The sequence below is a fragment of the Prionailurus bengalensis genome, chromosome E2 (assembly GCF_016509475.1).
Source record: "Prionailurus bengalensis isolate Pbe53 chromosome E2, Fcat_Pben_1.1_paternal_pri, whole genome shotgun sequence".
Lineage (NCBI taxonomy): Eukaryota > Metazoa > Chordata > Mammalia > Carnivora > Felidae > Prionailurus > Prionailurus bengalensis.
The window spans coordinates 61,276,946-61,379,801 of NC_057352.1; the positions used below are offsets into that span (position 1 = coordinate 61,276,946).

The 102,856-nt window shown below is 63.7% G+C and overlaps 1 protein-coding gene across 4 annotated transcripts; it reads right to left on the reverse strand.

Annotated features, from left to right (window-relative positions):
- Positions 1 to 673: 673 nt before the first annotated feature.
- CBFA2T3 (CBFA2/RUNX1 partner transcriptional co-repressor 3) lies at positions 674 to 81,507 on the reverse strand. 4 transcript variants are annotated; one of them, XM_043599888.1, is made up of 13 exons: positions 81,236 to 81,507; positions 54,322 to 54,436; positions 21,482 to 21,628; positions 18,649 to 18,726; positions 14,118 to 14,356; positions 13,917 to 14,006; positions 9,584 to 9,765; positions 8,708 to 8,937; positions 5,672 to 5,757; positions 4,879 to 5,077; positions 4,340 to 4,408; positions 2,914 to 3,104; positions 674 to 973 (listed from the first exon to the last, which is right to left on the reverse strand). In XM_043599888.1, the coding sequence occupies exons 3-13, from the start codon at positions 21,600 to 21,602 to the stop codon at positions 674 to 676; spliced, it is 1,785 nt and encodes a 594-aa protein (XP_043455823.1). In that variant the 5' UTR covers positions 21,603 to 21,628; positions 54,322 to 54,436; positions 81,236 to 81,507. The 4 variants fall into 4 exon arrangements, with proteins under 4 accessions (XP_043455823.1, XP_043455824.1, XP_043455825.1 ...); XM_043599889.1 differs by lacking the exon at positions 18,649 to 18,726; XM_043599890.1 differs by lacking the exons at positions 54,322 to 54,436; positions 81,236 to 81,507 and adding an exon at positions 48,830 to 48,968.
- Positions 81,508 to 102,856: the final 21,349 nt, after the last annotated feature.

The following is a 102,856-nucleotide window of genomic DNA, read 5'->3' on the forward strand; positions in this document are numbered from 1 at the left end:
TACTTAAAGCCAAAGAGTTTGACATTAAAAGAAAAAAAAATAACCTGAAAGCAAACCATGTTTCTCGAGTCGGAAATCGAAATTCTTCTTACCGTCTTCACCGCGCTGGCCACACGCCCCCGGGGCGGCCTCCGTGTCGCGGCGGCTCAGACCTCCAGCTATAACACGACAATTTTCTGTCTCCCGTTTTAACCGGGAAGGGGACAAAACCCCCATTTTCTGGGTCTGTTTCTGAGTAGTTCTGTTCCACAAAACCCCCCAAAATTCTTCACCGAAAACATAAGCCACCAAACGACTAGATTTTGTTCATTAAAGAGACAGTGTGTGAAAGTCAGACAGAAGAACGGAGGGCACGAGGGCGGCGGGCAGAGCCGGCGTGGGCACGCCGGCCGCCCTGCCGTCTAAAGCTTGGCGGGAGGTCTCTGAGGACGCTCGAGGTCGCGGCGGGGGGCCGCCAGGTTGCTGAGGAAGTTGCGTTGATGCAGTTTTTGTCGGTTCTGTTTTCTTTTGGAGAGAAGCAGTAGCAGCAGCGGCTCCGGCCGGCTCCCAGGGCCCCGGGGTCGGGGGCGGCGGCGGCCGGCAGACCCGGGGGGGGGGGGGGGGCCGGGGCCGGGCGGGGCCGGAGGGCGCGGTGGCCGCGGGGGGTGGGGGGCCGGGCGGCGGGGTCTGGGGGTCAGCGGGGCGCGGCGTCCAGGGGTCCGGGCGGGCCGGGGGAGCCGGGGCGGGAGGGCCCCGCGGAGCTGGCCTCGCCAGGGCTGGCGGCGCCCGCGGGCAGGCAGGGGCCCAGGCCGGCGGTGGCATCGGGCTGTCCGGGCCCCGGGTCGGCCACGGCGGCCACGGGGCCCTGCAGGCTCTGGCCGCACACGTGGTGGTGCTTCTCCCAGTCCTTGTGCTGGCAGAAGGAGCCGCAGTAGCGCGCCGCGTTGCAGCCGCTGCAGGTCTCACTGGCCTTGCGCCCGCAGTTCCAGCAGCTCTGGAGGAGGGGGACACGGTCAGGGGGGCCGTGGGGCGTGCCTGGGGCCGAATCCCCAAAGTGGCCTGGCCGGCCGCAGACCGGGGTAAGCACGCACCGCAAACAACCCCACTGGGACCCGGCCACGTGTCACGGGGACCCGGCCACGGGGTCACGGGGACCCGGCCACGGGGTCACGGGGACGCGGCCACGGCATCACGGGGACCCGGCCACGGCGTCACGGGGATAGGCCATGGAGTCATGGGGACGTGGCCACGGCATCATGGAGACCTGGCCACGGGGTCACGGGGACGTGGCCACGGCATCATGGAGACCTGGCCACGGGGTCATAGGGACGTGGCCATGGCATCGTGGGGACCCGGCCACGGCGTCATGGGGATGCGGCCATGGAGTCATGGCCACGGCATCATGGAGACCTGGCCACGGGGTCACGGGGATGTGGCCATGGAGTCATGGGGACGTGGCCACGGCATCGTGGGGATGCGGCCATGGAGTCATGGGGACGTGGCCACAGCATCATGGAGACCTGGCCACGGGGTTACGGGGACGCGGCCACGGCATCGTGGGGACCCGGCCACGGCATCATGGGGATGCGGCCATGGAGTCATGGCCACGGCATCATGGAGACCTGGCCACGGGGTCACGGGGATGCGGCCATGGAGTCATGGGGATGTGGCCACGGCATCGTGGGGACCCGGCCACGCATCATGGGGTGACAAGAGAAAAGCCCGACCTCACCGCAGCTTGTGGGCGGCCCCCAGTGGACATGGCCACTTGGCTGGGCCTTCCTGGGGGGTGGGCTCCCACCACGGAGGCACACAGCTCCGCCCACTCCAGACAGGGTTATGCTGAGTTTGCGGGACCATGGGGTCCTCGCGAGGGAAGGCAGCCACAGCACCCCCCGCTCCTCTCTTCCAGGAAGCCCTCCTGGGCTCACCTGGGCTCTGACCACAGAACGCGGCAGCTCTGGCCAAAGACTGCCAGGCTCCAACGAGGGGTGCGCGGCCAGGCCTGCCTCGCGCACACCCGCCCGGGCCACTGGGCCTCTGCTCCCTTTCTGTGGACGAGCGGTAACCTCAACCACCCGCCCAGGACAAAGGCCCAGTGTCTAGCTAGCCGCCGAAGCCTCTTGGCGCTCTCCGCTCGGCCACGTCGGCCTCCTTGTGGTCCTCACTCTGCCAGGCGTGCCCCCGGCCTCTGTCTTTGCTGCTCCCTCCTCGGGGTGGCAATTTTCCCCCAGGTCCCTGCCTGCCTGGCTCACCTCCTCCAGGACTCTGTTCCCACGTCACTGCTATGGCGTGGCGTTTTCCCTGGCACCTGCCCCCGGGAGGTCTGCCCGTTCTGACCTGCCTGCTTCTCCGGAGCTCAGGCTGTCTGCTGGAGCAGCCGGAGCAGACACAGGGGCCGACCCTCCAGGCTGGCCCAAGCACACACGTACCATGGTGTTTTCGAGACGTGTCCTGTCCCAAAGGACAGTTCTAGAACTCCTTCCTGGCCACGCTTTCCCCCCTTCCCTAACTTCCCTGACATCGAGTCCTTTTCGGACCAGGAGGAAAGGGCTTCCCTGCACCCGCCTGACCCCGGCCAGCCTCCGGATGCCGGGGCACCAGCATGACGAGGTCTCTCACGTCCCCGCTGTGCGGCCTGTAGCTGAGGATGCCCTGTAAATGCCACGTGGGGTCTCCACGCCCCTCGCGGCTGCCGCTTTCACAGGCTACTGCGAGCGCGGGCTTCAGCGTCTCCTGGCCGAGGTTTGAGTCACAGGTTGAACGGCCTGTGACTTCCTAGGGCGCAGCCTAGAGCCAGCCACCTACCCTCTGGAGCCCTCAGCGTCCACATCTGCCCAGGGGACCCGCCTCACCGGCCGCCCAAGGTCACGAGGCTGGGAGGCGACGGAGTGGGGCTTCGGGGTCTGGAACCTGGAGGCTGGGTGGCCCTACCTCGCTGGAGTCCTCCTGCTGGTTGATGACAGTCAGGGCGTCTTCTGAGGCCTGCCGCCGGGCCTCTGCCAGGGCCCTCTCCATCTTGGCGCGCTCTGTGCTGATGAGCTCGTGGGCCTTTCGCTCCGCGTCCGACACCGCCTTTTGCAGCTCCGACATCGCCTGCCGCTTCACCTCATTCACGGCCTCTTCTGCAAAGGAGGTGCGGGCCGTGGTCACGTGGCCCGGCCCAACTGCTCTCTGGGGCCTCGAGCTGCGGGCGGGGCCTGCGAGCGCATGCGTGGTCGTGGGGGCGTCTCCCAGGCCTGAATCTATCCCGTCGTTCCAAACCTCAGGGTGCGGTGGTACCGCCCTGGAGGGCAGGGGCCGAGCCCACCCGTGACCTGGATTCAACGGGCTTGGGGAAGGCCCGAGAACCTGTGTTCCTAACGGGTTCCAAGCGATGCTGATGCCGGGTCTCGGCACCCACTTTGTGAGAACCACAGCTGTACCTCTGCTCCACCAACAGTCGGCTTCCCCTGTGGCCCATCTAGAAGGAGTCTGGGGGGTACCCCGTCCAGGCCTCTGCATCGTTGTCACTCCCAAAGCCCTCTGTCACCACCCCCACTCGCCGCCTGCGGCCTGCTCACGTCCGCAGAGAAGCCTGCTGTTCAGAGCTGAGCCAGAGCACCCGTTTGGATTACACTGTGCCCCCCAACCCTGGGAACCACTCACAGCTGCTCACGCCTGCCTCAGTTTACCTGGCAGTGCCTCTCACGCCTGCCTCAGTTTACCGGCAGTGCCCTTTTTGCAGCAGTGTGGGGAGGGTGGGGTGGGATTAGCGGGGCTCCCCTGTGCACACTCGTTGTGGTGAGCTTCCGGCCCCCCGGGTCACCAGACGGAGGCAGAGGGGACAGGCCGAGGGAAGTGAGGACCCCACCCTCCCGTCCAGGCCTGTGCCCTGCCCTGCCTTGCTCCGGGCAGCTGCTGCCTGTCTGTGGCCCTTCAGCCTCCAGTTCTGGGTGGGGACGCTCCACTTGCCTTGTGTTCCAGACCCTGAGACTTTCTCCCTCGTCCTGATAGTTCACGGTGAATCCATCCACTAATCAAAACGTATGGGGGGGGGGGGCGTGCGCTCCTCTCCACTGCCACCACCTCCGCTGAGCTCCCCCCTTCTTTCTCAAGCTGGCCACTGGCTCCCAAAGTCTGTCCCCACGAGGCGATGTGCTCAGCGCCATGGCCACAGGCACTCCCTCGGCACCTCTCACGTGTGTGTGTGTGTGTGCACATGTGCGTGTGCAGAACCCAGGGACCCGTGCTATTCTGCCATGAGGCTAGCTCGCTCGCCTGCAGATGGAGGGTGGACAGGTGTCCTACCCGGAATACTAAATGCACTCCACCCCCTCCCGCAGGGTCGGACCCCACTCCCCAGGCCGACCCCACTCACCAGCCTTCCTCCAGATCTCCTCGGGCATGTAGCCAGAGAGGGTCCTGGGTATGAACTCCCGGTGGGCGTCTGAAACACAGGGGGTGCTAGCATCACGCACAGAACGGGGCCACACCCAGCTGGGCAAGGGGGGCCTTGTGTGTGTCCTTGGGGGGGGGGGTCCCCGAGGTGCCCGTGGCCGGAAACCCTGTATCAGTTGCTGGTGTGGGGCAGGGCTATGCCGGGATGGAGGTGCTCTGAGCTGAAGCAGCTTGGGTCCAGGTGGACCTGGGCCTTCTTGGATCTGTCTTGGTTTCTGTGGTCGTCATCCACAGAGCGACTGGAGACCCTTGGGGGCCCCTGGCTGCTGGCACCCTGAGTCTAGGCTTCCCGTGAGTCAGGCAGCATCTTTACGCAGAGCACAAAAAGCACGTCCTTTTGCAGGGAAACTCCTGGGCTGTACTTTACTGCAGCGAGTGCCAGAATGGGGGCGCTGGCCTCGGTCTTCGGCGCCCCTGCCGTGCACCCCCCGGTCCCCCTGACACCCGCTCAGCACGCACCTAGCTGAGACCCCTCTGCACCCACGGAACTGTTGAGGGGCCGGGCGGTGGCAGGCACGGGGCCCTTCTTGGCGTCCTCGGTGTCGCTGTAGCGCCGGATCCAGTGGTTGATCTCCTCGCGGTCGGCCTCTTGGCACTGACGCAGCACGGTGAGCGACCGTCGAGTCTTCTCAGCCATGTCCATGATGCAGTTCAGCAGCTGCGGGCGGGCGGTGGCCGTGAGCACGCAGGCTGGGTGTGGCCGCTCAGGGTGGGCGACGGCCAGGGACCTTTCGCACCCCGGGCCTGGGCCAGCCCACTGTCCGCGAGGGCTGACCACAGCGAGCTCCCGGCAACAGTGCGAAAATCTGCCTCCACTGCCTGGAAAGGCACCAAGCACGGGGGGTGGGAGGGAAGACCAGGCTCTCGGGGAGGTCTGTTCCAACACAGGGGCTGGGGGCTCTCCTTTCAACCGTCGGGGCTGTGCTCTGCCCTGGGGACCACACCTGCCTGGGCTCCCTCCCCACGAAGGCAGCAGGGGAGAGATGACCCCGAAAACGATGTTGAAGGGGTCCCAACGCCAGGCCAAAGCCCCTCTCTCCCAGAGACAGAGCTGCTCTGCAGGGGCAGAGAAGGGATGGTTCTGAGGGGCTGCCCAGAGCGGAGGGCGGGCTGAGGCAGGCAGGCACAGGCCAAAGCCAAGCCAGCAGTGAGCCTGCCACCCCCCCCCCCCCCCCGCAGCACCCGAGTCCCGCGGGCTGGGCGGAACCCCAGGAGTAGGGGTGGTACCGTGGCCTCGGGCCTGGACACTCACGTTGTTCAGGTGCTTCCACTCCTCTGCCCACTCCCGCTCCGTGAGGCGGTGGTCGATCACTTCCTCCTGCCGGGACCCGTGTACCGCTGTAGGGTGGTGTGGACACTCAGGCCCTGCTCCTTGTCCCAGGCCCCAGGCCTTCTCTCCATCCCTCAGGCTCCGCCCTGTGCCCCAGGCCCCGCCCACGTCCCCCAGGCTCCTCCCTGTGCCCCAGGCCCCGCCCATGTCCTCCAGGCTCCACCCCGTGCCCTAGCTTGCTTGTACCCTCCCCCCGGCTCCGCCCCATGCCCCTCCCCTGTCCTCCAGGCCCCAACCTGTGCCCACCAGGTACAGCTCCTTGCTCCCCAGGCCACGCCACTCATCCCAGGCACTGCCCTGGGCCCGCTAGGTCATGCGTCGTGCTCCCCAGGCCCAGTGCATGGGCTTTGCCCACCTCAGGAAAGCGGAGAGGGGGAGGAAGGGGGCCCTGGGCACTGAGCCTCTGTCCGCTGCCTTTAGGGGGAGGTCAAGAAGAGGTCTGGCCTCTAGTCAATGCTTGGGAGGAAGAGACGGGTTCCTATCCCTCAGTCTAGGCCTGGCCACCCCTCCCCCACCTCCCTGCATCCAAATCCAGCATCTTTCCTGCCCCCGCTGCCCATGGTAGCTGCCCCAGGCTTCACTTCGATGGCCTTGCCACTTCTCAGAAGCCCCCAGGGGCTCACTAGTGGCTCACAGCTCATGCTGTACCCGTTCCTCGCAGCCATCCGGACTTCTATGCATCCCTCGAAGCCCAGGTCCCAGGCCCTCTCCTCAGCAACCCTGAGCCCTTCAGAATTCATTCAGCCCCACGCATATCCGCTTGTCAAACAATCCTGGCGGCTTCCTTGTTTATTCTTAGTCCCCCCAGCTGGCTGTGTCAGTCCCCAGGGCAGGGCTGCTGTGTCTCCTGGGCCGAGCTCCAGCTGGGCAAGAGGCTTGCTCTGGTTCAGCGGCTGGGTCCAAGTGTGGTCCCCTGGGAGGCAGTGGGGTCTGGGAAACCAGAAGCCCCAACACTCGTTCCCCATGGGACCCCAGGCCCCTCCCCTCCCCACTCTGTGCCTCAGTTTCCCTGCCCTGCCTGCCTCCCTCCTGGGGCCGTGAGAAGGCTTTCAGGAAGTGCCCAGGAGGGGAGGGCCCCAGGCACCCGGCAGGGCTCTGTGCCAAGCGCTTCACCCCTTGTCGGCCTCCAGGGGGAGATCTGTGGTCATTCCCATCCTACAGATGAGAACACCGAGGCTGCTCAGGGGATGTGTTTGCTCAAGGTCACCCAAGGTCAGCCCACGCCATAACAGTGCCCTCAGCTGCTGGCTGGTACAGCTCCAGAGACTGAAACAACGGGGTGCCCTCCCCGCCAAGCCCGGTGATGACAAAGAAAACAACTCGGAACTGAGGAGTTCACGCCAAGGCAACAGTGTCTGATCGTCCTCACGTGGTTTTTTTTGACACGTCAAATGCTCTCAGCCCCACGCTGGTGGTGTCTCCAGCCTATGCTGCGTGGCCCGGGGCTGACCAGGGCTTCCTGGGCCGAGGTCTCTCTACGTAAGCCTTTTCCAGGCCCTGGCGGTCTCCTAGCCCCCCAGACATGCCGGGCCACCTCGCGCTGCAGGAGGAGTGAGAGGCAGCGGCCACGGCCACCGTCCGCCACCCTGCCCCGCCACCCGCGGACCCCGGGGCCTGCGCCAACGCCCCAACCAAAATAGTGGCTGAGATCTGCCTGACAGCTGGCGTTTATTTTTGCATTAGCAGAAGCGGGTGGGAATTAGCACCTGCCCGACCCGGCCGCAGGGAGCCAGACGCTGTCACCTGCTGCCTGGGCCCAGGCCCTGGACGCTTCCGCGGGGTGGGGTCGGGGAGACGGCCTTGTACAGGGCAAGGCCTCTGCTGACCCTGCCTCTGGGCCCCCACGGGTGCCCTGGGGCTCTCAGGAGCGGCTGTTTCCAGCCTCCTACCCGCCCCCCCACCCCCCGCCCCCACCGGGAGCCCCTTGGCTGTGGGCCGGTCCCATTCATCTGAGTCCCCAGCACAGAGGAGGGTCAGAAGATCAGACAGGCGCGGCTAGAAGGCTCTGGGCACGTGAATTATGCTCTCTGGGCCTCCTCATCTGTGCTCCGGGCCTGTGGGTGCGTCACACACACAAGCAGCAGGGTGTGCTGCCTCCTGTAACGGATGAAGAATACGACGCAGGCACAGGTCGCAGGAGTGGCCTCACTCCCAGGCCTCACCGTGCCAGGCCCTGTGGCGAGTCCCTCCGACCCTGCGGTGCGGACTCCCACTGGATCAGCTGACAGAGGAAGGGACTGAGGCAGAGAGGACACAGGACCCAGCGGGGACGCACAGCGGGGACCCGGTGGAGGTCCGATCCCTCTGTCCCCTGACAGCCCGGCTCCCACATCTCCTTCCTCCAGGCACAGCTCACCCACCGTGACGGGGCACTCACACTTGGTGTCGTCAGGCTCGTCGTCACCCCGCTCGGACGGCAGGGTGGGGTGTGTGCGGTCGGTGCTGCTCGACGAGGGCTCAGGAGTCTTTGTGCTTTCCCTGGGGTGCCCCGGAGGCCGGAGCCACGGTGCCCGTGACTTGGGAGACTCCCCACGTGCCCACCCTACCTCACAGTGGTCTCTTCCCGGCTGGCCGCGCCGGGCCCCGCTGCACCCCGAGAGCCCGCGTGCCCCCTGGCTCTGTACCTGCGCCTCCTCTGGGCGACAGAGGCCCCTCCCCCGCCGCCCGGCCCTGAGGGTGGGGGACGTCAGACCCCGTGACAGAGGTCAGGGAAGGATGACCCTCCCTAAGGGTCACAGCCCAGCCAGGGTGGGGTTTCCCTCTGGGCCCCAGGGCCCCCACCCCATCAAATCTTTTCTCCACACCCGTTTCCTCAGCATCCTTCCTGGACAGACAAGGTCAGGATGTCAGTGAGCCCCCCCCACGCTGCCGCGCACATCACAGCCCTCTGCTCCCCCGGCCACAGGCAGGCGCGAGTGTGCAAGCACACACGTGTGCCCCCCCCCCAGCACTGCTCACCAAGCTGCCGATGGCGCTCCCGCAGCTCCCGGGGCTCGTGATGGCGGTAGGGGTCACGGAAGTGGTGGGCCATGGCCATGTCCTCCAGGCGGTAGTGCGGCGGCGGCGGCGGCGTGGGCTGGGGCGGCCCGTGGCTGGGGCTGTAGCGCTGGGCGGGGCTCAGGGTGCACGGCCGTTTGCTGACGTGGTCGGGGTGCAGCGGGTCGCGGTCTGACCCGTTCTCTTTGGTCCTGACCGGAAGAGCGGGCGGGGGCAGGGGGTCACGGACCATGAGCCGTGGACAACAGCCCAGGCCGGAGGGGTGAGAGGGAGACAGGCGTGGGCACAGAGAGAGCCTTGCCCAGCCCCCGCCCCTGCTGTCCCTCCCTCTGGGTCTTGTTTCAAACTCCACTCCCCCCGCACCCCCCCACCCCGCCTCCGCTGGTGGGTGGCCTCCTGGGGCCAGGGGTCAAGAACCCGCGCCCGTGTTGGGGAGCAAGGACGTGGACAGGCACGCTCCGGCAGGTCTGTGACTGGCACCGAGGGCCGGTCCTGGGGACACTCGGCTCCACATCCGGCCCGAAAGGAGGAGGCAGGCAATTTGTGCCACACGAACTGCCTCCTGCCCCCTCCCCGGTCCTCCCAGGGGGCCATCCGAGTCCTCGGGATGCCTCGCCCCAGCCCCGTGCGGTGGCCTGGCAGGTGAGGCTCCGCGGTCTCAGCCACTAGCCACAGGCCATGGAACGCAGCAGTGTCGGCCCGTGTTCGGTCGGCCCTGCTGTTGGGTGCCCGCTGAGCTGGGGGACCAGAGGCAGCTCTGGAGAGGCGGCCCCCCCGACCCCGACCTCCCTCCTGGCCACGGGATGCCCCGTCCCCCCCCTCCCCCTCCGCATGTACCGGTCAGGCGTCCTTCTCTTGCCGTTCTCGTTGACCTCCAGAAGGAGCTCCGAGGAGTCGATGGGGGAGGAGGCGTTGGCGTCCAGCAGGAGCTGCTCATGCTGGGCCAGGTACTGGGCGGGGGTCTGCTTGGCCAGGCGGGCACAGTGCAGGAGCTCCCTCTGCAGCAGGGGAAGGTTAGCCTGCAGGGGGAGAGGCGGCCGCACTCGCTGCTGACCGAGGCCGAGGCAGCAGTGTGCTCCCGTGCGAGGCGGGGAGGCCGACGGCCAGCCGCGCCTGGTGCCCTCGGGCGAGTTGCAATTCCTCTCTGAGCCTTGTGTCCCTCCACTGCTGTCTGGGAACGTGGGTGGGACTGCGCCCCAAAGCACACAGTGATCTGAGGTGCGGTGGCACCCCAAGCCCAGACCCTGGACCCCCGGGCTGGGTTTTCTCCCCTTCCCCAAGCTTCCTCCCCCAGCGGCATCTGCAGAGGGCAAGGAGGGGCTCCTAACCAGGATTCCTTGCCTTCTCCCGTGGAAGCGGGCCCCCGATTACCCACGGCGCGGAGGGAAAGCCGAGGCTGAGAGAGGAAGAGGGCAACCCCCACGGCTCACTCTAAAGGCAGGGGCCCCTGCTCTCCCTGCTCCTGTGGGCTCCCGGCCCTGCCTCGAGCAGTGTGGAACCCAGAACACGCACACGAGCAGTCACAGGTGTCACCTCCCACGGTCCTGCCAACCACGGGTGGACACACACTACAACGCGGTGCCGCGTTTACGGGGAAGGACAATACGGCACAGGAGAACGACAGTCCAGGGTGGGGCCCCACGCCCCCGCCACCCCCACGCGTGTGCTGGGCGCAGGCAGCCCCTTCCCCACAGGGCTGTGGGGGGCGGGGGCGGCGGGTGGGGCTGGACGGGGGCCCAGCGGCAGGCTGCGTGGGAGAGCCAGAAGTTCCAAGTATTTGTGAATAGATCCAACTCCCCGGCTTTCTCCTGCATTTCCGACCCGCCACGGCTTCTCCCGCCTCTGCCTCCCCGGCCCCGTCAGTGCATCGGCCGGACCCGCTCAGGCAGCCGGCTGCTGGGCCCGTTTTTCTATTTGGATAGCTGAACGGGGGCCAGCCCGCCATCTGTCGAACACGTTAGGAGCGTGAGCTGGGAAAGGAGGTCCCGGGAGGTCTGAAGACGCCAAACATCCTCCCCTCCCTTGCCAGCAACCCTCCTCCCCCCCCCCCCCCCCCCCGCCACCCGACCGGCCTCCCCTTGGCTGGCTCAGCAGGGTGGGGACCGCACGGGCACCGGCTGCTCGCTGTGAGGGCAGTGGAAACATCTGGACTCCTGGCTGGCCGGGCCCAGCTGGGAGCCTGGGGTTGCGGGCGGAGGGCCGGCAGGGCGGGGCAGCAACCCCCACCTCTGCAGAGCCCCGCCGTGTAGCCACGCACGGTTTCGGGCTGAGCAGAGGGTTCCGGGGTCTTGGGTCCTTGGTGGGGGTAGGGGGAGGGGAACCCCAGGCCAGAAGCAACCAGTGCAGGCTGTGGGGCCCTTGGTCTCAGAGACGCTGGGGGAGGAGTCCCCATTCCGTTCCCAGGGCCCCGGGGTGCAAGGGGAGGCCTCTACGCCAAGACCCGGGCAGACCTGGTCACAGAAGCCCTGTGGACACGGACCCTGAACTACCTTGTCCACAGACGGGAACCCAGGCCAAAGGGAAATCGGTGTGGCCGGGGGTCCGCTGAGCCGATGACTCCCCGGTAACGAAGGGTTAGGGTTCGTCCCCTGCTTTGCCAAGCCCGTCATCCGATGTCCACACAGCCCGCGCGCTGTGGGCCCGGCGGCCAGCCCACACGGGCTCTGTTGGGTGACTCTGGGCGGGTCACTTAACTTCCTGCCTGTGCAGGCTCCCGCTCCTCCTGCCCCGGGGGTGACGGCTCCTGCGAGCTTCATATGAATCGACTCGCGCATTCCTGCCCCTGTGAGGGGTCACCGCGCCGCTGGCAACGTGGGAGAGGCTGAGCACCCAAACCCAGAGCGGGTCACACCGCCGGCCTCTCCTGCGGGCCGCGGTTCCGAGGGCCCGTGTAAGGCGGGCCGTGAATCCCCGCGAAGGTGCCAGCCCCCCGCCGGCCCAGGCCACAGACAGGAGACCAAGCTGGCACAGCGGCGGGGCAGGGGGCATCCGGCCACGCTCCCGGCAGCATTGTGATCTCACGTGGCTGGGGCTCCTGGGATGAGCGGGGTGGGGGCTGCTCCCCAGGCAGGGCCTCAGGGCCAGGCTCCGGCCGGCACCTGGTCACGGAGCCCTGCACACAGAGCTGGCTGCACCCAGATGCTCCATGTTAGGCGGACGGACTGTGTGTCCTTGTCCAACAGTCTGTTGGCCCAGCGCCCCCGGGTGGGGTCACAGGCACGGAGCGTGGCTGGCGGCCCCCACGGCCCAGCTGGCCCCGATGACCGCGAGAGCAATCTAGGCACGAAGGCCCCAGGAGCCCGCTGGGACCACCGTGGGCAGAGGGGAGACCCTGCGTGCAGGGCGAGGCCTGGGCGTGTCCCCAGGACGCTGGGGGAGGGAGGTGCAGCGGGCAGGGGTTTGCGGCCCCACTGGGGCGGGAGCAGGGGACACCGGATGTTTCCCTGCCCCGCTCCTCCAATAAACAAGGACAGCTGAGCGGGCAGGGACATCTGCTGTAAATATTTGATCTGACGGGAGAAGCAGGCGCACTGTGTCCCCAAAGATGGGGAGCCTGGAGTCAGCAGTAAGTGGGAGGAGGCAGGGAGGCGGGGGCAGGGCTCCCGGCGAATGACTGCCAGATGGGCCTAACGGGGCTCTGCTGCTGTCCCAGCTCAGGGTGTGAGCATAGCAGGGTGTGGGCGGGAGGGCAGGAAGGAGGGAGGAGGTGACGGATGTGGGGCCAGACCAAGGGTCCCCTTGACCAGGGACTGCGGGGAATGAGGTGCCAGCCCAGGGCAGGCCCTGCAAAGGCCAGGGGTTGGGAGCCTGACGGATCCAGATTCCGGCCCGTCCCCGCTCTCTTCCGACGGGAAGCCGTTCACCGGGACGGCGGCAGTTCCCCAGGAGCCACCCACCTCACGGGGCGGCCGTGGGGTCCGCAGGGCGGGCCGTGGAACAGCTTTGCAAAGCACGCCCCGTCTGCAGAGCGTTTGAAATCCCCCGATATGACGCCTGGCGCGGAGCGAGCACGTGCCACGCTCTTCACGCGCGTCGCTTCGTGCACCCTTCCCAGTGGCCCGGGGACGGCAGTAGCTGAGTCGGCGCACGGGCGGGCCCCCTAAGCTTGGCCCAGGCCCACGGCGGCTTAGGTCAGGGCTCAAATCCAGGAGCACCTGGTCTAGTCTGTCCTCGACACCCTCTGGAAGGCAGCCCCAAACCAGGGCCCGGCCGCACAGCTGAGCAGGGCCCACGGCCGGAGGGGCCACGGCAGGCCCCTCCCGAAGTGAGCTCTGTGGCACCCTGATCACCGGAGGTGCACGGGGTAACGGGTCGCATGGTCAAACCCATCTGGGAAGCGTTTCACCTTTGCTCTCTCTGGGGGGTTTGTGATCCTCACCGTGGAGTAAAGGCCCTGAGAAGTACGGCAACGGAGCAGCTGGCCCAGTGGGGTTTACAACTAGGCGTGTCCCGTTTCTGCGTGCACGTGCCTCACCCAGCGCCTTGTCAAGAGGCAGGTTCTGATTCAGGGGCTCCGGGCCGGGGCCCAGGAACCTGCTCTGCTCACAAGCAACGTTTCTGGCCCAACACCATCTCTTCCCCGGTCCACCGTTTAGCTCCTGAGACCGACCACAGGACCCTTGTTTATCTGACACCCACTCATCCACGCCACCCCCCACGCCTCCATCTGCGCTCGGTCCCTCTCCCTGGCTCTGTTCCAGCCACGGCCTGCTCCCCGATGCTCACGAGGGTCTGCGTCCCGCTCACCCACGGCTTCCCCACCTCGTCGCCCTCAGCCTGCACCAGAACCGCGCCCCCTCCACAGATCTGTACCAGCGTCGGCTGCTGGACTTTCCTCCCGCCAGCACATCGGTTCCAGGACTCTGCCTGCTTTGCTCACCACCGTGTCCCCAAGCCTCACGCAGCACGTGGCACCTCGGAGGTGCTCAAAACAGAGCTGTCGAGCGGATGAGTGCACGTGACGCGACGCGGGGCTGGTCTGGCGGGCTCTCGTCCGACCCGGCAGCTGGTTTGCGGCCTTAACTAGTAGGAACCGGCCCTGGCCGGTCGGCGCGGTTCCCGCGGGGTACCCGCCAGGGTCCCGTGTGGCCAGACGGTGGTGCCCTATCAGAGCGGGGCAGGGAACAGATCTGGGACTCCGTGGTGGGCCCAGGGGCCGGCCTGTGCTCACCTTTAGGAAGGGGATGACGAACGGACGCAGAGGGAAGTTGGTGGCCTCTTGGAGCTTGGAATGGAACTCCTCGATGGTCAGCGTGGAGTTCTGAGAGAGGAGACAACCTCACGTCGGCCTGAGCCCCGTGGCCGGCCCGGTGGGGGGGGGCCCGCACCCCTCTGCCGCGCCCTCGCCCCCCCCCCCCCCACGCCGACTCACCACGAGCCCCAGCACCAGCGTGCGCACGCGCTCCCCGATCTCCGGGGAGATGTCACTGCCGAACTGCTGCAGGGTGGTGAGGAAGCGTTTCAGCTTGCTGAGCTGTCGCGCCCCGCAGGCCGGGGGCAGGTGCTGCGTGGACAGGGAGGCGGTGGACGAGGTGGCCGGGCCATTGCTGAAGCCATTGGGTGTGGACGGCGCACCGTTGACGGCCGTCGGCGAGTGGGTGCCGTTCATTACTGCGGGAAGGAGAGGCGGGCTGAGGACGGCAGCAGAGGGCGGCCGGGTGCTGCAGCCACACTGGTGCCACGGGGGCACCGGACACCCTGCACAGGTGTGCACACGGGGCCCCGGGTCAGCGGCTGGGGGGCTGGGCCGGAGTGTGGCCACGAGGCGGGCGTGGCCTTGGCTCAGCACTACCTCTGGCTTCACTCTGGGGTGGGGACACCACCCCGGGACCCCCGTGCTGCCCGGCCCGTGTCCACTGCGAACCGGCAGGGGGGCTTCTCCACCGCTAGGGAACTACTGGCCCCTTCCCCTTTTGCCCTGGAAGGCGGGGACCCTCACCTTCACCACGACGGGCCCGAGCGGCGCCCCACTGCCTACATGAGGCCCCCGTGCCTGGGCTGATAGGGCTGGGGGTGGACCCCTGGGACACGGGGGTTGGATCCCAGCAGGGGACGCTCTCGGCTGGCTGCTGTGTGGGGCTGCTGCACGCACGGGGCCGTGTGTGGAAGACAAGCAGGTGACACGAGCCCCCCCCCCCCCCCCGCTGCCGTGATGAGCGCCCTGCAGGGGTCACCGGAGCAGACCGTCGGTCACCAGTGCCCTGACGCGGGGGTCAGCGTCCCAGGGCTGGCAGACACTGGGACCACCCACAATGTCGTGGGACAAGACGTCCCTCCTCAGTTTCAAGTGACGGAGGGAAAGGCTGAGCCCGCACCCAGTCCCCCGGCCTCGGGAGCCCGAGCCTCGCTGACCAGAGAGGTCACAGACGGTGGACCACCAGGGCCCTGGTGACAGCAGAGGGGGCTCTGGATGCAGGAAGCGGTGCTGGCACTTCTGGGAGCCCCGAGGCTTATCTGATCAACCCGGAGACCGCTCAGCCAGCTGCCCAGATACCTGCTCCAGGTACCTCCCCAAGTTCACACACGGAGCCCCTCCCTGCGCGCTCGCCGGCCTGCCCCCTCTGCACGTGCGTGCACGCCCCACGTGATGGTCTGAACCCCCCTCCTCACACATGCCTTCCACCCCCCACCGCCACTCCCTGCCTCAGCATCCCTGCACACACTCCCATGCACACACACGGCATACACACATGAACACACATGTGTGCACACGCACCACACACACGCATATACTCTCGGACACATGCATAACACAGATAAACATTCACACATGAGCACACCCAGATGTACATGAATATTTGCACACACGCACATTCACACATGCACGTTCGTGCACACACACACACGCACAGACACACACATACTTGCACACATACGCACACGCACACATGCACATGTGCACATATGCACATTCGCACACACAGATGCACACAGGCGCGCACACATTTACACACCGCATGTGCACATTCACACACACTTGCACACACAGACGCACGCTTCCACACACATTTGTACATGCACGTGGACACCTGCGCACACGCACATTCGCACACACACACAGGCACATTCACACACAGATGCACACTCGCGCGCACACCTCTCTCGCTGTGGTCCACGAGGCCCATGCCCTGCCCCTCCCACCCTGTCCAGCTGATCTGTGCACAGAGGCCGTGCTCTCATGCCCCACTGGGGAGTCTGGGGAGGTGGGGAGCTCAGGAAGGGACTTTCCCGAGGCTCCGGCCACCTCCATGCTGGCTGAGACCTGGCAGCCTGGGGGGACGGGGACGGGGAGTGGGGGCTCCTTTCTTCGGGACGGGGATGCGGCCAAGGTCAGCTCTGAGAAGCGGCTCCCCGTCAACAGCCCCGAGTGCCACTCACGCCGCTCACTTTGAACGGAGGGGTGTTGGCTCACCCCTCCAAACCATGCCTGCCCTGCCTGTCCTGACGGGGCCCTGGGAAGTGACCTCTGCAGACTCTTGGCTCACCCAGCCTGGAGGGGCAGGCACGTGGGTCCCCTCCCTGGGCCCCGGCCCTCCACAGCCGTGGCTGTCCTGGGGCCTGGACACCCCCTCTACGTGCCCTGCAGGCCTCGGGCCCTGGGGCTGCACTGTCCCCTCCGGGCTACAGAACCGGCCGGTCCCTCCTCGCCAGAGCCCTTCAGCAAATGCCCTCTCTTAACCCTGAGTCTGCTGTCTGGCTGGCTTTGCTCTCCGCTCTCCCCAGACACTTTCCACACCTCCAGCTTCAATGACAGGCTCTCCCCCATCCACTGACCTGCTCCCCAGTGACACCTGCAAATGCCCCTCCCTGACTCGCTGAGTTGCACGGTTCTGCCCTCACGGGCATGAGAAGCCACCCTGGCTGGGAGAGGGCATCCCGCCTGGGGCCTCACGTCTGCCTGGACCAGCCCAGGGGGGTGAGACTAGGGGCCTGGCCTCAGTTTCTTCATTTGCAAACGGCCCCTTGGCCTGAACCAGAGGTGGGGCTTTGGGGCCGGAGGGCTGGTGCCTGGCGCCCTGCTGGATCACAGAAAATCGTTAATCTTCTACCACGGGGAGGGGCTGAAATGCTTGACCCCCGATTGCTTTTGTGTGTCGGGTGGTTGCTCGTCGAGAGCAGAGGCTTGGAAACCACTGACCGAAGGCGAGCGTTGGCACGAGACGTGTCAGGCCTCCTGTCCCGAGGGGGGACGGGCTGCAGGGACGTGGCCCCAAGTCCTACTCCGCTGTCCCCTCCCTGGGAGACATGACGCAGCGGGAGCCCGTCTGGCCCCCCGTCTGAACGATCTCGGAAGCAACGCTCCAGGGCCCGGAAGCCACACGCGGTTCTGGAGGCTCCCGCAGAGGCGGTCACTGATTCTGCGTGGCCCTCGCCCTGCGATGGACAGCGGACGCCAAACACAGCCCACCGAGCGTCCCCATCCCTCACCCTCTGCGAGGTGTCGTCCAGAGGGACCCTCAGAGAGCCCGGGAGGCCCCGCCGTGGCGCCAAGTTCCTCTCTCACTGGTGAGCTGCAGCCGGCCCCGCGGGGGACAGTGACACACACACGCCCTGGGCAAGACGGACGACGGCCACTGGCCATCGCCCCGGCCGGGCCAGGAGGCGGCCGGCTGCCACGGGAGACCTCACCACAGCAGGGGCTCGTCCCTCGCGGCAGAGCAGGGCCGTCGCCCGGGGTCTGGGTCTTCTAGAGGCTCCTAAGAGGTGCGGCTGTCTACACCTCCCGGGCCCCCACCCGGCGTCCGCGGGCCCAGCCCGGGCCTGACCTCTCTGCAGTTTTCTTACCAGCTTGCCCTCGGCGCCTGGGTCCTCCCGGCGGCCCGCTCACCCTCGCTCGCCCGTGTTCCCTCCCGCGGGCTGCCGGGCAGTCTCAGCAACTTGCTAAAGAGACGCCGAAAATAACCCCCGGCCACAAGTGCTTTCAGTGCCACAACAGCTGTGTTACTAACTTAGACCGCACACGTGTCCCCAGCTGAGGTTTGGGGGCACACACAAGCACCCCTGCGGCTCCCGCGGCCCTGCGCCCTGGGCGGGGGTCGTGCCGGGACGCGGAGCCCGCCAGCCCCTCTCCCCGGGGGTGTGGATCACGCGCCCCGGCAGCGCTGAGGCTCAGGGGACACGCTGGCCACCAGGGCCGGGCCAGGCGCGTCCCGCCACGGCAGCCAGGACGACAGACTTGCGGGCCGTGAATAACGCACCCGGACGTCCCGCCGCCTCTCGCTCAGAGCCTGCGGGCCGCCGCCGTAAAGTCGGGCCTGTCCCGACTGCAGCCACTCGCTGACAAATTCTGAGCGTGGCCCTCGAGTGCTTCCGGTCACGGGTGTCACCTGCGGCCGGAGACCCTGACAGAACGTCTGCTGGCCACCGAGCGCCCGGCGTGTTCGGGCCCTGTGTGAGCCCAGCAGCCCCTCGTGGCTCCGTGCGATTGCCCTTGGCGCTAGGTGCTGGGACGACAGATGGGGCCGTGTCACAGGTGGGGAAACTGAGGCACAGGTGGTAGTCCCTGCTCGGGTCACCCTGTCAGGAGAGGTGGGGGCCGGGGCCTGCCCTTGAGATGGCCGAGCTACTGACATGCTGTTGACATGTGACCGTCTCACAACGCTGGGCTCTGCCTAATTCACCCTATTTTGTGGCTGCGGAAAAGGGAGCTCAGAGAGGCCGCCCGCCTGCCCGAGGCCACACAGCTCGTGAGGACAGGGCTGGCTGTGAACTCGGGTCTGCACCCTGCTCTCCTGTGCTGGCCCCCGGGTCCCTCTTCTCTGTGAGGGAGGCGGGACTAACGGACACAGCAGACGCAGTAAGGGGGTGTGTAGGCAGCGGGGTGAACCGCCGTGGCCTTCCCAGGGCAGAGGGTGCCGGGGTGAGGACCTCCCGGAGGCCAAGGTTTTTGTTATTTTACTTACAAAGACAGACCATAGACCATTTTAAGCAGCCATGAAAACGGCCGTGGGGCAGGGACATCGTGGGCCCGTCCTCTCGATCTGTAAGCAAAATAGGAAAAACACGCTGTCAGGAAAGCGCGGGTGGGTGGGCAGGGCTGCCCCGAGGGGCGCCCACGGTCGGCCCCTCCCCCTCTGCCTCTTGACAGCAGTTTTGGGGATCGGGACTCAGTCACCATCTCTGGGCCTCAGTTTCCTCCACCGTAAAGCAACAGGGTTGTTTGGGCGGGGGGGGGGGGTCTCCCAGCGTCACTTCCAGAAGGACCTTCTAGCGGTCTACAAGAATTCTGGGGTCTCCATCGACATGGGTGGGACACCCTGGTTCCTAAAAAGCTCTCTTCCTGGAAGGTGCCTGGTAACCCCACTTGGCACCGTGTTCAAGGGACCTGAGCGCGCGCGCATAGGGCTTGAAGTCTCCATGGACAGACAGGCCAATGGTGGTTCCAAAACAAAGCCTGGGACGGAGCCACCCCGAAGGGAGGAGGCACCAAACAGGAAGAGATCTGAGCTGAAATTAGTAGGTGGAAGCTGCAAGAAGACAGGCTGTACCCAGACACAGAGTGAGCCCCCCGTCACCGGGGGTAATCGAGGGCAGGATGGGCCTTTGAGGGTCCTCCCAGCTGCAGAGTAGCTGCTCACATTCCTTCCCAGAGTTATCTCAGCCATCCTGACCACCTCCAGAGTTCAACCCCCAAATGAATCTGTGCCCGGGGCGGTCATCAAGGAAAACCACAGGCCGCAAGCCACGGTTCACGGCCAGTCTCCGGCTGGCTTGGCTCACGGGCTGGTCCTGGGGAAGCCGGGGGATCTCGGGGCAGGAATCCGTGGCTGAGCACAGAGGCTCCATCCCCACCAGGCAGGCGCACGGTGCAGCTACCCACCTGCTCTCAGGGATTTGCATGTGTTAGGGAACAACTCTGAGGCCCCCCGAGGAGGCCAGAGACCCAGAAGCCCGACAACATTAACGTGCCAGCTTAGAAAAGAACGAACCACTGGTCTCTGGTAACCTCCGTGCCCTAGATGAAGCCGGGACCTCCGCTCCAGAAACGTGAGCCGGCGGTGCCCTTGGGGGAGGACAGAAAGGCCAACGGCCCGCTGACCTCTCTGGCTTGGACCCCGACCCCGGAGGCCGGGGTGGGCATTTCGGGCGGACGGCCCGGCGGTCTTGTTTCTTGCAAGCCGCTGGCGGGGCGGTTACGTGCAGCGGGAGCCTCTCCTCGAGGCGACGGGGGTCAGGTAGACGGCTGGCCGGTGGCTGCGTGAGAGGAAGCCCGGCCGGGCCCCGGCCACCACGGCCGCCGCAGGCAGACCCCAGGCCTGGGCGCCGCGGGCCGCCAGTGCACAGCGCCGCCCCTCCCCCCCCGCCCCCCCTGCCCGGGCAGGGGTGGGGGCCAGGGTTCATTTCAGTCTCCACCACTCATGGGGACCCTGGCTCAGACTTGGCCCCGTAGGAAGATGAGCTGGAACCTTCCCTGCCAAGGGAAGGTACAGCTCCTGTGTGAGCTGGGCTGTCCCCGCCCCGAGGCGGCACACCTGGGGCCCGTGCTATGGCTCCACCTGCCAGACCACAGGTGGAGACCTTGGAGAGGTCAGGGGACTGGCTCAAAGCCCTCATCCTACAAACAAGCGGCCAGGCCCGGCCCTGAACTTGCCTTTCCTGACTCCACGGCCAGCACCCTTCTCCAGATGCAGGCTGGGTCACTCCCAAGCCCTAAAGAACCCGGCTGCCTGGCCTCAAATGGCAGCGCCAGTACCGTTCACGACCAGGGATAAAAGGAGCCGGGCCAGTCCCTGCGGTCTATCCTGGGCTCTGGGTGGGCAGGAGGGTGGCCTGAGGTCCCGGAGAAGCGGCTCTTGCCATCACGCTGGGGCACTGGAAGCTCCCTTCCTAGAGACAGGCTTCCCTTGGGTTTCAAAGTCTGGCAAAGCGTCCCCAGGCCTGGGGCTTTCTGGCCTCTGAATACAGGGGATCAGTTGGCATGTGTGGATTCTCTCTGCTGCTGGCACACTGCAAAGCCCCGGTTCCGGGGGCAGGAACGCTGAGCTCCCCCTGGCCCACACCTGGGGTCTCCTTCCCAAATGCACGGGACCCCGAGGTCACAGTCACCCATTTTCTCACAAGGGAACAGGTCTCCGGTGGGGCGCGTGCACTGAGGAAGTCCCCCCGGAGACGCTGTGTGCACTGAGACGCTCGGCCCGGATCAGCCCGGGCCGGGGACACACGGCCCGAAGGTCGAGTCTGCCCACCGCAGCCCTGCGGCCGAGGCTCCGGCTGACCCCGGGTCCCGGCCACCCTCACACCCCGCTGCAGCCAGGCTGCGGAGCCCCTTGGATCTGAGCCCAGGGCCACCTCTGACGAGCCCTCGAGTAAGGTGCTGTGTGACGGTAGGGACCCCCCCCCCCCCACGTCCCTCTCTGAGCTCCAAGCAGAACGGCCAACTTTGCTAAAACACTCACGATGTGCCGGCCGCTCGGTGAGAGCCTGTATCAACTCCCTTGTCCTCACAGCAGCTCCGTGACTCGGAGACTATGGCCAGCCCCGCTTTATGGATGGGGAACACCGGGTCCAGAGAGGCTGAGCAGCTTGCCCGAGGCCACACAGCCACCAAGTAGATGAGCTAGGATTTGAACCTCCAAGCGCAGGCTGTGAGCCACGGTGAGCTCCTCCCTCTCCAGGGCCCGACGGCGGGCGTTTGCGGTTCTGGGCAGAGGGCCCGCGGCACGGGCCTCGGGGCACGGCGGCGCCGGGAGCCCCCAACAGCTCTGCACGGCCGGTGCCCCGCGGGCTTTTACTCACTTGTGTGCGGCGTGAAGGGGGGGAGCCGAGTGGCCCCCTGGGACGCGGCAGGCGGCGGGGGCGGCATGCTGGGAGGCGTGGAGCGGGGCTGACTCTTCACCTCCGCGGGAGAGTCGGGCATCGCTGCTGTCTTGTCCTTCCCGTCCACTGCGGAGGGGCCACCGGGGCCACGGGGGAGGGGAGAAGAAGAGAGACGCGGTGAAGCAGGCTGAGGGGAGGGGAGGAAGCCGCGCGGGGGTTGGGGGGCCGACGCCGCCGGGGGTCCGGGCGGACCCCCAGGCGATCGCCAGGCGGCTCCCGGTCCTGCCCACAGAGCCGGGCCCGACTCCAGGGCGCAGATGAGCCCCAGCCGTGTTCTCAGGTGGCCGATATCCCACCCACCTGGGATCAGAGGTCAGGCTCGGGTCAGCCCACTTCAGGGGGGCTGGAGGGCGTGACGGGGAGAATCCCGGGTCAGCCGGAATGGGGCCGGGGTCCTCACTGGGGAGCTGGGGTCTACTGCCCCGCGGCCCGGGGGGTTGTGCGTCTCCCGCCCCCCTCCTGCCCCCGCCGGGCAGCCGTGCGCATCTCCTGGAGGGCGTCCATCCCCATTTCTGATGCGGCAGGTCTGGGGAAAAGCCCATGAATCTGCATTTCTAACAAGGTCCCAGGTGGGGGCTGCTGCAGGTGCGTGGGGCCCCTGGAAACCGTGGCTCCCAGAGCCCCATCAGCTCTCAGATGTGAAAAGTCTCGTGTAGAGGGGTCTCCACAGGAAAGCCTGGGAGGCTGACCCCGTGGGGTAGAAAACCCCTCCGATACCATCTGCTGGCCTGGGTAGTTCCTGGGCCCGGCAGGCCAAGGGCACGGCCAACGTCAGGCTGTTCTAGGCCTGGCCGCTCAACGTGGGGGCCCCGCACCAGTGGGCTGGGTGCCCCCGGACACTGTTGAGATTGCCACGTGCAGCTCTGCTGAGGGTCAGGTGCAGACGCCGCGAAACCGAAGCCCTGCCCCCAACCCCCCCCCCCCCCCCCCCCCCCCCCGGTCTGCCTTAACTCAGGTCAGCCAGTGCCTGGGCGGGTCAAAGAAGCTCGGAGCGGTGGCTGGGAGTCAGGGTGGCCCAGCCGCTCAAGGCCATCCGGGCCGGCATCCTCTATCTGCTCCCGGGGCACAGCCCACGCTGCCCCAGCCGCTGCCCCGAGCTCACCCTGCTGACACCGAGGGGGTCTCGCCCGGGGCCGGGGCTCCGCACCGGCGGGCCGTCTGTGCGTCGCTGTGTCTCGTGTCTCCTCTCCCAGGGGCCCCGCGGGACCAGGACCCCCAGATGCATGCGCGCGTCCGGGGACAGCCAGCCTCCGGGGACGGAGATCAACAACGCCGACGACGGCACTCACTGCCGTCTCGGGCACGGCCCCGTCCCTACCCTCCCCTTCACAGAGCCGAGATGCCCGTGGCCCTCAGCGCCCGTGGGGCCGTGACAGCCCTCTGCCCCGGGGCCCCGGGCCCCGACACTGACGAGGGCCCCTCCCCGCCGGGCCCCACGGGGCAGGGAGGCAATCGGTCAGCAGCAGCCGCCCCGGCCACGCGCACCTGCTGTCCACTCAGCTGCAGCCGCTGGCCTCCCTCCCGCCGGGCGCCCTGCCCCCTGCGCCCGCTGTCAGGGAGCTGACGGCCGCGCACACGTGCGCTGCAGCTGTGGGGGCCCGTCAACGCCGCCTGGCCGCAGAGCCGGCGGCCAGTCCCTGGTGACAACCAAAGAAGGCAAATGCAGCGGCCACCACGGGCCCCGGGCCACCCTGCGGGGTGCAGACGTGGCCCCCCCCCCACCGTCTGACATGTCACCTGGGGCGGGGCCTGGGGGGGGTTCAGATGCCAGGCTGGGACACAGGGAACGCGCGGCCTGTTCCCACTCTCCAAAGCCCTTCCACGCCAGGGGCTTCATTTCGGCTTTGCCCACAGGAGAGGGCAGAGGGAACCCACCAGAGCCGCCCGCCCGCCTGCCCCTCACACGGCACCTGTTTGTCACGAGCCGGGCCCTCAGGGGCTACCGTGGGTGCCAGGGGCCAGCACACCGGGTCACGTGGAGTCTCCCCCGCCTGTGAGCACCTGGCTCGTGGCCACACTCATCCCACGGACGCGCATCACGGAGGACACACGGGAGCGCCCACGGCTTGCTCTCTGCCCCGGAGCCCGGGAGGTGGGGGGCAGGGGGCGGCTGCCGGGGCTCCGATTCACGGGCACAGAGACGTGCGGCATCTGCCGAGGGCACACGGCGAGCGGGCTCGGTGTCACCACCACGCATCCTTCCAGAAGAGGCCACAGGGGCGGGGGTGACAAGCACAGGGGCCTCGTGAGTCTCGCGAAGCTGGTTTGAGTCCCGGCTCTACTGCTCCCTGGCTGGGTGACCTGGGGCAAGCCCCTGCACCCCTCTGAGTCTCTCTGCTCCCCTACAGGCGGGATAGCGGTCCGCGCACACGAGCGCTCGATGAAATTCGGCAAAGGGCTGTGGAACAGCTGGTGAGCCAGGAGCCTGGTCTTCCTCTAAGGAAGGGCCCAGAACCGCAGCTTGTGTGACTTCCCACAGCCCTCAGCGGCTCTTCTCGCCTCCCTTTCCGGTGGGGAAGCCAAGGTACAGAGAGGCCAAGTGGCCTGCCCAGCTCACACGGCAGAGTAGCGGTCCGGGTATGCCCCGGGCAGCTCATCTACCCGCCTGCAACCCGCGGTCCCTCCCTCTTCTGACTGCCCGTCCACCACCCCACGGGGGCTCTCTTTGTGGCGGCTCCCGCCTTGCACGCTGGGGGGCCGGGGACCCGGTGCGGGTCTGGAAGCGCACGAGTCGGCTCACGCCTGGGCGTCCCAGCGAGCGGAAGAGCCGAAGGCACAGAGAGCGGAGGCGCTGTGGCCCCCACCTCCAGCCTTGCCTCCCCCCCACCCCCCTTGAGAACATTCCCAGACCTCAGCCCGCACGCCACAGGCCCATGGGAGACCCTGTGTCTTTCCCAGACAGCGTTCCAGTCCCCGGCTGAATGTCTCTAATCCGTCCGCAGAGGAAGCGGCTCTCCGAGGCCGGGCGGAGCCGGTGGGAAAGAACATGGAATGTGCCGGAACAAGCCACCCCATCCATCACTGTCCCTGTCCGGCTGTGGTTCCCAGCCCGCCCGGCCTGGCTGAGAACTGGCCACAACCCAGAGCTCCCAGCCCTGGGTTCTAGAACCTTCCTCTGCCTGCCTCAAGTCTGTATTGCTGCCAGAAGTAATAAGCCCCTGCTTTGATCATTTGGGTCTGATTTCTGCTGGTACCTCACCTGACCCTCACAAAGGTCATGAGAAACTAGGAAGGTGGGCAGGTAACCTGCCTCAGGGCCTTTGCACCGTCAGGGACCGGTATCGACAGGTAGGTAACAAAGCCATGGTGATAAAGTCCTGAGTGCACGCTGGGCCTTGACCTGGGCACTTCACACGAATCACCTCAGCTCACCCCACAACAAGCATATGAGGTGGGCAGGTGAGGAAACTCGGTAGAGGGAGGGGAAGCTGGCCGCAAACCCAGGCCGTCTGGCCCCAGACACCAGTCTGTCCGTGGAGTCCTGGGATGTGCCCCCTGTCAGGACCAGGCAGGCCCGGCCTCAGGGCCCCGCCATCCCGGGATGCGGCCACAGCCCAGGCCCCTCTCCTGGAACTGATGCGCGGGCCGGAGGGGGGGCCACGAACGTTCCGAGCCCCTCTCGAGTTCCCAGGATGACACAGAGGCCAGCCTCACAAGCAGCAGAGCAGAAGCCTCTGCAGGGCTCCGGAAGCTCGGTGCAGGCCCCCTCACCCCCTCTGCAGAGGGCAGAACCCGGGGGTGCGGCAAGGACTCTGGGCACGCTGCCCCCCAGCCTCAGTGTCCACATCTGTACGTAGGGGTGTGGGACGAGTGCTAGGAATGCGCCGCGATCTTGGTGGCTCTGGTGGTGCCGGGGCCAAAGGGAAACCCACGTTTGCAACCGGTGCCTATTTCCCCTTCGGTCACTCAAGCCCCCCGCCAAGGTCGTCCGGTCAAGACCAGCCTCACGGTGTGCTCCACGACCCGGTGAGGACCCGTCCTCAAAGGTGAGGGCTCCACAGGGCAGGTGAGGGGCAGAGCCGGGGGCCGGACCTGTCCCTGAATTCCCAGCTTCTGCCCCTGGCCCGACAGCAGGCAATATTCTAAAACTCCAGCCAACGTAAACCCATACGCCTGCCTTTCTTGGGAACCACAGGGCCAAGACGTGTTCCCCAAGACTGTACAAAGTGGCTTCCCTGCCCCTCAGCCAGCACCCCAAGAGCGCCCATGGGCTCCTTCGTGCCTGGCCCGGCCCTTCTCCGCCCTCATCTCCCACACCTCCCCTCTCCGAGTCTACTCAAGTGCTCCTACCTCAGGGCCTTTGCACGGGCTGTCCCTCTGCCAGGGAGTCTTTCCCCCAGATACCTTCCTGGTAGCGTGAGCTCACCTCCCCTGCGTCTTTGCCCAAAGGCAACCTTCTCTCTCAGTGAGGCCGAATGTCTAGAACCGCGTTGGGCACACAGTAGGCGCTCTGTACGTACTTGAATTACCGCCAGGAGAATCCAGGGGGGAGCAGTTCGTGACGGCAGCCTCCGCGCCTCACCTGCTCCCTTTCAGCAGGTGTGAGTCCTGGTCCCCTGCGTGTCTGCCCCGCTGGAGGGTCTGGAGCCCAGCCTGCCCCGGGGAGAGCCCGGGGGTGCCTCGAGGGGAGTGCGCAGCACCCCGCGAGGGCTGGGCAGCTCCGAGGGAAGAGCAGGGGCCTGTCCCCTGCAGACCCTCCAGCCGCCCCTTCGGGCAGCCCCACCCCGGAGCGGGGTAGCTCTGCCTGTCAGAAGCCCCTGGTCTGTCCGTCCGGGCTGGGCCTGGGCTTCCGGAACCCCGAGCGCGGGTGGTGAGTGCGCCCTCCTCACACGCCTGCCCTTGAGGAGGACACCCCTATCGCCCATTTTCCAGTGGGGACACTGAGGCCCAGCGTCACACAGCAAGGGAGGCGCCCCACAGGGACCCGCAGTGGCTCCCTACTTCCTTCCCTGTGGGGGTCAAGCTGCCGTGTGGCGTTCGGGGCCACACACGATCGCGCCCCAGCTGCCGCGTAGCCACGTCCCCACCGCCCTCAGCACCCGCAGCGCCGCGCACCGGAAAGACGAGGAGACAGAAGGTGGGAGGCCAGGGCTCTGCCTGTCCCTCCTCTCTCGGACAGCGGCTCCACGTGGGGCCCAAAGCCCCCTTCTAATTACAAGCCCGACTCCACATCCACGGAGGAGACAAGAAGCCACACGTGCTCCCTGGAGGGCATGGACCCCAGCGCAGCCCAGCGGCCGGCAGCCCTGTAAGGCCCAGAGCCACGCCCCCGGTCTGTGCAGCCGCCCCCCTGAGGGCTCAGCACCTCCAAGGCCTCTGTGCCCACGGGGGGCGTGGGCATCCGCTGTGGCTCACTCGGTCCAGTGGGTTTCCTGGCCACGAAGGAAAGGGGCTCGGCCGGAGAGCTGTGAGAGGCAGGGCTGCAGGGTGGGGTGGGAAGGTCCCTGCAGGGAAGGCCGAGGGGCCCCTCCGTGGAGACCGTCATCCCCTCGGGGTCCGCGGGGCTCTGTGCAGGGCCTGGGCCCAGGAGGCGGCGCGCAGCTCACACAGGATGTGTGGTTCCCCGGGGAGCGGTGCAGAGACTGGGCAAGAGATCTCTCGTGGAGGAGGGGGCACTGAGCCCCCAGACCTCTGCCGTCCTGCCCCTCAAGTGCCCCTCCTCCTTCACAGCCACCCCCTTGCAGTGGGGACCTTGCTCTCGGCCCTGGGGGTCTCTCCAAAGCCTCTCTGACTGGTGCGGGAGCAAGGGCTCCTCGGCTACGGGCGAGTGTGGGATAAACAGGAAAAATGAGGCGTGAATTCCTAGGAAGACACACATTTCAGAAGGGTCTGACCAGCGACAGATGGGAGCCACCAGGCTGAGGAAGAGACGAAGGGGCTTGGCGGGGGGGGGGGGGGGGGCTGCCTGCCTTCAGGGCAAACCCAGGATACTGGGTGACCCTCCATGCCCAGACGGGTGGGCTTGACCAGGAGGCTCCTGGGCCAAGGTCAGAGGGAAGGCTCGTCTTTGATCCCCAGTAAAGCCGCTCGGGATTTTTGGGGTGGGGGGGGTGCAGCCCTGATGAGTCCCAGGTGCTTCCCACATCTGCTTTCTCTTACAGCTTCTGCGGCCGGAGGAACAAGAAATAATATGAAAATACAGGGATTGGTATTTTCCCCTCCGCTGGTCGCAGCGGGCTTTCTGTGGCTTGGAGCCACGGCCATCCAGAGCCTCCACGTGGCCCTTGGGGTCGTTCCTCTCACTGTGAGCTCTGCGGACACCGCCCTTCCCACTGCGCGGTGCTGGGCCACCCCGGCCTGCCCGGCCTCAGGGACCCCGTGACCCCCTGGGCCTGTGTGGCCAGTGGCAGAGGTCACGGGTCACCACGCCAACAAAGCCGGGCTGGGACTCAGGAGAGCGGGGCTCCCATCCTGCTCCGCAAACAACTGTGAACTCAGGAAAACAGCACATCTCTGAGCCTCGGTTTACCCACTGGTACACGGGGCCCATAATTCCCGCTTCTGCGGTGGGGGTGGTTTTGGGCCAGAGCCCAGAGGGGCTTCGCAAACCAGGGTTCTGGTTGGCTTCCTCTGTCCCGTCTCTGTCCCCTGGCTGGACCGTCAGTGGCCTTTCTACTCTGGGCCTCGGTTTTCACCCCTGACAAGGAGGGCGGGGAGACCCCACCCCCAGGAGTCACAGAAGAGTGACCCACGGACAGAGTCCAGCACTCACGGACATGGCGTCTTGCTAAAGGTGTGCACGCGTGGGGGGCCCTGCTGTGGGGTCCCGGGAGGAAGGGCTGGCCCCCACGTGCCGCACACCCCCACAACTTTGATTTTAAACTCGCTCCCTTTTGCCGGGAGCTGTTCGTGTTCCGGGTGCCGAAACCCTCTGTTCCTCAACTCCTCCTGAGAACGCCATGAGGTGCTAGAGCCCCCAGGTACAGTGGGGAAACCGAGGCACAGAGTGGCGCTGTCACCTGCCCCGGGGTCACACAGCCACCACACGGCAGATCCCACGTGCGTCCGGCTCTAAGGCTGACGTCCCCAGCTGGTGCACGCAGAGCTTGTCCCTCCCTGTGAACGTGCGCACGGGGGTGACAGCGAGCCTGTGTCCAAGGGTGCGGGGTCCACAGGGAAGGCCCCTCGCAGCCACAGAGGGGACCCTGGGCGGTGTCCGGGCCGCCTTAAGCAGGCGTCACGACATCCCATCGGCAGTGAGAGGGAGCCGGTCGGCCTGGGTGGGAGGGTCCGTCTGTCACTGAGAGACACAAAACTGGACCAGACGCTACCCCACCTGAACGGCCTGCAGCCCCAGCCCAGGGGCCCCTCCAGGCCGGGCCCTCTCGCCGCTTCTGACCTGGGTACGTGGCCCCAGGCTGAGAGACCTCATCCCCGACACCTGTGGCCTGTCTGTCTCCTCCAGCATCTCTGGAAAAGCACGGCACGTTTACTCTCTACAGACCGACCTGGGCCCATCAGGAACCGGGAAGACGGGGTGGGACCGTCCAGTTCGTGTTCCAGGGCCCGACGGGGGGCAGGCAGACAGGACCCCGCCACGCCTCCCGCACTCTGGCCGCCCTCCCCCCGCCACCTGCCTGTCCAGCACCCCTGTCCTGCTGCAGGCCTTTGCACCTGCTGGAGGGTTCCCCAGACCTTCACAAGGCTGTCTCCTCATCAGTCGGCTCTGGCTCACGTGTCCCTCCTCCTCGGAGAAGCCTTGCCCGGCCCCCAAGCCAGAACCGCCCCACCCTGCCCGTCCTGCCGCCTCACCCGACTTTATTTTCTTGGGGCCTCTTGTCTGCACCTGCGATCATCCCATGTCGGTTGTCGTGTCTGCAGCCCGTCTCCCCGCTGACCGCTAACCCCCAGACGGAGCCCAGACGGTGCCGGGCAGGCGGCCGGTCTGCGGCACACCCTCGACGGTCTGTGCACCGGCCCCGCGAGAGAACCGGTGCCCCCGCCCGCCCGCCCTCGCGCTGCCCTGGGCCCCACCCTCCTCACATCCGAGAGCTCGGCTCCCTGCGGCGGGCAGAGCCTGGGCAGGCCTCGGCTGGGGGCGGCTCCGAGGCTGTACTCGGAGGCAGCACGGCAATACCTCGCAAAGTGCCGAGGACCGGGGGCCGTATGGAGCCTGCCCCGCAGCAATAAGCTTAAGACCCCCCCACCACCACCTGTGGGGTGGACGCATCACGAAAGGCCTCAGTCCTTCACCCTCCCTGACCCACGCCCCTTGCTGTGTGACTGCCACTCTTCCAAGTACTCGACACGGCCGGGAGGCCCCTGCTCTGTGTCCGGGCTGGCCCCGGGCCTGGCTCCGGATGTGGCAGAAGTGAGAAGCGATGTCAGCCGACTCTGAGTCGGGACACGGGGGCGTTTGCTGCGCTCGCTCTCTTGTTCAGTCAGCCTGCCGGAGGACGGGACTCTCGTGGGGCAGAGCTGGCCCGGCTGAGTCCCCGGTCATGCGAGGGCCCACCCACAGTCTGCTGACCACAGGCCCGAAAGCAAGCCCGGTGGGACCAGAAGTGCCCAGGGGACCTGCCTAACCTGCCCGCCCCAAGAACTAGGAGCCAGACCACAGTGGTTGTTTCAGCAGCTAAGTTTTGTGGTGGTTTGTTACACAGTAGAAACTGACCGATACACTGTGGTGTTGAGAACCATTTGGGAGCCGGAAGGGACTTCGGGGGCCAGGATCCCATCACAGCGCGCAAGGGGAAGTTGACCCAGAGACTCCCGCCTCTCTGCTTCTCATTCCTCTTGCGGTGGCGTCTCAGCGTGGACGGCCATGTTCCCCTTAGGGAATGCGTTCTAGGGAAACCCTCGGGGACACAGGCAGAGAGTTCTCTCTGAGGGTGTTTATCACTGCGTTGTTTAGGAGCGTGACAAGAGGGGACAAACGAGGTGGCCCCAGTAGAGGGCCGTGAAGGAACTTCTCTGGCCGGTGCAGCATTACAGGACCTCAAACATCCCGCCGTGGGGGCCCTGGCTTTGGAAATTGCTCTTCAGTATCGACCAGCCCGAACCACCACACCACAGAACCCGCACAAGCGCGGGCACGGCGGCTTCGGCAGCAAGCGCCCTCCAGCCACTTGGCCAAGATGCCCAGGCTGGAAGCCATCCAAATGCTCACCGAGTTCAGGGGCAAATAGGCCGTGGGAGGCCCGTCGGGGGAAGAGCACAGAGCGGGGAGAGCAGACGCACGCGGCAGCCCGTGAGACCGCCTCTCGCCAACGTGCGGCCGCGTGAACGACGCCAGGCCCCAGACGGCTCGCGCCGGGCAGCTCCACTCACATCACGCGGCGCCAGCCCCGTCGTGGGAGTCGGGAGCCGGTCCCAATGCCGCGGAGACCGGGACAGGTGACGTTGGCGACCGGGCACACCCGGAGGGCGCGAGCCGTCGGCTCCCATGTGGGGGACGGAAGCCTCGCGGGCGAGCGGAAAGGACGCCACGGAATACTGTCGAATCGCGAGGGAAGGCGACCCGCGCGCCCAAACCAGGAGGCAAGAAGCGCACGACGTTCTGCCTCGTGAACAAACGCACGCGCGGAGGAGGCACGAGGAGGCGGCCGTGGCTCCCGGGGGGACAGCGGTTCAGAGTCTGGGTTGGGGCCGGGCCGCGGGGCCCAGAGGCCGACGGGCCGCCGACGCCCCCAAACAAGCAGGGAGGGCACGGCCTCCTGGCGCCGAGCGAGCGCGAGGTTGGAGGGCAGGGGGGGCCGAGGGCTCCGAGCTGCCGTGCTCCCCAGAGGGGGCCGCTAACGCGACCCAGATGCCGGCCCGCGGGCCCTGCGGCTGGCGCGTGAAGGGAGCGCATTCCTCGCCCAGCTGCCGGGGCTGCGCGGCCAAGAGCGAGCGGCTCCCTCAGAGCCGCGGGGGAGGCGCCCTGCCATCTGGCCGCCTGCTGGGGGGAGGGGCAGCGGGAGGAAGGGGTGCCCCCCCTGCCCGGCACCGGTCCGGGAGCTCCGGGAGCCCCCTCCCAGGCCTCCCACGCACGTCGGCCACCGAGGGGACGGGGCCCATCTGCACACGGGCGCACTCACCTGAGTGTGACTGGGCTGGGACAACGGGTGTGCTGTCACGGCTGGCCGGGTGGATGAGTAGAGAGAGAGAGGACGGAGTATCAGGTGGATGGACGGACAAGGGAATGGATGAGGGGACAGGTCGACCGGTGCAAAGGTGGGCGGACAGACAGGTGGACACACAGATCTGTGCAACAGTGGGACAAGCCCGGTTCTGGGGTTGGGCGGGTGGAGTTTAGCTCGGGGTCTCACGTCTCGAGTGGCCCTTCCAAGGCCCTTCGCTCTTCCGAGCCTCGACTTCCTCATCTGCACACTGGGGGGGGATGCTGTTCTGATGATCAAGCAAGCGCCCGTTAAGTGAGCACCCCACGAGGACTTCTTCACTCACACACCTGGCTAGGACAGAACGGGGAGAGGGCCAGGGACCCCAGAAGAGCCCTCCCCTGGGTGGGGAAAGTCAGCGAGGCCTCCCGGGTGAAGGACACGTACACTGAGATCTGAACAGCAGGGTCCAGCAGTTGGTTGTCCCCCGGGAGGGGCTGAGACAGAGCGCCGGGCGGGTGGGGGGGGCGGCACAGGCAGACTCTGTGGGGTCCCTGCGTGCCCGTTTCCTATGGGAGGGGTGAGACCCCAAGAAAAGATGTAAAACCCCCCTGGAGTCTTTTAAAGGCGACCGAATATATATTCAGAGAATCTCTAAAAGGAAACAGAAACTGCCCTTGGGGAGAAGGGGGGCAAGATTCCTTCTCTCTTTCTTCCGGACTAGCCACCTCCCCTTTAAACCTTGCCCTTGGTTTGTTTTTAAACTGCCTGCTAGCCACCAGCACTGCCCCTCCCGCCACAAAGGGGATAACGGAGTGACAGGTGGTTAGGAGCCGTCACCCAAGTGAATAAACGGATCTCGGTCCCAGATCACTCAGCTAGGAAAAGGACTTGAAGTCCAGGGAGGTCCTCCGCCCTGGGGTGTAAGTTAGCCAGGCCGCCCTCCGACGGGGCCGATCGAGTGGGGAGGGGCACGGACGGCCGCGGGCACACCCTGGGCTGGGGCGTTCAGTGTCAGAGAAGCTTCCAGGAGCGGCGACAAGTGGCTGGAGCCTGGTGGCCGTGGGGTTCGCACACCCGGAGAAAGGAGGTGCGCACGGGGACGGAAGTCACCACGCACCACACTGCGCGGGCATCCACGGCGGGCAGCGGCGGGGGGCGCGACAGAAGGTCCGGCCAGTCTGTGGAGGGTCTGGAAAACCCGGCCAAGCGCTTAGGATTCTCCTCCGCTGGCAATGGGGCGCCACGGAAGGCTTAACTGATCCCCAAAGTGTTTTCATTGTTTAAGAAATGTGCAAATTGGCTGCGCGTCACCTTGAACTCTCCAGAGGAAAGCTTCCAGAATTTAAAATGATAGCGCCGCTCGAATGAATGCTAAATAACAATTAGACCCTGGCGCTGTGTCCTGCACGGGTGTCCAACCGAGGGCCCTTCCCCGAGTGCCAGGTGATTCTTCCGCCAGCCCCCAGCCACAGAATGGCCACCCTCGTGTGTGCGCGACCCGTGTGGACCTGATCACCTGTCACGTGCACGCAAGAGACACGAATGCAGACGGCGGTGTGGCACCCAGGACGCGGCGACCTCTCTGAGCCTCACGGTCTCCCCCGAGGCTGTGCAGACACAGCCCCCTGGTGACAGCCCCCGAGGGACCCCGGGAGACACCGTGCAAACAGACCCTCAAACAGGAGCGGGGGCAGGGAGGCGCTGGAGACACCCGCCCAGGGGGAGGCGGGGGCATGAGGAGGCAGCTGGGCTGACTGTCCCCAGGCTGGCGCTGATGTTCCCTCTCTTCTGTGACGAGGAGGAACCGTCAGCAGGTGCACCTGAGCTGCGGCGAGAGTCGGCCCCTCACAGCCTTCACCCGATGCAGGGAGCCTCTGTGGGCCCGGGACCCGGGAAGGGCCAGACCTGGGGCTCCCGGCCCCTCCCAGGGGCGCACGCAGGGTCTCCCGCCGCGGACATCCCAGGGCGGTCCTCCTGCCTCTGCCTCCGTGGGGTTTGGGTTGCTGGCAGATTCGGGCCTCCTCTGGCAGAGCACTTGGTAAAGGCAGGAGGCCAGCCCGACACGTCACAGCTCACAGCTCACAGCACCCGGGAGGCCCTCACTTCCCAGATGTTCGGAGAGGTTCAGGTCCTGGCCCCAGGTCACACAGCATTGAAGAAGGGCCTGTGGTCCCCGCTCACCTCCTCAGACATCCACGGCTGTGGTTCATTTTATGATTTAACCGCCGCAACGCAGGAGGGGTCTGGAGGCTGGGTGGTCTCACAGCACCTCCAGGAGGGAGGGAACTGAGCCCGCCTCATGGTGGCTACTGACCACATTCTGCAGGGCCCTCTCCCTGGTGGATTCTGGAACATTCCGTCTTCGTGCCCCAGGAGCCATCAAAATGTCCCGGAAGCTCTAGCCGTACGTCACCCAGAAGGCACAGCCCAGACTCTGCCAGGGCAGGTGCTGCCATGAGCCTCAAGGGGATCGCTCTCCCCAGCTTTCAGTGCCAAGAATTTCTGCGCGTTCGCTGCGCATCCCCGGCCAAGGTCTGGTCACAGGCCCTGCTACTTACCCTACTTCCAGAGAAGTCGGCAACGTGCCTGCGGTGACGGGCCGCCACGGGCAGGGAGGAGAACCCCGCTCCGGCAACGCTCCACCGGCAAAGACACGGGGACGGGGGAACGGGGTCCCCAGCCCTCCGCCCGCCACCCCAAGTGGCCTCTGTGGACGATCCTTGTGGATGCTTCCGGATGTTTCCGTGCGGATACACCCTGTGCGTGCTCACCCTTTAAGAAAAGGCAAACTCCGGCAAGACTCCGCCCGGGGCCTTTCTCCGCTGGGCTCGTGCGCGTCCGAGGACGCGGGGTCTCCTCGCCCGGTGCCTGGACGCGGGCGTGATTGGTTCTTCCTTGGAGAGTTAACGGGATCAGAGCGAAACCAGCACCGCCACCAGGCATACAGTAAGTGCCAACTTGGGGCCAGCCTACACCTGGGAACTCCCGGCACACTCGTTGCCTCCGCGGGGCTCCTGGGCTCTCCCTGCGCACTGGCTCACCGGCCTGCCTACAGCCCCGGGGGGAAGAGGACAGGGCAGGACGGGCCGGGGCCGCTGTTCGCTGGTGCACGCGGGTCCTTCATCGCTGAGAGCTTCTGTGACTACCGCGGAAGGTTCTAGGGCCGTGCATCAGGGGCACCACGAGCAAGGCGGCCGCGTGACGAGGAACCTAACCCGTACTTTCGCTCCATTCGACTCCACGTGGTGCACAGTGGCCGCGCAACACGCACGGCCCCAGCACGTACACCCCCCCCCCCGAGGCGCCAGACTGCAGGTGGAAAGGGTGCTCCTCCTCTCCCGCCAGAGGGGCGCCCACCTGCCTGCCCGCCTTCTGCCCAAACAGGGTCCCCTGCTCCCCAGAGCCATCTAGGGAGGCGCCACCGAGAGCCGGCGTCCCCACGACCTGGGAACAACACCTCCTTTCTCTGAATTGAAAGAAAACAGCGTCCTCTGGAAGCAAACCTTTTAAACAGATGTTTCCTCTCGGCCCCCCCTCCCCCCCAGGCCTCCCTCGAGGTGGGGCCTGCTCGCTCTCACACCCAGGCACCGGGAGACCGACGGATTTCAGTTCTTTTTAGGAAAGGGGAGGAAAATATTTTTAAAAATGTGTTTTACAAGCCTGGCTTTGCCATTGTTTATGTAAACAGGTAAATTGTTTCCTGCCTCAATTAAAAACATCTGCCACATAAATGAATACCAATTAACTCATCCTGTTTTTAATTACTCTGTTAATTACACGCAGGCAGCAGAAAGGACGGCTGGGAGTAGGCAACCGAGTGCGGTCCCTCCCCCAGCTTGGCAAGGATCTGGAATGTGTCTGGCTCCTGGTGGAGGAGGGTGGCAGGGAGGTGGTGGCAAAGCGCCAGCCGGGATTCCCCGATCTGGGGCTGTCGCGCGGGCACCTCTTCCCGGGGCCCCTGGCTCACCGCGAGGAAGGCGGAGGCCCTCCTGTCCCTCAGGCACTGAAGACGGAGGACGGGCCTTCAGGGCGCCCCCTCACATCTCGGCGCCCTTTTGCCGGGGGAGGGGGGCCTGGATCTCGCCCAGGAAGGCCTGTCTGCAGGGGATCGGGGACCCCCTAAGAGCGGGTGCCGCTGGCAAATAATAGCGGGGGCAGTGGCTGCTGACGGACACCTTGCCGAATGCCTGCCTTCCGAGCCCGGAGCCCTCAGGGCCGCCTCCGGGGAGCACCCCCGCCCCTGCCAGCATTTCCTACCAGCCTGACCCTCCTCCTCAGCCTCCACTGCGGGCTGTAACCCCCCCCCCCCCCGGCCCGGCCCGCCCGCTTCACCGTCCGGCCCAGGGCACGCGGAGGCTCGTGGGAGGCGGGCACAGCCCATCCAAGGTCCCGTGGCCCGCGCCTGCCGGAGCAGGGTTTACACCAGGACTGCAGTTCCAGGGCCTGTGGCGAGTAGCGTGGTCTACACCACAGCGGCCACGCTCGGGCTCTCCGCTTCCTGGGGCACCTCAGGGTCCTCGCTCTGCCCGCAACGGCACATCCCGCCTCCCACGGATGCGAGCGGCTGTCGGACCCGTTCGCATCTCTTCCCCAGGTTTGCCGGTTGACAGACGCTGAGATGGTCAGGTCCTGTCCGGGCTGAGGGGCCGACAGCTCTGCGCCCACGTGCCAAGTCCAGGCAAGAGGTGGGCACAGGGCCGCTCGTGAGAAGGAGGTATGCTGTTGGCTCAGGCAGACCCAAAGGGAAGGGAGGGCCGCGGTCCCTCGGCCACGTCTGCCCTGGGCGTCAGCGTGGCTCGAGCGGGTGTGCTGTCCGTGTATGGGCACATGAGGGTCCGGCCCACCCCTCACTCCACCAGTGAGAAACCCGATGTCCCCAGTGTTCTAGAACATTCTGCCTATCCTACTACGTGTGGGTGTCTGTTTAGGGGGCTGCCTGCGCCGGGCGGCCTTCTCGGAGCGGTGAGTCGGCGATACACAAGAGATAGGCCAGAGTCTACCCCATGCCATCCCTGGGGGCAGATCCCTTCCAAAGCTGGGTCCCAGTGCAGCCCTCGGGACCGGTGACCGGCCCCTGCTGGAATCCAGTTCCAGCCTCGGAGGGAGGACAGGCAAACGGCCGATGCTACGTGGCTGACAAGACATTAACTGGTCCAATCCTTCCAACAGCCTGTGAGGTCGTTCTGTCATTTAATAATCATAGTGAAAACCTAAAACGTGTCACTCCTCCCATCGTATAGATGGGGCAGCAGAGGCACAGAGAGGTTCAGTAACCGCCCAAAGCACACAGCTAAGCAGGCCGGAGTGGGGGTTATGACCCAGTCCGTGCAGCTCCACACAGGCCCCTGCCTGAGCTCACACAGCTGCCCGGGCCCAGCCTCGTCCTACCGATACCCCAAGCCTCCCCGGTTTGGCAAGCAGGGAGGGGAAACCTCGCAGGGTGCCCCAGTCAAGCAGAAGCTGGGGAGGGGTTGGGTACAACCCTCGGGTCTGAAGTCCGCTGTGTGCCCACCTCCCGGCCATGGGCCGTGGGCATGGCCCTCTGCCGGATGTGGCCCCAACATTTCCCCTCGGAGATGGAGGGGCGCTCGCCTCTGCTTCGAAGCGTGGGCATGCGGACTCGGACCTTCTGCAGGTCTCTCCCTGCCTGCCTCCTCTTCCAGGCGGGCCACCAGGCTGACCTGTGTGTTGGCTGGCGGTCTCCTGAGCCACTGGGGGCCAAGGCCCCATTTCTCAGGACCCACCCTGCACGCTGTCCGGGAGACTTGCACGCCCAGACCTTGGTCTGGGGTGCAGGTCTCCAGACCTTCTGGAATGTACATTTCCTTTCCACACCCAGCAGCCATCATGAGGTCTGGGCTGTTTCCCTGGGGCCTTCTAACTGATTTGAGCAATAAATTGCATCTAATAGCAGTGAAGTCATTTGGGGGCAGGGACTCCCCACAGCACGTGGGGCAGCACTGGGCCCACGGAAGCAGCAGAGGGTCCTGACACGGGGAGGCCGGCTTGCCAACCCTGAGCCTGTCTCCGCCCCCATTGGCTCTCCCAGGGGCAAAGGGAAGCAGGGCGTCCCCAAGGCCTGTCCTTCCAGGCTGGGAGACCCCTGGCCAGCCGCCCTGGGTGGTCCGGACGCGGGGGCCTCGCCCACTTGGGGGGAGGAGCCCCACCTCCACCGGGGGGTGCGGACCGAGGGGCGCAGAGTGCAGGAGGGGCTCCCCCATCCGCAGGAAGCATTTCCGCCCCGTCTGAGTCCCACGGGGAACTCGGGCAGCGGGTGTGGACCTGGGAGAAGGCTGACGCCGGGGGTCAGTGAGCACTCACCGTGCCCGCCCCAGGCTCCGCGTCCACCCCCGGCACCAGCCCCCGGGGCGGGACTGCTGGGCCGTTTCCCAGGACACAGAGAGGGCAGGAGCCTGGACCCTGGGCACCGCACGGCTCCCATCCCTGCTGGCCCCTGGTCCCCCCACCCCAGCCTTGGGAAGGCGCCAGGCGGGCAGATGGGCCCCGTGCTGGCGCAGCCGCGGTGGCAGCTGTGCTGGGGGAGGGGAGAGCCAAGCCGGGCCCTGCCGCCTCCCGGCCTCCCGCGTAAGCGGGAACCTTCTGGATGTTTTGACTCATTCCACCAAATAGTCTCACAGAACCTCGAGGGGATCTGGGGTAGGTTCCTGCTGAGTCAAACAGCCCCGCGGGGATTTTCTGAGGCCTCTGAGGCTGGTGGAGGCCTGGTCTCCCATTGGACGGTAGGGAAACCCCAGGCTTGGGGAGGCTGGGGACAGGCCCTGGCTCCCATCTGCGTCCTCCCGCCCCCACCCCCCCGCCCTGACACACATGGGGAGTCCAGCATCCTTCTGGACTTCGTCTCCTGGGTGCCCTCGGGCTGGGCCCCACGTCACACTGCCCCCACTCTGCGTACTGTGACAGTGTTCACGGGGACTTATTTTGAAGAGACGAGCCGAGAAGGGCGGGGTAGAAAGACAAGGGTCCCGGCCTCGAAAAGGCCCCCCACCTGCTCCACCCTCCCCGGCAGGGCAGCTCCTCAGGAGGAGGGTCCTGGCACACAGTAGGTGCACCCTGAATGTCTGTTGGACTCACTGTCCCCTTCTGTGAGATGGGAGTGAGCCTGCCATTCTGACAGGCTGCTGGGACGACCACCCGCTAAGGCAGACCTGACACGGGAGGCAGCACCCCAAGCTTCCAGAAGCCACGGACAGCGAGTGTGCCCAGCACGGGCGTGCCCAGCATGCATCCAGTGGGCGTGTGCTCAGTTTTTGCTGAGCAAAGTCAGCCCATCTCGACAGGACAGACACTGTAAGGTCCCACTTACACGAGGCCCCTAGAGAGTCAGATCCACAGAGACGGTAACAGATGGGGTCCTGGGGCGGGGGGAAGGGGTGTTTCATGGGGACGGAGCTCCAATTGGGAAGATGAGAAAGTTCTGGAAGCGGATGGTGTGATGGCTGCACAGCATGAAGGTACTCAATGCCCCTGACCTGGACGCTGAGAAATAGTTAAGACGGTCAATTTTATGCCCTGTGTATTTTGCCACACTTAAAAAACCTAGTGGGGAGACTGAGGCGGGCAGGATGCGACTCCCCACTTCCTCCTCCCAGCCGCCCGCCACACGCTAACGGCACAGGGTCAGGTCACGAGCGCAGCGTGAGGCACACGTGTGTGTGACAGGAGCCGGGTCGACCTTCCCCCCTCGGTGGCCACGGCCTGCCCTCCCGGCAGTGCCAGTGTGGAAGGACAGGGCCCCCCTCTTCCTAGGCTCTGTGCCCTCGTTGACCCCAACTCTGGCTCCCCTCGGGCTGCAGGTATCGGGAGTGGGGAGGGTGACACGGGGGCCTCTGTGTCCCCTACACTCCACGTACGCAGGCAGGCGCAAGGGGCCGGGAGGGACCCTAAGGAAAGGTCTTCCCAAATGACCTCGTGAACCAGGAGGTCTAATTGGGCTGGAGGCCTTGTGCTGTGAGGATTACCGGGCAGGGGAGGGGTCCAGCTAGCACCTTCAGGGGTCTCAGACCCTTTGAGAATCAGATAAAAAGCCCTGCGAATACATGTTAGTGCGAGTCAGGTCCAGGACTCCACAGCCACCGCCTGACCTGTGCCCTCAACCTCAAAGGCCCCCGACACCGAACAAGCTGTGACCTTGACTTAGAAAGAGGAGCCGTGCCTACGCTGACCAGACCGTGCCAGGTGCTGTGCTGGGTCCCTTGACCGGGTGTTTAACTGCCATGACTGTTGGCATGCTCACAAGGAGCTTTTACGTGGATAGAGAAGAGCCTGAGAGGCCAGGCCACACGGTGTGCGGGGTGAGGACCAGCATGCGGGCAGTGTGGTGACAGGCGTCCTGGGACAGTCCACACAGATGTGCAGTGACAGGTGTCCTGGGACGGTCTGTTAGATGTGTAGTGACGGGTGTCCTGGGACAGTCCCTGTGGATGGTTGTGACGGGTGTCCTGGGACAGTCTGTTAGATGGTAGTGACAGGTGTCCTGGCACAATCCCTGTAGATGTACAGTGACAGGTATCTTGGGACAGTCTGTTAGATGCGTAGTGACAGGCATCCTGGGACAGTCCCTATAGATGTGCAGTGACAGGCATCCTGGGACAGTCCCTATAGATGGTTGTGACGGGTGTCCTGGGACAGTCCGTTGGATGCGTAGTGACAGGCATCCTGGGACAGTCCCTATAGATATGTAGTGACAGGTGTCCTGGGACAGCCCATGTAGATGGCAGTGACAGGTGTCTTGGGACAGTCTCTGTAGATGGTCGTGACAGGAGTCCTGGGATAGGCCATTAGATGTGCAGTGACAGGCATCTTGGGACAGTCCCTGTAGATGTGTAGTGACAGGTGTCCTGGGACAACTCGTTAGATGTGCAGTGACAGGCATCCTGGGACAGTCTCTGTAGATGGTCGTGACAGGAGTCCTGGGATAGGCTGTTAGATGTGTAGTGACAGGCATCCTGGGACAGTCCCTATAGATGGTAGTGACAGGTGTCTTGGGACAGTCCATTAGATGTGCAGTGACAGGAATCCTGGGACAATCTCTGTAGATGGTCGTGACAGGAGTCCTGGGATAGGCCGTTAGATGCATAGTGACAGGCATCCTGGGACAGTCCCTATAGATATGTAGTGACAGGTGTCCTGGGACAGTCCCTGTAGATGTGTAGTGACAGGTGTCTTGGGACAGCCCATGTAGATGGCAGTGACAGGTGTCCTGAGACAGTCCCTATAGATGGTTGTGATGGATGTCCTGGGACAGTCCGTTAGATGCATAGTGACAGGCATCCTGGGACAGTCCCTATAGATATGTAGTGACAGGTGTCCTGGGACAGCCCATGTAGATGGCAGTGACAGGTGTCTTGGGACAGTCCATTAGATGTGCAGTGACAGGAATCCTGGGACAATCTCTGTAGATGGTGGTGACAGGAGTCCTGGGATAGGCCGTTAGATGTGTAGTGACAGGCATCCTGGGACAGTCCCTGTAGATATGTAGTGACAGGTGTCCTGAGATAGGCTGTTAGATATGTAGTGACAGGCATCCTGGGACAGTCTATTAGATGTGCAGTGACAGGTATCCTGGGACAGTCCCTATAGATGGTTGTGACGGGTGTCCTGGGACAGTCCGTTAGATGCATAGTGACAGGCATCCTGGGACAGTCCCTATAGATATGTAGTCACAGGTGTCCTGGGACAGTCCCTGTAGATGTGTAGTGACAGGTGTCTTGGGACAGCCCATGTAGATGGCAGTGACAGGTGTCTTGGGACGGTCCATTAGATGTGCAGTGACAGGAATCCTGGGACAATCTCTGTAGATGGTGGTGACAGGAGTCCTGGGATAGGCCGTTAGATGTGCAGTGACAGGCATCTTGGGACAGTCCCTGTAGATGTGTAGTGACAGGGTCCTGGGTCACTCCATAAGACATATACAGTGACAGATATCCTGAAATAGTCCATGCTAGGGATGTAGGGACAAGCGTCCCGGGATAGACATGTAGTTGTATAGTGACGGGCATTTTGGAGAAAGTCCATGTATGTGTAGTGACAGGCATTCAGGGTCACTCTGTTAGATGTGTAGTGACAGGCGTCCTGGAGCTAAAGTCCCATCTCCGAGTCCTCTGTTAGTCCTTTCAGTGGACACTGACTTAGGTCTCTGGCTTGTGGGGCCCTGGGTGGAGCCGGTCTGTTCTCACACCTGCATCTGTGACACACTACACAGCCATGACTCTCCCCACTGCTGGACACAGAGGCCGGCCCCCGGGCTCCCCACGAGTGCCCCGGAGAATCGGCCCTCTGGACAGCCAGCTCAAAGGTCACACTTCCTTCTGGCCCGGTAGTCACACGCTCACACACACTTTTGTGCACAGTCCTCACGTGCACACTCACACGCACGAGGACTCCCTGGGCAGGGGGACAGTCCGGCCCGGTCCCGGGAGTGAGCTGCTCTCCCGGCTGGACACCACCCACCCACACGGGGACCTCCCCCCGCCTCCCCTTCCTCGTCTGGCAAAGCGAAGGTGGTTGGGAAATGCGCCTGTTTGGGCTTGACTTCCACCAACACACCAGCTGCTGGACAAAAGTGGCCTCTTGGCTGAGGCTGGTCGCTCCAGGCCAGGTGTGCGGGGCAAGGGGCAGCCGGTGTGGCCTCTCCTGGATGCGTACACCATCTGGAGACTGACCAGGACTTGGGGTCACCCCGGATGCCTCCCTTAGCAGTCTGACCCTGATCCCCCCACTCAGTGACCCTGTGTCTGTCCTCCTCACGGCCTCTGTCTCCCCATGTTCTTCCCTGGGCGGCCTTCTCAAAATGCTGATCTGACCAGCCCCGGCCCCGTCCAGCCAGGCTCAGGGGGCTTCCGTGGGCCTCTGTGACTCCAGGGACAAAAGCCAGAGCACCCTCTGCGTCCACTGTGCCCCAAGGCGCTGCCGTCTGGCTCTACCACTCGGCCGCCGTCTCTGCTGCCTGCCCTTCCGCGGGGCTGTCCCCAACCTCACACCACGCAGCCCCACCCCAGGGCTCATCTGTGTGGTTTGGGAATCCCTGCGCCCCGGGCCCTGTCCTGCCCAACGCAGCGCCATGAGCCGCCCGAGCCAGCTGGGCAGAATTGAAACACCTCGCCCGTAAGACGCGTGCACAACTTCAAAGTCTCTAAAAAAAAAAAAGAAAAAAAAAAAGAAAGCTCTCAGCGATTTAAAACACCAATTGCAGAGCGAAAAGACAACATTTTGGAGACATTAGCTTAAACAACATGTGTCGCTAAAGGTGCTGGTGTCCTTTTCTAACGCGGCCACGATCTAAACTCTCACACGTGGCCGCCCTCTGTCTCGGCCACGGGTGCCCTGCTCGCGGGCGCCGGGCACACTTCCGGGCACGCGGGGCTGGTGTGAGCCGGGGCGCCCTGGAAGGAGCTGTCCTCCAGAACGCCTCCTGTAGCACGCGGCCTGGGGCCCCAGGGGCGCCCAGGGAGTGGACCCTCTGACTCAGATCGCGGGAGCAAGCAAATGAGACCCTAAACCTCCGCGAGGCACCCAGACGGGCCACGTCTTGGCGATAGGGACTCCCTGCGCCCAGTTGGGCGGCGGGCCCGCGGAGAGGGTCTCAGCCAGACCTCCCCACCCCCGCCCCGAGCTGCCACAAGAGGGCGCGCTTCCCGTACAAAAGGAGGGAGCCTGAGGCCACCGCGGGGCCAGGAGGTGTGTGACACAGGGCCTCGCAGGCTCCGGCGGGGCGTGACCGGTCACACCAGACGGCCGCCCCTGGGCGACGGCCCCCCTGCTCCCTGCCTGCGGACCAGAGCCTGCCGGGGCCCCTGCGAGGTGTGAGCGGCACAACCCAGCCGGTTGCTTCCACCCGGGGCTCAGAGGGACACGTTCGCCCAGACAGCAGAAGGGCCACCTGCCGACCTGCGGCCTCACTGGCCCGGGATGCAGCCAAACCCTGCCCTGGGGTGGCCAGTGCCCGTTCCGACTGCTCAGATGCAGGGGCGTGACGGGAAAGGGCTGTGGAGGGCGGCAGGGGCGGCCAAGGGAAGTGGGGGCTGCGGAGCCCCGAGGCCTGGCGAAGGACTCCTCGCCTCCGGCTGTCTGGGGGGCCTGGTGTGGCAGAAACACAGGGGCTCCAGGGGCAGGTGACCTGGGTTCCTGAGCTGGAATCCCACCTCCGCCACCAAGGCCCAGCTTCAGTGTCCCCGCCACGAAGCAGGCACGGGGCCTCGGCTGTGCTGCAGGACACGGATGCAGGGCGGGTGAGCCCCTGCACAGGGCTGGCTGGGCAGGAGGGACACCAGGGTCCTCCCTCCGCAGGGCCACCTGATTCCCACAGTCGCCAGAGGGCGCCGGGATGGTGCTGGGTACTCCCCAAAGGCGGGGGCGCGACAGCCATGTCCACAAGCAGCGATCAGCAAGGACAGCCCACGTGCCAGATACACCTCAGCACAATCGGAAGGGGGAGGAGCCCGCGTGACTGCATTTTGCATGTGCAACTGGAGACACAGAGAGGGTGAGACGGCTGGTGTCGTCACACAGCCACTGGGAGGGGAGCGGTGGGACTCAGAGAAGTCAGCCTGCTGCCTGTCCCTCCCCGCTGCCTCAGCAGATGGGGCAGGGCCTCCCCGAGCTGGGTGGGGGCCTAAGGCCTCCTCTGCTCCGGAAAACGGCCGCTTGCTGCTGCTGGGGAGAAGGGCCCACGACAGCTGGAGGACTTTCCTTCCCAGGCTTGGCTTCGCCCAGGCTTTCCCGGCTGCTCCCGGGTCAGGAGTGACCAGCAGGGACTTCCCCGTAGGTCCCGTTCAGGTCCTCGGGCTCACAAAGAGCCCCCCTCGCCGCCCCCACCCCCACATCTCCTGCCCTGCCCCTGCCGAAGGCTTTCCTCTGTCCCAGCAAACAGATGACGACCCGAACCTCCTCCTGCCACACCCAGCAGGCTCCCAGCCTCAGGGGCACCCCAGACTCCCGGCCGCGGACGGCCACCCCGCGAGCGAACTGTGATGGGAGGTGTGGGGGGGGGGGACGCGGCGGCTGAGAACGTGCGGGTCAACGGCAGAGCCAGGAGAGGCGTCTTCCTTATTACGGCCAAACCAAATGCAGATCTTTGTTTTCCTTCCCAGTGACATCTGGCTCCCCGTGAGGCCCCAGGAATTACAAAAAGCAGAAGTCTTAACTTCTGTTTTATTGCTGCAGGAAACTGCTGCAGACAGCGCGGGGTGGGAAGCGTCTTCGCGGCCCGTCGCAGGCGAAGGCTCAGCCGTTTGCGCCCGGGGCCCCGGGTCCCGGGTCGGGCTGGGCGCTCAGAAGCGGGAACGAGGAAGCAGCTATTTATCACTTTTACATCATGAGTCTCCACCCCGCGGGCCAGGCCTCTGCCTGGGTCTTTCCACTGAGACTACGAAGGCCGTTTCCAGTCCAGGAACTTGTCTCCAGACGGCCCAGCCCCCTCTCGCAGCCCTGCTCTTGGCTAACGGCGGCCCTCAGAGGCACTCGGGGGCCGGGTCGCCTCCTGCAGCCCCGCCACCCTCTCCCAGCCCCGCATCCCAGCCCTGGAACCTCGGAGGTAATCAGAAGTGTGGGGTCAAGATCCCGGGTCAAGATCTGGAGGTGCGGTTCGCCGGCTCGAACGGGACAAAGGACAGCCCGGCAGCCGGTTCCTTGGAGCACGGTGCTCGCCCGGTGTGGCTGCGATCCCAGAGACCCACTGCCCCGAAAAGGAGCCTCAGGCCCATGAGCCCCGGCCCTCCAGGGTGCACCCCAGATGACCCCAGATGCACATCTGCCAGTCATGAGTTTCCAGCCTCCTCCTGCCCACCCCCCCCGGACACGTCAGAATCTGTGGGGACTCTGAGTAAGCCACACACCCGTGGTCTCCCACCCCCATCCCTCCGGGAGGCCACACTGTGCGTAGACAGTGATGGGGCCTGACGCGACACGCGGGACTCTGCAAAAGCTCGGGGGGCCTGTCCGCCCTCCGGCTACAGGAGCAGCACCGGGCACCTGCCTGCCTCCAGCGAACCTCTCTGGGCCTCGGGGTCCCTGCCTGGAAAATGGGACAGCAGTCACCTTCAGGGTTGTCGGGAGATTACATGAGAGGAAGCCCAGCCCAGCACAGCCTGCGTGCCGGACGCGTGAGCTCTGGTCGTTACCCTTCTGTCCCTGTGGGCACGACACGACCCACATAGCGTGTGAGCTGCGCGTGGTAAACACTTTCTGGGGCCAGTTCTATCCAGTCGTGTGCCATCAGGGCAGGGCCACCCTCCTGACACTCACAGCTCACAGGGGCCAGAACCCTCCGCCCCCAGGCCTGAGAGGTGACACTAGTTACACAACAATGCTATGTTTGCGCACCCTCCTACAGTAGCAGACAAGGTCCTATCCTCCCACGGGGTGGGGGAGGACGAGGGCGCCGGCCTCGGCCTCCAAGACCCAGACCCGGCAGAGGTGCTCTCCCCCTGCCCTAGGGAGTCTCTGACTCCAGGAGGCGCCACCCCTCACATCAGTCACAGCTGTGCCCCAGGTGCCTGAGGCCGTGTCAGGTGGGGGTCTGACTTCTGGGACACTGACCGCTCCCTGCAGGACGGGGAGCACGGGCACGGGGAGGCCAGCTCACGGAGGGGGCAGCGCTGGGGAGCCTCTGGCCGCTGGGGACTCCCTGTGGGGAAGGGGCGGGGCCGACAGGCAGGCTTGGGCTCCCCTCTGAGCTGGACAAGGAGGGGCCAGCGCCTCTCTGGGCGGCAGTGAACTCAAGTCCCGCCACCCTCGCCGGTTGTCCCCCTGCCTCTGGCAGGGAGTGTGAGTGCTCGGGCTGCTGCTGGTGGGGGGCAGATACGCTCGCAGGTAAGAGCCGGGCAGTGGGCAGGACGGCGCTGCCCCACAGAAACGCCAGTTCCCTCCTGGAAAGCGGCACTAATTAAGCGACTACTGCATGCCGGCTCTCCGCCACGTCTCAGGGACACGGGTCGCGGTGCCTCTTCCACATCTCGCACTGTGAACACACGTGTACGCGCACATCTGTCCAGTGACTCAGAAAGGAACGGAGGCCCACTGGTGCCAGGGAGGCTGCAGTGAATCAGACGACCCCAACCTCAACCCCCTGACAGTGCAGCCGGGGTGGGGAAGGCCCGCCCGTGCCAGTTCCAGAAGGTGGCAGGGAAAGGCCTCGCCCAGACCCCACCCTCGGCCGGAGCAGCCGGCCTCCGGGGTGGCGGCCCCGCTGGCTTGGATCTTGCGGATTAGTGGCTCAGCCTGCCGGCGGCTTCAGATCCTTGCGTAGGAAGGAAAATTAATTTCTTCCAGTCATGCAGAACTGAAAATATGTGCAGCCAAACTCAGAGATTTCCTGGAGGTGGTAACTCAATTACGCGCATAACCTGGTGACCAAGGAGGTGCTCCGGGACCCGAAAGGGGTTGTGGGTGGCCCAGGGGAGCCCCGGAGTGTCCTGGAGGGAGACGTCCAGCCGAAACCTCCTGGCTCGCCAGCCCTGGCTGGGCTTGTGAACAGACAGTTGCCAGCCACGTGACCGTCCCTTCCCCCCAATCGCTAGTAGATGGAGGCACCTCCAGAGAGAGACGGATTCCACCGGAAAATCGGTCCTAACGTGATGTTCTCCCAGCCTGCGTCTGTCAAGCTCTCGGGGAGCCGGCAACACCACATCTGCTCCAGTAATCCTTCGTTTCTTCCTCCCTCGTTCCCTCTCAGCCCACAGGAGGGGCCCGGCAACACGGTCCCGGACAGCGGGGTCCCAGCACAGGCTTGTGGGTGGCAAAGAACAGAACCCCCTGCCCTCCTGGGCTCCCCGTCCAGAGGACAGAGCAGGGTGAGGGCGGGGCAAATCTGTGTCACCGCGCTGGCTCTCTAAGAACGTGCCCAGAAGGCGTGGACCGGCCTTCCTGCCCCTGCCAGGAGTGGCCTCTGGTCCTCTCGGCCCGGCCTGCCCCCCACCTTGGGGCTCCAGCCGCAGGAAGTTTCTCCAGCCTTGCAGCGACTTGCGAGAGCAAAGCCAGGATGCAACATCAGCCCTGGCGTCCACAGCCCCCGAGCTCCGTGGGCCGCCTGGGAACCTCCTGTTTCTGGGTCCGGGAGAGGAAACACACGCCCAGTTAGACATAATGAGGCGGCATCCTGGCCCCAGGGCCGGAGAGGAGTGCGCCCCGCACGGGACTATGGGGTCTCCTTTGCTCTCAAAGGAAGTATTTTTCCCCCTAGTCTCCGGAACAGGCCTGCAGTCAGCCAGCCAAGGTCCAGATGGTGGGGAATACGGGGGTTTTCGGAGGGAGGGGTCCCCACACTTGCAGGGATCTGCTCACTCCTCTGTGGCGCCCCCCCCCCCCCCCCCACGCAGTTCCCAGGGGCAGGAAGGAGGGACAGCCTGGGGCTGTGTGTTCAGAGCCCAGCAGCTCAGAGTGTGGCTTGCCACCAGCCCGGCTGCCTTCCGCTCCTTGTGAGCCCGTCTAGGGCTGAATTTCCAGCCATCTGTCCCTCCACGTCGGCTCACACCTCCCTCGGAGCCGTTCCCACAGCCTGGCTCCAGGCCTGCCCAACACGCAGATGGACGGTTCCCAACGGGTGTGAATAATCACTGCCACAGGGCTGCGCCCCAGGCACCGCGGGCTGTTGGGACCCCAGGGAGGGTCGTTTAAGCCCCTGTCCCCACACACGGGGAGTGGGGACAGCCCCCCACCCCCCAGTCTCCGGGCCGACTTCACCGCAACACCAATTAACCGCGGACACCGCTGACCGGCCGCCCCTTGCCTGGTGGGCAGGGCCAGGGACTATAACAAGACGACGGCGGCGGCGGCGGGAGGCACAGAGGGAGCTCTGCCCCCCACCCCCATCTCTCTTAGGGCCGCTCTCTGCGTCCCCTCCCAGTCCCCTGTCACCTGGACCCGGGCCTTTTGTCAGGAAGCCTGGGTGCCAGACGGGGAGCCTGCGGGACACCCCACCTTCCGCACGCAGTTCCCACGTTAGGTTTGACCACACCCCCGGCAGGTCAAGCTCGGCTCCAGGGGTGGGCTGGAGGGACCAAAGTGGGTGGGCACTGACTGGGCTGGCCCCACCCCGCCGCGGGCTCCAACTTTCCAAAGTGGGGAGGGGGCGCCCGGGGGCGGCCCGCACGCTCCGCGTGGCTGCTAGGAGACCCCCCCCCCCCCCCCCGGCCAGACGGCAGCCCGCGGGCGGAGTCGGGGCGGCGGCGGCGGCGGCGGCGGCGCGCGGGACGCACCGGGCACTTACGGTCCGGAGGTCCGGCGGCTGGGAGGCTCCCGAAGCGGCTTCTCCTCGGAACTCGGTCCCCGCCTCCGTAACTTGGTCCCCGCCACCCCCCGCGCGCTGTCCTCAGGCGCGCGGCGGGGCCGCCGGGGCGCGCGGGGCGGCCGCCTGGGCCATGCCCGGGCTCGGCTCCCGCCGCTCGCTGCCCCCGCCCGGCCGCCCCGCGCGGGAACAAAGCGCGCACGCCGCCCCCGGGCGGTCTCCGGCCTCCGCGGCCGCGCGGGTGCAGCCGCCGCGCCTTCCACTCGCGGCGCCGGGCTCTCTGCCGCGCGCTCGGCCGAGCGTCTCACGGGGCCCCGCGGCCCCCGCCCCGCGCGCTCCGCCCCCGCCTCCTGCCCCCCGCCGCCGCCGCCGCCGCCGCCGCCGCCGCCGCGCCACCTGCCTCCCGCCCCGCGCCCATCGCTCTCGGCTCCGCCCCGGGGGGCTCGGTGCGGGGCCGGCGCGGGAGAGGGGCTCCGCCCGCCGCCGCTCCGGGCAGACAGCCGCCCCCGCCGTCCCCGCCGCGGAGCCCCGGGCGCGCCCTGCCAACTCGGCCGGCGGCACGGCTGCGAGGATGAGCGGGGTGTGTATACGGGGGCGCGGGGTGGCGGGGTGGCGGGGTGCGGGGCCGTGGCGGGAGGGGGGGCGGAGTGCCGTGGAGGGGGGTGCGCGCTTCCCTGCAGGGGAAGGGGTGGTGCCCGGTGAGTGTGCGGAAGCGCGGGGTGCCTCGGGGGGCAGCAGCGTGGGTGTCGTGCAGGGAGCGCGGAGGGCCGTGCGTGGCGGGCCCCTCGCCTGCGCCCACCCTCGCCGGCTCCGCAGGCCGCGCCCTGGGCGGGCGGGTGGGGCCTGGATCCCCGCGCGCGCCGCCGCCGCCGCCGCCGCCGCCGCACACCCACCTCGCAGCAGTCGGCGACCGCCGGCCTCGTAGTTTTAGGAGACGCGCGTCTGGCGTCCGGGGCGGGAGGCGAGTAGCAGGCGCCCCTCCTCCGGGCGCCGCGCCCCCCGCCCGCCCGGCCGCGTGGGGCGGGAAGGGGCCCGGGGCCGCTTCCGCGCTCGGCCGGCAGGGGGCGCCCTTTCCCCGCCGCGCGCCCCGGGCCCCTTGCGCCCGCTCCCCGCATTAACCCGGGCAAAAATGCAGGGGGCGCGGGGTCCCCAGCTCCCCGGCCGCTCGGCCCGCGACATTTGCATGTACTTTCCATTTATTTGCATATCATTCTTTTAATGTCTGCAGAAATGCCCCAAACCGGAGACCCGGCTCCCCCCCCCCCCCCCCCCCCCCCCCCCCCCCCCGGCACCCACCTTTCTCCTCCCGACCGCAGCCCTGGCCCTGGCTCCCTACCCCCACCCATGTTGCCTCTTGCCTTAAAGCGCTTTGTGGCGTATTGGATGCCTTTGCCGGGTTAGAACGTTACAGTAAATCCGTGCCTTTTTCTTCCCTTCCTCCCCCAGCCCACACATGCTTCGTTTCTCAGACAGGAGCTGGGGTCCCAGGGTCACGGCCTTGCCCGCAGAGGGCCCAGAACTTCGGAAGAGCAGCGCCCTGATTTGCATCTTATTTGGCATCAATCTGCACGCGAAGGTCCAAGGCCCCTAATTCCCAAGTATAAAAATGCAGCCATGTGCCAAAAAATATCCCTCTCCTCCGTGCGTCTGCTCCACCGGCCTGTGACTTCTCCTTGACGGAGCCCTGTCCCTGGAGCTGAGCTAGGCAGAGGAAGCCCCTGGACACACAGCTGTGCCCAGGGGTCCAGTCAGCTGGGTCACCCTTGACCTCCTGGGCCTCTGCAGCAGCCACAGGGGGTGCGGAAAACGGTTTAATTACAACAGGGATGTGTGGTATCTGTTTCCCTTGTTTCCAGAATGTGCTTACGTGTGGGCTCAGCCCAGTCCCGTGGAGGAGCAGAGGTCCTGAGCCCAGAAGAACAGAAGAACAGAGCCCAGAAGAACAGAACCCGTGTCACAGAAGAACACGGGTCTGAAAGCACCAGGCCTGCGGTGTAAGGCCACAGGTTTCAGGCACCAGTCGTTATCAATAGCAGTCTCTTTACTCCATGGACCCTGAGATAGCAGTGACTTAAAGGTGCACTGGTATTTTATGTGTCCCTGAGAAAGCAGGACAGCTCCCGGGTTTAGTCCTAAGATGCCTCGAGGCTTCAGAGAGAGTAACACCCAAAAAAGGGAGCAAGATGGGGTGACCGGGCAGCAGACGCCCAGAAGCCAGCTCGGGGAGTCCTCAGCCGTACAGGGAGGCCAGTGCCGCCCCCGACAACGGTGCGTTCACACCGAGCGTCAGCAGAACCGGACCCAGCCTGGGCCCGGGGTGCTGCAAGTGGGACGCCTAGGAACGGGGCTACCTGTAGCAAAGGCATCTGAGACACGACGGATCCCTGACCCCAAGCAAGAAGCCGTGCTCTTCTGAGACCCAGCTCTAGGCCCTGGAGACCGTCCCAAAGGCCCTGCTGCTGGCCTGAGAAAACGGGCTGGAGGGAGGGAAGGAGCTTCGGAGATGGCGCTTCTGCCCCGGGGGGACTGACCATGTCAGATGGGGGCCGCGTGGTGGCCATGGTGAGTCACGACAGCCGCTGTGGACCCCGAGTGGGGCCTGCTAGGGACACACACTGGGCTGAGTTCCATCTTGGCCTTTCCCCAGTTAATTCTCATCCCTCTGCCAGGCAGGTGTACTGGACCTCTGTTTTACAGGTGGGGGGACCGGGGCTCTGACAGGCTGCCTGACTCGTCCACAGCCACACGGGCCCACACTGCCTCTCACCCAGCGGGTCTCCCTGCTGCTTCCCATGGACTGGTCGCTCACATTGGAAATGGCCGGGGCACAATTCTGGGCACCGTGAGGGGACACTGAAGGCAGAGAATCCCATCCCTCCCCAAAAGACGCATGCGGTCTGGCCAGCAAGGCCCACCTCCCCCCAGGAGACCGGATCAAGGGCAAGGCAGGCGCCACCCCGGAAGCCCTGGGTCGAGGGGCGCAGAGCAGGAGGGCCAGGAACAGGGAGACGAGTGGGGATCGGGGCCCCCCTGCAAGGCCTGCAGCGAGCCAGCATCTGCAGAGGAAGCAGCCCCGCGCCCCCCTTCCTCAGGGCACAATCGCCTCTGCCTCCCTCCACCAGCGTCCTGTTCCCAGCACTCGCCCACAGGGAGCGCCCTCTGCCCGAGGGCTCACAGCACTAGTGCTGGGACCAGCACCCAGACTTTCTTTTTAAAAGTTTTTTAAGGTTTGTTTATTTTTTGAGAGAGAGAGACAGACAGAGTGTGAGCAGGGGAGGGGCAGAGAGAGGGGGAGACACAGAATCGGAAGCAGGCTCCAGGCTCCGAGCTGTCGGCACAGAGCCCGATGCGGGGCTCGAACCCACAAACTGCGAGATCGTGACCTGAGCTGAAGTCAGACTCTCACCTGACTGAGCCACCCAGGCGCCCCAGCACCCAGAATTTCTGACTTGCTGTTGAGTGCTGTCTTTGCGGCCTTGCCCTCTCTGCTCCTGGGAAAACAGCCCCATCACGTCCAGTCCTCTCCAATAGCTACTGCTTTTTTTTTCTTTTTATTTTAATAAAAATTTTTTTTTCAATGTTTATTTATTTTTTGGGACAGAGAGAGACAGAGCATGAACGGGGGAGGGGCAGAGAGAGAGGGAGACACAGAATCGGAAGCAGGCTCCAGGCTCTGAGCCATCAGCCCAGAGCCCGACGCGGGGCTCGAACTCACGGACCGCGAGATCGTGACCTGGCTGAAGTCGGACGCTCAACCGACTGCGCCACCCAGGCGCCCCTCCAACGGCTACTTCTAACGTGTCTATGCTTGATATTCCCCCCCCCCCAAAAAAAAGAGCCCTGAAGGGCAGCACCCACATGTGATCACTCTCAACCCCACAGTTTCCGGCTCAGGGTTTTGACAAAGATACAACTTATAAGTACAGCTGACCCTTGAACAACGTGGGGCTTAGGGTCGCCAGCCCCTGGTACAGTCACAAATCTGCGCATAGCTTTCCAAACACTTGGCTAAGAGTGCATTGGCTTAAAAAAAAATTTTTTTTTTTTATGTTTATTCATCTCCTGAGAGAGGGAGAGGGAGACACAGAACCCGAAGCAGGCTCCAGGCTCCGAGCTGTCGGCACAGAGCCCGACGCGGGGCTCGAACCCACGAGCCGTGAGATCGTTGACCTGAGCTGAAGTCAGACAGTTAACCGACTGAGCCCCCCAGGTGACCCGCTAATAGCGTACTGTTGACCAGAAGCCTTAGCAACAATATGAACAGTCGGCTCACACATATTCTGTGTTATGTGTGTTATATGCTGCATTCTTGCAGTGAAGTCAGCTGGAGAGAAGAAAATGTTCTTAAAATCAAAAGAGAAAATACATTCACAGCACCGTATTGTGTTTACCGCAAAACATCTGTGTATGAGCAGACCCGCTCCTTTCAAACCCGTGTGTTTCAAGGGTCCGCTGCACTTGCCAGAGGCAACGCCTGAACTGGGTTCTTTACTCTGGTTTCTCTACCCCGACCCCCGATAGGAGCTGCCATACGGAGCCCCGTCCGGGAGCCCCGAGCTTCACCGCCAGGTCCTGCCCTCACCACCGGCCTGGGAGGCGGGGCTTGCCACCGGTCTCGCTGGCCTGAGGGGGACCCCTGGGGTCCGGAGAGCTTGGGTTCTTGAACGTCTTAGGCAGAGCCGGGTCCCGCCGGGTCAGCCGGGCCCGGAGTCCGGGCCGTCAGCCACCGCAGGCCCACCGGTCTTTAAAAACAATTCCGAGCAACTCTGGACCACCTCAAACGTGCTTCTGTTATATCTGAAAACTGAACGGAAATTTAAGTAGCTGCCGAGAAGATAAAATCTGACACACCATAAGTGTGGATTTTTTACAAAAAAAAGGGGGGGCAGATGAGTTAGATATCATTTGATAGCCACCATTTGATTTGATAGCCACCATTATCCATTTAAAATACGCAAGTCAACTCTACTTTAGCACCTGAATTTTCACACAGCTCCCAAGCTGAAACAAAGAACTTTAAAAACAAACAAACATATTTTTTGAAACAATCAATACACCCAACTTGGGGCTCAAACTCACAACCTCGACATCAACCCTGACCGAGCCAGCCGGGCACCGCGACACCGAGAACTCTCAAATACGACACCGAAAGCACAATCCGTGCGAGAAAGATTGGGTGAGCAGGACTTCGCTGAAATGAGAAACTTCCACTCTGGGAAAGACACCGTGGAGAGGGTGAGAAGCCGAGCCACCGACCGGGAGAGAGTGTTTGCAAAGACACATCTGATGAAGGACTGGCATCCAACACGGACAAAGAGCTTACAGTTCAGCGAGAAGACCAACAACCCAGTTGAAAAATGGGCGAAATACCTGAACAGCCACGTCCCCAAAGAAGGTATACAGATGACGCAGACGCATGGGGACAGGGGGTCCACGCGACACGTCACCAGGGAAACAGAGCCATCACCACCTACCTGTTAGAAGCGCTGAGATGGAGAACGGGGCCGACGAGGGCCGGTGGCAGGGGCCCCGGGTGCCGGCGGGAAGGCGGGGCAGCACGCGCACTGCGGAAGGCGGTCTGGCAGTTTCCTACGAAACGAAACATGTTCTTACCGCACGATCCCGCGTTCATGCTTCTCCCTATTTACCCGAACGTCTTACACCCACACGAAAACCCGCACGTCGATGCTTAGAGCAGCTCCGTTCACGGGTGTCCGCACTTGGAAGAAATGAAATCGTCCTTCGATGATGAAGGCACAGATCGTGCGGTCCGACCCGACAACGGGGTGTCACTCAGCGACCGAAAAGGGCCGTTTAGACCTGGAGGAACTTTAAATGCACATCACTAAGTGGAAGAAGCCGTCTGCAAAGGCCCCGTGCGGTAGGATTGCAACATGTGGCACCTGGAAAAGGAGAGCTATGGAGACAGTGAAGCCTTCGGTGGTTGTCGGGGTTGGGGCAGGGGGCAGGCAGAACACAGAGGATTCTGGGGGCAGTGAAACAGCTCTGTGTGATGCTGTGAGAGTGGGTATGTGTCACTGTACCTTTGTCCCAACCACCGAATGTCCATCACCAAGAGGGGACACAGATGTAAACTGTGGGCTTTGGTTCCTATTAATGTAGTGACGGGCACCTGCGTGGCTCAGTTGGTTGAGTGCCTGACCACGTTTTGGCTCAGGTCGTGATCTCGAAGTTCGTGGAATCGAGCCCCGCGTCGGGCTCTGTGCTGGCAGTGCGAGCCTGCTTGGGGTCCTCTCTCTCTCTCTCTCTCTCTCTCTCTCAAAATAAATAAATAAACTCAAGAAAAACTATTGATGTATCGATGTCAGCTCAGTAATTTCACATCAGCGGGAGATGTTAATCACGGGGGAGCGGCTGTGGAGACGTGGTGTTTGGAAGCGTCTGTTCTGTGCTCAGCTTTTCTGCGCACCTGACACTCCCCCTCAAAATAAATCGTGTTAACTTAAAAAGAAAAAGGCCAGCAGGCTAAAGAAAAGAACCGTCAGTGACTCTTCGAACATCTCCTATGATAAAGGGCACGCACAGCGCGAGGCGTATGCAACGGCCCCTCTTTGCCCCTGGATTTTCACACAGCTCCCTTCTCTCCTGGTTTGTTTACGTCCATCCCACCCACCAGAATTCTATCCTAATGTATTTTCAGTTTGAAAGCTTTTATTTGCGTATCACGCACAGCAACGTAAACGGAATATCGGGACTTAAACGCTTTCTGCCGCTAAAGGTCGTCTGTCTTCTCGTCGGGCTGCCGTCGTGATCACCGGCAGTAAAAACGGTGTGAACTCAGTATACATCCGGAGAGTTAGTGTAAAAAGGACGTTTCGGTTGGAAATACAGGTATTGAAAAGAGGGACGAGGCAGAGTTTCGAGTGGTTTCTGTATTATTGCCAGAAGGCGGGACTAGACACGGACCCGTTCCTGTCACGGGATCTCCCGTGAATCACGCCAATGAGTAGGTCGGGATGAAAGGCCTCTGTGCTCCCGAGATATCGCTGTGGCCTCTTCAGACAGTCCGGTGCCCGAACCACATGCCGATCGGTCACAGAATGACTTAGTCAGCTGACCAGTCCGCGGGCCCTCTGCAATCTTGTTGCGAGATCGGAAACTGCCAGAATGGCAAAAAGCTGTGTTTTCTGCAAGCAAGGAGGTGCAGGCAGGTGGGGCATCAGGGCTGGGCCCAGGCAGGGAGCCGTGAGCCTTTTTTGGGAAGTGAGGGCACAGGCACCATTCCAGGGAAGCTGGGGACGGGTTGGCGCTGGGCGTGAGCGGGTGGCCTGCTGCCCGGCCGCCAGCCGTGGCCGGCACGGACACCAGGAAGCTTCCCGCCCCCAGGACTGTCTCTTGGCCTCGTCCCCTGCCCCACACTCGAGGCCAGCCCGACTCCCACCAGGGATGGCCCCTCTCGCCAGGGGAAGCCCCACCCAGAGCCCCAGGCGGAGACGCAGCGGGAAGGCAGAGGGGTGGGCTGTGGGGTCATCCTGCCCACCCGGCATCAGGGCTACAGCACCAGGCTAGGCCGGGCCCACCCGCACCAGCGGGCCGGGAAGGAGCCTGCGGCAGCGGCTCAGGCATCAGAGGCACCCTCCTCCTGTGAAATGCTTTCCCTGGGGTCTCCGTGGGGAACCCTGCTGCCTGGGCCTCCACCGCTCTCGCCCTCACCTTACTCCCAAGCGCGACCCCCACGGGGGTCCGGGATCCTTGCCTCCCTGTGGCAGCCCCTCAGCCCCTGCCCCCCAGCCCCCCGCATCTGCAGGTGCACAGAGCCTCACCCTCGTGGCTGATCGGCTCCAGCACCACGTGTGACCCGTCCCTGACCGAGACGTGTGGGGAGTCTCCCACGTGCGGGACCCTGCCCCCTCCCCGCCCTGGCCCTGCCACTGCCCGTGGCCACCGCCTGAGGACGGCGCTGGTGTGGGGGTCACATGAACAGAGGAGGGGGCCGCTCGGGACATCGCTGAGCTGCCCGGCCGTCCCCGAAACCCACCCTACTTCCAAGCTTGCCATTTCAATAATAAGTTTCCTTATGGTTCAGGCTGGTTTTCGCCAAAATGTCTGTTTCTTGCAACCAAAAGCTATTGGCCTTCCTGTCCAGAGGGCCCTCACAGCCGTCCGGGGGCCACGGTGGCCCATCGATCATCCCCGACTTCACTACACGTAGGAAGCACCCCGGGCGGCTGTGTGGCAAACGCCCAGGCGCAAATTTTAAGGTGGCACCAAAAACTCAGTATTCGAGATAAACCACATTTTAACCCAACATTTAAAAATGTTGGAATCGGTGCCCAAAAAACCCATGGGGAGCAAGACACGGAAACTTTACATGAAGACGGGATTCCCACCGCTGACTTCTCCCCCCTGAGACGGCCGGAAGACCCCGCGTGATGCAAGCCTCGGCGCCCTGCCCTCCATGTGGGTCTCGGTGGTTTAAGGGAAGGAGGGGAAGTTGGGAAGGAGGGACCCCAGGCGTGTCACCAGCCATTCACAGGCAGTTTCCCCTTCTGTGCTCAGACCAGCCTTGCAGGTTCTGGGAGGGGAAATGCCTCGTCTAGGGGCAGGGCCAAAACAGAGGCGGCTTCCTCGGATCCCCCGGAGGAGGACACAGAGGAGGCCAGCGGATGGCCGGCAGGTGCTGCCGGGAGGTCCCGGGCAGGGAAGGGAAGGAACGGACAGACACAGCCTGTCCACTCAGGGCCGCTGATGCTCTGTCCTCTGGGCGTCCCGGGGGACCCGCAGGAGCGCCCTCAGAGCCGTCCTGCCAGGAGACCGGGGACTGGAGCGTTTGCACGGGACGCCCCGTCCCTTCTGGTGAGGGCCACTCAGGGACGGTCACTCTCCATCTGCGTCCCCCCCTGCGGCGGCCGAGGGGGAGCCCTAGGCAGGGGTGTCGGGGGCTGGTGGCCCAGAGCCAGACGGCGTGCCCAGAAGCGGGGCAGGTGACGGGTGCGGTTGGGGTGCGGCGTGGCTGGTCCTGGCTGACCCGGCTCCCATCCCCCGCCCCGGGGACTCCCCCGCCCCGGCCCGGGCACCTCGGAGGCCCGAGTCCTGGCAGACTCCTCCGGGCGATCCCATTGTTTCATTCCAGCTCGGCTGTTTCTATCTGTGTTGAAGCTTTAGTTGGGAACTCGGAATGGCGGTCACGTTGAGAGAACCGTGACGTCAAGTTCTCCCAGGAGAATCATTAATTATCGTGTGAGCGGAGCCAGGCCGCTAAAATCCCAGTTCCAGGTGGGGCCTAAGCGCAGTGTCCACCTGCGGCCGGACCGCGGGGTCCCCGAGGCCACCTGCCAGCTCCCGCGCCTTCAGGTGCACCACAGGCACTTTCCCAACTGCCTCTCGTTCAACCTTGTGGCAGGTTGGACGGGGAGACTGGGGCCGGGGACCCCGAGCGCTCGTGTGGAGGTGGCCGTGCGCAGGGTGGGGGGCGGCTCTGCCCCTTGTCGCCGCGCTGCCGGCCCTCGCCTCCCACTTCTGCCCTGTTAGCTGCCCAGTCACACCCTGCCACCCCCCCGTCTGCCAGCCTGTCCACACCTCGGTTGACGGTCACAAGAAAGGAGGCCGCGGGAGGGTGGCCCGTCTCCCCTCCAGACTGCGGGCGGGAACCAAGACTGAGCCGCCTGCGGCGGAGGCGGCTGTCCGAGGGGCCAGGCTCTGCTGGGGACCTGCCGGAAGGCTCCGCGGCCTGGCGGTCACCCCGCGTGCACAGTGCCACGGTGCCGCACGCACGGCCGGCCCCAAGGCGATTCTCGCCGGGACGAGACACCTCGTCTGCAGCCCTTGGTTCTCTGGGATTCCCGTCCCTGCTGTCCTGAGGGGCTGCGGACAAAGTCAGAGAAGGACGGTTTTCAGAGACTCGCACCCGCCTAAGGAGGCCCCCAAACCATGAGGCTGTGGGACAAATCTGGAACATTTGCCCATCCGCTGTGCTTAGATCAAGTCTGTGGGATTCGAGCCCCACTCGACAAGGGAGCGGGGTGGTGACCCGTGCACTCTTGCTCGTCAGATGAAGAGCCAGGAGGGTGGACGGGGGGCCCAGGAAGGGTGTCGGGGCTGCCGGAGGCTGGCTGGGACCCCACTTTCCGCTTCCCTAATTTTCTGGTTTTCCTGTCTCTGGAAGGTGGGAACAATAATGAGCCAGCGTGGCGCAAAGACGGGTCCTGAGTTCTCTCTCGTCTTTGTTCAATTTCAGATGAGGATCGGGCCGAGCAGTAGAAACATCCTGCCGGAAAATCGGCCGCGGCGTAGGAGTCCTAGGGAAAGCCGGTGGGACAAGGTGGCATTTAAATCCCCGGAGAGCCATGCACTCGTCGGGAGATGGTGTCAGGCCAACTCTCCCTCCCATGTTGGGAAAAAATTGTATGTATTCCTCAGTCCGTTTTGAAAAGACACTCCACTGGTGTTAAGGAATAAGATGTGAAAAACAAAACGGGGAAAGTATCAGAAAAGAATACAAGTCTCTGTCTAGTATGTGTTTATGATGAAGGAAACCCAGAAAAAAACCCAGACGGCCATCAATAGCTGTGCACCGACGAGGCCATACGTAACCACAAGTTAAGGAGGAGTCTGGGAGAGGATGTTCGCAACACGTGTAACAAAGGACTAACAGCCCTACATACAGAATAAAAATGGGCGAAGCGTGTGAATAGGTACATCCCACAGCAAGAAATACAAGAGACAGTAAACTCCTTCACCCTTCGCGTTTTCCTCCAAAACACCCCCTGAGAACCAGGGCTGCGTGCAGCCACCTGCTGGCCCTCCGTGGCCTCTGCACTGGTGGCCTGCTCCGTCCCCTGGCTGCGCCTCAGAGGCCTGCTCAGGGACTCGGGGACACCCAAGCCCTGCTCGTGCCCGGGGCATGCCCATCTGTGCTCTTCTCCTCCCAGGGTGGGGCCGCCTGTGTGGTGGCCGCTGTGCCCCCGCCCAGGGCGCCCACTGCCTCGGCAGGGATCTGTGAGGCGACTGTTCCACGTTAGCCTTCACGCGGCTCTCGCCTCCGCCGGCTCTCACTGCGCCTCTTCACCTCCTTTCCTCTCATCCTCATCTGCATATTTTTGTTTTGTTTTTATTTTTGTTTTTTTGTTTATTTTTTATTTGAGAGAGAGCGAGAGCAGGGGAGGGGCAGAGAGGAAGAGAGAGAATCCCAAGCAGGCTCTGTGTTGTCAGCTCGAACCCACGAACCGTAAGATCATGACCTGAGCCACAGTCAAGAGCTGGACGCTTAACCAACGGAACCAGCCAGGGGCCCCTAGTTTTGCTTTTTTAAATGAGAAAAAAAGAGTTGCTTTTACAAGGCACCTGCAGTACATAACGGGCTCCTCGGCCCCTGCTCAGGCCCCAGGTCTGCCCAGAGCACCGCTCACCCCCAACCCTCCACGCTTGGCCCAGAAGGAAGGCATGTGACCCAAGCCGGACCAGTCACAATCTTTCCCTGGAATTTTTCTGACCCGGAACAGAGAAGGAGCTTTTCCTCTGCTCTGCGGTGTCCTAAGCAACATGGCCTGACCCGGCACGTTCCCCGTCCTGCCCGAGCTCTCCAGCAAGGTTTCTGTCACCGGCCACTGCGGCACCCTGGCTGACGCACACCGTCACCCCATGGCTCCCGAGGGGAGGTGGGTTTGTGGCCCCCGCTACGGCCCAGCAGCCCCTTTTCTCCCCCCGCCCAGGCAGCTCGGTGGGGGGGGCTGAGCTCTGTGAGCCACAAGAACAGACTGGAGGTGCCAGGGCGGGCAGGCCCAGGTGTCAGCCCGAGAGGGACGCGGCCCCAGGACGGACGGTCTCCAAGCCCACATGAATCCCCTGCTCCGATAACAGGCCGTTATTATCACCGGACGCTTCCCTGCAAGGCGCCAGGACGGCTTTCTGCAAGACGAATCTGGTCCTGTCGCTCCCGCCTGAGATAAAGGCCCCTCCCATACTGTCGCTCTGGAGCTGTGGCCCATCACGCTGCCTCCACCTGAGGCAAAGTTGCCTCCACCTGGAACATTCTGCCGGCGAGCTCCACCTGGCCTCCCTGTCCTGCCCTCCTGGAGTCTGGGGGAGGCCTCCCTCTCACCCCCATGACAGCCCAAGTGCAGCTGCTCACGGCTTCTCCCAGGAGCCGGGGGACCTCTTGGCACCCCCGCTGTGCCCCCAAATTATCCAGAACCCACATTCAGGGCTCCGTCAAGATGGTTTCACTGTGTTTGCTGTTGAGAGAGCAGCTGACGGAATCGACGGTCATCCTCGCCCACAAAGGAACACCCACCTCTTCTCCGTTTGTCCATTAAGTATCCCCCGAAGCGACCCCGAGCCCCCAGGGGCACTAACAGAGGACAAGGCACCAGGGCAGGGAGGGTGTGTCTGGGGGTGGGGTCACCCTTCCTCTGGGCTCCCTGGATCCCCCCTTTGCCCTCCGTGTACCTCGGCGTGTTCACAGTTGCCTGGGGCCCCCCCACCATCCTCGGTCTGTGACCTTCGACAGCAGGGCACAGAGAAGGAGAAGCGTCACCAGACCAAAGCCCTGATTTCACACGTGGGGAGACGGCCGCAGAGCGGGGAGGCCCTGCGTCCCGGCCAGGCCTCTCTGCTTGGCCAGGTCCCATCTGTCAGTTCTAGGAGGGTCACTGCAGGGGCCCAAAGGGGAACATGACCCCCGCGGGGTCTTTTCTGGCCAAGAAGCCCCGATTGTTCAGGCGAACATCTGTCCAGTCTGTCCTCGTCTTCCCACTGCCCCGCGGGGCCAGTGCAGTGAGCAGCTCTGAGGCCGGGTGAAGACAGAAAGATCTCCGTGGACGGTGAGACCCCCTGCTCCCCCCCCCCCCCGCCGCCGCCCCGGCATGCCTGGGCCTCCGAGAGACAAGGGGTGGCACAGAAGCCTGGAAGCAAGTGTGTGGGTCCCCCAGTCCAGCCCCACCTGCCTCCTCTCCTGGAAGAGGTTATCCAGCCCCGACGGCCAGGCTGTGGCAACGTCACGCCCGGCCGGGGCCCGTGCTGGGCTCACGCGGCCCTGGAGGCCTGAGGGAGGCTGTGGAGGTGTGTGGCACCTGTCCACTGTGCCCGGCATCCCTCCAGACCCCGCTCCCGAGACCCCAGACCATGTTCCCCAGGCTCCAGACCCGGCTCCCGAAATTCAGACTCTAGAAACAGCCCGAGGCCCCTGCCCCACCCTGTGGGGCTGGGGGTGTGGTGAGGCGCGTGGGCCAGGAGGATCTGGTCCGAGTGCAAGCGAGCTGGGGGCTCCAGGGGGCGGGTGGGGGGGGCTTATCTGGGGAGCAGGGCAAGGAGCAGAGACGGGTGAGATTTCTCTGTTCCTAGGCCGTGTCACTGCTGACGGCAACGTCTTTCGCTGCTCTGCAGTGCCCAGGGACTGTGATTTCTGCCTGTCGAAGTCAAAATTTACTCCTGGGCAGATAGACCTTTGGGACTGTTGGCTGAGACTACATCCCGTGAATCTTAATAGCGTGAAGTCTCCGGGCTTCTCTCAAGGGGAATTGTCCAGAAGAGGTGGCTGGGCTCTGGCCTCCAGAGCAGGCCCCGTGATGTGTCTGAGCCTCAGTCTCCCTGCGCGTCCCACGGGGAGATGGGCACCCACCCCACCCTCCTCCTAACGGCACGTGACACGGCCTGGGGGGGTCACCCGGATCGCACGGTCCCCTTCTTCTGGAAACGGACCCGCCAGCACCCTCCGGAACCTTCCCGGCCCGAAGCTGGGTGTGGAAGAGTGTCCCTCCAGCCGAGCTGCTGAGCTGGGGTGTCAGGGTCAGGGCGGGGCTGCTGTGGAGCCAGCAGAAGCAGGGACGGGGAGGGGACGGGCCGCGCTCCCTCCCCTCTGACGCCACGAAGGCTCTTCATCTGCTGAGCTGAACAGTCCCTTCCTCCAGGATCCTCGTGTGTGACGCACCTGACACGACACAGGCCTGAGCGCGGCCACACCCACTTACAGGTGTCACTGACCACATCGGACCCCTTCCAGGGGACCATCCCACAGCCGAGGTCCACTCGGTGACCCGGCCCCTCAGCCACAGCTGCCCGGTCGCTGACTGGTCTGGGCCAGCACGACATGCCCTCCCCTGAGACTTTGGGGAGGAGACTCTGTCAGCCACGTGGCCTCGAGGGTCTGAGAGGGCAGCTGGCCGGGCTCCTGCCGCTCTCCCCCACCTGGCCCCAGGCCCCCACGAAGCTCAGGGTGGGGAGGTGGGGACTCCTGGGGCAGAGCCTCAGGTGCCCAACAAGGAGGAGCCCGAGTCGGAGGCGGGAAACCCCGCAAAGGCACAGGCTCGAAGGGATGGCGGAGGTTAAACGGCGCCTACCTCCCGACCTCAATGGCGAGGGCAGGACGCCTTGCCCCGCTTCCCGGCCACACGGATACAGTGTGCCCAGCGTTTCCCCGGGGACCTCAGGGCCAGACCCCGGCAGCTGGCCGTGTGGCCGTGCGGGGCCAGGGCGGGAAGACCCCCGAGCCCCGGCAGGTGCGGCGTGTGCGTGACGGTGGCTCAGCCCCAAATCCACGGTGGCCAGGAGCCCAGGGTGCTCCCCCCGCCCCCCCGGAACAAAGCCGGCCCTGAGGTTTGAAGCCCCCGTGGCTGGGCCCGAGAGCCGTTGTGAGCGGGACCCACTGAGGACAGAACTCCTTCGCATCAAGTGCTCGGGGACCCGGGAATTGAGCCCGCTCCCCGGGACCCCCGGCCAGTTGCCACTGTCGCCTGCCCCCCAAATGCCTCCGCCCCCGTGGCCGGGGCGCCCCGGGCCGAGACTGCGTCCGCCACAACTCTGCGCACAGAGGCCGATGGCCGGAGCCCCCGCCAGCGTCGTCCCCAGGCCTCCCTGCTGCACCCGCACGCCGGTCCTGCGGGGCTGCTCTCGCTGGCCGCACCGGATGGCCGGCGATGCCCAGAGGGGGGTGGGAGCTCACCTGTCACACACACAGCACAGGCAGTGGGCCGGGCTCACACCGGGCTCTTGAGCAAAGGTAACTGAGAAGCGGGCACGGTCCAGACAGTGGAACGTGACTCAGCCAGGGAAAGGAATGTGGGCCCCATTCATGCCACACGCGGGTGGGTCCCCAAAGCGTCCTGCTGCGTGACAGCCGCACACAGAGCTTCCTGTCACAGGGTCCTGCTTATGCGAATTGTCCAGAAGAGGCAGGTGGGTGGCTGCGGGAGGCCAGGGCAGGGGGCAGGGGGCCCCGCTAAGCCACACAGAGCGTCTAATGGAGGGATGGAAATGTTCTAGAATTAGGAGGTGCGGGTGGCTGCGCAGCTCTGCAAATGTGCTAAAAACCACCGGCTCGTACACGTCCACCAGGTAAATCATACGCTCTGTGACTTGTGTCAAGAAAGCTGTATTAGAATCCAAGCAGACCCAGGACCAAAGCACCTCTGAGCCTCAGCACCACCCCCCTGCCCAAGGGCACAGGCCGCGTATCGGTGGGGCTCCGGCAGGACAGTTCGGGGCGCGGGGAGCCCCAGAAGCCGCAGCGGGAGGGAGCCCGTTGGGAGGGAAGGCTCCGGAACAGGCCGTGTGGGGAAGAAGACCTAAAATAATTCTAAGAACCTGAAACCCCCGGGGAGAAGTGGGGGGTGGTGCGGTGGCCTCGAATGGGGAACTCCTCGTGGAGGGAAGGAGAAGTCTTATCTCGGGGGGTGGGGGATGCCAAGCAGGGGAGGGCAGGGGCGGTGGGGGAGGGCAAGACTCCCACGCAGACATGCTCTGGTTCAAGGGCCCTCGGGTGCCATGTGCCTGTGCGATCGCGGAGGGGGAGAAATTCCCATTCTCCTGATGGGGAGACTGAGGCTGGTGTGTGAGCACGAGCTCCAGCGAATCCGGGTCCGAGTTCTGCCGCCCCCACCGTAGACCGCGAGCCCACCGACTCCCCTCCGAGCACCCACCCCGGCCGGGTCGTGCCAGGCACCATTCACGGCTGGGGATCGGGGGAATGGGGTGAAAGCATCCTCATGGCCCTGGTTCCAGCAGACATGAGCGGGCCCACCCCCTTTCCGCTGGTAAAGGGGTTGGGTCACTTGAAGTCACTGTGGGGCAGGCTCTGTGCCCGGAGCCAAGGGCACTGACCTGTGGGACCAAAACGGCCCTGCTGTCACAGATGTGACTGGACCATTACACGAATAGCAGCTGTGACCACTGATGGGCCTTGGCGAACGGGGGCGCCTCTCCATCGCGGGCGCACAGTTAGGGCCAGACTGGCACGGAAAGCCAGGCCTGGGAAAAGTGTGGGGCCCCTGGGGCCCCGGGGTGGCTGGCGGCTGTCACGGGGGCCTGGCGGTCTGGGATGGGCGGTGAGGACAGGGTGTGCTGTTCCCCTTAAGCTCAGGCACAGGAGACAATGTTCTAGAAGTAAATTAGCAGGATGCTGTGATTGTCAGAGAGGCGGGGGGAGCAAGACGGAGGGAAGCCAGGCGAAGGGGAGAGAATCAGGAGAGAAGGGTCCCAGAGAAGCTTGCAAAAATGGAGAGAACTCGGGGAAAGGGAAGCCCCGGGAGGAAGGGCGGCTCTTTGTTTAAAAGTTCCAAGGAGGACAGGTCTGTTGTCCCCTCCAACGATGTTCAGTAGAAGCCTTCAGGGATAAGAGGAGACCCTTTGGGGATGAGCCCGGGCCCCGGGTCACTGCTCCTGCCGCCTTTGCCCTCCAGAGGCCCTTCAGACACAATGATGTCTCGGCATGGGGGCCGAGGGCAGTGTGGTCTTTCCCCGTCCTCCAGGGTCCTGAGGACGGCCAGCGGCGGAATGCTCACGGGGCCACCTGCTGTACTGACCTGGTGGGGCCACAGCCAGGCCGATGGGGCCCCGCGTGCGGAGGCCGCTTGCAGACAGCAGAGAAGATGTGAAATTAGAAGTCAGAAAGTCCTGGTTTGGGAAGGAGCCTCAGAGACGCGGACAGGAGCCCTGTCGTGGTGGAAACAGCAGTCTGCTGAGTGAGGCTTCTACAAAAGCCCCCGTTTTCCTTAGGAAAAGGGGCTGGCCCGGTTTTCTTCTCTCTTCCTCTTCTTCCTTCTCGGAAGGCAGATGCGATGCCTGGAGGTGGCACAGCCACTTTGCAGCCCGGAAGCCACAAGTACGTGGAGGGTAGAATCCAGAGCAAAAAAGCCTCCATCCCAGATGGCGGCATTTCGTTACAGCCGGAGCCACTCGCCTCTGGGCTCTCGTCACCGGGACAGAAACAAACAACCTGGTCTCTATTCCTGTTAGGTTTTCTGCTATTTGCAGCTGCACACGATCCTACTGGACATAGGGTTCAAGTCCTGTATGGACAGGGTTGCCAGATGTAGGAAATAAAAACCCAGGATGCCCAGTTAGATTTGGATTTCAGATTAGTGATGAATAATTTTTAGTATAAATGTATCCCAGCCAATACTGGGGACATGCTTATATTCAGCTGTTTATCTGAAAAGTGACTTTTAGGGGAACCTGGGTGGCTCAGTCGGTTCAGCGTCTGACTTCGGCTGAGGTCATGTTCTCACGGTTCTTGAGTTCGGGCCCCGCGTCGGGCTCTGCGCTGACAGCTCGGAGCCTGGGGCTGCTTCGGATTCTGTGTCTCCCCGTCTCTCGGCCGCTCCCCTGCTCACACTCTCTCTCTCAACAATAAACATTAAAAAATTTATTGAAACTTGACTTTTAACTTCAGCTCTATCCACGGATGAAGCAAAGGAAGGCGAGGTTGGGACCCATGGCGTGAGTTGTTTGAGATCTTGTGAGTAGGTGCTGGAGTGTAGCCTGCTGTCCTCTTGTCTCTGGGGCCTCCCTTGTTTCCTTCTGCCCCAGGGTCTCTAGCACTTTCTTAGACCTGCCAGAACAGGTGTGCAAAGAAGACTCGGAAAAGCCACACGACTCATGGCCGAAGACAGAGACGTGCAGGAAAGAGGGTGAGAGGTGGAAGGTTCCCAGATTTGACATTCGAATTGCACTTGACAAAAGTATCAGTCATCCACGGATGGCAGGGGCGGCTGACCCCCAGGGGTCTGTGTGTGACCCAGGACTTGAAGGCAAGTGGGTTTCGAGCTCGCTCTGTTTGCCGGGGCCAGCGGAAGCACCGTGCCGCGAAGGTTGCCGAAGCCTGGTCCGCGCTCGGCGGGAAGGAGCTGGAGAGGCCAGCCTCGCCAGTCACAAGCCCCGGGGAAGAGGGCTGTAGCCCGGGCCAGTCAGTGGAGCCCAGAGTCTGAGAGGTTCTTGGGAACCACATTTCTAAGAGTGGCATTTGCTGAGCCCCGCGGAGCGCCTGGGGAGACACTCAGGGTCTCCCTTGGCCCCGGGGGCACTCTGCACGCCCGCAGCACAGAAGCTGGTGTGACAACGGGAGGGCGTCCCTAGTGCCCCGTGCCCGTGGCGGGGGTCACGGCACCAACTCCCTGCCCAATTTCTGCACGCGGACGTGGCTTGCATTGACTTGCTCTGAAGGCGAAGTCTGGGGCACACCCCCCACGTCACAAATCTGTGCCCCGTGTGGTCTGCAGAGGAGACAAGGCAAGGGGGCCACGGTGCCCCTTCTCGGCTCCAAGGCCCCAGGCAGAGACGCTGGGGGCCGGCTCCCCCCACAGCGAGCCTGGAGGTGAGGCCAGGTGAGGGGAAGGGAGAGAGTGCCACCCTAGGCCCTAGAAGCAGGGCTGGGACACAGGGTGCCCCGGAGCAAGGCCATTAACGAGTTTCCAAGGTCTGCGGCTGCTGCGGGACAGGCACCGTAAGAGTCAACAGGACCCTGAGGCCTGGATTCAGGGCCCATCCTCGGCCTCGGTTTTATGTTTCCTTTAAAGAAAATTAAGATTATTAAAAAAAATTTTTTTTTAACATTTATTCGTTTTTGAGAGACAGAGAGAGACACAGATCGCGAGCAGGGGAGGGGCAGAGAGAGAGGGAGACACAGAATCCGGAGCAGGCTCCAGACTCCGAGCTGTGGGCACAGAGCCCGACGTGGGGCTCGAACTCATGAACCGCGAGATCATGACCTGAGCCGAAGCCAGACGCTCAACCAATGGAGCCACCCAGGCGCCCCAAGATTGTTTTTATTGTGATAAAAGACACAGAACAGAAAGTTGCCCATTTTAACCATTTTGAAATGAACGATTCAGCGGCCGTGAGCATCCTGACAGTGTGGCCGCCACCGTGTCTAGCTTCAGGACGCTTTCGTCCCCACAGGAGGGACCCGTTCCCATCAGCTGGCATCCCGCTCCCCCCCCCCGCCCCCGCCCCAGCAACGGGAACCCACTTCCCATCTCTCTGGGTTTGCTGTGCCCGTGTCATGTGCATGGAATCGCTCGGCGTAAGGCCTTTGTGTCTGGTTCCTCGCGCTCGGCGTCACGTTCCCAGGGTCCATCCGAGCCCCTGACGCTCAGCCGTCCGGGACCCTCTCTCGGCTGGTGCTTCTTGAGCGCCCGGTTGCCAGGCACGGTTCTGACCCTGGCGAGAGCTGCCTGCTCAGAATCCCAGGTGGCAGCGGCTCGGCCTGGCGCAGGCAGGGATAGGCAGGGAGGCACAGGCCTGGGTTCGAGGCCGGGCCCGGCCACAGAAGTTGGGAGGCTTCTCATCTCTCCGACCTCCCGTCTCCTCACTCACAGCAGGGATGCTGTGGTTGGAGGGCCGTTGGCCTGCAGGGGTCTCCCAGAAAGAAGATCGATCGGACTTCCGGGGCAAAGAAACGGAGAATCTTCTGGCCCCCAAGCCCTGCCCTGTGCAACAGGGCCTCCAGCGGGGGTCTTTAAAACCCACACGCACGCGAGGCGACTTTCCAGGTTTGTGGACAAGATAGCTAAGTGGAATCTGTGAGGTCCTCAAGTTCCACTTTGTTTCGGCAAAAACTTGGGCCTGTGGTCTGCACGTTGTCCTTGTCACCTCACCTTTCCTGAGCTCCTTCTCCTGATTACGTGGTCGCACCTCACACCGCCCCCCCTGCAGCCTGAGTCCGACCACACGGCTTCGCCTCGGGGCATAAAAACCCAGCGAGGCTCCCTGCTCCCTACCTTCCTCTGGTGGCAACAGCTGTCCCAGCCGTGCGTAAAGGCAATAGGATGACCTCAGTCCTCTGGGACCGAGCCAGGTTGTCAAGGGTCAGTGGCCCTGAGGGGACGTGCCTTTGCTGACTTTCTACTTAGGTCCCTTGGATCCCAGACCCTAAGTTAGGTGTTAACCTGTAGGCAGTTGACAAGTTGCAAACTATTTTTGCTTTGGTAGAAAAGATTGTGCTTTATACTGAGTCTGGTGTGGTGTCTTCTGTGACATTCTTGTCTCGTGGGATTTAAAACTGCCCATGTTCCCCCTTGAGTCCTCTTTGCCATCCTGCTGGACACACCTTTGACGCATCTTGTCCTGCTGGACGCATGCTTGCTGCATGTTCATATAAGAATTGTTTTTAACTTTTTGAAAGGTATACTTTGTACTTTCCTTCCTGCCTTCCTACTTTCTTCCTTTTCCATTCAACATCCATCCACCCACCCATCCACCATCCATCCATCCAGTATCTATCCATCCACTTATCTATCCATGCACACACCCATCCATCCTTCCACATATTCATCTATCCCCCCATCCACCAATGCATCTACCTATCCATCCATCCATCCATCCACCCACCCATCCGTCCATCCATCCACTGTCCATCCACCCATCCATCCATCTATCCATTCACTGTTCGTCCATCCATCCATCCATCCATCCATCCACCCACCCATCTGTCCATCCATCCATTCGTCTATCCATTCACTGTCCATCCATCTATCCATCCATCCATCCACTCATCCATCCATCCATCCATCCATCCATCCTTCCATGCATGCATGCATCCATCCATCCATCCATCCTTCCATGCATTCATCCATCCATCCATCCATCCACCCACCCATCCATCCATCCACCCATCCACCCATCCATCCACCCATCCATCCACTCATCCATCCACCCATCCATTCATCCATCCATCCATCCATCCATCCATCCATCCATCCATCCACCCATCCATCCACCCATCCATCCATCCATCCATCCATCCACTCATCCATCCATCCATCCATCCATCCATCCACCCATCCACCAATCCATCCATCCATCCACTCATCCATCCATCCATCCATCCATCCATCCATCCATCCACCCACCCATCCATCCATCCATCCATCCACTCATCCATCCGTCCATCCATCCATCCACTCATCCATCCATCCATCCACCCATCCATCCATCCATCCATCCACTCATCCATCCATCCATCCATCCATCCATCCATCCACCCATCCATCCACCCATCCATCCACCCATCCATCCATCCATCCATCCACCCATCCATCCATCCATCCACCCATCCATCCATCCATCCATCCATCCATCCATCACCCACCCATCCATCCATCCATCCATCCACCCATCCATCCATCCACCCACCCATCCATCCACTCATCCATCTATCCAGCTGTCCATTTATATCAGAATTGGAGTTCCAAAGTGAGACAGTTGGATCATTTAATACCATGCTTGTTTGAAATAAAAGTTGACAAATATTAGTCTGGGTGGAGTGGTCCCCAGCCCTGCCAATCTGCTTTTGTGGTGACATTTCCACTAATTGAGTGAGGTAAACCTGCAGCTTCTCAGTTTTCATGGAAATAGGTCCCAAGCACGTGTTCAGCATGAAATGTGCGGTGAGGTGGACAACATGACTTTTGATTGTTGAACCAACCGGCATGTTGGCACCATCGTCAAGGGGCCTGCGTCGGCTCATTGGTTCGGAAGGGTGTTCTCGGTGCAGTGCCCCCCAAAGGCCCCCGTCTCGCCTCTGCCACATTGTTGTGTTTCCCGCTGAGTGGGCTGCACGCCTACAGAGCAGAGAATGTGCAGATCAGTCGTGTGCCCTCCGTGTACGCTCACGAACGTGGATCTCTCACGTGTGTGCATGAGGCTGGGGAGCAGGTGCTAAGACCACGCTTCTCACAACCCCGTGGCCAGGCTGTGGGATGCGGCTAGCCGTCACCTTTGCAAGCCTCTCGAGTGGCCACGAGGCCACAGTCATCCCCCCAAACAGAAGCAACCCAAGGGCCCGATGTGACCGAGCTGGGTAAGGTTGGCTTTGTGAGAAGTATCACGCTGAAGGGAACTTGTGTTTTCCCAAGACCATTGTAGGAGACAAACGAGCAGAAACTAATAAGAGACCAAAACACCGACACCCCCTTGGCGTCCAGCGTGGGTCAGGCCCCTCCGTTACCAAGTGACGCCACGCTGTCTCGGTGCCACGGGGTTCAGCAGGGAGGTAAGCCTGCTTCCTTCGCTGAGCCAGAAGATGAAGGGAAATCACTCCCCTGAGAGCTCGGCGCCTAGAAGTGCTTCTCTGACCACCGCCACCATTTATCACCACACCCCTGCCTCGGGACCCCGGAGCCCTAGCCGGCTGCCCTGGGGTGTCCGCTCCATAGCTGAGTCTCTGGCTCCCCCCGCCTGAGCCGCAGCCCTTTCTCCAGCACAGTGGGCTGGTGTGGGGGGTGCCTGGGGGCTCAGCCAGCAAACGGGCAGACGCAGAAAGTCCCGCGGGCCCCTTCCTTCTGGCGCCGTGGAGGGTCCGAGGCATCGCCCCACCCCAGCCGCTCAGAACCCCGGTTCTTGCTTCCTAGAGCCGAGCGGGTCACACGCGGGTCACATCGTCAACGGCCTGCGGATGCCAGCACTTTCCACCAGCTGACTTTCCGGTCACAGGCTTGAGGCCCCGGGCACGGCGGGTTCACCTGTGTCCTGAGCGGGAGCAGGAGGGCAGCTGCAGGCAGGGGAGGTGTGCCCGGGCGAGAGCCACACCTAGGCGGGCCACACGGCCTTCTCTGCTCGCGGTTGGACCCCCCCCTTCCCACGGCCTCCCCTGGGCTGACCGCTGAGCCCACATTCACAAAGGATTGGACCGGATTGGCCGAGGCACCCCGCCCGGCGCTCTGCCTCCGGCCTCGCCTCTCTGGCCGGTGTTGGTTTCCACAAACAGGAAGCCCCCAGGAGCCACGGCCACCAGCGACCTCCAGAAACATCCACACCACTGTTGGCCACTCCAACCGTCCGAAAAGCCTTTATCCACTGGGGCTGGGAGGCTCCCTCCCAGCCCCGCCCTGCAGCCCTGGGCCACAGATAGCTGCCCACACCCATGTCACATCATCGAGGAGGAAAAACTGGGAAAGAATATATAGAACACGATACTTTTATGTAACAATTTAAAATACCGAAAATCACAGTGTATCTGGGAAGGACACACAGATAAACTAGTCCCCTGGGTGGGTCCAGCCTCAAGGCACTAAGTGCTGATGCGTTATTGGCCCATTTGACAGAAGAGGAAGCAGGAAGGTGGTTGGGGTCCAGCAGCTCCGGCCAGACCCCAGCGGGAACGGGTCCTGCCCCGGTAGCCTGGCTTTAAACAGCTCATGGCTGGGGTGGCGAATCTATAATAATCCATTTTTACAAAGAAAGAAGGTGCAGGGTGCTCGCCTGTCTGCTCCCAGTGATGGGGCCCCTCTGGTGTGTGTAAATTATTTCAGAGCTCAAATTACAGAGGGGGCCTCAGAGACGAAGGGACCAGACAAGCAGGGAACCGGGGCGGGGGGGGGGTGGGGGTGGGAGCTGGCGACGGGTCAGGCCTGTCCCTCCTCTGTCCCGGGTCTGTGGACGGGGCCGCACGGGAGATGCCCCGTGTTCTGGCAGCCGGAGGATAGGGGGACCAAGAAAGCAGTGAAACTGGCTTTAATGCTCTGTTCTGTTAAATCTGACCCACCGGAAACATCCTCCTTTTGACGAGTATTCAAAGTTAAGGGTTATTAAGGTATTTCGCACCCTGTTTTTGCACCAAGACTGTGAAACCCCGCCAGGGTGGCTGAGGTGGGGCTGGGGGCTGGGGGCTGGGGCCGCCTCTGTCTGCTGGGGGTGCACTGAGGCTCAGAGGGGCCCCTGTGGCGGGAGGCCCGGTCGTCCTCGTCGCCGGGGCGGAGGGCTGGGCTGCAGCTGCGTCTGGGTGGCCCCAGGGAGCGAGGGAAGCACCTGGCAGTTTCGGTTTCCGACAGGAAGCTGCCTGCTCCTATCTCCTGGCCCCGGCTGCACCCTCTGCCCCAAAGCTCTGGGTGGCGCCCCGCCCGGAGAGCCCCAGGTGGGGACAGCCCCTCGCTGGGACGAGGAAGCCTGGCTGAGGGGTCAGGGCCAGGCGCAGCCCCTCTCGGCCTCCTGGGCCTCCCTGAACTTGGGAGCGCGGTGCCCCCCCCCCCCCGGGGGCCATAAAGGCGGGGAAGGGCTCTGACTTGCACTTTTTGTCAGCTGCCTATCACCTGCTTTTAGGATGTTTGGTCCCAACCTCCGTGTAACTGGGGAACAATGTTTGGTGGTACAGGGGCAGGAATGGGCTTGGCGTCTGTCTGTCTGTCTGTCTGTCTGTCTGTGTGTCCAGGCCTGGCAGAACCATCCAGGGATGGAACCTTAGATATTGTGTCCCAGTCGGGGAGCCCAGCTGCGAGGAGAGGCCAGCGGCCCAGTCCCGGAGCCGAGGGGCCCCCGTCTGAGGCCGAGTCAGGCTGGCCCCGCGGCCTGGGGCCCACGCTCACTGCAGTTTGCCGTGAGGGGCACAGCCAGGTGGGACCATGTGCAAAGGTCCCCCCTGTCCCTCCCGCTGGCCCTTCCTCCCCGACTGCTCCCCCTGGTAGGGTCTGCGAGGTCGGGGCTTTCCACACACTCAAAATGCACCCCAACTTGGGAGGGAAGGAGGAAGCTCTGGGGGCCGCAGGGCGGGGTCAGCTCCCCAGTTCCTTCTCCACTGGCCTCTCTGAGCCGCCCCAAGTGGCCTTTGCAGGGAAGGGACTGCAGGGGTTCACGGGCAGGTTCCCGGGAGGCAGTGAGCACCAGGAAGGGGAGCGGGGAGGCAGGGCTGGACCCAGGGCCGGCCACCGCACCAGAGCCGTCTCTCAGCAGTCCCCCAGCCCGTCCGAGGTCTGGCCGTTGTCCCCACGTCACAAACGCGGATGGGCCTGCGGGGTCGTGGGGTCACCACCCCGCTGCCGCACAGCTGAGCGCACAGAGTCCGGGAAGCCAGGCCGCGCAGAGCAGGGCACAGACCCCTGCCCACACCTCGTCCTCGGAGCGGCCTCCTCTGAACCGTCCCATCCCCCTCCTGGGCCTCCTCGCAAAGGCGATCCCTCCTCGAGGTGTCTGTGAGGCCCCTCAGGCCCAGGGGAGGGGCCCGGGCCCCAGGGCCAGACCCCTGGGGCCGAGGGTCATTAGGGTAAGGACTGAGAGAGAGCTCCCCGGACTTCGAGGGCTGTGCTGGGCCCGGGTCCCCCTCTGCCACCTGCCCGCGTGTTCAGACCTACAAGTTTCTCTGTGCCTTTTGTCCCTGCGTTCCCTCAAGGCTTCGCGCCCCACAGTGCTTCCTCTCCGACAGACCCCTGTCCAAACCCGCCCCCCTCTGGGAGCCACACCGGAGGTCCACACCTGTCTTAAGCCCCCAGCGGCAGGGAGCGTCAGAAACAACACTTCGGCGTCCGGTGTTCTGGTGGGCAGTGGTAGGCCGGGCCGAGGCCAGCGCTCTTGCGCTCCCCAAAGGTTTCACAGCAGCAGCAGCAGAGGGGGCTTCGCTGGGGGGCCCCGGGCCGGGCAGACAGCTCTGCCCCACATCAGCTGGTGCTCGTGTGATCCAGGTGCCAGCTGTGGGGCGTCAGGCAGCACCTGCCTCGGGCTCCGTAGCGTGGGCCACCCAGACCCCACCGCAGGCTCTGAGAGGGTCTGGCCGGGGGTGGGGGGCTGCTGAGTGAATCCGCGCCCCTGGGCGGCGGATGCCGGGGGATCCCTTTCCTGAGGTCCCCGTCGGGGAGCGCCTGCCGGGGACGTGCTGTGTGACCCGGGGCGGGTTTTCTGACCTCTCTGATTTGTGTCCTCACCTTACAGTCAGACCGACGGTGCCTTGCAGGCCGGCCGAGGGAAGCCGCACCCCGGGCCAGGAAGGAGTCTGGGCTGGATTTGCCCCCCCCCCCCGCCCCCTCTACCCCGTCCCCTCCCGCAGCCTGGGGAACAATAGCTTCCATGTCCCCGTTCGCAGGGCTGCCTGCTGCCTGGGAGACCGTCAGCGATGCCCCCGGCACCGTGTCCCCCTGGGGAGGCTGCGCTGGCCTGGGGGGCAGGTGCACCCCTCTCCTCCACCGTGCCGCCTGGACCCTCGCACCAGGGGCAGAGGGGGCCGCACCCGAGGAGGGGTCTGCCCACGTTCTCTCAGACGCCAGTCCCAGTTGGTGAGCCCAAAGGGGGCCACACCTGATTCCTCCTGACCCACCAGCTCTATAGCTGGGGAGGGGGTCTGCACGCACCGAGGCCTCTGACCAGGGCTCTGGGCCCTGGGCCCTGTGGCTCCCGCTGCCCGGTACTATCCACACCGAGGCTCCTCAGGCTGTGAGAGAGGGGACCCCAGCTGCCTCAGGGACACCCTCTGGCTAGGAGAGGCCATCAGGGTCGAGCAGGGACCACCACGTCCTTGTCCCCGCTGCCTGGGAGGGAGCTGAGGCCCATGTGGACAGGCTTCCGGCAGATTCCATCGCTAGTCTCCAGGCCCACCTCGGCCTCAACTCCAGGTGCTGAGCTGGCCCCCAAATCTGGAGGGCTTGACCTTGCCAGGCTGGGGACTGGAGGCGGACACAGCCTAGGGGGACTCAGGTGGGTCCCAGAAGCCCTCCGTGGCCTCAGCCAAAGCAGCCCTGTCTGTGGGCCAGCCCTTACGCCGCCCTCCGTGCAGATCACCTGCCGGCCACCTTGGGGAGGAGGGGGAGGGGCAGGGCCTCACCCGGGGTCACTTGGGGGGGCCAAGTGACCCGTCCAGAGCCTACCATCTCCAGGAGGCCTGGCCGCCAGGTGCCCCCAGCAACTGGCCACGGGGACCCGCTGCAAGGGAGGGTGCCCTCCAGGTCCGTCTCTGAACACTGCCCCTTAGGGGCCGAAGGGTCAGCGCTCAGGTCCGGCTCCAGCCCCTGGCCCCGCCTGCTGACCCCAGGCAGCTCACCCTCTGCCTCTGGGCCTCAGTTCCTTGTCGGACAGACCTACATGCCCCTCAGCCCCCCTCAGCCCCCGTGGTGGCATCAGCAGGCACACACCGTGCGGGGGACGGTCGTCTCCTCCGGGCGTAGGATGCACCCACTCCCGTCAAGGGCTGAGCACCCGTGAGCCGGCACCGCCGCGGGCACCAAGGGGATGGCAGCGAGCAGAGGGCAGAGGCAGCGGCCCAGTGCCAGCGGGGCGACATGACAAGTGAATGTGGGGACCCGCCAGACACCTCGTTTGCTGGTGAGAATCATAAACAGAAGGGGAAGATACAGCAGGGAGAGGAGGGTGAGGAGGACGGAGCAGGGCAGGTGCCTGAGGGGCGGTCGCAAGGAGGGGCCGGCAAGGGCGCAACGACCAGGGTGAGGGCGGGAAGCCCTGGGAGGGCCTGTGTGCAGGCGTGCAGTGATCCGACTGACTTTGTGTCATAGGCTCGCTCCCGCGAGTGACAGAGACAAGGCAGGTCCGTAAGTGCCCCGAGAAGCTGCACTGACGCCCGCCTGCACCCTGGGCAGCTGTCAGGGGCTGCCTGTCCGCCCCGGCGGGGGTTGTAATCGCTAACGCCCACTGCGCTCCAGCCTCCGCTGCAGAACAATCCATGTGAATGATCCGGAGCCCACAGAGTCCACGGGCCCCGTGGCCAGCCCAGGTGACGCCCCTCTTCTCCCCGGCCGCCGCCCCTCCCTTGGCTAACAGCACCCGAGGCCTCGTCCAGAGCGGATGATCCCAGAGGGAACACGGACGGAGAGTCCTGGCTCAGTGGTAACCCGTTCTGGCCTCCCCCCGGGGCCACGCTTCCTGGCTGTGCCTCCCCTGGTCAACCGTAGTCACGGAAGTGAAAGTGTGAGAAAGCCCCCGCGGCCGGCTGCTGAATCAGGTTAACACGGATGCCTCTCTCTGCAGTCAAGATACCTCGAGAAGTGAAAGCCTTCTTTGCCTCCTCCAGCTGCCCTCTTGGGACCACTTCCTCCAGGAAGCCGGCCTGGATTGCACCCGGCCAGCAGCTCTATCTTCCTAGGCTCAGATTCGGGGTTCAGTGGGTGGGGAGGACATGGCTGGTTGGTGTCCTTTTGTTGGCCTGTCTCAGGAGGCTTGTGGCACGGGGACCGCATGGGCAGCGGACACACATGTTCCAGCAGACACTGAGGGCCCCAGGAGCAAAACGCCCCACATTTACTGGGGGAGGAAGGGGTCCTGGCTTTCCCCAGGGGTGGCCTTCCTCTTTGTCCTGACATAAGCCTCAGGGGACTGCAGGCTCTGCCCTTGGAACCAGGCTTCCTGACCGAGTCCAGGGCTCCTGTGTGTCCAGAGTTTCGTGCCCCGGAGGCTGGCTCCGGAGGGCCACCCAGAGCGCCTCGGGGGATGCAGGGGGTGGGAGGGACAGGTGGGTGTGTGTCCTGAGGGCTTCCCGGCCCCTTGGACGACCACAGCCCCACTGCACTCCCTCTCCTGGGCTCTCTCCCAGCTCCTTCCCCTCTGCCCTTCTTCGCCCCTGCTCAGGGACATCGGCCCCCAGACTGTGTTTAACCTTTGCTCTGTTTAACCTTTGACCCTTATTAAAGGTCATCAAATCACCCTTCTCCAATCCCTCCGTGGTGCTGCTGGCTTCCTGCCAGGCGGTGGCCCTGGGGCCGGCTTCCCTCCCTGAACGGACCCTGCATCCGTCTGTAGGGTCAACAGAGCCAGCTCAATCGCGCCTCCGCTCTGGCCTGCTGGGTGCCCCTGGGAACCTCGGTATCTTTTTCTGTGATGGCGGTCGCCATGACATGCGGGCTGGCAGGCCCCGAGCCAGGGTTCCCGGCACTGCGTGTTCGAGACAGGAACAGGAGGCGGGAGATGGGACCTGTCGCCTCAGGTCTCGGTGGGGTCTGAGCGAAGGGAAAAGCCCCTGCGGGAGGGCCGCCCTGCACACGGGGACGATACCGACAAGATCGAACAGCAAAGTTGCCAACGGTACTTTGTGCACAGACGCAGATGGTCACAGCCGTGTCACAGGTCAGGCGGTCACTGCGGGGCTCAGCCCGGGCCCTCATCGCGGAGAGGGGCTTTCGCGCATACTCCGACCCCGATGCCCTGGGCACCCCGTACACATCTATCGGTGTCCTGACGGTCCCCACAAGCACGGCCAGGGGCCACGGCTGAGTGACAAGAGGGATGCTGGGGGCTTGGGACAGAGACGGCCTTGCTCCCCGGGAGGTCGTGCGGCCACATCCTGACCACAGGCCGTGATAGAGATGGGCAGTACGGGCTCTGGGCGCCTTTCCCCAAGCCTGCTGCCTGGATACAGATGGGACGGTTACAGGTCTGGTCACCTGGACTGGGGGGCCCTGAATCCAATGACAAGTGTCCTTACAGGAAAGGAGAGGACATAGGGACACAGAGGAGAAGCCACATGAAGACAGGGGCAGAGATGGGAGGGACACAGCCACAGTTGGAGGAGGCAGGGAGGACCCTCCCCGGGAGCTGGAGGAGGGGGCTCGGCCCCGCCCACACCTCGATTTTGGGCCCTGGGCCTCCAGACCTGGGGGCGGATAGATTCCTATTCCGAGCCCACTGGTCGGTGGCACTTTGTCATAGCGGTCCCAGGAGATTAAAACAGCAGGGAAGGGCATGCGGAGAAGAGCCGGTGGTCAAGGGGAAGCTGGAGGGGGCAGGGGGAGGACGAGGCCTGAGAGGGCGTGGTGGGGAGGAGGAGCCTCCCCACCGTGCTTGTGGGAACTGTCAGGACACCGATAGATTTGCACGGGGTGCCCCGGGCACACTGGGGTCGGAGTGTGCACGTGCTGGCTGTGGTGGCCTCTGGACCCTCCCCACCCTGGACCAGGTGGCCCACGGCTGGACTCTGCCGGGCTCCAGGCTCAGGACGGCACCTTCTGTGGGATCTCACCCAACCCCCACTAACCACCCAACACCAGCCGCATCTGCTTGGACGCCTCTAGGGATGGGATGCTCATTATCTCCCTGGTCACACGAAGGCTGAAGTCTGCCACCTGGACCCCACGTTGTCCCTCCCCAGTGATACCAGAGCAGGCTCGACTCAGTTTCTCCCCCAGGTGGTCATGGTGAATTGCCCCCAGCCTCCTCTGTTTCAGGCCAAATTGGAGTGACTTCAATGCTCTGTCCTGGCCCTCCTCTGCTGGGTGTCCTGGGTCCCATCTCTGGTTCCTGTCGGGGGCACAGCCACCTGACCCTCAGTCTCCCCGTCTGCAGAGTGGGCTTGTTGGAATGGGGCCTGCACATACAGTAGGCGCCTAATAAATCTGAGCGAGGTAAACACTCCTCTTTCCCACTGCACGCTCAGGTCTCCCCTGCCCTGAGCGGGTCTACCACCCGTGGGGTCACCGTGGGGTCCGGACCCATCCGGTCCTCCACCACAGCAGGGCTGCGGAGGGCACCGGGTCCCCAGCCAGGCTGCTCGGCGCCTGCCCGGGGCTCTGCGGCGGGATCCGGCGGCCAGAAGGGCCACGCCGTCTGCCTGACCTCGGCGTGCGCCTCCTGCCAGCCGGACAGCCACGGCCACGTTCAGAGGTGTTCGCTCTCAGGCGGAAAGGCTCCGTCCTAACCCTTCAGAAGGTATCACCAGCCGTTGTTGCTTTCATACTTTAGGGCCACTTAACGTATTTTGGGGTCTCCGAGGTTTTCATGGATTCTTGGGGTGCCTGTGGGCCCCAGAAACTGCACGGTGGAGCCGTGCTCCCCACTGGCCTGTCCTAGACCCCGAGACCCCCCAGGCCCCAAGGGCTCCCCCAGCCGGCCTGCGGTCCCTCCAGCATTGCAGAGCCCTGGGGGGGGGGGGCGGTAGGGGGTGGGGTCTGGGGCGGCCTGAGGGGTTAGGACGTGTCCCAGCCTGGCTGTGGCCGTCCTGTGGAGCCGGACGATTAAGAAAAGATGGGCTGTGAGCTCGTAAAAGCCAGAGTACCTCGGGGCTGGGACTCCCGTGCCCACACAAGCCGGAGCCCAATAACACACTGGCCAAACACCCACCGCCCCGGGGAGCCTCCCACCCCCCCCGCCCCCCCCGCCCCGGGGGAGCAGTGAGCTTGGCACGCGCAGTGACCGCGGGGTCGATAAACTGATGGCTGGGATTCTGCATGCGACCGTCCGCCCCGGTGCCCGCGGCCCACCGGCACCGTGGAGGCACTGCTGCCTCAAACTCCTTCCTCGCGCGAACGCCCCCGCCCCATCCAAACACAACACAGCCCGAGGCTCGCACGCGCACCTGCTGTCTGTCCTCTCCCTCCGCAGCCCGGGAGGAGCTGCGTCTTGGCTCCATCAGGGAGCAGGAGGACAGGCTTTGACACTCGAGGACCCTGAGGCCCAGGCGAGGACGCGGCGGGTGGCAGGGCCCGGCTGCTGGTTCCCAGACAGTGGCGGGGGGTGGAGGGGGGGCTGCCCCAGGAAGGGAAGGGGCTGTGTGGTGCCCACCAGGAACTTGACCGGACCGGAGCCACTGGGCAGCCTGAGAGGCAGGGGGACCATGTGCCAGGGCCAGCAACCTGGCACCACCCTGTAGGCGTCTTGGAGTCACCCACACGTGGGAGATGCCGTGGGCGCACTCCTCACCCTGTCTCAAGGCAGGCTTTCCCACACATGGCTTCGGGTGACCGATAGAGCCCGAATCAGGGGCTGGCCCTCGGGGCCTGGACGGCAGCACGTTGGGGAAGCAGGCTCTACAGAGGTGGCAGGGACATCCCTGGGTCGGGGTGCCGGGCCTGCGGGCCAGGGGCCCACTTGGCCTCTGGAGAAGGCTCCAGCAGCAGGACTTGGGGCTGCGAGGTCTGGAAGGTTACAAAGTTTCCTCGGAGTGTGGCCACGTGGCGTGGGCTGGGGAGTGGGGTCGCCTGCTCACGGCTGTGCCCCCCCAGTCTTGGGGTGAGCCAGGGGCTTGGCAGTGGGGGCCACGGGGTGGCGGGGAGGCCTGCCCATCACCACTTCTCTCTGGCACCGGCTCCAAAGGGCAGGGGTCTTGCCAGGGACGGCTCATCAGTGGGTACGGCGGTTGAGTCCTGGACCATCGCTGGAGCCCAGGGCCCTGGCCCAGGCCCTCTTCCCCGTGGCCCCAGTGTCCTCATCCCATCCCTAAGCCTCAGGGTCCTGCCAGGAGGACCGCACACCGCCTTCCTCACCAAGTCCCGGGACCCTGCCCGTGGGGGAAGACAGAGCCCACTCCCTCCTAGATGGGACTGAGCAGGCCCCTTCCAGCATCTGCCTCCGGGTGGGGCGCCCACACCCGGCCTGGCACCTGCCGGGCCCTCCGGGGCCACCTGTCCCAGCTGTGTGGGTTTGAGGTGAGTCAACAGAGCCAGGCAGGAGGCAGCCTGGAGATGTCACACTCTGACCACCTGCTCCGGCCCCCACGCCCCCCCCCCATCCCCTTACCTGGCTGCCCTTCCTGGGGACCCCGGGGCACTGAGCAGCCGGTGGACGCGGCGACGCTCTCCAGCACAGGGGGACGCCAGGGACATAGGACTGGAGGTGGGTCCGGGAGGCAGTCCTGGCGCCGGGCGACAGGCGAGCAGCCCTCTGGGGGCCGACGTGAGCGCCCTTCCTGACCTCGTGGGGCCTCGAGGGAGGGAAGAGGGCTGCGGCCGGCCTGGCTCTCCGGCAGCCGGCGGCCTCTGTCCCCCAGACAGCTCCACGCCTTCCAGCAGCCGTGCCCGCCGGCCTGGGGAGGGGGCGGGAGGCTGCAGGGGCTCATGTGACGCAGGGCGGGCCTGGGGAGGCGCCGGTGGGGGAGGTCTCCGTGCAGCCCGCGGCCCGGGCAGCCAGCTGTGTCACTGTGATAGTAGGGCCGGGGGCCGGGGAAGCGGCCTGCAGCTGTGCCCACCGCTTCCTCAACAGGAACCATCTGGGCCGGGCCCTGCCCGGCCTTCCCTCACGGCCATTCCGGTCTGACTTTCCAACAACTTCCTCCTACAGCCAGCCCGCCGACACCACACCCACCTGGAGCCGGACGGCCCGGACCGCCAGGCGCGCTTCCTCGACCGGGGCTGGGGGGGTAGTGTCCGTGCGGGCCGAGCCCCCGACCCCACGCGCCCCGTCCACCTGCGCCCCCCCGCCCAACCTTGGGCCTGGCTCCGCTCCCCCCCCACTGCCCTCGGCCGGGCTTTCCCCGCCTCCCCGCCCAGTTCCCCCGGGGCCGCTTCCCTGAGCGTTGGCCCTGCCCTGGAGTCAGACCTCGCCCTGCGTCCTGACCCCTGACCGGCCACCCCTCACCCCCCACACCCCCGGGGCTCTCCCTTGGCTGCCTGGGGCCTCCTGACCCCCACCCACTCTGAAAGGACCGCCGCAGGCCAGGTGAAGAAACCCCTCTCTGAGCGCGGCCTCCTGGCTGGGGGGGGGGGGGGGGTGCTCCTCAAGGAGACCCTTCCCCACTTCTCCATGGGCACCTTGCAGGGACAGTGACCAATTTGGATGGGATCTGCTGGGGGAATTAGAGCTGCTCTCCCAGTCTGAGGGCTTCCAGAAACCATGTCAGACCCTCTGTGTCCTCGGAGCCCCCTCCCCACGGGCACTCAGCAAAGAGGGTGCCAGGTACATCAGAGGCACTAAAAAGGCCACGTCCTGAAGGCGGCCACATATGTGGGGTGACGGCAGGAGAGCAGGTGGCCTTGTGAAGAAGACCCTGGGCCCCGTGCCCCCACACTGGCCCAGCAGTTGGCTCCCTTGGGGCCCAATCACGGCTGCAGGCTCAGCGTCGTCAGACAGGCCGAAGGGGTGAGGCCCGCAGACGCAGGGCTGGTGCACAGACCTCTGTGCTGTTTTCATTCCATTGAGTTGAGGTTTTCAGTAATGCCTGCACATGGTGAATACTGCAAGCCGTGCATAAGGGGTACAGCAAGAAGTCAGACCCCCCCACCCCGCTTCCTGGTGTGCTTCTCCAGAGCTCACGGCTGTCACAGTGGTTTTTTTTTTTGGGGGGGGGGTCCTTCTGGAATTGGTGCAGGGACAAGACCGTGCTGCCCCACGTGCACACGTCCTCCCCACAGGGTGGACAGCTCCCCACCCCCAGGGTTCAGGCGGGAAGGAGGGTCCTGCGAGCCAGCCGGTCCCTGGGCATCACCGTTGTCCTCACGGCACCCCCTCTCTGCTTCCTGAGCTCTGACTCGGGACAGGACGGAGGGTCCGAGGCCCAACCCGGCTGGTCGCCTCCTTGCTGTATGGTGGTGATGGCAGGGCCGGCCTGTTGCAGGGGAGGGCCCTGTGCACGGCCTGCCCCGTGGTCAGCACGCACGTGTCCGTGTTCCTGACCTTACCCCTGATGCTGCTTTCTAGACTGCACATGGCCAGGCCTCTCAGAGCCGGCAGAGAGAAAGACTCGGGGGCACAGGCCCCTGGGAAGGCGGCAGCTCGGCACCGGGTGGGGCCGCCCCCGCCCCCGGGCCAGGCAGATGTTCAGGGCTCACACCTGCAGAAACACCCCCCACAGATGCGACACTTCCACTTTCGGGAAGAAGCCTCTTGTCTGGCCTGCTTTTCTAGTGGTCAGGGCCGACAGGGGATGGGCTCCAAGAGGCCGGTTCGAGAGTAGGGGGTGGGGGCGGGCCTGGCCCTCTGACGGCCACCTTGGGGGCACCTGCCCACGCCCTGCCCCTGCGCCCCACCCCCGCCCCCCAGGCCAGGCAGTTGGTGCTTGTGGGGAAGCAGACGTTGGCTGTGGCTTTCAGAGCTGGGCAGCCGGCTGGGAGATAAGGAGCTGAAGAGGAAGCGGCTGCAGCAGCAGGGGTGCAGGAGGGGGTGGGGTGCCGGGCCTGCCTGCCCACCCCGTCCCCGTGCTGCTCCCTCCAGAGACCACTGCCATCTGACCTTCCCCCACTCCCTCCCTCCCTCACAAACACCCATGGGGCCACGTGGGGGTTACGCAGGTGCCCTGCTTTCTGGGAACCTATGGGAAACAGACGTTCAATCAATAAGTCCTCAATAGATGTGGCTCAAGGGAGGTGACTTGGAAGCTGTGTATGAAGGATCAATTAGGAGCTCCCCCTGGGGATGTTGGGGGAGAGCATTCCATGTAGAGGGTCCTGAGGCAGCCTTACCTCCAGGCTTTCGGGAATCTGCAGGAGGGCCAGAGAGGTAGAGGGAGGCCAGTAGGGGACTGTGGGGGAGTGACACTGGATGGAGGTGGGCAGGGAAGCCTGCCTGGCTGAGTGTATTATTTCTGCCTCCTTTTCTAGCCTGCAGGAGCCCCCATGACTGCTGGGTGGATGGATGGATGGATGGATGGATGGATGGATGGATGGATGGATAGGTGGATAGGTGGATGGATAGGTAGATGGATGGATAAATGGGTGGATGGATGGATGGATGGATGGATGGATGGATGGATGGAAGGATGGATGGACAGATGGATGAGTGGGTGAGTGGGTGGGTGGGTGGATGGATGGATGGATGGATGGATGGATGGATGGATAGGTGCATTGATGGATGGATAGGTGGATAGGTGGGTGGATGGACGGATGGAAGAATGGATGGATGGATGGAAAGGTGGATAGGTGGATGGATAGGTAGATGGATGGATAAATGGGTGGATGGATGGATGGATGGATGGATGGATGGATGGATGGATGGTTGGATGGATGGCTGGATGGACAAATGGATGGATGGATGGATGGATGGATGGATGGATGGATGGATGGATAGGTGGATAGGTGGATGGATAGGTAGATGGATGGATAAATGGGTGGATGGATGGATGGATGGATGGATGGATGGAAGGATGGATGGACAGATGGATGAGTGGGTGAGTGGGTGGGTGGGTGGGTGGATGGATGGATGGATGGATGGATGGATAGGTGCATTGATGGATGGATAGGTGGATAGGTGGGTGGATGGACGGATGGAAGAATAGATGGATGGATGGAAAGGTGGATAGGTGGATGGATAGGTAGATGGATGGATAAAGGGGTGGATGGATGGATGGATGGATGGATGGATGGATGGATGGATGGACAAATGGATGGATGGATGGATGGATGGATGGATGGATGGATGGATAGGTGGATAGGTGGATGGATAGGTAGATGGATGGATAAATGGGTGGATGGATGGATGGATGGATGGATGGATGGATGGACAGATGGATGAGTGGGTGAGTGGGTGGGTGGGTGGATGGATGGATGGATGGATGGATGGATGGATTGATAGGTGCATTGATGGATGGATAGGTGGATAGGTGGGTGGATGGACGGATGGACGAATGGATGGATGGATGGATGGATGGATGAATGGATGGATAGATGGATGGATGGATGGTTGGATGGATGGTTGGATGGATAGGTGGATAGGTGGATGGATAGGTAGATGGATGGATAAATGGGTGGATGGATGGATGGATGGATGGATGGATGGATAGGTGGATAGGTGGATAGGTGGGTGGATGGATGGATGGATGGATGGATGGATGGATGGATGGACAGATGGATGAGTGGGTGACTGGGTGGGTGGGTGGATGGATGGATGGGTGGATAGGTGGATGGATGGATGGATGGATGGATGGACAGATGGATGAGTGGATGGGTGTATGGGTGGATGGGTGGATGGATGGATGGATGGATGAGTGGGTGACTGGGTGGGTGGGTGGGTGGATGGATGGATGGGTGGATAGGTGGATGGGTGGATGGATGGATGAGTGGATAGGTGGATGGATGGATGGATGGATGGATGGATGGATGGACGGATGGATGGACAGATGGATGAGTGGATGGGTGGATGGGTGGATGGGTGGATGGATGGATGGATGGATGGATGGATGGATGGATGGATGGACAGATGGATGAGTGGGTGAGTGGGTGTGTGGGTAGATGGATGGATGGACAGATGGATGGGCAAGTAGATCAGTGGAAACATGATTCTATTCAAAGAATATGATTCTATTTACAGAAGGACTGGGGCCCACAAAGGTGATGTCCCCAGTTGCAAAGCTTTCAAAAGAGAGATATAGGTCACAAGAGGATATAAGTCCCAAACAAGTCAGGAGGGGGTGTGGGCAGCTCCACACGAACCAAGCTGGGCCAGCACTGTCTAGCCCAGAGCCCAGAGGGCTGCCAGTCTCGGCCTCAGGTCCTGAGTGACGTGTGGCCACACGGTGGTGGACCACAGCGATGTGGTGGACCATGTGCTTATTCAGGGCGGAACGGAAGAAGCTGGCCCAGGACTAACTGCTCTGCCCACCATGGCCCAGCTCAGGTCAGAGCCACAGGAAAGGTCCCATGGGCATGGCTGGATGGAGACGTGGACACTGCATACACGGGCAGGGCCCCGGGGGTCCCGGCCGCAGTTAGGTCCGGCGTACTCACTGGCAGCGTGGAGGGCCGCTTGTGGGAGCCGTGCCGGAAACAGCCCAGGAAAAGGCTGATCCCATCTCAACCCTCCTGGTGCCCTGGGCCCCTTTGGTGGTGAAACCCCTGGGCCTTGTCTCAAAATAATGTTTTTGAGAACACAAGCGCAGTCATAGAATCACAAAGGAAGCCCATTATGCCCAAATAAAGTTGTCTAAACGTTAAAAAATGCCTGAGGTGGTAATGCCTACGCTCCTTTCTTCCACCAAGAGATCGAAGCAGTGTGCCAACTGCATTCCGAAGAGTGACAGAGGGCACCAGGCTGGGCCCAACGGTGCCTGCGCTCCACCGCTGTGGCTGCAGAACCGGCAGGGGCAGGTGCTCCTGCTGGTGCCGAAGTCCCCGGCACGTGTCCCAGGCCTGCGTTCCGGCTAAACAAAATGCCACGTTTTGGTTAGAGGTTAGCGGACTGACCGCTCTGGACCCCCCCCAAATTCTAAGTAAAGAACGGCTGTTCTGGCTTGTCTTGAAGACCCCCCCCCCCCCACCGGCACGGCCGGACACTTCCGGCCTTGGGGAACCTGCCACAGGGGGGCTCCCGGAGTCAGAGGCCTCGAGGGTCACCCCCCCATCAGCTGTCTTTGCTGGGTGCTCTTGGGCCTCGGCTTCTGCGGCCGTGTCCCCCACGCAGGGCGCCGTGAGGATTCAGTGGAACGATTCACGTATAGGTTCTGCTCCGTCAGGGCTGGTGGTGGTCTCAGTGAGACGCCCGAGCTGGGAAGGGCCCGCTCAGGGGAAGGCTTGAGTGCCCCACCGCCATCCGGTCATGCCCACCTCCGACGGGACACGGCATCCCTAGAAAGCTCTCCCTAAACCAGCCCTCCGCTCGTTCTGTGTGATGAGCCACAGCCCCTGTCCGGGACAGCCGTCACAAGAGAGGGATTTCCTCTCGGCACGTGTCAGAGACCCTGCCCCCCACCCCAAGGTGTCTGCGGCTGCCTCCCCCTGCCCCCAGCCCCGTGGCTCCCAGCACTCCCACACCACAGCAGAAAGACCTGCCCAAACCATACTGGTTACCCCACTCCTCCTCTGAGACCTTCAGCGGCTGCCCCCAGGCCTCGAGACACAGGCCAGACTTCAGAGGTGACCTAGGAGACCCCCATGCTCCACCCCTCTCCCCTCGGTGTGCGTTTTTTCTCGTGGAACCGTTCCTCTCCCCGAGGGGCCTCTATCACCCCCAGCGTTCCCCAGCTCCTCCCACAGAACCTAGCCTCACCCAAACTCCTACGGATTCCTCAGAGCCCTCAGGAAGTGCCCCTGTCGTGCTGCCACAGGCCCTGGATGCCCCGTCACGGCATTAGCACATTGCCTTGTGGTTGCTGTGGGCCAGGCTTCCTGCGCCACTGGGAAAGCCCCAGGTGGGACCCACTCTCCTGGGCCACGGCTGTGTCCCTGGCAAGCGGCGCCGGGCTCCAGCCGAGTCTGACGGACGGCTGGGTGAATGACCACGCCCCTGTCTGAGCGCCTGTCCCCCGCCTTCATCTGTAACCGCCCCGGTGCGAGCTGCACCTTCTCCCCGTTCTGCACGCAGCTCCTAGGGAGACAGACGGGACGGCCCGCTGTCCTCAACCCTCACTGACTCCCAGCTCTCCGGCTGGGATCCCTGGGCCCAGGACCCCGGGTTGGATGCCTCCGAACACCATGTGCCGAGGCGGGGAGTCCGGCCGGGCTGCTCGGGGCGGGTCCCCGGAGCCCGGGGCCATGGCACAGAGTGTCCCCGACGGCGGGAGGGGCCCGGCTCGGTGGCCTGTGGGTGTGGAGCAGGGAGAGCTGGTCAGCTCGCTGCCTGAACTCGGCGAGCCTCCTCCCACCCGCTCAGAGAACAGGATGGGGACTTGGGGCCGAGCCTTGGTGAGGGCAGAGCATGAGGAAGGACACGATGCCAACGTGACGGAGTGGCAGCCTAGTCCCCTCTGACCAGACCGGAACCAGTCACACCCCCGCCACGAGGCTTGGAGAGGTTGAGCTGCTGGCCGGGGGGTAACACCCGGGCTGGATCCAGGTGAGGCCCAGAGGGCGACCTGAGGGACAGGGTGGAGGGTCCTGCTGTGAGGAGGACCCCAGCCCCACCCTCAGCCTGGGCCTCTCTGCCCCTCCAGGAGCATCGAGCCCAGCCAAGGCTGCCCGTTGGGCAGAATAGCAAACGGAGCCTCAGCGGGGGAAGCCGACCACAGACAGGGGAGTGTCGCCCCCCGTGACCTGACTCTCCTAGGAGGCAGGTCCCCGCCCGCAGAGCGGCCTCCTCTGGGTCCTGGGGAGCTGCCCACCCTGTTCCCTTGAGCAGCCATGCTGCAAACGGGGAAAGCCCCTCCCCGAGGCCACTTTCCCTTAGAGGAGCCCCAGGCGGAGGGTGGGGTGAGTCACCTGCTGGGCCCCTGTCCTCGTCCTGTTTCTCTCTGACTCTCCGGGCTGTGCTGCCGTGGCTGCACCCACACCCCCACCCGCTTTCAGCAACGGGCTCTGACTGAGCTCACGAGGCCATGAGGCCAGGCTCAGCTGGCCTGGGCGCCGTGCGTTTGGTCCAGAAAGAACAACAAGAAAAAAAGAGTCAAAAGGGGAGGTCGTTTTTCCCGTTTGCCCTTTTTTTCTCCTTGGGACTGGCAACAGCTTACAAGGGTAGAAGATGGGCTCTGGTGCACCAACTAACCTTCTAGAATCTTCCAGAACATTCTACCAGAGCCTGGGAACTTTGTAGACCCGGCCAAAGAAGAGCACCAACATGGGGAGAATAACCCGGGAAGTGGTTCGTGCTGGGTGAGGTCAGGTGGCGGCCAGGCCCTCCGAGCCGAGGGACATTCCACTTGCCTTTGTAGGGATGGCCCCTGAGACTGGGGTAAGGCTTCCCAGGAGACCCTGAGTGAAGGGTCCCCACCAGTGGGCTATTCCAGGCAGCCGTGGGGGCCCCCACCGGGCCTGGCCAGAGGGAATGAGGCTGTTGGGGGGCCCAGAAAGATCAGGGAGTGTCCTGAGGATGAGAAACACTGAGGCCTGACCTTCCCCGAAGGACCGTGTTGCAGACGCTGGTTGTTAGGGGCTGTGTGATCCCCACCACGTCTGCGGGCATCACTGATGTTCTCCCACGTGGAAATGATCTTTCCTTGCATTGCGCTAGAAACTGGCCGGTGTCCCTCAGAAAGAACTTTTCTATATTTCAGATTTGCTCTTCTTTTAAAAAACTTGAGTTCACACTAACAATTTTTTCAAACGCGCACACGAGGCTAGAGACCCTAACGCACGCGCACAGCAACCACTCAGCCCCACCGGACGGCCACATTTCAGACGTCAGCTCTTCTCGTCTTAAGGAATAAAACTGGGCAGCAGAGGGGAGCCCTGTGGTCCCACTGAAGGCAGTGTTTCTGTGTCCCGTGGATGCTTGTCACGCCCTCGGGGTGTCGGCCACGGTGACTTCGGGCAGAACGTGCCGCCTGCTTCCCGTGCGTGGCCTGCAGTGTGGAGGTTGCCCACGAGGCTCTAGTTCACCGTGACCAGAGAGGGGCCCCTCAACCTGTCTGCCACTTACGTTTTGCCTTAATCCCCAACTTTCCTTGCTGAAACTCCGTGCCTCTGCTCCTGTGGCTCCTGTGGCCCCAGATCACGGCTCCCTGCCTGCGCCTGTTCGTTCCAAACCCTAGACACCTCGGGAGGCAAAGCGGAAGCCTCGGGGAGGGCAGGGCCCAGGCTGGCAGGGTCGGCACCCCCGGGAACGTGCCAGAAATTCTCAGCCCCTTGGGACCTGCCAAGTCACACCCCTGGGGCCGGCTCTCTTCCCACCCACTTCTGAGTCTTTTGGGGAACTCTGCCCCCAGAGGGGTGCAGTTGTGCTAGCCACCTACAAAGGCGAGGGCCCATGACCCAGGGCAGCCCGTAGGAGTCTCCCCTGAGACAGGTCCGCAGGTCCTCAGATGAGGCAGCGCGTTTTTTCCCAGCCGGGTTGTGATGGGCTCACTTTGAAGCTGCAGCGGCCATTGTGCCAGGAATGGTGGAGAAGGGGACAGAAGCTGGAGCACCAGATCCAGACAACATCGCCGAGCCCCTGGATACAGCCGTGCCTGAAACCCTCCTGCCTGTCAGTGTTACAGGCACTAGAAGTTCCCTGCCGTTAAGCTGGTTTGAATGATGTTCTGGACACGGCAACTAAGGCAGGCCTGATGGAGGTGGTGTCTATTCACCCTTTGTTTATTTCTGTGTCCTGGCCACTTCTAGAAGGTTCTGTGGCCTTCACTAGGCCTGCTTAAACTTGGTTCAACCTTGTCACATTTCCTGTCTGCTCTGGGCCCCACGAGCTGAGGCCGGCAGGACCCTTCTGTCACCATCATGCCCTGATGCACCTGCAGAGGGAGGTGTCACCATGTGGCCCAAGACCCACGCAGGGAGTCATATGAGATCAGCACCAGGACTCGGCCATTATCACAGTCATCGCTGCCCACTGTGGGGGTGGGGGCTTCCCTGAGGCTGTGGGGACCTCCTGCTACAGAGGGAGTTCTGCATACCAGGCCCAGACACCCGACCCGGCTCTGTACCCCCAGGGGCCCTGGGGCAGCCCTCCAGGTCCCAGGAGGTGCTCCGCGTGGGGCTGAGGCATAGAGTCCTTCTCAGAGAAAACTGGAAGATCAGGGAGGGGGGGGAGGGGAGGCCCCTGGGTGGGGGACAAATGCCGGCTCACTCACCTCCTTTCCCACACCATCACAGATTGTGACCCATCTGTCAGGCACCCAGAAGCTGACTCCACCCCCATGTCTAGGGACCCTCTCCCGCCCCCATCTGGCTTCTCCAAGCTCACCCAGTCCCCTTCCTGGGGAAGGGGCCTTGGGATCTGTGGCAGGGAATCTGGGGGTCCTGGGGTAGGAAGGCTGCAGGTGACTCAATAAACCCCAATCCCCTGGGGTCTCCAGAGGCTCACAAGAGTGTGCTGGGGGTGGGGTGGGACCAGGAGTCTTCCAAGAGAGGGTCTCGGACCTCATCTGCTGTCACACTGCCCCCTCTCACTCTGGTCTATTTGCTGTTCCATGCGTAGCCCAGGCTCAGTGCCCCAGGGCCTTAGCACGAGTGCCAACTCCCCCGAGAAGGTTCCTCCCCCACCTACCCGCAGCTCATCCCTTCCTTCCCACTCTTCACCTTTCCAGACCACCTTGTTGGAAAGGCTCCCTGCCTTCCACCCTACGACCCCTCCCCCTCTCCTGGCTTGGTTTTCCTCAAATAGCAGGTGTCACTTTCTGATATGATAAACAATTTATTATTAATCAGCTCCTTGGGGCCTAATTTTTGTTTTTTTTTGAATGTTTTTTAAAATTTATTTTATTTTTGGGGTGCCTGGATGGCTCAGTCAGTTAAGCGTCCGACTTCGGCTCAGGTCATGCTCTCGCGGTTTGTGAGTTCGAGCCCCGCGTCGGGCTCTGTGCTGACAGCTTGGAGCCTGAAGCCTGTTTCAGATTCTGTGTCTCCCTCTCTCTCTCTCCCCCTTCCCTGCTTGCCCTCTGTCTCTCTCTCTCCCTCTCTCAAAAATAAATATTAAAGGGGCGCCTGGGTGGCGCAGTCGGTTAAGCGTCCGACTTCAGCCAGGTCACGATCTCGCGGTCCGTGAGTTCGAGCCCCGCGTCAGGCTCTGGGCTGACGGCTCAGAGCCTGGAGCCTGTTTCCGATTCTGTGTCTCCTTCTCTCTCTGCCCCTCCCCTGTTCATGCTCTGTCTCTCTCTGTCCCAAAAATAAAATAAACGTTGAAAAAAAATAAATAAATATTAAAAAAAATTTTTTAAAGTAAAATAAAATTTACTTTATTTTTTATTTGAGAAAGAGAGAGAGAGAGAGAGAGAGAGAGAGAGAGAAAGAGAATCCCAAGCAGGCCCCGTGCTCAGTGCAGAGCCTGATGTGGGGCTCAATCCCACAACCCTGGGACTGTGACCTGAGCTGAAATCAAGAGTCAGACGCTCCACTGACTGAGCCGCCCAGGTTTAGACTCACAACAGATCTGAGAGGAAGGTACAGAGACTTCCCACGGGCCCTCTGCGACACCACCAGCCTCCCCCTCATCCCCACCCCCCACCAGAGCAATGCCTTAGCTAAGCTGGCGGGCCCGCAGGGACACACTGTCATCAGCCAGAGTCCACAGGTCACCTTAGGGCCACGTTGGTGCGGGACATTCTGTGGGTCTGGACACGTGCAGAGATGAGACGCCATGATTATAATACCAGATGGGGTATTTTCGATGCCCTAAAAGTCCCCTGGGCCCCACCTACTCATCCCCCCACCGGCCCCTGGCAACCTCCGATCCTCTAACCGGCTCCACGGAGTTCCTTTTCCAGATGCCACGTGGGTGGGCTCACACAGCACGAGGCCTTCCGGATTCGCTCCTGTCGCTTAACGTGCGGTTAAGATTCCTCGGTGTCTTTCCGTGGCTTCTGCCGCGTTCTTTTTTGGGCCGAATAACATTCCCTCGTGCGGAAGGGCCACGGTGTATTTAGCCCCGGGTTTTGCTGGCCGTCACCAAAGCTGCTGGAGGCGCCACGTGTAGGGCTGTGCGTCTGAATCTCTGCTCCGTGTGTCCAAACCTCCCCTTCTTGCAAGGAGAGCGGCCAGGACGGAGGAGGGGCTCCCTCACAGCTCCACTTAAAGGTAATCACCTCTTTGGAGACCCTGCCTTCAAATACGCTCACATTCTGAGACACACGGGCTCAGGGCTTCGACGTCGGAGTTTTGTGGGGACACGTGTCAGCCCATGGCACGCTTCCCTTGAAGCTTTAGACAGAGCGTGGCCGTGCCGACATCTTGGTCGTGGACTTCTGGCCTCCAGGACCCCAGAACGGGATGAATTTCCGCGGCCCGAAGCCCCCAGCTTGTGCCCCGAGGGCTGTCGGCACAGCGAAGGCGTGGCTGTTGTCACTCGTCACCCCATTTTACGGGGATCTGGGTGACCCCCCACGCCATGCCGGCGGCTGCCGGGGCTCCCGGCCCTCCAGCACCCTCCTTCCACACACACGGTTGCTCCGACTGGGATGAGGGTGTCCTCTGTGCTGGGGAACCAGGCGGGCGAAGCCAAGTCCCACCCGCAGGTCTGACACAACACAGCGAGGCTGCTGGGAAGGAAAATAGCCCCGAAGAGGGTTGGCAGTGAGGTGGGAGAGGGCTTCTCACCGGAGGGGACGTGACGGGGTTGGGGGAGGTGCTACCATGTCTCTCCTGTGGGACAGGCTCCGGGCAGAGCCGGCAGCATGTGCAAAGGCCCCGGGCCAGGAGCGCCCTGCAGGTCTGGCTCTGGCCTCATCCTCATTCAGAACCCTGAGACCCGCCCCCAGGGCTCCCTTGTTGGGCGGTCTTGCAAATTGCCGTCAGCTCCCCTAGAAGGCAAATGTCCCCAGCCAGGCATAGCTGCCTCCCAGGTGGTGAGGACAGGCTCCCAGGCTGGCTGGAGGCAAAGATATGGCACATCGGGACATATTTGGATGTAAATATTTTCAGCCACGAGAGGAGCCGGGAGGTGAGGTGCTGTTCCCACACGGCTCCTGGAAGCTGGGAATCTGGGCCATATGGCTCCCCTTCCAGCTGCCTCTCCTGGCGAGGCGGGGAGGGAGGCTCGTGCGGGACAGACTGCTTCCCCACCTGCCGGGGCCTAGCTGCCCCTGGGGGCGTCTGGCTGGGCCGGACCTCACCTCCCAGGCCTCGCTTTCCCATCTGCCAGGCGGGGCGGGATGGAGCCTGCGGCCCTGGTCCTGGGATGAGATGGGGCTCAGGCACGCGCCTGGGGCCGGGGGCAGGTGGGGGGGGGCGGTGAGGGATCAGCACCGTTTCTCTCCCTTGGCTCCCACCCAGGCCGGGGGAGGGACCAGATGCTCTGTGGCAGGATTGTCTGCTCGGGGCAGAAGGGATCAGAGGCCACACAGAGGACCTCAGAATCCCTGCCTCCTCCCTCCACCAGACTGAGCCCCCTGGCAGCAGACCTTCAGAGACGCCCGGGAGTCCCGGGAGATAGGAGCAGGTCAATGCTCAGACTGGACTGGAGGAACGCTTCCACCCAAGAACCTTCACTGGCTCCCCATCTCCCGGGGAAGCAAGGCTAATGGAGCTCAGCACTCCAGGCCCAGAGCAGCCTTTCCTCTGAGCTCATCTCCACACTGGCCTCTGGGCAGTTCTTAGGAAATCCCTTCCCCCAGGGCGTCCACCGCTCACTCCCCCAGGAGAGCGTCCTCTCCCGAAGTCTGGAGGCGTGGGTGACCTAGCTGACCAAGCCTCAGAGATGGCCTGGGGCGTGGGGCCAGACTGGAGCACCCTGGAGGGGCTCGGCTGGCTGGCAGCTGCAGGGAGGGCCGTCTCCAATTTCAAATGGGAAACGGGAACCCAGGTGGGGAGGTTCCGCGGCCACCCCGGTCACGTGGCCAGGAGCGGCAGAGCTGTCCTGACCCTGTCTGCGAGCTCTTCTCTGCGGGTGGCTCCCAACAGGGCTGGCAGCGGCCCACGTCAGGCCCAGGAGTTCACAGGCACGAGGCTGTGTATTTCCGTGGAATGCTCCCAGCTGCAGGTGACAGAGAACCCAGCCAGCAGGGGCTTACCTAACACAGGTACCGGATTACCCGGCGCCTAGGGGACGGTGACGTCATCAGGTACCTCGGCTCCTTCCGTCCTCGTTCTGTCTTCCACTGTGCGTGGGTGTGTTGTCTTCTGGAGTATTGCCTCATGGCTCCAAGATCACTGCTGTAGCTCCGACTATCACAGCCTCTGGCCATCGCTTTCAAGGAAGGAAGAAAAGGAGCCAGCGAGGACAAGCTTTCCCAGAACCTCCAGGCAGGTCTCCTCTAAGCTCATTGGCTGAAGGGTCACATGGCTGTGCCTGGTGACAAGGGAACATCCCTGGTGGTCCTCGCCTTTGGGAGGGCATGAGCTTGCCGTGGGAGCCTGGGAGGGTGGGGACAGGGGTAAGGGCTTGGGGAAGACAGGAGGGGTAGGGCCCAGAAGGAGAGGTGGAGCCTCTCTGAGGCTGATGCAGAGGTGGGTTAGGAGGGGAGGATACAGGTCTGGACCCGGCTGGCACTGGGCCCCCCAGGGTGATAGGCGGCTGTGGGTCTGTCCAGGGGGTGACACCAGGCTCCAAGCCTTGTGGCGGTGCCCCGGGCCTCAGGGTTGGCCCTTCGTGTGGACCCTGTAATGGCGGCGATGGGCGCAGGGGCTGGTCCCGGCCAGGCGCTCGGGACAGCTCTGGGGCTCCGTGGGGAGCTGACGTGGCAGTTCCCTCCGCCCGACCAGACGGGCCGCTGCTGGGTAGGGGTGTGTGCTGCTTGCTGGCCCGGTGTCCCCTCTCGTGCTCACCACCGCACTGTCCTAAGACGGCAGGACCCTCAGCGATGTCCTCCTCCCGCGGGCGGCCAGCAGGCTCGTGGAGATTCGTGTAACTTCCTGTCTGTCGCCTAGCATGTGCTGAGACCCCAGAAGAGGTCAGCTTTTATTGTTTGCGCTGAAAAATCCTTTTAAAGTGAAGCATCTTGAGTTCTTTAGCTCTTTGTTCATGCTCCAAATATTGATATTATGTTTACGGAGAGCCCGCGCCTGTCTCTTCCTGGCCACACCCCCCAGCACCTGCAGCTGTACCTGAAACAACGGCAGGTGCTCGATGGTTATTTGTTGAATGAATGAATGAATGAATGAATGAACGAAGGAATGAATATGTGAACTACGGGCTCCTCTGTACTGGGCCCGGGAGGCGGGACGTGGCCGGGTAGGCCTCTGCACACGTGTGTGTGTGTGTGTGTGTGTGTGTGTGTGACTGGAGCGCCTCAGGTAGGAGCCTGCTCCCCGCTGCCACCCCATGACTGAGTCCTCCTGCGCAGCCGCCATCGTGGGGGCCCCACAAGACGGGCTGGCTGAGGCCGGAGAATCTCATGTTTCACAGCCACAAGGGATGCCCACGAAATGCGGCAGGTCTCCGGGGATCCACAGGCCAGGCTGGTAAAGCAGTGGCTACACACCCAAGCCGCTGTGCCCACAGCCCCAGCTGCACACCCGGGATTCGGGACAGCCTCCCTGACTGCCCCGGGCCTCAGTTTCCCCAGCATCAGCTGGGCTGACAAGGCGTTTTGACGGGAAGCAGGCTGTTCTCTGCGCAGCCCTGAGTGCAGGGAGACCCCTGGCCGGGACTGCTGCCAACCAGCCGGAGGGCCTTGGCCACAGGACACCTCCGTGGCCGGGCGCCCCGGCACCTCGGTCTTGTTGCCACCCCGCTCCCACCTCGAACAGTTGCTGGGCGGGGCGGGGGGAGCTGTCTGCAGGATCCTGGTTGGAGCTTCGAAGTCCAGGCCACATCCGGCAGTGTTATCATGGTTCCTGGGAACTTCCCCCGGCCAGCCGAGAAGGTGGCCCCAGAGATACCGGGCACGGGGTGGGTGCTTTCCTGCCTGTGACACGATTAAGTAACAACAGCAGTTACTGGTGGGAAAGTCACCGCGACACTGGCCATCTGGATCGGCCCAGGCTCTGCTCTGCCTCAGTCCAAATTCTCTCTGCTGGGCAGCCCGTTATCACCTCCAGGACAGACCGGAGGATTACAGTGTCCGGTGCTTTGCAAGAAGCTTCCATCGAAATCTGCGGGCAGACCCGAGGGTCTCAGCCCAGGGGCACCTGGAGGGTCTCCCGCCCCAAGCAAGTCCCCATCCCCCGCCCTCTGCAACTCTGCTCCCCCGGTGACAGTCTCCTACCCCACCCTGCCTGCCGCAGGATGCTGCCTTGCTCACACCTGTGCTCCGTATGGGTTCACGTCAGCCTGGAGTCTAACTGAATCCAAAAATATTAAACCGGGCCCATCTGTTGGCCAACTGATGAACACAGATGTGCTCTGGATTTCAGAGGCAACTGGCAGCCAGTCAAAGCTGTTAGAAGCAGCACCTGCTGCCCGTTTCCCCCCTTCTGCGCGCCCCCACCGGCCCCAGGAGCCTAGCAGCCCAAACAACCCTTCCTCCGGAAGGGGCTGGCTCCTCCCCACGCCCACCGGGGAGCATCCTGGGGCCAGACGTAGAAAGAGCCTCACCCACCAGCTGCGAGGTGGGGACCCGCAGGGCCAGCCGGGCCCTTTGCCCTGAGACCCCACTGCGGGCACAGGAGCAGAATTTCAGCAGCGACGGGGCCAAGCTCTTCCCTGAATAGAGATGGACAGCAGCTGGGATGGTCATGGTCACCTCAGGGCCTTCGCACCTGCAGTTCCCTCTGCCTGGAACACTCACCCCAGGGGCCACGTGGTCTGCTCCCCACCTCCTTCAGATCTTTGCTCAGACAAGGTTGGGACTGAACAAGTATTACCCTTTTAATCTTGCTTTGGGACTCACATTGAGACCTGTCCACTGTATGCCATGAACACGTCTACTGGTCTTATTTCAAGCGGGGAAGAGAAAAGAAAAAGGCAGACAGACGTTCCCTCCGTCCTCACTCTGCCCCCCCAACCCCCCATGAGGAAAGCGAGACCGGCCAGCAGTGATTCAGGCGTCTGATGACCAGGCTGGAGCAGGAGGCGGTGGTGGGGGTGGAGAGAGGGGTTGAATCTGTCGCTGGGGAAGAGACCACAGGGCTGCCGGGCAGGTGTGAACACAGGGGCCCTGGGGGCCACAGCTCTGCCTCCTGCCTCCTGTCCTTAGGGCCCTGCGGCTCCAGGGATAGCCAGATGGGCACTGGCCCTGGGCCCACAGGGAGACCAGCTGTCCCGTCCACCAAAGGTAGGGGGCTGGTGTCCAGGCAGGGGGAGAACCCAGAGGGGCCTTGTTCTCTCTCGTCGGCTCCTGCCCCGGGTTTTCACTGGGTGTGGACGTGCCGGGGCCCTTGGCAGTGGCCGTGGGGGCTGTGGCAGGTTGGGGGCCGTCTCCTTTTGGGCTGAGGTGTGGGACCAGGGCCCCTGGGCTGCGTCCTCCCGCACGGTCAGTGCTCTTGCGACCCCACGGAGCGGCCGGGAGCCAGGTCCCTCGGGGTCACCAGCCCCTCAGAAGACTCACGGACAGGAATCGGATGAACACGTGTGCTGGTGTTCCTACCGAGAGGCGCCCAGATGCGTGGCATTCAAGCCTCGTTGGGTGCAGTCTATAGTGAGGAACACACGGTACACCCAGCCGGAGGTTTGCAGGCTCACGTGCGTTCTAGAAATGCTGCACACGTTACTTGCACGTATGCGTGCACATCTGCACACACGCACCGTGTGAGTGCCTCGCCCCGACAGGACAGCTGCTTCTCAGCGTTTCCTGCCTTCTTCGTGGTGAAGCAAGTGCACCCCCCTGCAGCTGCGCCCCAGGCCCCCCGTCTGCTCTGCGAGCCCCCGACTGTATACAGACAGTACATCTGTAACGACACTGTTTCCAAAGAAGGTCGCGTTCACAGATACTGGAGGTCAGGGCCTCAACATGGCTCAGTTCAACCCGTGACAGTTAAGTATCCTGAATTTCACGCCCACATCGGCCTGGAGTGGGAGCGTTTTCCCCTGTTTCCCAGACAGACAGGGAGGTGTGGGGCCAGGGGAGGGCCTGACCGGGGGCTGGGGGTGGCGGGCGGATGGGGCTGCACACGCGGGCTGGGCCCCCCGCGGGGGAGAGCCCTCTGCAGCCCTGGAGCTCCTGGCCGCCTGCCTCACAGCCTGTGGCATTAGTCGCACTCACGTGGCTTGGACAGATCCTCGAGGAGCCGGTCACACTCCGTTGGGCCAATAATATGGGTTTTGAGGATGAGTCTAAAGCAGCATTGACTGAACATACCCATCGGTGCTCCTAATAGGTCACTAATCCGGGCTGCCAGGCGCACACAATCCCCTACGGCAGCCCCCACCCCCACCCCGGGCCCCCAGCCATTCCCCGAGGGTCCCAGCTCCGTGCAGGAGGGTGGAAGGTATGAATGTCCTGCTAGAGCTTGGGAGGGGCTGCTCCCCAACAGGTGTGATCCCGCCTGGGGCCGCGTGCGGGTGGGAGTCCTCTCCCTTACCTAGGCACCCCTCCGCCTGCCGGGGCACACGCGGGGCACACACGCTGGGGCACATGATGAGGCACACGCCGCGCCCAGGACCTGACAAGGTGTCAGCCAGTCTGTCCTCGTCCCGTCTCAGGCCATCCGGGGAAGGCCCACAGCGGTTGGGCCAGAGCTGGGCGGGCGGTGGTGGTGGGGGGTCAGGTCCCCAAGAAACACCTCCAGGGCTTGTGTACCACCCTGAGGGCAGCCCCTCTGTGGTCTACATCTCTGTCTCCCTGTGTCTCTGTCCTGTCCCAACTGTGCTGAAGTCACCTCTGTGGCTGTGCGATTCTCCCTCATTCTTGGGCCACCCTCCTTCGTGGGCTGCCTCCCACGCTGGGGATTAGAGGGAAAAGCCCGGGCACCCGCGTCTGCAGGAACACGGGCGGCACTGAGGCTGCTATGCCCACTTTGCAGATGAGGAGAACGAGGTCCCGACCGTGAAGGCTGCTGGCGGAGGCCCACACGGTCGGTGGCAGAGCTCTTAGTCTCTCGTGCTTCGCCCCGCACGCTGGTCCTTGGTGCAGACGGGCTGAGCGCGCGGGTCCTGCAGGCAGGGCTCGGGGAGCACAGGCCACCTACCCCTCGAGTTGCTGACTCCCCTTGCTCCTTCCAGGAATTTGCCCTAAGAAACCTTTTCCGGAATTGTGACTGGTCCTGTTTTCTGGGGAAAGGTTTTTTTGTTTTTAATTTTTTTAAATGTTTATTTATTTTTGAGACAGAGAGAGACAGAGCATGAACAGGGGAGGGGCAGAGAGAGGGAGACACAGAATCTGAAATGGGCTCCAGGGTCTGAGCTGATAGCACAGAGCCCGACTCGGGGCTCGAACTCACGGACCGTGAGATCATGACCTGAGCCGAAGTCGGACGCTTAACCGACTGAGCCACCCAGGTGCCCCTCTGGGGAAAGTTTTAAGAGAACACGCGGAAAGCTAACGCGGCCCACCGCTGCTAAGGGTCCCGGGCCTGCGGCTCATACCTCCCGCTCTGGACTCTCACCCCGACAAGGTTCTGCTGCCCAGACCCCCACTCCTCAGGGAAGGAGCCCCAGGCTGCCCGGCTTTTCATGGGCCTGGCTGTTGTACCGTCTCCATGAAAACCAGGCCCCGGAGCGGCACGAGGGGCCTGGCGACCCGCTGGGGCACAGGTGCATTTCTGGGCGCCCCATCCCCGGATGCTCAGATCCGACGCCCGCCAGAAGTTCTGGGGCTGCTGTTGAGCCGGCACGTCTGGCTTCCGCGTTCCAAAAGGCAAGAAAACACACAGACTGGGGACACCACACAGGCATCAGAGCAGACACAAACACAGACACCGCGTGATCACCGGAATTTGACTAACTAGGACTGATACGTCCAGGGATGGGGGCGGGGGGAGTGGACAACACCAAAAAACAGGTGGATGGCGAAGGCAGGGAGATCCAGACTCGGAAGGAGCTGCTAGAGGTCGGGACTGGGACGGAACCGGGCAGCGCCGTCGTGGGCTCCTGCCCGGACTCCGCAGGGTGGAGGGGGTCAGCGAGCTGGAGGGAGGCCAACGGACGGGTCCTGAGTCCACAACAAGGGAACAGAGAGCGTCCAGGAGCCATACAGCAGAGGCAGAAGGAGCACACGCACGCAGGCCTCAAACGCAGGAAGGAAAAGCCAGAGAACCGAGAAGAAACTTGGGACGGAGTTATGGCCAAGGACTTTGCCAAATTAATGGCAGAGAGCAAACCACAGCCCCTAGAAGCTCGGAGAAGACCACGCAGGACAAGGACAAGGATCCCCCACGAACCCCCCCACGTGCACACGTCTTACATCCAAAGTGCAGAAAACAAGAGAGAGCCAGCGTCCCGCGAGGGGCCGGAGGGGTGTCACCCGCAGAGGAACGGGGTGAGCGCCACACGGGGTCCCTGTCGGGAGCCGTGTGGCAAGGAAACAGTGAGAAATGAACACCACCAACCCAGACGTCATTGCAATTACCTTCAAGCTGGGGAAACGGGTCTTCAAACCACGACGGAGGGCATGCATCCCCAGCAGACGTGCCTCACAAGGAACTTCAGGAGGGGCGCCCGGGGGCTCAGTCCGCTGAGCATCTGACTCTTGGTTTGGGCTCAGGTCATCATCTCACGGTCGTGGGATGGAGCCCCAGGTCAGGCTCTGCACTGATAGTGCAGAGCCTGCTTGGGACTCTTCTCTGCCTCTCTCCAAGTAAGTAAATAAAGGTTTAAAAAAAGACATTTTCAGGCAGGAGTAGATTTATGTAGGTCAGCAACTTGGCTTTACAGAAATAAAAGTGCATCCAAGAAGACACAAATGAAAGTAAAAGAAAACCTTTTAGTTTTCCAATCCAGTGACCCTCAGACTGGGCACCTCTCTCCTCAATGGCCGGACGCTTGGTGGACGGCCCGGGGTCAGGACGGCCCCTTCCCCGCCGGACGCGGCCACCCGTCTCAGTGGCACACGGGCTGCGTGCTCCAGGCCAGCGGGGTTGGAGCGCAGGGAGCAAGGGCTGTACGAGGGGGGTCAGAGGGCATGCAGGGCCCCTGGGCCTCTCGGGGGGGAGTCACTGTTGAGGCTGGGACCGGGCGGTGTCAGGGGAGGAAGGGAGGAGAGCCGGTGGGGCCAGGGAGGGAAGAGGCTGGCCTGGACCCCATTAAGGTAGAGCGGCAGGTGGAGCGGTGTGGAGGGGAGCTCACTCTGCACCCTCGGCTGGCTGGAGATGGGCACCTTCGGGCGAGATGGGCCCGCGGAGCACAGCTCTGAGCTGGTGGCCAGAGAGGAGGCGTATCGGAAGCGGCTGGGGGAGCAGGCGCAAATGAATGGGAAGAGATCGGGGACCCGGCGCTGCACCTTCCAAAGCTGTCGGAGGGCAGAAGAGGGCCTCGGAGCAGGCAGGCGGTCCGGGGGAGAAGGGACAGTGCCAGGGAGAGACAGGGCCCCAGGGACAGTGCCGGGGGAGAAGGGACAGGGCCCTCTGCCAGCCCGCTGGCCTTGTGCCCCCGCTGGGCTCTCTGTGCGTGGCAGACTCCCCGCCTGGCAAGGCTCCCTGCACCTGGGCCGAGCCCATCCCACAGCCCTGGACCCTTGCATCCTGGCTGTGAAGAGCTGGCGCTAAAAACTGGTGCCACCTGAGGGAGGAGACAGGTGGGAAGCGGTGCCCAACCCCCACCTTCTCCCCCCCCCCCCCCCCCCCCCCCCCCCCCCCCCCCCGCCCCACCAACCCCACCCGGCTGCCAGCATCCTGGCACACAGCCAGCTGGCCTGGCCACTCGCTTGGCTGGCAGAGGCTAGGCTGCCTGTGGCTGGCTGTCACGTGGCCCAGTGAGTCCCAGTGAGTCCTGACAATTTGGCGAGCCGCCCCCAGGGAGCCCCAGGCTCACCTTTGCTGTCCACACCCCAGGGACCGGCTGTGGAACAGGAAGCCCGCTGCCGGGTCACTTTCCATTCTCTGCACACCTTTGGGCAGGTCCCATGACCTGTCTACTCCTCCCGCTCCTCCACTCCACGGGGCCGTGTGAGGATCTGGGGAGTTAAAATGTGCCTCGGGCAGGCTGGGGCCGGTCAGGCTCGGTGAGGGTGGCGATTGTCACCGCCCGCTGGCATCCATCCTCTTGGCTTGGCTCAGGGGACGCTTCTTCCCCCTGGACCGCCTGTATCACCCGACCTCCCAGCCCCAGCTCAGGGCCCTGGGGTCCCTTTGCTGGCTTCCCCAGGGGCCGGCGATGCCT

Coding starts and splice junctions, on each gene's coding strand:
- CBFA2T3 (XM_043599888.1), bottom strand. CDS start 21,602: ATGCCCGACTCTCCCGCGGAGGTGAAGAGTCAGCCCCGCTCCACGCCT. Junction 5,758..8,707: donor GGAGCGCCATCGGCAGCTTG/GTGAGCAGTGCT, acceptor ACCACCCTACAG/CGGTACACGGGTCCCGGCAG. Junction 3,105..4,339: donor GGAGATCTGGAGGAAGGCTG/GTGAGTGGGGTC, acceptor CCTCCTTTGCAG/AAGAGGCCGTGAATGAGGTG.